This window comes from Nomascus leucogenys, chromosome 2, assembly GCF_006542625.1.
Source record: "Nomascus leucogenys isolate Asia chromosome 2, Asia_NLE_v1, whole genome shotgun sequence".
Classification (NCBI taxonomy): domain Eukaryota; kingdom Metazoa; phylum Chordata; class Mammalia; order Primates; family Hylobatidae; genus Nomascus; species Nomascus leucogenys.
Window position 1 is genome coordinate 27,965,617 of NC_044382.1, and position 128,299 is coordinate 28,093,915.

The 128,299-nt window shown below is 49.2% G+C and overlaps 3 protein-coding genes across 6 annotated transcripts; 1 reads left to right on the forward strand and 2 right to left on the reverse strand.

Annotated features, from left to right (window-relative positions):
- The first annotated feature begins 7,813 nt into the window (after positions 1 to 7,813).
- On the forward strand, positions 7,814 to 18,128 carry RBM22 (RNA binding motif protein 22). The gene is made up of 11 exons (XM_003266655.3): positions 7,814 to 7,989; positions 8,424 to 8,477; positions 9,649 to 9,678; positions 10,287 to 10,419; positions 12,023 to 12,123; positions 12,209 to 12,381; positions 13,206 to 13,406; positions 14,670 to 14,834; positions 15,603 to 15,691; positions 15,884 to 16,015; positions 17,034 to 18,128. The coding sequence occupies exons 1-11, from the start codon at positions 7,936 to 7,938 to the stop codon at positions 17,162 to 17,164; spliced, it is 1,263 nt and encodes a 420-aa protein (XP_003266703.1). The 5' UTR covers positions 7,814 to 7,935; the 3' UTR covers positions 17,165 to 18,128.
- Positions 18,129 to 31,353: 13,225 nt separating this feature from the next.
- MYOZ3 (myozenin 3) lies at positions 31,354 to 53,712 on the reverse strand. Of its 2 annotated transcripts, none has more exons than XM_030826489.1 (7): positions 53,470 to 53,712; positions 51,556 to 51,617; positions 38,178 to 38,332; positions 37,164 to 37,217; positions 36,906 to 37,059; positions 36,311 to 36,473; positions 31,354 to 32,122 (listed from the first exon to the last, which is right to left on the reverse strand). In XM_030826489.1, the coding sequence occupies exons 2-7, from the start codon at positions 51,614 to 51,616 to the stop codon at positions 31,954 to 31,956; spliced, it is 756 nt and encodes a 251-aa protein (XP_030682349.1). In that variant the 5' UTR covers position 51,617; positions 53,470 to 53,712; the 3' UTR covers positions 31,354 to 31,953. The 2 variants fall into 2 exon arrangements, with proteins under 2 accessions (XP_030682349.1, XP_012360559.1); XM_012505105.2 differs by lacking the exon at positions 53,470 to 53,712 and adding an exon at positions 53,129 to 53,298.
- Positions 53,713 to 54,619: 907 nt separating this feature from the next.
- Positions 54,620 to 90,185, reverse strand: SYNPO (synaptopodin). Of its 3 annotated transcripts, XR_004033062.1 has the most exons (4): positions 89,911 to 90,185; positions 64,473 to 66,832; positions 57,066 to 58,089; positions 54,620 to 54,631 (listed from the first exon to the last, which is right to left on the reverse strand). XR_004033062.1 is itself a non-coding variant. In XM_030826500.1 (3 exons), the coding sequence occupies exons 2-3, from the start codon at positions 66,498 to 66,500 to the stop codon at positions 57,427 to 57,429; spliced, it is 2,691 nt and encodes an 896-aa protein (XP_030682360.1). In that variant the 5' UTR covers positions 66,501 to 66,832; positions 89,911 to 90,185; the 3' UTR covers positions 55,331 to 57,426. The 3 variants fall into 3 exon arrangements, 2 of the variants coding, with proteins under 2 accessions (XP_030682360.1, XP_030682368.1); XM_030826500.1 differs by lacking the exon at positions 54,620 to 54,631 and having other exon boundaries at positions 55,331 to 58,089; XM_030826508.1 differs by lacking the exons at positions 54,620 to 54,631; positions 89,911 to 90,185 and adding an exon at positions 73,964 to 74,272 and having other exon boundaries at positions 55,331 to 58,089.
- Positions 90,186 to 128,299: the final 38,114 nt, after the last annotated feature.

Below are 128,299 nucleotides of genomic sequence, written 5' to 3' on the forward strand. Positions count from 1 at the left end.
TCGTTAGACCTCTGCCAGTTTTTTGTTTGTTTGTTTTTTTTTTGAGACGGAGTCTCGCTCTGTCGCCCAGGCTGGAGTGCAGTGGTGCGATCTCGGCTCACTGCAAGCTCCACCTCCCGGGTTCACGCCATTCTCCTGCCTCAGCCTCTCTGAGTAGCTGGGACTACAGGCGCCCGCCACCATGCCCGGCTAATTTTTTGTATTTTTAGTAGAGACGGGGTTTCACCGTGGTCTCGATCTCCTGACCTTGTGATCCGCCCGCCTCGGCCTCCCAGTTTTTATCCTGGGTCATTGCTTCTAAAGATAGCCTTTGCAATATACACAGTGGTCTGACTCCACCAGTGGCCACTCATCCACCTTCATCTGTACCTTCATAACTCTTCCTTCCCTCCTCTTAGGTGAATTATTCATACTCTTCCTGTCTGAACCCAGCCCCACCTCTTAACACTCAAGCTCATCCTCTTACCTATTCACAGATAGCATCGGCAGCTCTCCTCTTCCTTTTCCATCAGCGTGTGATTTCTCTCATCTTAAAAGAGAAATTGGCCTCACTCTCCTCTTCAGCTGCCACTCCATTTCTCTACTCCCTTTACAGCAAAACCCCTCTAACTCTGACTGGGCATGGTGGCTCACACCTGTAATCCCAGTGCTTTAGGAGGCCGAGGTGAGAGGATCATTTGAGGCCAGGGGTTTGAGACAAGACTGGACAACGTAACAAGACCTTGTCTCTGTTTAAGTAAAAGTTTTTTAAAAAACAAAAACGGCTGGGTGCGGTGGCTCACCCCTGTAATCCCAGCACTTTGGGAGGCCGAGGCGGGCAGATCACGAGGTCAGGAGATTGAGACCATCCTGGCTAACGCGGTGAAACCCCGTCTCTACTAAAAATAATTTAAAAAATTAGCCGGGCGTGGTGGTGGGCGCCTTTAGTCCCAGCTACTCTCGAGGCTGAGGCAGGAGAATGGCGTGGACCCGGGAGGCGGAGCTTGCAGTGAGCCGAGATCACGCCACGGCACTCCAGCCTGGGCAACAGAGCGAGACTCCGTCTCCAGAGAAAAAAGAAGAAAAGCACCCTAATTCAACCTTCCAATTCTTCCATTCTCACCTGAACCCATTCCAGTTAGACTCTCACCGCCACCGCTTGGTCAAAACTGCTCTTGTCAAGGTCACCAGCAATCATCACACTTAAATACAGGGTCAGTTCTCAGTCCTTAACTATGCAATTTTTCAGTAGATCTGACAGTTTATCTCTCCCTTCTTGAAAGGCTTTGCTTGGTTTCCAGAACACAACACTCCTGGTTTTAAGGCAGAGCAGAGACCCCCTTTTAGGAGGCTTGTGGGCCCCTCCACACATGCAAATAAAGGGAAATACTGAGTTCCTTCAAGGGAATTGTAGGCACCTAGCTAGCCCAGAGAAGTTAATGAGCAACTTGATAAGCAAGAAGTAGCTGAACACAATAGCCAAGGAAGTCAGGGTGAGATGTTTTGTTCCTTATAGAAACTAAGGGTAACATATATGTCCCCAACTTTTCAGAAACCTGGACTCTCACCATACAGATTTAAACCTCAGATAAGGGGAAACTGAGAACTGAACTGACCACTATTCATTGTTCTAAGTTGCTTCCTGAGGGGCCTGGAGGAAGTCATGTCCACCAGCCAGAGCTAACATTTTTTCCTGCGGATCCCAAGTTTAGACAGCTTCACCGCCTTAATCATAAATCAAAAAATCTTTGAAACCACCTATGACCTTTAAGTCCACCCCCATCCCAGCTTTGAGATGTCCCACCTTTTTAGGTCAAACCAATGTATAGCCTGTATGTATTGATTTATGACTTTTGTCTGTAACCTCTCTTTGCCTGCCTTTAAAAACCCGTACCTTTAAGCCATCTGGGAGTTTGGGTCTTAAGCATGATCTGTGCAATTCTCCTTGCATGGTGCCCTGTAATAAAATGCCTCACTTTCTGTTGCTACTACCCTGATGTCAATGGCTTTGCGGCACTGGGTGAGCAGACCCCAGTTTAGTTCAGTAACAATTTTCTGTCTACCCTGCTAGGAAGTTTTCTTCCATATTCTTTGCTAGTTCTTTCCCATCGTCCCAACCTTGCAGTATACCAAATCTCATTTCTCACACTTCTTTCCTCTTTACACTCATTTAATGATCTTGCCCAGTTTTGGGGGGCAAGAATGCTGAGAGAAGGTCTATTCCTAAGGCCCACACATAGGGCCTGCTGAAGACTGAGGCTGAATTGAATTAGAACAACAGAGAACCCCTTTACTTCTACCCTGCTACCAGCCTACCAAGCAGCTAGTAACAAGCATCCATTTCTAGGGGATGGGCAAAGGCCTAGAAAGTTAGTCACCACTGTGCAGGTAGGCAGGACAGCTGTAAGCTGAGGATGAAGCATGAACACTTGAGTTCTTCAGCCCCAACCTACAGTATAGAATAATGCTAGAGTAGGTGAAATCTGTGGTACGTTGAAAGCAACCATAGCAATAAGACCCAAGCCCAGGTCAGGTGCGGTGGCTCACGCCTGTAATCTCAGCACTTTGGGAGGCTGAGGCAGGTGGATCACCTGAGGTCAGGAGTTTGAGACCAGCCTGACCAACATGGAGAAACCCCATGTCTACTAAAAATACAAAATTAGTCGGGTGTGGTGTCGCATGCCTGTAATCCCAGCTATTCAGGAGGCTGAGGCAGGAGAATCGCTTGAACCTGGGAGCTGGAGGTTGCGGTGAGCCAAGATCGCACCATTGCACTCCAGTGTAGGCAACAAAAGCGAAACTCCGTCTCAAAAACAAAAACAAAAAAACAACCCAAGCCCAGCTTGATTCCTGACCAGATTGACCAAACCCCATGCAGACGGTCTAACAGAACACACTTGCTCATTTCCGAGCATTAATATGATTTACCTCATTCTCTTCTGTTATATAAGCAATGACTTGGCCGGGCATAGTGGCTCACTCCTGTAATCCCAGCACGTTGGGAGGCCGAAGCAGGCAGATCACTTGAAGCCAAGAGTTGAAGACCAGCCTGGCCAACATGGTGAAACCCCATCTCTACTTAAAGTACAAAAATTAGCCAGGTGTAGTGGTGCAGGCCTGTCGTCCCAGCTACTCAGGAGGCTGAGGCACGAGAATCGCTTGAACCCAGGAGGCAGAGGTTGCAGTGAGCTGAGACTACACCACTGCACTCCAGCCTAGGTGAGAAAGTGAGACCCTGTCTCAAAAAAATGAAATGAAAATACCTAAGCAATGACTGGCATTCAATAAAGAATTGAGACACACAAAAAAGCAAAAATGACACATTCCTCACAGACAAAGCAATCTATAGGACTATATATGGAAATGACCCAGATGTTTGAACTAATGGACAGAGACTTTAAGATGTTGGGGCTCAGAAAATGACACCCCAATTTAAGGCTCTGAAGCAGCCTCAGAAGCACAAGTTTCTCTCTGACCTTCTGCCTTCCTGTCTCTGGCCCTTCATTCTTCCCCAAGCCTAGCCACAGACACTGAATCCCTTTTCCTCAAGGTGGGTCATAGAGAGAACCCCTTTTCCCCAAAGCCAGCCATAAAATGTAAAAATACTACTCTAGGCCGGGCGTGGTGGCTTACACATGTAATCCCGGCACTTTGGGAGCCAGAGGCAGGCGGATCACAAAGTCAGGAGTTCGAGACCAGCCTGACCAACATGATGAAACCCTGTCTCTACTAAAAATACAAAAATTAGCCAGGCATGGCGGTGCACGCCTGTAATCCCCGCTACTCAGGAGGGTGAGGCAGGAGAATTGCTTGAACTCGGGAGGCGGAGGTCGCAGTGAGCCGAGATCGCACCATTGCACTCCAGCCTGGGCGACAGAGCAAGACTCTGTCTCAAAAAACAAAAAAAAAACTACTCTAACTTCCCCCTTGCTTTTCTGTCTCTGAAGAAATTATCTGAGCTACCTTGTTTTAGATTGTAGGTCATAAGACCCCCATTCCAAAGAGGGTCCTGTCCATACCCAGAAGGAAGGAATGCTGCCGAGAGAGGCCAAGAATCTAAACAGACAGGCCTCACTGGGTTTCCCCACTCAGTCTATTAGCACTAAATCAGTACCCTTCTTGTCCAATCCTATTTCTACATAGCTGTCCATACTTTGTTGAACCTAAGCATATAAATGGACAATTTCCCATTTGGGTCTTCATTCTGAAGGCTCCTGTGTCACATAAATCTATGATCAAATAAATTTGTATGCCTTTTCTCCTATTAATCTGCCTTTTGCTAGTTAATTTTCAGTGACTCTTAACAGGGCAAAGGGGAACTTTTCTGTTGGCCCCTACAATGTTAAAAAATCTAGTGGAAAATATGGAGCCAGGTGCCATGGCTCACACTTGTAATCCCAGCACTTTGGGAGGCCAAGGCTGGAGAATCACTTGAGCCCAGGAGTTCCGAGACCAGCTTGGGCAACATGGCGAGACCCTGTTTCTACAAAAAAGTTAAAAATTAGCTGGGCACCGTGGCCTGCTTCTATAGTCCCAGCTACTTGGGAGGCTAAGGCTGGAGGATCCCTTGAACCCCAGAATTCCAGGTAACAGTGAGCTATGATCATGCCTGGGTGACAAAGTGAGACCCCCATCTTGAAAAAAAAGAGAAAGAAAATATGGATAATATATATTGCGAAAGGAAATTAAATCTTGGGACCCCAAACTCGTTAAGCCAAAGGGCAAAGTCGAGCTGGGAACTGGGTCACACAAACCTGCCCTCCCGCTTTTGGTTCCTAAATAAGATGGCTACAAGATAGAAAGCTACGTGTCTCCCCCATATGTTGCCCAGTAATTCAGACCCTTCCAAAACCAGCAAACCTTTTTCATTTACAATCTCATTGGACATGTTTGGCATTACAGTGGTATGATCACTTAGCTTCAATCTTTGTACCACAGATAGGTATCGAAGATGTTATATGGCATATGGAGGCCTTAACGAATTATACCCAAAGGCCCTAAATGGTAGCTGCATGAGTACCTCTTTGCTAAGCAATGAGGTCATGCTTATGAGGAAAGCTGTGTTGCAAAACTATGTGGCTTTAGATATACTCACAGCAGCACAAGGGGAACCTGTGCCACCATAAAAACTGAATGTTGTGTGTATATTCCAGATGAATCAAAGAACATAACCTGACTTAATGACTGATATGACAACCCAGATAATCAACTGTCAGATCCAAAACCCTTACTAATCCATTGCTTGAGTGGTTGGTTTGGATCCTGGGGAATTTAGTGGCAGAAGCTATTGCTTATAATAGGAGGAATAATTTATGTTCTGTCCTGTTTCTGCTTACAATGTTGTTATAGTATGTGTTTGCAAATAAATCAATGTGCAACCGAAAGGGCCAAGGTAATGATTGCCCAGAGAATTGCTTTAATTGAGGAGGCAGTAATATACATATAATAAAGCCTGACCCAGCTTCCAGGTTTGCTTTCCTTTTGTTGCTATAAATCTGGCCTAGTCCCTATATATATTTTTTCTTCTCTTTTCTTTTTTCCTTTCTAGGGAAGTAAAATTCCTCACTAGGAATTTCCTTGTGGGCAAAATATGGGGGAGGCATGTAGCTTTCCGTCTTCTAGCCATCTTATTTAGGAACCAAAAGCGGGAGGCAGGTTTGTGTGACCCACTTCCCAGCTTGACTTTTCCCTTTGGCTTAATGAGTTTGGGGTCCCAAGATTTAATTTCCTTTCACATTTCCCCCTTTTTTTCTTTAAAATCTTTTGGAGAAAGCATTTTAAAAGGAATATGTGTTCCTGGCCTCAGGTTGCTTTTTCCTCCTTTTTTGAGCTGGTTTCTTGTCGCTAGGATGGTTTATTCCAGGAAATTCAGATCCCATGTTGCTAGGAAGGCTCATTCCTAGAAGTCATGTCCCACAAAGATTAAAAAAAATTGGGGGAGTAAAGAAGGAAAAAGGACGGAAAGGAGATGATTCTGAGGGCTCCAAACTTAAAGGAGAAAGGGTTCCTATCCTTTTTCTCTTAATGTTAAATGTTATTTTGTTTGTGGAATGTTCACTCTATAATATATATGTTGATTAAGTATACAATTATGCATGATTTGCAATATTGATTGACCTGTGGAGTGCCTTGAGCCTGTGTGTCCAAGACTGAGTGCTGAGTGAGTGGGAAGTACTAAGGAGAATTGCTTTCTTGGAAACTCCATGTAGTTCGTGGCTTTTGTGATTGAAATAGCATGAGTAAAAGTCTAGCACTGTGGAAAAACACAAATGTATGTGGACTCTGTTATTTCTGACCTTGCACTCCTTACAAGACATGTGAAATTGGAGTCACAGATGTAGAAACCAGGCAGAAGACTGTCTGAAGAGATGATAGTTGAGAATTTTCCAAATATAATAAAAGACAACAAATCACAGATCCAAGAAGCTCAGATAAACCCAAGGACTTTCTTATAAAGGAAAAGATATACTTACCATATGATCAAATAATCTCACTCTAAGGTATTTACACAAGCAAAATGAAAACCAATGTCCATACAACGATCTGTATGTGAATGTTTATAATGGTTTTATTTATATTCACTAAAATCTGGGAACAACCCAAATGTCCAGCAACTGGCAAGTGAATTGTATGATATATCCATACAATGGAATTCTACTCAGTAATGGAAAGGAAGAAATTATTGATACATGTAATAATATGAATGAATCTCAACTACAAAATACTAAGTGAAAAAAAATCAGATCCAAAAGGATATATAGGATTCCATTTATATGACATTCTGGAAAAGGCAAAACTAGGGACAGAACACAAATTAGTGATTGCCATGGTTTGAGTATGGGATAAGTGGACTAACTACAGAAACAAGGGAACTTTGGGGATGACAGACAATTCCATATTTGACTGTAGTGAATGTATGTACAAAATCCAAAACTAAAAAGGATAAAACTTTATGTAAATTATACTTTAAATCAACCTTTTTTTTTAATGAAGTGAGTTCAATAAATGTGTTAGGTAGCTTGATGACACGGTAAGTATGAAAGTGGTACCAGAATGGCTTGAAACTCATAAAATATTGGCGGAGTGGTTATGAGTTATTCCAAAAATCAAATAATGCATATGTTGATTCATAAGACGCTTGTCATTTCAGAAGCTGGAAATGAAACAGTACTAGTGAATTTGTGGCTTCACCACTTTTTAGCTCCACAACCAGGAGCTAAATCAGGAGAGATTAGGTTAATCTCTCTAAACCTGTTTTATTTTCTATAAAAGAGGGATCATCATACTTGCCTACAGGGTAGAGTTACCAGATAAAATACAGGACGATTGGTTAAGTGATGTGAATTTCAGATCAACCACGAATCCTACTTTAGCACAAGTAGGTACCAAATATATTTATAATTAAGCGATTCGCGGTTAATCTGAAATTCAACTTGAGACTGTCTGTAATTCGTGCGTGTGTGTGTGTGTGTGTGTGTGTGTGTGAGAGAGAGAGAGAGAGAGAGAGAAAGAGAGAGAGAATCGGAATCTGGCAGCCCTACAGAGAGGTTATGAGAATAAATGATACACTGGAACCGCAAGACGTTCGCCCAGAGTTTGGCATAATAAGCGCCTCAGTGGTAGCGAACGCTATTTTAAACCCAGCCTCTGATGCATTACGTCTTCTTTTATTCTTTCGCCCAATTTTTAAATAAATCAACTGTACGTGTGGCCCTTCATTCCAAGCAGGCAAAAACTCGAAGGAAACATCCAGGTGCATTATACCAGGACCCCAATTGTTAAGCTTAGAAATTCCAAGAGCGGGCGACGTCATGACGCAAAGGCCCCGCCCCGGAAGAAGCACTAGACGCGTAAATAAGACGCCGACCGGCGCAGCGCTAGCCTCGGGGCTTGACGGGATTGTGGCGGTCCTGTCTCCCAATTCGGAAGCTACAGCTACCTCCGGACGCTCTCAAGATGGCGACCTCTCTGGGTTCCAACACCTACAACAGGCAGAACTGGGAGGATGCGGTGAGTGTGCCTGCCGGAGGAGGACGGAACGAGGAGGCGAAGCCGCGCACCTTGCAAGCTCGCAGGACAGGGCCTGCGGCGCGGCCGAAGGAATTCCGGGGAGGAGCCAGCGCGGCGACCTAGCTTGGCCGGAGCAGGAGGGCGGAGGGCGATCCTCCTGCGGGCTTGAAGGGAGGGGGCTTAGCCAGGGTCCCGGGACCAGCACCCTTTCCATCCCTGCCCCCTCCAGCCTATTAGAGCTGGTTTTCTTTTCTCCCGCCGCCTGCCGGAAGTGCAGACAGCGCCCCCTCCCGCGATCGGGTCGTGATGGACTTCGGGTTCCTGCCGTGCCTTGTTCCCCACCCTCGCTTCCCGCCCCCTCGCCGCCCCAAGTGTCACTGAGGTGTCAGGGTCTTCGGAGGGTGGTCCTCAACCAGATTTCCCATTTTCACCAGGACTTCCCCATTCTGTGCCAGACATGTCTTGGAGAAAACCCATATATCCGAATGGTGAGTGATCGCGTGTGAAACGAGTTATTCATGTCCTGTCGGTGTTGCGGTACTTGCACACTGTGAAGTGTTTCTCTTAGACAAGCAGAAAAAATGATGCTCTTTTACTAACCCAAAGTGCTGGACGACTTGCAAAGAACTGTCCTGTGTATTCTCTTACTTATGAGTCCGGTAACACTCCTGTAATGTAGGGGTAATAATGATAGCTAGTATTTGTTGAGCATTTACCTAGGAAATAGGTCTGTTGACCAGAAGGTGAGAGCGTTTGTGTCTTTTCATACAATAGTAAGGAATGGAGCTGGGATTTAAGTTCAGATATTCTGGCTCTAGGAATGTCAGCATGATAGGTGGAGAACCAGAACTAGAAACTAGGTTTCCTGACTCCTGGTCAAATGCCTTTTGGCCAGTGTACTTTATCTCTTTAAAGGAAGCATTCCCCCTTTCTTATAAACAGGGGTAAAATTAGAACCAGTTAACAATAATTAGGTTAGGGCTGTATTATTGTGTAGTCGTAGAGGTGTTGATATGTTAGTATGTTCACGATGTTTGAATAGTTCTGTTTAAACAGAACATTTACTATATCCCGGGCATTGGCACAGGGCAAGTCTGCAGTAGCTACCTTTTGACTAAACTTTGTAAAGTGAGTGGGCCATAGCTGTATCCTCTCTGATTTAGGGATTATGGAAAGCATTAAATGTTAGTTCTTGGGAGTGAACTTGGGAGCCAGAAATGAACCTAAGAGTTGTGGCTGTGGAAAGACACTCACTTACCTAGAATTAGATGCATATATTCTATTTTTTTTTTTTTTTTTTTTTTCTGTAGAGACAGCGTCTCGCTATGTTGCCCAGCCTAGTCTGGAACTCCTGGGCTCAAGCGATCCTTCCACCTTGGCCTCTCAAAGTGTTGGGATTACAGGCATTAGCCACTGCCACCCAGCCCAGATCCATATACTCTTGAGATGTTATAACTTATAATATGTTGTTATAGTATGTTCCCTACCCTCTTCCCAAAAAAGGTTGGGTTTTGGTTTTTGTTGTTGTTGTTGTTTTTCTCTCTCTAGGATGCCAGGGATTTCCAGACATATTTCTTGGGTTATGTTTAAGGAAACAGTAGACATCTGGCTTTTTTCTTTCTGTAATTCCAGTTCTTTTCTATTTTTTTTCTATTATAGACCAAAGAAAAGTATGGGAAGGAATGCAAAGTAAGTATGTCTGTTAAAGAGTAATGATTTCTGTTTCGTTTTTCTTTTCTCTACCAAATTAGTCTTCAGTTTACTAAGTTTTGAGGTCTTCCAGTAAAAATCAGTGCTATACAACTTCTTATGTATTACTGATATATTCATTGGCTGGCAACTATTTATGTGGGAGGTAAGAAAATGAACCCTCTAATGTAGAGATTCTTATGGTGTCAATGGATGGGCATTGAAGGAGTTTGTATACCAGGTGGTGTATGACTGTCCACATGAGCATTTTAGCTGAGGAGGAAGATCATTCTTGTCAGAAGATTCTCAAAAAATTATATGACACTCCCCACTCCCCCTAAAAAAGATTAAGGTTCAGATTATTATTGGTGCTTAGCTCTAGGATGGGAAGAACTTTGACCTTTTGGCTATTTCATTTTGGTACTCTGAATTTTTGCTGGAGAAGGATGCTGAAAATTGTATTGAAACATCAAATCAACTAGATGATTGCTAAGGTCTCTTCTAAACCCTCATTCAGGGATCCTTTTTTGAATGCCCCATTGTTATCAGATCTCCAGATTGCCCAGATCAGGACCATTGCATTCTATGGCTCTTGCTTTGTGTTCCAGATCTGTGCCAGGCCATTCACAGTGTTTCGCTGGTGCCCTGGAGTCCGCATGCGTTTCAAGAAGACTGAAGTGTGCCAAACCTGCAGTAAATTGAAGAATGTCTGTCAGACCTGCCTCTTAGACCTAGAGTATGGTATGTTTGACCTGTCCAATAAATCTGACAGTGTGCAGGTGCCTAAAACTACAAGCCAGTCTTTTGTCTCCCACTTCTCACCCTAGCTCTGGTTCTGATTTCACTTTGGAATGTCTGCCGTGGTCTGCTTTTCCCAAGAAAAGAACTATAATTGGCCACTCTAGAGTCCTGAACAATAGTAGGAACTTAAGGAAAAGTTGGGAATTAATCAAAAGTGGGCTAAACCTTCATCTCTGTAGCCCAAGTGAGGTAAAAGACATTGATCCTATGATAGATCATTTATTTGCCTTAGGCTTCTTTCTTGATCCAGAGCTTTTTTCCACCATCCCAATCAGAAGCTCACAGGGTAATTATGCTTTATTTTATTTTATTTTTTGAGTTAGGGTCTCACTCTGACACCCAGGCTAGAGTACAGTGGTGTGATCACAGCTCACTGCAACTTCGAACTCCTGGGCTCAAGGGATCCTCTTGCCTCTGCCTCCTGGTATACCACCACACCCAGTGCACGTGTGTGTGTGTGTCACTATTTTGCCCAGGCTGGTTTTGAACTCCTGGCCTCAAGCAGTCCTCCCACCTTGGCCTCCCAGAGCCACTATAGCCAGCCTAATTGTGCTTTAGACTTTTGTCTCAATTGTGTTGTTAGAACTGATATATTGCTACTGTTTCAGAGTGACTGCTTTTGGGAGTAATTTTTTTTTTAACCGTAGGTGACTGTTTTTCAGAAAGATAATTTTCCAGCAAGAATTTTTACTATTAAAGGAAAGGGAAAAATATATGAGTTTATGTATGTTAAGTTCATTAGAGTTACTCTTCTAGTCAGAGTCCTGGCCACATTTTATGTAATATTATTTATATGTTTGTTAAGGAGGTGTCTGGTCCTAGAGTACAGTGCCCCTTACATGACTGTGACTATCCAGAGGATCTGTAGGACTAACCTAGAAAGAAACCACTTTTACATTTACTTTAAATAAATCATGTTGTAATAAAAACTAGGAGTAATTTACAGGTTGAATATGACCATGGGCACAGTTTGTTCCTCTAAAAATTTTCTTTTATAATTTTTTTGTTTTTTGTTTTTGAGACAGGGTGTCACTCTGTTGCCCAGGCTGGAGTGCGGTGGCATGGTCATGGCTCACTGCAGCCTTAACCTTTCCAAGCTCAGGTGATCCACCTCAGCCTTCTGAGTAGCTAGGACTACAGGTGCACACCACCACACCCAGCTAATTTTTGTATTTTTTGTAGAAATGGGGTTTCACCATGTTGACCAGGCTGGTCTCGAACTTCTGGACTCAAGCTATCTGTCAGCTCCAGCCTTCCAAAGTGCTAGGATTACAGGCATGAGCCACCACACCCAGCCTAAAAGATTTTCTAAAACATTGATTTCATCAAATTTCCTGACAGCTCAGGAATTTGGACAATTTCTTAGCATGCCGTGTTGCAGAAGTAACCTGATGGTGCTAAAGAGTTTGAATAAAAACATAGTCAAGTCTCTGGTACTAAATATGAAAGAGGAGAAGGGAAAGATGATGTATTCTGTGTGCATGGTTAGTATGGATATGTTTTAACATACATCTGAGGTCTTTTTCCTCTTTTTTTGTACCAGGCCTGCCCATCCAGGTTCGTGACGCAGGATTGTCTTTTAAAGATGACATGCCAAAGTCAGATGTCAACAAAGAGTACTATACACAGAATATGGAGAGAGAGGTATGCTGCCACTTTTTGGATAAAAATCCTAATGAATTGACACAGTCTGTATAATTTATCTTTTGAATTTGTCATCCCCACTTAGATTTCTAACTCTGATGGAACACGGCCAGTTGGCATGCTGGGGAAAGCCACATCTACCAGTGACATGCTGCTCAAACTGGCCCGGACCACACCCTACTACAAAAGGAATCGACCCCACATTTGCTCTTTCTGGGTGAAAGGAGAGTGTAAGAGAGGAGAGGAATGTCCATACAGGCAAGAGCTGAGCCTCATTTTCAGTATTTGCTTTCAGATGATTTCTCATCTAAGAAATGGGAGGTCCTAGCTTAAACTGTTTCTGCTGTAAAATCTAAAGGTCATACAACTAATGTGGTATATCTCATGTCTTAGAACTATGAAATTTAGAAGAGCATGAATAAATTGTAGTTTTTACTTACAATTGAGCCTTGGAAACTAAATTGCTATGCCATACAATATAGATGCTGACCCTAAACATTTCTGCCTGAGAAGTAAATCTTCACTGCCATGGTTTAAATGAGCTGACTCTCAATGTATAGTTGAAGTCAAAGTAAGGTCAGACTTCTAAAGGGTGTGTATGTTTTTGTTAAGACTGCCAAGCATCTGGATTAGGAGTTCTTAATTTGGGATTGGTTAACCCCACCCCTTAAAAAATAATATATGTGCTTTCTCTGGGTCTAGGTCCATAGCTTTAATCAGATTCTCAGTGGAATACAACACCCCAAATGTGTTAAGAATCATTGACCTAGAGAGGGGTAATCGTGTCCCTTTCCGGGGGGCAAGAGGGGGCGGATCATGTCAAGAATATTTATTTATAAGGAAAATTTGGCATCCTAGGTGGCCTAATGGCTTTTGGGAGGCTAGGAATTCCTTTTGTGATACAGTAATTCTCTTGGTATTAGGTCTATTTTGGTAATTATATTTGGGTAGAAACCATAGTTTCTAGTTCAAAAGGCACTTCAGAATATGTATCTATGACTTTAATATGTAGCTACTTTTGGAATATACCATTTTTTCACCTTTGTTTCACCTTTATGCCTTGTTTTTTTCTTGAATCATAGACATGAGAAGCCTACAGATCCAGATGACCCCCTTGCTGATCAGAATATTAAAGATCGATATTACGGAATCAATGATCCTGTAGCTGACAAGCTTCTAAAGCGGGCTTCAACAATGCCTCGGCTGGACCCACCAGAGGATAAAACTATCACCACACTATATGTTGGTGGTCTAGGTGATACCATTACTGAGACAGATTTAAGGTTTGTGGGTATAAGTTAAAGAGTTATTTTTGCCTTTAATTGCCCTGGAATAATTTATTTGCAAAAACTGCAAGAATGATCATTCTGTACAAAATACATTTTTCTTTAGCCTCTGTATTGTTAGTATCATGCTGACTGGAATTTTTGTAAAATTGTCCTTTATAGTGCCACAGTAATAATGTGCTTATGTGGCTGGGCACAGTACCTCATGCCTGTAATCTCAACACTTCGGGAGGATCTCGAGCCGAGGAGTTTGAGACCAGCCTGAGCAACATAGTGAGACCACATCTCTACTAAGAAATCAAAAAAGTTAGCCGGGTGTGGTGGCATGTGCCTGTAGTCCCAGCTGTTCGGGAGGCTGAGGCAGGAGGATCGCTTGAGCTTGGGAGATGAAGGCTGTAGTGAGCTGTGATTGCACCACTGCACTCCAGCCTAAGCAACAGAGTGAGACCCTGTCTCAAAACGAAAGCACAAAGAGTGCTTATCCATCCTGGCATATGGTAATAATGACATAGGATTCTATTTGACCTAACAGCCAAGTTTTAAAGGGTGGCACACATCCAAGTATGATGAATTATGTAGAGGAGGCAGAGCTTTGCGATGATAAAACTCTTATGGTTTAAATTGTTGGCTTTTTAAAGAGACTGGCATTTGATAAATTTTTGTTATTTTTGGCTTGTATTATGCTTGGCTAGATGAGACATCTGGGCAGATAGTAATGGAAATTACCTCTTCCAAAGAGATAAAGTGGAGAAGAAACTCCTGTAAGTTTATAACCTGCCCTTGGTAGCCTGTCTCTATTAAACCCTATCTAAGTGAACTAGACAACCCCCAGGGATTGGCAGACTTTCGCTATAAGAGGCTGGATAGTGAATATTTTAGGCATTGTGGGCCACATGCACTCTCTGTCACATATTCTTGTTTTAAACTTTCTTGGCTCATGGGCCTTGAGAGCTGTAGTTTGCCAACCCCTTATCTAGGGTTTAGGGTCTTTAAGGAACCTATTAGAACCCCCTTTCCTCCATGGGAAAAAACCCTGAGATGTTTGAGAACCTTTATTTACTCATTATTTTTCTTTCCTTCTCTCAATCAGCAGCACCCACAGTAGGACAAGATATGGGGGGAGACCTGTGGGTAGTTAGGCAGATAACCTTGGGGCCCACCTGCCTAGTGGTGTGTCAGTGAAAGTTAATCCATTTTCAGTCTCCTGGGAACATCTTTGTTCACTCCCACTTTCATTTTTCTCTGCCTGTTTCCCTGCAGAAATCATTTCTACCAGTTCGGAGAGATCCGGACGATCACTGTTGTGCAGAGACAGCAGTGTGCTTTCATCCAGTTTGCCACACGGCAGGCTGCAGAAGTGGCTGCTGAGAAGTCCTTTAATAAGTTGATTGTAAATGGCCGCAGACTGAATGTGAAATGGGGAAGGTGAGAATTAAACTATTTTTAAGTGACATTTTGCTTAGATTTTTAAGAAACGATTTCATTTTCTGGAGACTAGTAGGCTTTTGGTTAACAGGCTTAAATGAACAGGATCTTTAAAGAGATCTTTCAAAGATCACTCTCTATGTGATACTTGATTCCTGTGGATGTTGGGAGAACCCTGCTTTGGAAATGTATTCGGGGGTTGGTGTATAATCTGCTCCTTTGAAGGTTCATGTTTTTGTGACTAGCTATTACAGGCCAAGTATAATGCCAGGGCATGAAAGGTGAATTTCAGGGTTTATAAATGAATTAGACCTAGATTCTGCCCTTAGAGGCTGATTGTCCAGTGGAGAAGGTAAAACAGGGAAGAAACGCTATTTTAAGTTTAAAAGTGATGATTGCATAAGAGAAGACACAGGTGAAAGACCCAGTTCAAAGGGGGAACATGTCTCCAACTTGGAACCAGGGAAGAGATGGCTAATAGCAGCATCTGCCTTTGTGGAGCACTCCCTATGTGGTAAGCACTGTGCTAAACACGTATGTGTTGCCTCTTCTGGTCCTTATGATAGTTCTAGCAGGTTTTGAACCCAGGTCTTTTCTGGTGTGAAAACCTTTGCTCGTGTTCACTGTGCACAGTGGCATTTACGGGAAAAGAGTATGTGCTGAGGAGGAGGTAGAGCGAAGGAACACCATTGGACAGGGGAATGTAAGAAGCAGAGGTGTGAGGTAAGGTGGGCCAAAGTGCCGACTGTATGCATGTGTGTTTCCCAGATCCCAAGCAGCCAGAGGAAAAGAAAAAGAGAAAGATGGAACTACAGACTCTGGGATCAAACTAGAACCTGTTCCAGGATTGCCAGGAGGTGAGTGCAGACTCCCTGCTGACTTAAGAAGCTGTATCTGCCCTGATGTTCCTATTTTGGAAGATGGGACCCAGGTCTGGTTCATGTCACCGCTCTACTCTCCCAGTAGGACCTCTTAGAATATATAGGTGGTAGAAACAGTGTTGCACAATTCTTCTCCCCTCTATGTGTTGACTATTTTCTCTCCTCCAGCTCTTCCTCCTCCTCCTGCGGCAGAAGAAGAAGCCTCTGCCAACTACTTCAACTTGCCCCCAAGTGGTCCTCCAGCTGTGGTGAACATTGCTCTGCCACCGCCCCCTGGCATTGCTCCACCCCCACCCCCAGGTAACGTCCATCTTCCTTCTTAGCCCAGAGAAATCCTTGTGAAAGTTCTGTCTCATAAACCTGACCATCACGTTCAACACATCCAAATCCTGTGAGTTTGCTCTGTAGAAGTCTACGAGTAAAGTTGATCTGTTGGGATTTCCGATATTTTTTTTTCTCCTGCTCTGTCAAGGAGAAGAAAGGGGCCAGTTTTCTAAAGATCCGCGTATATATGTCATCAGAGTTAAGATTATTAGATTACAAAGATCTATTCACCAATTTGTTCCCTTTTCTAAACTAAATGCTAATGGATGCCCTAGAGCACTATTGCTCAGTGTGGGCTGTGAGTGGGTGTCATTTTACAAAGTGTTTATCACCTGTCTGCCACAAGATCAGGAGCTTGTGCCAAAATGTAAATCAGTGAACCCCTTCCTTCATTGAGAAAGTCTTGTTACCAAAAAAACTGTCAGATGAACTAAACTGTGCCTGGTCATATAATTTACATTTTGACTCAAGCTCTTTGTCTTGAGTGGCCAGAAATAGGTGGAGGACTGGCACTTTGTACAGCACTGCTGTAGACAGTGTTAACAGTGGAAGGAAATCACAGGTAGCCAGTTCTCCTGTGGCAGAGAGCCCATACTCTGAAGAGAATCTGGTTTCTGAGCACCCTCCATCCTGGTGTCAAGCATTGAGGTTAATGATGGACACAGTCTTTGCCATCAGCCTGATTTCTTTCTTATCTCCCAAATCCTGACTAACTCCTGTCTGGTAGGATTTGGCATGTTGGATACATAGCAGAGACTCAGATGACATACTAGGCAATAACTTGAGTGCTGTGGAGTTTTTTGGACTGTGGGGGAAAGGTTTCTAAAACCAAGGAAATAACAAGTGGAAACAAGTTTTGGGAACTGACATTTGCTTAAGCCCCGTGTCAACCTTGATTGATGTGTAGGTGATTTTAACCTTAGCAAGATTGAGAGGTTTGAAAGGTTATCAAGGAAACTACAAGCCTAACACATTTGTTCTCTCGTATCTGCAGGTTTTGGGCCACACATGTTCCACCCAATGGGACCACCCCCTCCTTTCATGAGGGCTCCAGGACCAATCCACTATCCTTCTCAGGACCCTCAGAGGATGGGAGCTCATGCTGGAAAACACAGCAGCCCCTAGCACCTTGTCACCACTCTGGGGCTCTGTGGAAGAAAGGGCACTTAAAACTCCCAGTAAATCTTGGAATAAATATATTTTTCCTTCCCTTGTAGTTTCCATGGTAGCTGAATGTGCTCAGATGTGGGCAGTCAGAGACTGACAGCCATGCTTTCCTATACTTGTTCAAAGGATCGATGGACCGTAAATAAGCTGCCATTAACACATCTGGTTACTGCTATAACATGACTAATAAAACCTAATGCCTGTTCCCCTTACCCATGTAGGGGACAAGCAGATGAGTGAATTGGAATGTCCAGCAGAGTTACCATCCCCATTATATGTTCATTTTGTATATTTTTTGGGCGGGGGAAGAATTGACCTGCAGTAAAAAAACCTTTGACCGTTTTTATGTCCATTGGGTATTTTCCTTTTTATCATCTTAAAAAAAAGATAACTAGTACTAATCATTGTAGTGGCCTAAGTGTGATTTAACCCTTTTGAAGTCACACCCTCAGAAAGATGAGTAGAAACCAGCACCAGCACAGCCCAGATCTTTTCTTTCCTCTCCTTTTCCTCTTTTATTCCTAAAGGAATCTGACCATTTTACGTCTCTACGGCCCAAAAAAGACAAAAATAAAAATTCCTTTTTATTCCTGTCAACTGGATGGAAACACAAATTTCATGGAGCTGTGTACCATTGAAGAAACCTGGTGTCTGGCATGAAATTACTGTAAAGAACTTCCTGTAAAACACATTCTTTTAACAAACTGAAATGAAAAGCATGGGAGCGTTTGAATGAAAGATGTGACCTCCTGCTGGGACTCTGATGGTCTTCAGCATTCACCTTCGTGTGTCTTCAGTGTCTCATTGTCATCCCTGCTTCTGTTTGGTCTTAGAGTGTTTGGATGTAACTGAATTGTAGATGGTAAAGGAAATTTGATGTGTTTTTTGTTTTTAAATAATTAAAACGGGTCAATTTTTCAAATGTTGTCATGGGTTTATTTCTAGATTCCTCTTTATCCTTTGGTAGCTGAACTCGAGGTCAGTGGAATTTATTTAATAGAAATGAGTTAATATATTGTAAATTTTTTAAATGTTGCTTTAGACTTTTGATTATATCCATTCTGTGATGATTTATTTATTTATTTACCTCAGCCTATTAGGTTAGATTCCATGATGATTTAAAAGGCTCAGACCTCTTTAATACTTATTTCAAAGGGTGATTGTGAGGTTGAAATAAGATAGTGCACAGAAACACTTAGCACAGATCCTGGTGTAGGGTGGTTGATACAGGGTAACTTTAAGAAGTCACCCAGCTGGGTGCATGCCGATAGTGCCAGCTACTTAAGAGGCTGAGGTGGGAGGATTGCTTGAAGCCAGCAGTTCAAGGCCAGCCTGGGCAACATGGTGAGATCCTGTCTCTAAAAAATAAAATTTAATAGGTCATCCTTAGGCAAGTCATTTTAAAAGGAAAGATTTATTATAAATCCATTTTTCCTGAAGCCAATTTTTTCTTTTTTTTTTTGAGATGGAGTCTCGCTCTGTCACTAGGCTGGAGTGCGGTGGCGTGATCTCGGCTCACCGCAACCTCTGCCTCCTGGCTTCAAGCAATTCTGGTGCCTCAGCCTCCTGAGTAGCTGGGATTACAGGCATGCACCACCACACCCAGCTATTTTTTATATTTTTAGTAGAGATGGGGTTTCACCATGTTGGCCAGGATGGTCTTGATCTCCTGACCTCGTGATCCGCCCACCTCGGCCTCCCAAAGTGCTGGGATTACATGAGTGAGCCACTGTGCCCGGCCATTTCCTGAAGCAAATTTTGTGCCACTTTTATCTAAAATGTTTACTTCCAAGAAGGACATGCCCCATATGGCACCCTGTTTTAGATTTGCAGAACTTTTGTTTTTTTCTAGAGAACTTAAATTGCCTTTTTTAAAGATTTAAAAATCTATACTTAGAAATTTTGATTTTATTGCCACTGATGTCAAATGTGAAGCAATGTAAGATACCTCCAAGTATTTTTGTATCCTTTTGGGTCTTTTTTGTTTGCCCGCTTTTGAGTATGTAAAGGATTTTTAGCCAATTTGTAAATGAGATGTGAATCTTACGGATAGCATTTTAATAACTGCTAGATTCAATGATTTACATCTCCACATATACATACATACATACATATATGCCTATCCAATTGTGTATTCTAACCTCGCTTTCTTGGGGAGGAGGAGATTCTAATTTTTGTGTAGTTTAGTTATGGATCTTTTTAAAAAACCAGTATAAAGGGAAGTATAGAATATTCTTTCATATATAAATCAGAATTATGAGCAATTATATCTTGGCAAAAACTCTTGCTTGCCAAATTCCATTGCCTAGGGCACACAGCTGGGTGCGCTTGATGAAAAGCAACTTTTGCCATTCCCAGGCTTGGCCTGTAAAACCCTCACCCAGTCCTGTGTGCTTTCTCCATCTGGCTGAATGCACAAAATGGTCTCTAGAAGATAGCAGAGTCACACAGTGGAGCCTGGGTTCCTCCATCACCACTCAGAAGACAGTATTGCTGTATGAAAAATTTTTGTTGTATTAAGGCACTGAGACTTGGGGATTTATCTGTTATAGCAGCTAGTGTTACTCTAATAAAAATATAGATGTCCTCAAATCTAATAATAAAAAGGCACTTGTTTATATAGTAGATTTACACTGAGTGATGGTGTTTTCCTCTTTTTTTGAAAAATAGGGGTCTCACTACATTGCCCACGCTGGTCTCAAACTTCTGGGCTCAAGCGATCCTCCCACCTTGGCCTTCCCTTTGTTGGGATTGCAGGCATGAGCCACCGCGTCCAGGCAAGTAATGGTGTTTTAAACAGACTCTGGAGCCAGACTACCTGAGTTCAAATCTCAACTTCAGCTCCTCCCAGCTGTATAACCTGGTATGTACTTAATCTCTCTCTAGTTGTCATAAGGCCTCATCTCTTAACCCTTTTTGCTGCCTGTAATATTTTGAGCTCCTTCTCCCACAGAAAAGGCTCAGAAGGTAAAGCATTATGACAACTGGACTAAGGCAGTAACAGCCCATGGGGCAAAGAGTGAGATATAACAGATGTTCTGAAAGCCAAATCAGCGAGCCACTGTGATCTGAAATAAATGGAGGTGAAAAGAAAGGAGTCTAGGGTAACACATAACCTCCCACCTCAGGTCTCTGGGTTGGTCAGCTGCGTAGAAGGATGTCTTTTCCTGAAATAGAGAATGCTGGAAGAAGAAAGTGAGATTGGGAAGTAGGGGTAGGAAAATAGGAATCCCCTATGGGATCTGGTGAGTTTAAGATATCTGTAAGGCCAGTGGAAATTCCCAACCCAAGGGGAATGGAGCTTAAGGGAGATTAGGATTTGGATGGGCAGTGAAGTGGTGCAGCTAAAGCCCTGGCTGTGGAGTGGAATTCTCCAGGGTCTGCAGGTAGAGCAATTTTTAAACTTCAGTGAGTCTAAGTTCTTGGATTTTTATGAGGTAAAGACCACCCTTTGAGAAATACTAGTATAGGATGAGCTCACTTCTTTTTTTCCTTTTTTTGAGACAAGAGTCTTGCTCTGTTGCCTAGGCTGGAGTGCAGTGGTGCGATCTCGGCTCACCACAACCTCCACCTCCTGGGTTCAAGCAATTCTCCTGCCTCAGACTCCCGAGCAGCTAGGATTACAGGCACACACCACCATGCCCAGTTAATTTTTGTCTTTTTTTTTTTTTAGTAGAGACGGGGTTTCACCATGTTGGCCAGGCTGGTCTTGAATGCCTGACCTTGTGATCCGCCCATCTTGGCCTCCCAAAGTGCTGGGATTACAGGTGTGAGCCACCACACCTGGCCAAGATCACTTCTAAGATTGGAAAATGTTACTCTTCTCAGAGATTCTGTAGTCTTTTTTTTTTTTTTTTGCCCCTAACATTTTACTGTAAAAATTTTCTAATGTATAGAAAAGTTAGAATAATTTTACTGTGAACCACCGTATACCCACCAACTAATTCTACAATTAACATTTTGCCATATTGGCTTTATCACATATCTATCCATTTCTTTATGCATCCATCAATCTTTTTTTTTTTTTTTTGAGATAGAGTCTCACTCTGTTGCCCAGGCTGGAGTGCAGTGGTGCTATCTTGGCTCACTGCAGCCTCCACCTCCCGGGTTCAAGCAATTCTCCTGCCTCTGCCTCCTGAGTAGCTGGAATTACAGACATGTGCTACCACACCCGGCTAATTTTTGTATTTTTTTAGTAGAGACGGGGTTTCACCCTATTGGCCAGGCTGGTCTCAAACCCCTGAACTCAAGAGATCTGCCCACCTCAGCTTCTCAAAGTGCTGAGATTATAGGCATGAGCCACCATGCCCAGCTCCATTAGTCTATTTTTATGCATTTTGGAGTAAATTGGAGACATCAGTAGACTTCACCTTTAAACATTTCGGCATTTATATACAGATGCTCCTCAACTTATGGTAGAGTTACATCCTGATAAGTTGAAAATATCATTAAGTGAAAAATGTATTTAATACACCTACTGAACATCACAGCTTAGCTTAGCCTATTGAGCAAAACCACCTAACACAAAGCCTATTTTATAATAAAGTGTTGAATATCTCATGTAATTTATTGACTACTCTCCTGAAAGTGAAAAACAGAATGGTTGTATTGCTTTCACAACATCATAAAGTTGAAAAATCATAAATTGAACCATCCTAAGTTGGTGTCCATGTTTAATTAACGAGAGTTCAATTCTTTTTTCCATCTATCCGGATGAAAGAGTTCAATATTTTTTGTGGATTTTTAAGGTCAAAGTTACATAGACTAAAATGCATGAGTATGTCATTCAAGAGTTTTGACAAATGTATACATCCATGTGACTCAAACCCCTGTCATGATATAGGACATTATCATCACTCCAGAAAATTTCCTCCTGCTATTCCTAGCCAATACCCACTCCCACCAATCTCCAGAGGCAACTACTATTCTGATTTTTATTACCATAGATTAGTTTTGCTTCCTTTAGAACTTCATATAAATAGAATCACGCAGTGTGAACTCTTTTATATTTGGCTTCTTTCTAGCAGTATGTGTTTGAGAATCATCCATAATGTTGTATACAGTTCCTTTTTATTGCAGGATAGGATTCTACTGTATGACTATGCCATCACTTATCCATCCTCCCATTGATGGACACGAAGGCTGTTTCCAGTTTGTTTGGGGTTTTTTTGCTACTGAAAATAAAAGCTACTATGAATATTCTTGTACAAATTGTTTGTGAATATATGTTTTCATTTCTCTTGAATAAATACTTAAGGCCGGGCACAGTGGCTCATGCCTGTAATCCCAGCACTTAGGGAGGCCAAGGTGGGTGGATCACCTGAGGTCAAGAGTTCAAGACCAGCCTGGGCAACATGGTGAAACCCCATCTCTATTAAAAATATAAAAATTAGCCTAGCATGGTGGCAGGTGCCTGTAATTCCAGCTACTCGGGAGGCTTAGGGAGGAGAATCACTTGAACCTGGGAGGCGGAGGACGCAGTGAGCCAAGATGGCACTACTGCACTCCAGCCTTGGTGACAGATCAAAGCTCTGTCTCAAAAAAATAAAAAATACATAAATACTTAGGAGCAGAATTACTATACATGTCTGGTTTTAAAAAGAACTGTCAGACTTTTTCCCTTTACATTCCTACCACAATGTAGGAGAGTTCTAGTTGCTCCACAATGTTGCCACCATTTGATGTAAATGGTCTTCTGACTTTTAGCCATTCTGGTGGGTGTGTAATGGTATTTAATTGTGGTTTTATTTTGCATTCCCATTGTGACAAATAAGTTGGACACCTTTCCAACTACTTATGGCCATTTACATATCTTCTTTTTTTTTTTTTAACATTGAGAAACTTAAGGATGAAAAATCTGTTTTTATGTTTATTTTTAGAAACGGGATCTTACTTTGTCACCCAGGCCGGAGTGCAGTGGTGTGATCATAGCTCACTGCAGCCTCAAACTCCTGGCCTCAAGTGATTCACCCACCTTAGCCTCCCAAAGTGCTGGGATTACAGGTGTGAGCCACTGCGCCCAGCCTGTATTTCTTCTTTTGTGACATGTCTGTCCAAATATTTTGGTCATTTCTGTTGGGTGTCTTTTTTTGTATTAACTAGTTATAGAAGGTATACATCTTAGGTATTAGTCCTTTGTCAGAGACATGTTTGCAAATACTGTCTCCCAGTCTGTGGCCTGTCTATTGACTTTCTTTCTTTTTTTTTTGAGACAGAGTCTCACTCTGTCATCCAGGCTGGAGTGCAGTGGCGTGATCTTGGCTCACTGCAACCTCCATCTCCCAGGTTAAGCGATTCTCCTGCCTCAGTCTGCTGAGCAGCTGGGACTACAGGCACGTGCCACCACACCCGGCTAATTTTTGTGTTTTTAGTAGAGACGGAGTTTCACCATGTTAGCCAGGCTGGTCTCGAACTCCTAACCTCAGGTGATCTGCCCACCTCAGCTTCCCAAAGTTTTGGGATTACAGGTGTGAGCCACCACACCCAGCTTTATTCACTTCCCTAGTGATTTTTTTTGGATAAGCAGAAGCTTTTTGTTTTAATCAAATCTAACCTAGTATCTCATATACCAAATCTGCATTAGTTTGCCAGGGCTACCATAACAAAGTACTAAAAACTGGCTTAAACAACAGGAATTTATTGTCTTACAGTTTTGGAGACTAGGCCTCCAAGATTAAGGTGTTAGCAGGTTGATTCCTTCTAAGGCTGTGAGAGAATCTGGTCCATGCCTGTCTCCTAGGTTCTAGTGGTTTGCTGGCAATCTTTAGCATTCCTTGACTTGTAGGCACATCACTCTGCCTTCATCTTTCCTTGGTGTTCTCCCAGTGTGCATGCCTCTGTGTCCAAATTTCCTCTAGTTATAAGGACACCAGTCATACTGGATGGGGCCCACCCTAATGATGTAATTTATTGTTTGTTGAAAACATTTTCCTTTTCTAGGGCTCTTGCATTTCCATATAAATTTTTAAAATCAGCCTGCCAATTTCTACAAAAACATAAGCCTATGATTGGGATTGTGTTGAAAATAGGTCAATTTGAGAAGAACTGACATAAATATTGAGTTTTCCAATCTATGAGCACCATATATGTCTCCATTTAACTATCTTCTTTAATGTCAGCAATGTTTTAAGGTTTTGGTGTATACAGGCCTTACACAACTTTTGTTACATTTATTACTAAGAATTGTGTGATTTGTTGCTATTTTTTAAAAAATGTCTTTTCCAGTTGTTGCAGTTAATATAGAAATACAGTTGGGTTTTGTGTCTCAACCCTGTATCCTGTGACCTTGCTAAATTCACTCAGTACTTCTAGTAATTATTTTGTAGATGTCTGCAATGATCTATATAAACAATAATTTCACCTGTGAAAAGAGACCATTTCATTTATTTATTTCCAATCTTTATGCCTATTTCTTTTTCTTGCCTAACTGAACTGGCTAGGACCATGAGTACTACATTAAATAGAAGTGATAAGAGAAGACATCTTTGTCTTATCCCCAAGTTTGTGGGAAATGCATGCAGTATTTCCCCATTAGGTGTGTAATTAGCTGGAGATTTTTTGGAGCTAACTTTGATCAAACTGAAGGAATTGCCTTCTAAATTTTTAAAGAATTTTCACCATAAATTGGCATTGAATTTCATTAATGCTTTTCCTGCCCCAAAAATGTTAAACCAAGATTGCATTCCTGGGGTAAACCTAACTTAGTCATGATGTATTACATATATTTATTTATAAATTATATATATAGATATATTTATAAATATGTGTGTGTTTGTATATACATATATGAACACACATATGTATCTTGGGTTTTATGTCTATATATTCATGAGGAATAGTGGCCTTTTCTGTAACATTTTTGTCATGTTTCTTCCGGCATTATAAAATTTGTTTGGAAATGTTATTTCTTCCTCTCTATTTTGAAAGCATTTGTGTAACAATGCTTTTTTTGTTTTTTTCTCCTTAAATGTTTGATACAATTCTCTGGTGAAGCCATCAGGTTCTGGTGTTTTCTCTGTGGGATTTGTTTGTTTTGAGTTTCAAAGCTTGTTATTTTGGAATAACTTCAGATTGACAGAAAAGTTCCAAAGACAGTTCTTGCATACTTTTCACCCAGCTTCCCCTCATGTTAACACCTTACACAGCCATAGTATGTTTTTCCTTTCTTTTTTTTCTTTTTTTGAGACGGAGTCTTGCTCTGTTGCCCAGGCTGGGGTGCAGTGGAGCAATCTCGGCTCACTGCAAGCTCCGCCTCCCAGGTTCACGCCATTCACCTGCCTCAGCTTCCCGAGTAGCTGGGACTACAGGCGCCCGCCACTATGCCCGGCTAATTTTTTGTATTTTTAGTAGAGACGGGGTTTCACTGTGTTAGCCAGGATGGTCTCGATCTCCTGACCTCGTGATCTGCCCGCCTCTGCCTCCCAAAGTGCTGGGATTACAGGCGTGAGCCACCGCGCCCGGCCTCTTTTCTTTTCTTTTCTTTTTTTTTTTTTTTTTTTTTTTTTGAGACAAGGTCTTGCTCTGTCGCCCAGGCTGGAATGCAGTGGTGCAAACTCAGCTCAATGCAACCTCGGTCTCCCGGTTTCAAGCAATTCTCCTGCCTCAGCCTCTTGAGTAGCTGGGATTACAGGTACACGCCACCATGCCCAGCTAACTTTTGTATATTTTTAGTAGAGATGGGGTTTCACCATGTTGGCCAGGCTGGTCTCAAACTCCAGACCTTGTGATCCACCCACCTCGGCCTCCCAAAGTGCTGGGATTATAGGCGTGAGCCACCACACCCGGCCTAGTATGTTTTTCAAAACTAAGAAATTGGCCAGGCGTGTTGGCTCACGCCTATAATCCCAGCACTTTGGGAAGCCAAGGTGGAGGATTGCTTGAGCTCAGGAGTTCAAGACCAGCCTGGGTAACATGGTGAAACCCCAGCTCTACAAAAAATACAAAAATTAGCCAGGTGTGGTGGCATACACCTGTAGTTCCAGCAACTCAGAAGGCTGAGGTGGAAGAATCACTTGAGCCTAGGAGCTGGAGGTTGCAGTGAGCCGAGATTGAGCCATTGCACTCCAGCCTGGGTGACAGGGTAGTGAGACCCTGTCTCAAAACAAAAAATTAAAAAAACAAAAACAAAAAAAACTAGGTACCATACTATTAACTAAGTCTTTATTTGGATTTCACCATTTTTTTTCCTGTCCTTTTTTTCTGTTTCAGAATTCAGTCTGGGCTTCCACATGACACTTAGTCGTAATGTCTCCCAGTCTCCTCCAATCTGTGACAGTTGACTGGTCTTTCCTTGTTTTTCCATGCTGTGGTAGGTTTTAAAAGTATCAGTCAGGTGTTTTCATAGAATGTTGCTCAACTGGGTTTTTCTGATGTTATCGCAAGATTAGACTGGGGTTTAAGGATTTGAGGAACAATATCACAAGAGCAAGTGCCCTTCTCATCACTTCATATCAGAAATCTGAGTATCACTGATGATGTTAACCTTGATTACTTCGTTAAGGGAGTGTCTTCCAGGTTTCTCCTTTGTAAAGTCACAGTTTCTCTCTTCCTATGCTCTATTCTTTGGAAGCAAGTTGGTTAAGTTCAGTCTATAATCAATAGGATGGGAATTAACCTCCACCTCTTAAGGGGGCAAGTATCTACATACATTATTTGAAAGTCTTCTACAAGGAAAAAGGAAGTTTTGTCCCTTCTTCACTTATGTTTATTTATTAAATTATTAATTTATATCCCTAGTTTCATTGATATTTATTCTTTGAATTATAATCTCCTATTCTGTGGGTTCTCTTTTCACTCTCTTGATAGTATTCTTTGATACAAGTTTTGAATTTTGTATATTCAGTTTTTTAAAGTGTATATAGTTAGAATGAGTATTCTCTAATCTGGTGGTGCAGGATGCTACTTTTTCATTTTATTGTTCATATCTTCTATATCCTTACTAATTATTTGTCTGCTAACCCATTGATAATTGAAAAAAATGTGTTAAATCTTCCACCGTGACTATGGGTTTATTCTTACGTGAAGATCTGCTTTATCACAATAATACTTTTCGCCATCAAGTCTACTTTGTCTGATGTTAACATGGCTAAAACACATTTCTTTTGGATAGTATTTCTTTCTCTCTCTTTCTCTTTTTCTTTTTTTTTTTGAGACAGGGTCTCGATTGCCCATTCTGGAGTGCAATGGCATGATCATAGCTCACTGCAACCTCAAACTCCTGACCTCAAGTGATCCTCCCACCTCTGGGATTACAGGCGTGAGCCACTGCATCAGACAATTTCTTTATTTCATTTCTGTGCCACATATTTTAGGGGCATTGCTTATGAACAGCACAGACTGAAATTATTTTCGTCCAATCCACAAGTCTTTTTTTTTTTTTAAGACGGAATCTTGCTCTTTCACCCAGGTTGGAGTGCTGTGGCATGATCTCAGCTCACTGCAAGCTCCGCCTCCTGGGTTCATGCCATTCTCCTGCCTCAGCCTCCTGAGTAGCTGGGACTACAGGCACCCGCCACTACGCCCAGCTAATTTTTTTGTATTTTTAGTAGACACAGGGTTTCACCGTGTTAGCCAGGATGGTCTCGATCTCCTGACCTCGTGATCCTCCCGCCTTGGCCTCCCAAAGTGCTGAGATTACAGGTGTAAGCCACTGCACCTGGCCCAATCCACAAGTCTTTATCTTTAAACTGGTAAGTCCTGTCTAAATGTAAATATTACAGTTACTATGATAACTGATAATGTTTGAAAGTAATTATACTGCTTTATTTTATGTGCTTGTGTTTCTTCTTCATCCTTCCTGTCATCTATTGGATTGTGTTTTAGGACTTGGTCATATGCTTACCATTTCTCTGCTCATTAGTGCTGCTTAGATTCTATACTTTCTTTCTGGGTCCTTCCTGAAGTATATTCTTTGTCGTTTTTTCAGGGGTCAGTAGAAAACTCTCTTAATACTTATTTGTCTGAAAATCAGTGTATTGTGCTCTCACTCCTTGAAGACATTTTTCCATTATTGCCGGAAAGTGTCGACATTAGTAGTATTGGGCATTGTCATTTTATTCTCCATATCTTTTAACTTCTCTCTCATATTTTCCATCTCTTTAACTCTCTGAGATGCATTATGGGCACTTTTAGCTCACTAATTCTCTCTTCAGGTATGTCTCATGTCCTATTAACCTGTTCATTCCCATTTTAAAAGGATTATTCTGATAAAATATGTACATGTGCAGAAAAGTGCAAAACACACAGGTATACAACTAACTTAAATATTGTAAAGTGAACATCTATGTAACAATCACCCAGGTCTAGGAACAGAATTTTTCCAGCTACCCTAGAAGCATTTGATGGGGCCCTTCACATTCACAAACCCCTCCCCACTCCCAAAGTTACCACTAGTCTGACTTTTATATTAAATATTTTCTTCCATCAGGAAACATTTGCCTTCCTTTGCTTACCATTATGTTCCTAAGATGTATCCACATCGTTGCATGAAACTATAGTTCATTGTTGCTGTGTCTAATACCACGTTTCTCTGCATTTTGGCTATTCTTTGTCCTTTTCATTTCCATATCACTGTATGATTTAATTTATGGGCAGAACAAAAACAGGCAAAAATATAGAATTTTATATGAAGGATTTTTCTTTTACTTTTTTTTTTTTTTTTTTAAGATGGAGTCCTGCTCTGTCGCTCAGGCTGAGTGCAGTGGTGCAATCTCAGCTTACTGCAACCTCTGCCTCCTGGGTTCAAGCGATTCTTATGCCTCAGCCTCCCGAGTAGCTGAGATTACAGGCACACACCACTACACCTGGCTAATTTTTGTATTTTTGGTAGAGATGGGGTTTCACCATGTTGGCCAGGCTGGTCTCAAACTCCTGACCTCAAGTGATCTGCCCACCTCGGCCTCTCGAATTGCTGGGATTATAGGTGTGAGCCACCACGCCCAGCCTATATGAAGGATTTCTTATAATTTATTTCATGTAATCTCAAATTACATGAAAGGTGAGTGATTTGCTTTTGCAGGATCCAAATTTTACTTAAATAAAGCAGCATGATACAGAACAATCCATACAGTATGATTCCATTAAAACAAAGACATGCCTATGTGGGTATGCATCTATATACACATGCACATATTTATCCATTCAAATAATTCTACAATTCTAGAAGGACCAAATGGTCATCAGTGGTTACCTCTGGTGTGTAGGAATGGCAGAGGCAGGAAGGTAGGAAGGTGTATGTATGTACGTGGGAGGGCTATGTGGGCAGACACTTCACATTTTACTCCTTGCTTATTATCATTATTTTTTTATTTTTACAATGAGTATTCTTTTTTTTTTTTTTCTTTTTTACAACACCAGAAAAAGTCACATTCTCAGAAGAAGAAAGGATTTGTTTTGGGTGCAGTGGTCTCCGCACCAGGCTCCTTTTCATACCCAGTGGCTGCAGTTACCTTCCAGAGCACAGCAGAACCAACCCAAGGCAATCAGAGTCCTCTTGTCTACTTTTCAGACTCTTGAATGGCTGGTCTTCAGCTCATGGAAACCTGGATTTAAATGGCAGCCCCCAAATTCAAGAGAAAACACCAATTGCAAGCAATTCTAAAAGTCAGGCCATTGGGCCCTTGGGACCCAGAAGGGGAGTGAAACTCCAGAGCAAAAGGAAAACGCAATCACTGTCCCACACACCCTGGGAATGGGCCGGACTCCTGACCTTCCCCATCGCCCCCACAGGGAGAGGTCTACAGCAATGAGAGGCCTTCCTTCAGGCTTCAGCTTTACTGACCCCCCAGTGACATCTTAGCAGCCAGCTTCTCATGCTGCATCCCGTGCAAGAACAACTTTTCCAGCCTAGAGCAGCAGTTGCATGAAACCTACCATTGACTGAGCTTTTATTATAAATGTACCCTGCACTGTGTTCACAACAAACCCATAAAGGAGCTTTTATACTTGTCCTCATCTTACACATGGAGAAATAGAGGCTCAGAGATGTGAAGTGACTAGCTCAAGTTCACCCAGCTAGCAGTGGCAGAGTTAGAACCTATCCCATCCAGTCTGATTCCCAAGCCTGCACTCAACTTCTGAACTCCAAGGCAGGGCACCACAATCAGATGATTTCAGAGCGAATGGGCATTGACCACCCAGTGCAATGAAAAGAGACATCCACTGGAATCAGATTCCCATTTGGTCTCTGCCCCTGGACAAGTCACTTCCTCCTTTTGAGCCTAAATACCCACATCTGTAAAATGGGGACAACAATATCTTTCTCTCAGGGTTGTTCTGAGAATTAGAAATAAGATATGTAGAGAACCTACTACCAGCCCAAGCACTGAGGCACTCCATATAAAGCTGTCATCATCATCATCACCACCACTTTAAGCAGCCTGCTCAAAATGGACAGTGGAAAGAAGGAATCTTAATAAGCACCCCACTTTGCACCTGTCCTGTAAGGTGCCCAGTGGGCGGCCCCTTCTCTCCATTCCCATGGCCTCATCCCTTGCAGGATTCCTGGCTTCTGGCATTACCCTTCTCCAATATGCGCCCCACACAGCACCCAGCAAGACCCATCACTAAAACCTTCCCCATTTCCTTAGTGAAGCCCGCCCCACGCTGGCCCTCACCGGCTCCTCTAGCACAGCCTTCTCCCTTCTGCAGAACATTCTGCACCCATGCTCAGTTCCATATTTTTGCACATGCTGGTCCACTTTCCAGGAATACCCTCCCCGTCACACCTCCCCCAAGGTCCCACTCAAATCCTCCAGGAAGCTTCCAGAATCCCACCTCACACTTAGGGTGAGTGACTCTTTCCTCTGCTCCACAACATTTTGTTCCTCAATTGTCAATAAGCATGCTTTAGGGAAAATTATGGTGATTTCATGCTCTATGAGTCTGTCTTCCCTACTGTCTTTTCCTCCTCGAGGCCCGGACCTGGCACAGTGTCTAGCACACAGTCAGTGCTTAGGAAGTGTTTAGAGCATGAATAGATGAAGACCAACTGCATCTCAGTAAAAGGAACATTTTCTAATTATTTGAGTTATTCACAGGAAGATGGGGTGCCAGTGAGCACACTGTCACTGGGGGAGTGTACACTGAGGGAACAGGAAAGAGCAGAGGTGTGGATGTGGACTCCTAATGACACAAACCATGGATAAGTTATGCTGGAATCACCTGGAGTACTGGTTGCTATTTATTTATTTATTTATTTATTTATTTATTTATTTTTGAGAAGGAGTCTCACTCTGTTGTCCAGCGGCTCACTGCAACCTCTGCCTCCTAGTTCAAGTGATTCTCCTGTCTCAGCCTCCCAAGTAGCTGGGATTACAGGCATGCACCACCATGTCCGGCTAATTTTTGTATTTTTAGTAGAGACGGGGTTCCGGTATTTTGGCCAGGCTGGTCTCAAACTCCTGACCTCAGGTGATCCTCCCGCCTCAGCCTCCCAAAGTGCTGGGATTACAGGCGTGAGCCACTACACCCGGTCCTGGTTGCTATTAATAATACAGATTCCTCGACTCAGGAGACTCTGATGCTGCAAGTCTGGGACAGTCCAGTCATCTGTATTCGGAACAATATCCCCAGGTAATTTTGAAGCACACCCATGTTTTGGGACTACTGAACTTTGTGACCTCTGAAGCCATTTGCAATCAGGTTTTGTGTGTGAAGGCCCTTCTTAAACTGTGAAGTGCTGTCCACAAGTCTTGGCTCCGGATGTTACCAGGCCCCCAAGACTGGGGAACTGAAGATTCAGGCTAGGGCTACAGCTCCTCGGACTCTGGGAGGTTACGGACCCAGCCCTGGGCCACTCTGTTGAAGCTGGGTCTGAGACGGAGGAGTTCCAAGCCACTGAGGGGCTCCGGGATGAAGGGGGTGCCTGGCCTGGGAAAAGTGCCCCCCAGGAGGGGTCCTCCAAATGGCACTGGGGTCCTGGAGAAAGAGAGCAGCAGGAGAGGTGGGCTGTATGGAACAGGGACAGCAGTACACTGACATGTGGGTCACCATGTATGGGCCCCTCCCTGCCACTCTCTGAGCCTCAGTTTTCCCTTCTATACAGCAAGATTCTGTACATCTTTTTTTTTTTTTTTTTAAGATGGAGTCTCGCTCTGTCACCCAGGTTGGAGTGCAGTGGGGTGATCTCGGCTCACTGCAACCTCCGCCTCCGGGATTCAAACAATTCTCCTGCCTCAGCCTCCTGAGTGGCTGAGAATACAGGCGCGTGCCAATGTGCCCGGCAAATTTTTGTATTTTTAGTAGAGACGGGGTTTCACCATGTTGGCCAGGCTAGTCTCGAACTCCTGACCTCGTGATCCGCCCACCTCAGCCTCCCAAAGTGCTGGGATTACAGGCGTGAGCCACCGCGCCCAGTGATTCTGTACATCTTAAGAGGTTTTTTTCAACTTTGCCCATTTCCAAGTCTGCGCCTACTTGGGTGGCTTGTTTCTTAGCAATAGAAATGAAGCTGATGGAGTCAGAATTGACTTGTTCTAGGCAAGACTCTAGACTCCCCTTCAGTAAGCTCCCCTTAGGACAAAAGGCCCAAAACTAGAGAGAGAAGAGAGCATTAGAAAGAGCACTGAAAATCAGGGGGAAAATGCAAATTACAACAGACATGCCATTTCTCCTCCAGGACACTGGCACAATAAAATAATTTGATAACTGGGCAAAGTTGGTGAGGTGGCGGGGGAAAAGTTTCACACGTGCTGCTGGTTAGAGGGTAAGCCAGTGCTGCTACCGCAGAAGACAATTTGGCAGGATCTTTCTAACCTGAAATGTGTGAACTATGTCACCCCGCATCTCCACCTCCGAGCATATGGCTTAGGAAAGCACAGGCACGTAGGCACTGGGATGCAGACCTGAGCAGCACATTAGTCACAAACCAGAAACAACCCATGTGTCCACTAGCAGAGAAATGGGCAAGACAGATAGAGCATGCTCACACGATAGAAAGCTATACAGCAGGCTGGGCACAGTGGCTCACGCCTGTAATCCTAACACTTTGGGAGGCCGAGGCGGGCCGATCACCTGAGGTCAGGAGTTCAAGACCAGCCTGACCCACATGGTGAAACCCTGTCTCTAGTAAAAACACAAAAATTAGCTGGGCATGGTGCTGGATGACTGTAATCTCAGCTACTTGGGAGGCTGAGGCAGGAGAATTGCTTGAACCTGAGAGGCAGAGGTTGCAGTGAGCTGAGATTGTGTCATTGCACTCCAGCCTGGGCCACAAAAGTGAAACTCTGCCCCACCCTGCCAAAAAAAAGAAAAAGAAAACTATACAGCAGCTTAAAAGGAGCTAGAGCTCTACGTATTAGTATGGTAGATTTCGAAAGCATAATGTTGAGTAAAAAAAGCAAGTTAACGGAATGAAATGCAAAGTATTCACACACACACACACACACACACACACACAAACGCCATTCCCCCTACAGGCATGCAGCTGCCCACACAAAATGTTCTGAGCCCATACAGGCCAGCCTGACAACCATGTTACGTTTGGGAAGGCAACTGGGATTGGAGGATGGTAAGAAAAGGGGCTCTACATTTATTTGCCTAACATTTTTTAAAAGAGAACCTATGTATGTGATTTTAATAATACTGTTTTGTTGTTGTATTGTTTTGTTTTGAGACAGGGTCTTGCTGTGTCACTCTGTCACAGGCTAGAGTGTAGTAGAACGATCTCAGCACACTGCAACCTCCGCCTCCCAGTTTCAAGCGATTCTCCCACCTCAGCCTCCTGAGTAGCTGGGATTACAAGTGTGTGCCAACAAGCCCAGCTAATTGTTGTATTTTTAGTAGAAACGAGATTTCACCATGTTGGCCAGGCTGGTCTTGAACTTCTGACCTCAAGTGATCCGCCTGCCTCGGCCTCCCAAAGTGGGATTACAGGCGTGAGCCACCGCGCCCGGCCTTAATACTGTTTGTTAATTTTAAGAAAAATAAAAATCATTGCATGTGTTGTTTTTCCAGCAGCCTGGGACCAGTGGGAAGAGGAGAGTGCTTGCCTCTGGGGTGGAAAGACAAATCTCGGGCCAGGGCCTGGGTCCCAGCCAGGAAAGCATTTCTGCCTGGACCACCCCAGTTTTGGTGGCAACAGCCAGGCCTCACAGAAACAGGCTGGGTGGTGTCCAAGCCATGCAAGGCCCAGTCAGGCCCTTGACTGGGAGCCCAGGGCCCTGGAAGCTGAGCACATCTTGGCCACCCAAACTGCTATTTCTCTTCTCTATGCCTCAGTTGTTCTTTCTCCCTCAGAAGAGGTCTGGGTGCAGGGCTCCCTAAGAGCCTCTTTCTGCTGGTGAGAATGTGCCTTGCTGTCATACTTGAGGCATGAGATCAGTGGGAGATGCAACCTGAGTGGCCCAGTCTGGAAGCTGCCTGCCAGGACTGAATGTCTGCTGCAGGTTTCAAATGGCTGGGCAGGCAGGGTCCGAGGGCCCAGGAGGAGATAGAGCAGTACTGCCTGGCAGGGAACTCCAGAATGTCTGTTAATGGCTCGTGACTCACATAGCGCATGCTAGGCCCAATTCTTCCCATCAGGACCCTCTCTGTCTATTCAGATATTTGAGGGCAGTCACATCCCTCCGGAGCTGTCTCTTCTCAAGGCGGATCACCCCCAGTTCCTTCAGCCCTTCCTCATATGTTCTGATTTTCCAGGCCTAGCTAGGCTCTGGCACCCACCCGTCTGTCTTAGACAGACACAGTCTCCACGTGTGGTCTGAGCAAATGCCAGAAGAGCAGGACTGTGGCGTCCTCTCTGTGGACTCCCCTTTTCCTCACTAAATGCAGGCCAAACCAGAGGAGGATATTCAGAAATAGCACCAGGCCGAGGAAGCCAATGCAGTTATCATGCACCCCTCGGCCCAAGGCCTTCCCCTAGTGCCAAGCTCCTGTCTTGATTCCTATGGTTTGTTTTCAGGCCCCCAGTGCAGAATGGTAAATGTATCCCTTTCAAGCTCTCCCCTGTCCAAACCTCATCTCAGCTGTAAATAATAATCATAATAGGCCGGGGGTGGTGGCTCATGCCTGTAATCCCAGCACTTTGGGAGGCAGAGGCGGGTGGATCACGAGTTCAGGAGTTCGAGACCAGCCTGGCCAACATAGTGAAATCCTGTCTCTACTAAAAATACAAAAAATCAGCTGGGCGTGGGCGCCTGTAATTCCAGCTACTCGGGAGGCTGAGGCAGGAGAATCGCTTGAACCCAGGAGGAGGTGTTTGCAGTGAGCTGAGATTGCACCATTGCGCTCCAGCCCGGGTGACAGTGTGAGACTCTGTCCCAAATAATAATAATAATAACAATAATAGGTATTGTTTGTTGAAAGTGTCTTACTTGCCAGAAACTTTACCTATGGCTTCTCATGTCATCTCCATAGCAACCTTATGAAGTAGGTACTATAAACCCCTCATTTTACAGATGGGGCAATGGAGGCTCAGAGAGGTTCACTTGCCCAAGGTCAACACGGGCAGGCCTGGGGTCTGCATTTAAGTCCAGGTGGAGGCCTCATGCTGTAAACCAATATAAGCCACTGTTCTGTGGCCCTCACTCTGGCGTCCAATGTTTCACTGCCACTCTCTACTTTGGGGCAGCTTCGAAGCTACCTTGTTGGCCTCTTCTAGACCATTGGTGAAAGGAAAAGCTGAGCTGGCCTCCAACTGCTGAAATCTGGGGACCCCTCAGAGAAGGACACAAATCTAGATGTTCATCAAAGAGGTAGCACACAGCAACCATGGAGAACAAGGCACTGGGCTCTGGAGTCAGACAAACCCAGACCCGAACCCCAGCCCTGCCTGTGCTTCCTTGTTTTGTGGCTTTGGCCGGGTTGTTCATATTCCCGAGCCGCAGCCTCTTCAGCTGCAGAACAGGAAAACTCATAGCACCCGCCCACCATGTCCTGGAGAGGATCCAAGATGTGCGGCACCTTCACTCTTCATTTCTCCCACGTTTACTGAGCACCTACTAGGTGCAGAGGCGCTGTTCCAGCCAGAGCTCAGTCAATGAATAGAAAGCGCTGGGGACAGAGCCTGGCCTGCAGAAAGTGCTCAGGAAATGCAGGCTCCCGCTGTGGCTATGACTGGCTTCCCGCCCCTCCCGGTCTGTCACCGGGCTGCCCGCCCCGCCTTACTTGTTGAAATTTCGGTAGTCATTGGGGCTGGGGGTGTGACTTCGGCCATCGCTCTGGTAGTCCCGGTAGCTGACGAATTCCTGCCAGGGGCAGCGGTAGCCCTTGGGGATGGCGGTGTGGTTGAACTTCTCTGGCGGGACGCCCTTCAGCGGCTCCGCATAGCCTAGGGGCGGAGGGGAAGGGGGCGCCTCGGTTCTTCCACCCTCAGCCCCCACCCCCACCTCGCCCCACCCCCATTCCGCGGACGCGGTTGGACCAGGGAAGATCGGAGTTAGGGGAGAGGAGTGGGGGAATGGGATGCCACAGTTGCTCCAGCACAGGAGACCCCTCCCCATCCCAGGAAACACGGAGGACTGCAGTGAGGAAGCCACGAGTTCGCGGCGCGGGTTGCAGTCTTGGCCTTGGCTGACTCGCTGTGTGACCTGGGGCGCGGCGCCCCTCTGGCTCGTGGTCTGGCGAGGGGAGTGCGCGCGTGCGCGTGTGTGTTGGGGAAGGGGGCGGACTAGCCTTCTGGGTACTCTTCCTGCCCCATGGGGAGCACACTCATGCTTCAGGCCCCCCAGCCCTGGTCCCGGGACCCGAGGAGGCCACTCACCTGGCGCCAGGGCGCTGGGGCTGGGGACGCACCCAGCAGGGGCGGCCGCAGGGTGGGCGCCCTCTGGACCCCCGAGTGAGGTCCCGGGTGAGGCCGGGAAGATGTGGAGCTCCGAGCGGTAGTTCTGCCCCTCAGGGCCATTGGCATTGGCAATCTGGGCACAGGGGCGGGCTCTCAGAGGCCACCGATGACCTCCCGCCCCCAGCCGCCCTCCCCTTCCCCCAGCTTCCCTTCCAGGGAGCTCCCCTCCACGCTCACCGTCCCCGACTCCGCTGTTCCAGTCACCTTCCTCCTGGCGCTTCCGGCCAGCATCTGGGAGCCAGGGGATAGAATAAACCGCAGAGAGGCTCAGCGGGGCAGGGGACCAGGGTTCTCCCTCCACCAAAGAAAAAAGCGGGGGTGGGGGGAAGGCAAGAATCCTAACGCCCATCATCGGGGAACAAGGATGAGTTACTAGTTTACAGCGCTAAACCCAGTGCCTGGGACGGAGAAATACTGGATATATGTTAATTGCTATTGTAATGCTGAGTCTGGGCAAGATACTTAATTTCCCTGAGCCTCAATGTCCTTCTCGATAGAATGAAGATGATGGTGATGAAGATCTCTTCCTCGGAGGGGTCTATGAGCATTAAATGAGATACCTGCAAAGTGCTTAGCTAGCATCGTCTTAGGCACATAGCAAAGGCAGGTGTTTTGCCATCTTTATTTTTCTGCCACATCGCTCCCTCTCAGTTGCCTCCTGTCTAGCCCAGAAATTAAGTGGAGGGTGGATGGAATAGCCCTGGCTTCCTTAGAAGTATCTGGAACTGCCTGCTGCCTTTCTGAAGCCAAGGGAAGAACCCTTCTTGCCCTTCTCCAACAGCAGATTATTCCATGGCCTTTCCTTCCTCTGGTGGGAAGAAGAAAAAAGGGCATTCTACATTTTCCATCTTAGATCAGGCTCAAGTCTAAACTAGATCCAGCCTGCTGCCAATTTCGCCTAGAGTGCACGCCTGTCTTAGCTTTTTTTTTTTTTTTTTTTTTGGTAGGAGCCAGAGTCCCTTCATTCCACGGCTTATCCTCAACCCCCCAATCCACTTTGTTCACTTTGTTCTGTATCCAGGGAGAGATGCCTAAAAAGATAACACTTTTCAAGGATCACACCGAAAGGCAGGAGCTTAATCCGATGGGGAACATCACAGTCCTCAGCCTGGCTTACCGTTTGGCTTTAGGTTAACCAGTGGCTCTCTGTGGTCCTCAGTTTCCCCATGAGCACAATGGTGGCTTACTCACCGCCCGCTGGCTGGCTGCTAATTCGAAAGTGAACTTCTGCACACGGCGCTGCCTCTTCTGGAAGAGGAGGGACCCTCTGTTGTTGCGTAGTGACAGCTCCTCCATCATCAGGTCCTGGGGCACGCTCAGCTTCTTGCCCAGGTCCAGCGTAGGGACTGCCAGGAAAGGCCAGAGCGGGCTCTTACCACCCCATCCCTCATACACTCCAGGCCCCTACCTCTCGAAGCACCTCCTCAGCATAGCATGCTGTGTGTAAGAATGCCTTTTTCTCCCCAAGCTTGCCGACACCGGGTGTCATGATTCTTTGAAATCTTTGCCCACCTGATGGGCAAAAATGACACCTCAGAGTTTAATTTGCATGTGTTTGTTGCTCAGTGAAGTTTAGCACTGTTTCAGATGTTCTTTGGCCATTTGTGCTTATTGCATGAATTCCCCGTGCCTGTCTTTGCCCATAATGGTGGAAGTAGTGAGAAATGGTCAGATTCTCGATATTTTTTTAAAGGTAAGCCATGGGTGTGGGCAATGAGCGAGAGAGGATGACCCCAAGGTTTCTGGCCTGAGCCACTGGAAGGATAGAGCAGACGCTCACTGAGATGGGGAAGGCAAAGGGAGGAAAAGGTTCTGGGAAAGATCAGGAGTTCAGTTTTAGACATGTGTTCTTTTAACTTTAAAATAGCCTTTTATTATTATAAAAAAGCATACATGGGCCGGGCGCGGTGGCTCACTCCTGTAATCCCAGCACTTTGGGAAGCTGAGGCAGGCGCATCACCTGAGGTCAAGTGTTCGAGACTAGCCTGGCCAACATGGCAAAACCCTATCTCTACTAAAAGTAGAAAAATTAGCTGGGCATGGATGGCGCATGCCTGTAATCCCAGCCACTCCGGAGGCTGAGGCAAGAGAATCACTTGAACCCAGGAGGTGGAGGTTGCAGTGAGCCGAGATTGCATTGCTGCACTCCAGCCTGGGTGACAGAGTGATTTTCCATAAAAAAAAAAAGCATATATGGGCCCTGAGGAAAGTTGGAAAATACAGATATCAGACAAAAAAAGAGAAAAAAACTGTTATCTATCACCCAGAGACTGCCACTATTAACACCTTAGTGTATGTCCTTTCATATCTTTTTCAATGACTATATTCCTATGAGGTTTTAACCAAAATAAAATTATAGCATACATGTTTTGTAACTTTTTTTTTTTTGAGATGTCGCCCAGGCTGGAGTGCAATGGCACAATCTTGGCTCACTGCAACCTCCGCCTCCCGGGTTCAAGCAAATTCTCCTGCCTTAGGCTCCTGAGTAGCTGGATTACAGGCGCGTGCCACCCAGCTAATTTTTGTATTTTAGTAGAGATGGGGTTTCACCATGTTGGCCAGGCTGGTCTCGAACTCCTGACCTCGTGATCCGCCCGCCTCGGCCTCCCAGAGTGCTGGGATTACAGGCGTGAGCCACCACTCCCGGCCTGTAACTTGTTTTATCAAGATCTTTACAAGTTAAAGATCTCCACCTTTCCAAGTGAACAAATTTTTGTTTTACCTAATATCTAGTCCATATCCAAACTCTGCTAATTATCTCCAAAACTGGGCACATTAAGTTTGAGGAGACTTGTAGGCATCTAAGTGGTGGTGCTGAGGAGGGAGATAGATGTGTGAATCTGGAGAAAACTGACCTGAGGTGAAATTTTGGGCATCATGAGCTTTTACTGGTATTTACTAGTATTTGTTGTTGTTGTTTTTCAATGAAGAACATTACATTTATTTCTTTTCTCATAGTTGGAACTAGTCTTTATAGCTATTTAGAGGATTTTGAGGGTGATGACTGTTCTTAGTAGTTTGAGACCCATCCCTATCCTTTGTGCTTTTCCTACCAGCCAAATGCAAACTTTCACATTTGGCCAGCAAAGGAAGCCTTTTGCAGGACAGAGGGGACAGAATGGTGAGTGTCAGGCCTCTGAGCCCAAGCTAAGCCATCATATCCCCTGTGACCTGAACATACACATCCAGATGGCGGGTTCCTGCCTTAACTGATGACATTCCACCACAAAAGAAGTGAAAATGGCCTGTTCCTGCCTTAACTGATGACATTGTCTTGTGATATTCCTTCTCCTGGCTCATCCTGGCTCAAAAGCTCCCCTAGTGAGCACCTTGTGACCCCCACTCCTGCCTGCCAGAGAACAACCCCCTTTGGCTGTAATTTTCCTTTACCTACCCAAATCTTATGAAATGGCCCCACCCCTATCTCCCTTCGTTGACTCTTTTCGGACTCAGCCTGCCTGCACCCAGGTGAAATAAACAGCCATGTTGCTCACACAAAGCCTGTTTGGTGGTCTCTTCACACAGACACGCATGAAATTTGGTGCCGTGACTCGGATCGGGGGACCTCCCTTGGGAGATCAATCCCCTGTCCTCGTGTTCTTTGCTCCATGAGAAAGATCCACCTACGACCTCAGGTCCTCAGACCGACCAGCCCAAGGAACATCTCACCAATTTTAAATCGGGTTAGCGGCCTCTTCTTACTCTCTTCTCCAACCTCTCACTGTCCCTCAACCACTTTCTCCTTTCCACTCTTCGATCTCTCCCTTCTCTTAATTTCAATTCCTTTCATTTTCTGGTAGAGACAAAGGAGACAGGTTTTATCCGTGGACCCAAAACTCTGGCGCCGGTCACGGACTAGGGAAGGCAGTCTTCCCGTGGTGTTTAATCATTGCAGGGACGCCTGATTATTCACCCAGGTTTCAGAGGTGTCAGACCACGCAGAAACGCCTGCCTTGGTCCTTCACCCTTAGCAGCAGGTCCCGCTTTTCTGGGGAAGGAGCAAGTACCCCAACCCCTTCTCTCCGTGTCTCTACCCCTTCTCCACCTTTCTGGGGGGCAAGAAACCCCCAACCCCTTCTCCTTCACCCTGAGCAGCAGGTCCCGCTTTTCTAGAGGAGGGGCAAGTACCCCAACCTCGTATCTCTGCACCCCAATCCCTTATTTCCATGCCCCAACCTCTTATATCTCTGTGCCCCAATCCCTTATTTCCGCACCCTGACCTCTTATCTCTGTGCCCCAATTCCTTATTTCCGTGCCCCAACCTCTTATCTCTGTGCCCCTTCCCTTATTTCTGCACCCCGACCTCTTATCTCTGCACTCCAACCACTTATTTTCATGCCCCAACCCCTTTCCTGCTTTTCTGGAACGTAAGAACCCCTGAACCCCTTCCCTCCATGTCTCTACTCTCTCTTTTCTCTAGGCTTGCTTCCTTCACTATGGGCAACCTTCCACCCTCCATTCCTCCTTCTTCTCCCTTAGCCTGTGTCCTCAAAAACTTAAAACCTCTTCAACTCTCACCTGACCTAAAATCTAAGCATCTTATTTTCTTCTGCAATGCCACTGGACCCCAATACAAACTCAACAGCAGTTCCGAATAGCCGGAAAACGGCACTTTCAATTTTTCCATCCTACAAGATCTAAATAATTCTTGTCGTAAAATGGGTAAATGGTCTGAGGTGCCTGACGTCCAGGCATTCTTTTACACACTGGTCCCTCTCTAGTCCCTGTTCCCAACGCAACTCATCCCAAATCTTCGTTCTTTCCCTCCCGCCTGTCCCCTCAGTCCCAACCCCAAGCGTCGCTGAGTCAACTAATCTTCATTTTCTACAGACCCATCTGACCTCTCCCCTCCTCCCCAGGCTGCTCCTCGCCAGGTGGAGCTAGGTCCCAATTCTTCCTCAGCCTCCACTCCTCCACCCTATAATCCTTTTATCACCTCTCCTCCTCACACCTGGTCCGGCTTACAGTTTCGTTCCGTGACTAGCCCTTCCCCACCTGCCCAGCAATTTACTCTTAAAAAGGTGGCTGGAGTTAAAGGCATAGTCAAGGTTAATGCTCCTTTTTCTTTATCCCAAATCAGATAGCATTTAGGCTCTTTTTCATCAAATATAAAAATCCAGCCCAGTTCTTGACTCCTTTGGCAGCAACCCTGAGACACTTTACAGCCCTAGAGCCTAAAAGGTCAAAAGGCCGTCTTATTCTCAAAATACATTTTATTACCCAATCTGCTCCCGACATTAAATAAAACTCCAAAAATTAAATTCCAGCCCTCAAACCCCACAATACGATTTAATTAACCTCACCTTCAAGGTGTACGATAATAGAAAAAAGTTGCAATTCCTTGCCTCCACTGTGAGACAAACCCCAGCCACATCTCCAGCACACAAGAGCTTCCAAATGCCTGAACCGCAGCGGCCAGGCGTTCCTCCAGAACCTCCTCCCCCAGGAGCTTGCTACAAGTGCCAGAAATCTGGCCACCAGGCCAAGGAATGCCTGCAGCCCAGGATTCCTCCTAAGCCGCGTCCCATCTGTGCGGGACCCCCCTGGAAATCGGACTGTCCAACTCACCTGGCAGCCACTCCCAGAGCCCCTGGAACTCTGGCCCAAGGCTTTCTGACTGCTTCCCGGATCTTCTTGGCCTAGCGGCTGAAGACTGACACTGCCCAATCGCCTCGGAAGCCCCCTAGACCATCACAGACTCCGAGCATCGCGTAACTCACAGTGGAAAGTAAATCCGTCCCCTTCTTAATCAATACGGAGGCTACTCACTCCACGTTACCTTCTTTTCAAGGGCCTGTTTCCCTTGCCTCCATAACTGTTGTGGGTATTGACAGCCAGGCTTCTAAACCTCTTAAAACTCCCCAACTCCAGTGGCAACTTAGACAATACTCTTTTAAGCACTCCTTTTAGTTATCCTCACCTGCCCTGTTCCTTTATCAGGCCGAGGCACTTTAACTAAATTATCTGCTTCCCTGACTATTCCTGGATTACAGCTACATCTCATTGCTGCCCTTCTTCCCAATCCAAAGCCTCCTTTGCATCCTCCTCTTGTATTCCCCCACCTTAACCCACAAATATAAGATACCTCTACTCCCTCCTTGGCGACCGATCATGCATCCATTACCATCTCATTAAAACCTAATCACCCTTGCCCTGATCAATGCCAATATCCCATCCCACAGCATGCTTTGAAAGGGTTAAAGCCTGTTATCACTCGCCTGCTACAGCATGGCCTTTTAAAGCCTATAAACTCTCCTTACAATTCCCCCATTTTACCTGTCCTAAAACCAGGCAAGCCTTGCAAGTTAGTTCAGGATCTATGCCTTATCAACCAAACTGTTTTGCCTATCCATCCCATGGTGCCAAACCCATATACTCTCCTATCCTCAATACCTCCCTCCACAATCCATTATTCTGTTTTGGATCTCAAACACGCTTTCTTTACTAATCCTTTGCACCCGTCATCCCAGCCTCGCTTTGCTTTCACTTGGACTGACCCTGACACCCATTAGGCTCAGCAAATTACCTGGGCTGTACTGCTGCAAGGCTTCGCAGATAGCCCCCATTACTTCAGTCAAGCCCAAATTTCATCCTCATCAGTTATCTATCTCGGCATAATTCTCATAAAAACACACGTGCTCTCCCTGCTGATCGTGTCCGATTAATCTCCCAAATCTCAATCCCTTACAAAACAACAACCCCTTTCCTTCCTAGGCATGGTTAGTGTGGTCAGAATTCTTACACAAAAGCCAGGACTGCACCCTGTAGCCTTTCTGCCCAAACAACTTGACCTTACTGTTTTAGCCTAGCCATCATGTCTCCATGCAGCGGCTGCTGCCGCCCTAATACTTTTAGAGGCCCTCAAAATCACAAACTATGCTCAATTTACTCTCTACATTTCTCATGACTTCCAAAATCTATTTTCTTCCTCATATCTGACGCATATACTTTCTGCTCCCCGGCTCCTTCAGCTGTACTCACTCTTTGTTAAGTCCCACAATTACCATTGTTCCCGGCCCGGACTTCAGTCCAGGCTCCCACATTATTCCTGATACCACACCTGACCCCCATGACTGTATCTCTCTGATCCACCTGACATTCGCCCCATTTCCCCATATTTCCTTCTTTCCTGTTCCTCACGCTGATCACGCTTGATTTATGATGGCAGTTCCACCAGGCCTAATCGCCACACACCAGCAAAGTCAGGCTATGATATAGTACAAGCCACTAGCCCGCCTCTTAGAACCTCTCATTTCCTTTCCATCGTGGAAATCTATCCTCAAGGAAATAAATTCTCAGTGTTCCATCTGCTATTCTACTACTTCTCAGGGATTATTCAGGCCCCCTCCCTTCCCTACACATCAAGCTTGAAGATTTGCCCCCACCCAGGACTGGCAAATTAGCTTTACTCAAATGCCCCGAGTCAGAAAACTAACATACCTCTTAGTCTAGGTAGACACTTTCACTGGATAGGTAGAGTCTTTTCCTACAGGGTCTGAGAAGGCCACCGCAGTCATTTATTCCCTTCTGTCAGACATAATTCCTCAGTTTAGCCTTCCCACCTCTATACAGTCTGATAACAGACCAGCCTTTATTAGTCAAATCAGCCAAGCAGCTTTACAGGCTCTTAGTATTCAGTGAAACCTTTATATCCCTTATGGTCTTCCATCTTCAGGAAAAGTAGAACGGACTAAAGGTCTTTTAAAAACACACCTCATCAAGCTCAGCCACCAACTTAAAAAGGACTGGACAATACTTTTACGACTTTCCTTTCTCAGAAGTCAGACCTGTCCTCAGAATGCTACAAGGTACTGCCCATTTGAGCTGCTGTATAGACGCCCCTTTTATTAGGCCCCAGTCTCATTCCAGACACCAGACCAACTTAGACTGTGCCCCAAAAAAACTTGCCATCCCTACTATCTTCTGTCTAGTCATACTCCTATTCACGGTTCTCAACTACTCATACATGCCCTGCTCTTGTTTACACTGCCGGTTTACAGTTTCTCCAAGCCATCACAGCTGATATCTCCTGGTGCTATCCCCAAACTGCCACTCTTAACTCTTGAAGTAAATAAATAATCTTTGCTGGCAGGACTATGCTGAATCTCCTTAGGCACTCTCTAATCAGATGTCCTGAGTCGTCCCAATTCTTAGATCTTTTATACCTGTTTTTCTCCTTCTCTTATTCCGTTTAGTTTTTCAATTCATACAAAACCATATCCAGGCCATCAACAATAATTCTAAATGACAAATGTTCCTTCTAACAACCCCACAGTATCACCCCTTACCACAAAATCTTCCTTCAGCTTAATCTCTCCCACTCTAGGTTCCCACGCTGCCCCTAATCCCACTCAAAGCAGCCCTGAGAAACATCACCCATTAGTTCTCCATACCATCCCCCAAAATTTTCACCATCCCAACACTTTACCACTATTTCATTTCATTTTTCTTATTAATATAAGAAGACAGGAATGTCAGGCCTCTGAGCCCAAGCTAAGCCATCATATCCCCTGTGACCTGCACGTACACATCCAGATGGCGGGTTCCTGCCTTAACTGATGATATTCCACCACAAAAGAAGTGAAAATGGCCTGTTCCTGCCTTAACTGATGACATTGTCTTGTGATATTCCTTCTCCTGGCTCATCCTGGCTCAAAAGCTCCCCTACTGAGCACCTTGTGACCCCCACTCCTGCCTGCCAGAGAACAACCCCCTTTGGCTGTAATTTTCCTTTACCTACCCAAATCTTATGAAATGGCCCCACCCCTATCTCCCTTCGCTGACTCTCTTTTCGGACTCAGCCTGCCTGCACCCAGGTGAAATAAACAGCCACGTTGCTCCCACAAAGCCTGTTTGGTGGTCTCTTCACACGGACGTGCATGAAAGTGAGGACCTTGGCAGGTGAGAGCCCTGTGTAGGCAGCATGGCCTGCGTGGTCCATCTCTAAAATCAGATACACATACGTTCATATTCCAGCTCCATAAATGGTATTTTAAGCTGGGAGGCTGGATGAGATCATAAAGAAATGAGAATAGGTAAAGAGGACCAGAGATGGAGCCTGGGGCCTCCAACATTTACAGTGAGGCGGTGAGAAGGAACCAAGCCAGGAGCCTGGGCAGGAGCAGCCCACAACATAGGAAGAAACTAAAGAGGATGGCGTCCTGGAAATAAATCATGAAAGCATTTCAGGTATGACAGAGAGACTAACACAGCCAAATGCTGCTGATGTGTCAAGGAAGATGAGGGCTGAAAATCGACTATTATATTTAGTAACACAAGGTCATTGGTAATTTTCACCAAAGCAGTTTCTATGGAGTGTTTGGGTGTGAAAGCCTAACTGGAGAGGGTTCAAGAGAAAATGGACAGAAGAACAAGTTTAACCACACCATGAGGAAGTGATAAGCCAAATCCAGGACACAGGACATTCTACAGGACAACTGGCCTGGTTTTTCAAACAAGCGAGTGACATGGAAAAAAGGGGCAGAGGGGTTGCTTTAGATTAAAGGAGATTTAGGAGCCATAGCAACCAAATAAAAACTGTGGCCCTTGTTTGGATGCTGATGAAAACAAACTAGAAAACTGAAGAAGGTTGAATACAGACCGCTTATTAAATGGTATTAAGTCATTAGTGCTAATTTTGTTCAGTGTGCTAATTGTGGCATGTAAGGAAACACCCTTTTATTATTTTGATGCATTCTGAAGAATTTGCGGGGTGAAATGACATGCTTTTTGGTATTAGCTTTGAAATTTAGGAATGAATGAGGGACCATGTACTCCCTACTTGTATGTGTCTTTGCAAATTGACTAATAAAATGTCAAAAAGAGAGAAAGAGAGGATTGGTAAGAACAATATAGACAACTGCTTGGAAAAGTTGGGCTTTAAAGGATCCTGGCTACAGACAGCTATGGGATCAAGAGGGGTTTGTTTGTTTGTAAAGATGGAGAAATAACAGCATGTGCGTTAACTGATGGGAACATTTGACAATGCAGTAGAGAAAGGGGAGAATTGCTGAAGGAATGTCCTTGAGCAGGAGTGACAGGAGAGCTGGGTTTCCAGAGCCCAGCCAGAGGAATTGGCACCAGGCAGGGGTGAGGAGAGTGCATCCACCATATCAGAAAGGAAAACCACAAACACGGGTGTGGATGCAAGCAAGTAGACAGATGTGGCGGAGGATGCTTGCGGATGTTCTCTTCTGGTTACTTTATTTTTCTCAGTGGAATAAGAAGCAAGGTCTTTAGCTGAGAATGAAGTTGTGCAAGGAGGTATTGGAGGTTTGAGGAGAGGGGTTGCCAAAGTCATTAAGAGAGTAGCATGGGATAGTGAATGAACTAGGGAGATGGACATGGCTACCGGGCAGCACTGGGGGTCACTTGGGTGCTGTGATTCATACCAGCCAATGGAATCCTAAATAGTTGTCCAAAAAAACACTGATTTTTTTTTTATTCTTTCAACAGACACAGAAAGGACACTTTTCATGTGCTAAGAACAGAAAGAAACCCACTTATAGGCTGGGGGCAGTGGCTCACACCCGTAATCCCAGCACTTTGGGAGGCAGAGGAGGGTGGATCACTTGAGGTCAGGAGTTTGAGACCAACCTGGCCAACATGGCAAAACCCCGTCTCTACTAAAAATACAAAAATTAGCCGGGCATGGTGGCGTGTGCCTGTAATTCAGCTACTTGGGAGGCTGAGGCACAAGAATCGCTTGAAGCTGGAGGTGAAGTTTGCAATGAGCTGAGATCATGTCACTGTGCTCCAGTCTGGGCAACAGAGTGAGACATTGTCTCAAAAAAAAAAAGAAAAAAAGAAATCCAGTATAAATTAATTGGAGGGGAAAGTAAGATTCAGAAGAATAGGTATTCTAAGATCCCATTTATATTATATATTATATATATTATAAAATATATATATATATATTTTTTTGAGACAGAGTCTTGCTCTGTTGCCCAGGCTAGAGTGCAGTGGTGCAGTCTCAGCTCACTGCAACCTCTGCCTCCTGGGTTCTAGTGATTCTCCTGCCTCAGCCTCCCAAGTAACTGGGACTATGGGCATGAGCCACCATGCCTGGCTAATTTTTGTATTTTTAGCAGAGATGGGGTTTCATCATGTTGGCCAGGCTGGTCCCAAACTCCTGACCGCAAGTGATCTGCCAGCCTCAGCCTCCCAAAGTGTTGGGATTACAGGTGTGAGCCACCGCGCCCGGCCCCCATTTCTATATTAAAAAATAAGTATGTGTTTTTGCATGCATTGAAAAATCTGCAAGAAGACATGCCAAGGAGACATGTCACCATAGCAGTGACCATGGCACATATAAAGGAGGAGGGTTGGAAATTGTTTACACTGTTTTGTTGTTACTGTTTTTAACGAGAAAGTGTACTGCCTACTTAAAATATGAAAGAATAGTTATACCTAAATACATAATAAAGCACCCTCAGTATCATATTCTGAAATACTACACAGATGAGCTGAGCTCAATATTGGTTTTTTTTTTTTTTTTTTTTTAAGACAGAGTTTCGCTCTTGTTGCCCAGGCTGGAGTGCAATGGCACGATCTAGGCTCACTGCAACCTCTGCCTCCCGGGTTCAAGCGATTCTCCTGCCTCAGCCTCCCGAGTAGCTGGGATTGCAGGCATGCGCCACCATGCCCGGCTAATTTTGTATTTTTAGTAGAGATGGGGTTTCTCCATGTTGGTCAGGCTGGTCTCGAGCTCCCAACCTCAGGTCATCCGCTTGCCTCGGTCTCCCAAAGTGCTGGGTTTACAGGCGTGTGCCACCTCCCCCAGTTGAGCTCAATATTAAAAAAAAAAAAAAAATGGCAGGCGCAGTGGCTCACAACTATAATCCCAGCACTTGTGGAGGCCAAAGTGGGTGGATTGCTTGGGCCCAGGAGTTCAAGACCAGCCTAGGCAATATAGCAAGACCCTGTCTCTATTTAAAAATAAAAAAAGATAAAACCTATTTGACTGAGTAATTCTATTTCTAGGAATTTATTCTCAGGGAAAAAGTTGAGTAAATATGTCCAAAGATACATGTATAAGAATGTTTATTGCAGTGGGGTTTAAAATTGTGAAAACCGGGATTCGGTCTTGTGGTGGATGCTGCCAGATGCCCCTTATTAGTGGCTAAGAGTTCACACCACCACCTTCTACAGAGAACTGCCAGTGGAACGGAGGCTGGCACAGCGCCCTTGCCTCAGGTGGGATGAATTCTGTGGAGGAATTCATGCTCGAGAGCTCCCCGCGGAGTCACACTGAACTGGACAGCCGCTGAGCCCATATCCTCGCTCAGCAATACCCCACCCGAGGCTGCATTCCTCCTTCCCTTCCGAGAGCACGTTCTCAATAAGTCACTTGCACAAGGCTCCTCTGGTTCTGCCCCGAAGGATCTCACCCCAGACAACCCTCATGACCACTGTCAGGGGATGGTTAAATACACATGACGTGTCCAAACAGCAGAATGCTGGTAAGCACAGGGAAGGAAGGCGTGAGATAAATCATACTAGGATGGAATGCTGCTAAATGAAAAAAAAAAAAAACCCGAAGAACATAGCATATAGTATTTAGCCCATGTTTATGTATGTTTATATAGAGACATTCATATATGAACAGAAAAAGAATTTACATAAATATTTTAACAGTGGTTATCTCCAAATGGTTCCATTATGATGAACTTTCACTTTCAAAGCCGTTCATGTCTGTTTTGTCTGAATTAAACAAATTTTTTTAACGTACGCCAAGTCAATGGCAAGTGAATATTTTGTTAAAAAAGTGATGTATTATCATTGTAACCATGTAATAAAGAAACAGCTCTGAAGACACAGAGACCTGGAGTCAAATTGCAGCTCTACCACCTACCAGATGTGACCACCTGCTCCTCTGAGCCTCAATATTCTCATTTCCAAAATGAGGATAATATCTAACTTAGAGAGTTGTGGTGGGGATGAAATGACACAAAGCATAAAGGATACTTTTCTCTTAGCAAAGTATCTGCCAGATAGTAAGCATGCAATGATGGTAAACATTTTTATAACTTTTACTTTACAGTGGCCGTCTTTAGGTGGTGAGATTATGAGATTTATTTTTTCTTCCTATTTTTCTTTTGTTTCAAAATTGTCTTTAGTCAGTACCTTAGCAATAATCAACAAGTTATATATTTCAAGTCTTGCATCAATGATGTGTCTCCATATTTGGGGGTCTGTAATTAACTCCCCAAGAGAAAAGAGAATGCATTGCCTGACCCTTCTAGTTACAGCGTCAATACCCGTAGAATGTGCATATTTTAGCTACAAAATCAGGGTGGGGGAAGAAAATGGACATCAACAAAAGGAGGCAAGAACACACAAAATAGGTTAAAAGGATGCCACATATGAAGTCATGAAATATGATTGACTCCTTAGCACGCTGAAGGCAAATGCACAAGTCCCACCTCAGGTCCCCTGAGTCAGAATCCTCAGGAGTAGATGCTGGGACTCTGTATGCTTAACCAACATCAAATCATTATGATTCACAATTAAGCTTGAGAGCTCTGACTTAGTTGAATTAATTTTTTTCTTTTTCTTTTTTTTTTTTTTTTAGAGACAGTCTCACTCTGTCACCCAGGCTGGAGTGCAGTGGCACAACCATAGTTCACTATAGCCTCCAACTCCTAGGCTCAAACGATCCTCTTGCCTCAGCCTCCTGAGTAGCTGGGACCACAGCCATGTGCCACCATGCCTGGCTAATTTTTTTTTGTTTTGTTTTTTGTAGAGATGGAGTCTCACCATGTTGCCCCGGCTGGTCTCAAACTCCTGGGCTCAAGCAATCCTTCCACCTCAGCCTCCCAAAGTGCTGGGATTACAGGCATCAGCCTCTGTGTCCAGCCCCTAAATTAATGTTTAAAATACCTGAAATCCTCTAAAGTAGACCAAATAAACAGTTTCCAAAATTGTATCAAGAGTTCCTGAAGAGGTCTTCTAAAATTGATAAAAATGAATTTAAACTTTTTTAGTGAAATGATAAAAATTATTTACTCATTTGATGAATCAGCTTTTAAGTAAAAAGGTTTGTATTCAAATGGGCAGCCTGCTCTTCTCACCATGCTCCACTCTCTCCACTCCCCTGTCTTCCCACCCTGCTCTACTCTCTCCACTCCCCTGTCTTAGCCATGGGGCCCAGCCATCCTGGGCCACCCAGAGGCCTCGGTGAGACCCACAGGAGTAATAGGCAAAGGCAAGTGTGTGCAGAGCTTGTAGCCACAGGTAGGGCTGGAACTGGGACCGGAGTCTTCAGAGCTTAATTTGGGGCTGAGGTGAGGCCTTAGATGAAGCCAGGGCCAGGGTCATTTTAGAGCCAAGGCCCAGCCTAGGACAGTCAGCCTCAGCTCCTGGGTCTGTGGACAGATGGGCAAGACCCCTCGCAGTGCCTCAGGAAGCTTCCCAGCCTAGGCGGCAGATTCTACAGGCCCTCCCTCAGAGCTGGCCTGGAGCTCACATCTGTCTGCCCAGGCCAGGGGCCAGCAGGCCAGAGTGAGTGCAGCCTGGGAGCAAGGAAAAGATGGAGTCTGAGGAAGGCATGAGGCTAGAACCACCTTACCTGGTTCAGTGAGGTCCCCCATGGCAGCCATCACTGGACCCTTCTGCTCCTTGGGGATCATCCTGTGGAGGAGAGACCCCCATAAATGGACCAGGCTGCCTCCATTTCTCCCCAGACCTCCTTCCAGTCCCTGGTTCACCCTGCCCCAGTCCTGAACAGCTTTAGGCCAGCCCCAAATCACAAGCAAGGGATGTCTGAGCTGGAAGGGCCTTCAGGGTCTCTGTGCAGAGGAGACTGAGGCCCAGGGAACGAGAGGGAGGTGCTCAAGTTTGCACAAATCTATTTTCATGTTGCTAGGGAAGCACTGTCTCTTCAGGGGTGGTTTCTAGGGCCTTTTCCCAGCTCTGGCATCCTGATCAGAGGCAGAGTAGGTGCCAGGGGCATCCGGGTGGGGCAGGCAAAGGTCTCAGGCACTGTCATCTGTTGACCCAGGAGAGTCCTATTCCAAGGCTGAAAGAAGTTGGAGGTTTAAGTTAGGGGAGGGGGAGCATGGGCTAGGCTGGGGTTACACTGGGGTCTGCGAGGCTGGTGTGCCCCTTTCATCCTTGGCACTTGGCCCTGAGGCTTGAGGGCACAGGCTGGTCCAACCAAGCAGAGAGAACCATCCCCCATCCTCCCCATCTCCCCGCTACTGGGCTAACTTCCGTGGTGTTCTCTTCTCCCTCATCCCTTCTCTTCCTCCTGTTCCATCCCCCTATTTGTATCTCATGGCACCTTCAAGGAATCTTGGAAGAGATGTGCAAATAAAATGAGGTCCAGAGCCCTTAACTTGCCCAGGTTCCTTAACTTGCCCTCTGGAGAAGAGGCAGAGCCCTTGAGCTCCTTGACTGACCACCCACCCTGGTACCTTTCTCCTTCGCCTCCGGGTTTTTCTATACTCCTTCCCTTAGAAAACAATCTGCCTTCATCTGTATCCCCAACACCGACAAGGGGCCCTGGGTCAGTGGGCACCGCGTTGTGCAACTGGAGTCTAGTGGGTGTCCCTGACTTTCTCTGTAACTGCGAACAAGTAGCTTTCCAGCTCTGCACCTCAGTTCCCCCATCTGTAACAATAGGGTGTTAGGCTAAATCACAGAGATCCATGGATGGGCTTTAGGGTGTTCACAAACCCCCTAAAACTATATGTAAACATGACTGTGTCTACATGCATTTGGGGTGAGGGTCATGGGATGATTGAGAATGCCTCGATCATGACCGTTTAGGATTCCACAGTCCACAGATCTGTTTCTTGATAAACACTCCCTTTAGAGAAATTCACAGATGCTGGGAAGGGTCTCTCATTTTATAGACAGAGAAGCTGCTTCCCTCTACTGCCTAAAAATCCCAAAGTCCTTAGCAGAGCCATTACCTATTCCCCACCTTTAATCCTAGCCACACCCTCCCCATTTAATGCAGGGTAACCTAGAGCTTAGAGTTCCTCTCTTCCCAAACCAGGATCGAGGCTTGCATGGGGCCCCAAACTCCCTAGATCCACTGCAGGGCCCTTCCTCTCCTGCGGAAGGAGCTCTGGGGATTGGCTCATCTCCTCTGCCCACTCCCCTGAGTTCCCCAAGCTCCCCTAGGATGCTGGTACCTGAGAGGATGGGACCACAATAGGCAGGAGAGAATCTTAGACCTTCAAGATTAACACCTCTGTCGGGAAGCTGAGAGTTGCGTGGTGTTCCTGTAGGCAGTCAGCAGTCAGTAGGCAGCGAGCAGGGTGTCCCCTGCAGCCAGCTCTGGCTTCAGCTGATGAGAATCATTCCTGCCTTGCCATGGGTCACAGCCTTATTTCGGGCTGCAATAGGAGCTGGAGCCAGAGGCTAAAAGCACCAGACCCTAGGAAAGACAGGTGCCCTGGCAACAGGCCTTTGCAGACAGAGGGCTTGCACCCACATGTACACACACGCTCACATATACACACACCAAAGTCACCTGGAAATGTTGAGGGTCAGCTGCTGGTAGCTTCCGCTTGTTAACTATTATATCCTTAGTGCCAAGAATGGTGCCTGATAGGAACTCAGTAGATATTTGTCAAAGGAAGGAATGGATGGATAGATAGATGGATGGATGAATGAATTGCTCCTCAATATCTTTGCTTGACTTATCCTTTTCTTCCTTCCTTTCTTCTCTCCTGCCTTTCTTCTTCTGCCTCCTTCCTGCCTGCCTTCTTTTCTCCCCTCCTCCCTCCCTCTACCTTCTCACATTCCCTGAGCCTCTCTCTAAGGACTGAAAATAAATAAGGCAGGGCTCTGTCTTCAAGGAGCTCAGCCAGGTCAGATTCAGACGGGTAAACAAGCTTTGGGGAAGGCTCTGGGAGAGCCCAGGGGAGGGAGTTACCAGCTCAGCCTGGGGTAGGGGGTGAGAAGGCTTCCCAGAGGAGGACACACTGGAGTTGGGCCTTGAAGGATGAGTGGGAGTTCACTGCGCAGAGAAGGGGCATGGCAGGCAGTGGACATGTCACCTACAAAGATGGGTAGGGGGTTGGCAAGTAAAGCCTGAGCTGGGGGCAGTGCTGAGAGATTAGCCCAGACAGTGGGGGCAGGGGCCAGATCCCAGCAGGCTTTCAAAAGGAAACTGTGTTTATAAAGGGTTGCTGACAAGATTAAAGTGGTGAAATGGAGTGATCGGATTGGCATTTTCCAAAGATATCTTTGCTGCCATGTGGGAAATGGGTTGGAGGGGGCCAGACTGGAGGCAGGAGGACCTGACTGTCACCAGGGGTGGCTGGATCAGGGCAGTGACAAGGAGATGGAGAGGAGAGGGAGTTGAGGGTTATTTGAAGAACCCTTGGGTCTTGGTGAGGAACTGGATGTGGGAGGTGAGGAAAGGGAGTCCCACTCCCCTGTTTCATGCTGGGGTGACTGGAAGGGGAGGAGCAGGAGGGGTGGGGGCAGACACTGAGGTCAGTTTTGGATGAACTTTGAGGTGTTGGGGGACTGGGATGAGATCACCAGTAGGCAGTGGGACACTGTGCTGCGGTGAGGCCCCAGCCGAAGATAAAGATTGGGTCCAAGGCACACACACCACTCCTGGGGAAGGGTGGGCCTAGCAAGGATGGGCTGGGTGCAAGGTGGGGCGCACCTGTGTCTGTGTGCTGGCAGACTATCCTGGGGTGTATTTCTGACACCTCTCAAATCAGAAGCCTGGATTCTGCTGTCCACCACCCTGACCTTAGCTTCCTGGCCCTCGGTGGGCCTGAGCTTCTAGAGAGGAAGAGTGAGGTGTGTTCCCAGGGCAAGCTCAGCCTCACCTGGGAGCAGAATCGCAATCCCCTTCTCTGGCCAAAGGACACTCCTGTCAGGAGAGGATGCCTCATGGCCCAAGTCCTTGCCTCACTGGGGCTGCCTGGCTCAGATGGGACCTCTTACAGTGGCTCCTTTCCTGCCCTGGCACCCCCAGCTGCCATGAGGAAACAGCCTCAGAGCACAGAGCCCTGACCCAGCTTGGCCCTGCCCACTCTGGTGACAGTGCTCTGTGGTCAGGGCCTGGACAATACCACCCTGAGACATTACCTAGACCAACTGTCCCCATTATGCGGGTGGGGAAGCTGAGGCCTGGAGAAGGAGTGGGCTCACCCAGCGTCACCTCGCTCATCCACGACAGGACCAGGACTGCAGCCCAGGTACTTCTATGGCCTCAAGTTATCCGTTGTTCCCATCTCTCCCCATGGCTGCTTCTTCCCAAGCTCCCATCCCATGTGTTGCAAATATTCCCAGCCACCCAGAGTCCCATGGACTGCTCTATGCTTGGGGAGAAGGGAAGGGGATCAGACAGAGCTGAAAATGACACAAGAGGCAGAAGAACGCAGGAAGCATTTATTGAGGGCCAGAGCTGAATTCTACAAGAGGCAAGAGGCAGGACACAGGCAAGCTCTAGCGGGTTAGAGGAGAGGCTGGGGAGAGGGCAGTGACAATGAGAGAACAGCCAGGGGCTGGCTTGGGAACTGCCGGTTTCTCAAGGCTGCCTCCTGCTAGTCCTTTGGGAAATGCAGGTAGAAATGGATCCTCTATGCTACTGCCTCAGCCAGAGGCCTGATGGTGTCCCGTCTCTGGGAGGGGCCCTTAGCCCCAGTCTCCTGTGCCACAAGGGACCCAGCAGCAGGTGGGGGCTTTGGTAAATATAGTCACTCATCATTAACTGAGTAAGAGCACCTTCTCATCTTCACACCAGCAGGAACATTCCTGAGGCCCAAGGAGCCCTCTAAGGTCACTCTTTCATTCCAAAGCACCCCGTCCCAACCCTATCTTCCGTACTGACCTTAACTCCCTCCAGCCTCACTTGGGGGTTCCAGATCTAACATCACCCTGGTAAGTCCCAAACCCACACTGTCCCTCACCTTTAGCAACATCCTGGTATCCTTTCACCTATATACGTTTGATCCTCAGCCAATTCCATCCCCCCAGCTGATCCTGAAGCTAATATTCTGAACCTCTAGAAGGCTCTACCAGCCAACTCTGGAAACTACAGAACTCAGCCATATTCCTCCCTGAGTCCCTCCTGGGGACTGGAATCAGAGCCACCAAGGTTTAGGGAACCAGTGAGGGCCTGCAGCCAGGCTCCCCCAGGTCACTGGGCACCAGGCACTAGCTAGGTCAGAGTGCACTGGGGAAGGGATGGGACAGGATAATGTCTACTTTTCTGGGCACAATATGGACACTGGGACTGAAGTCTGACACTGAAAAAGGGGACATTTCCAAGGGGGCCAGCAATACAGGCAGACCCTAACCTAACACCCTGCTCATGTACCCAAGCTCATCGGCCCCTAAATTCAAGCCCAACTAGCCCACCACCACCCCCACCCCCCACTTCCTAATACCATGGAATGCATTTCAAGATTGGAAGAGCCCTCAGGGGTCATCTGAGCCAATCCTGTCCCCTGCTAGAATCTCCTCTATGCAACCTGGCCATGCTTTTCATATTTCCCATAACAAGTAACTCTTTGTCTCTCTCTTTCCCAATAAGCAACCCCAAACTGAGGGCAGTCAGGTAAAGTCACATGGTAGCTCTGTATCTCTTCTCTCCCCAGTTCAGCTTTGAGCCCAGAACCTGCCATGAATGGGCCCAGAAGGAACAGATGAGCTGGAGGCCCAAGTCCTGGGCCTAAGGGAAATCACTGCCTTATAATTCTCTTATGGCTGCAGATAAGATGTCCTGGACAGTCTGAACTGGGATGGAGAAAGTAGCATGACAGGGACCCGGGGAGAATTTTCCTGCCTCTTCTCTCCAGAGGGGATAGTGGGACACCTTGAGCTGGCCTGGGAGACCTCTCTAAAGGTCATTGTGATAAAAATAGAGCTTGTCTGGGAAGGGATGGAAAACAGCTGCTCCTGCCTGGGACTTGGTGCCAGGGAGCCGGATGGTCAGGCCAGTGCCTGGACATGGAACACAGGCCTAGGATCTTCTGAACACACCCCGCTTGCCAGACTCCAGACAGCAGAGCCAGGAGTGGGGGGAGGAGTATGGAACCCTGAAGGTGGCAAGTCCAGGGGTCCATATACACACTGCCCTGCCTCATCCAAGGCACTAACTAGTGTGTGTGTGCGTGTGTGTGATAGAGAGAGAGACAGTGTGTGTGTGTGTATCTGTGTGTCTACTGATGGGATGGGGAATTTTGACGTTTGTGGATTGCCTTGGCCAAAGCCACCATTAAACAGATGGGAAAGCTGAGGGTCAAACAAGGAAGGGTCTTACCCAGGGTCACACAACAGCTGAATGAGAGCGAGGGCTAGAACTCAAGCTTGCGTCCCTAACCCATCCCCAACCCCAGAGCTCTCCTCTGCTGACCCCTCATCTCTGGGGCTGCCCAAAGAGGCCAGACCCTTTGGGTCCCCCAGGTCTAATAAGCCTTCTTCTGGCTCTGCCCTCCCGGGGTGGGGCGGGGGTGGGGCTCTAGGTGGTGCAGGAGGCCTCGGCGGGGAGGCTGCCACGCTTGAGCCGAAGGCTGCCATTCCACCCGCGGGGACAGATATTGTAGCCGAGGATGCCTGGAGACTTAGCCCCGGAGTCCTCGGAGTCGAGGGACACGTCGGAGTCCGTGGGCGAGCGGCGGTAGAGGAAGGGCCTGGGAGGCGCGGGCAGCGGGCTCCGGGGACTGGTGCAGGACGAAGGCCCGGCGGGCAACGGGCTCCGCGGGATGGGCGCGAAGGCGGCCCCCGGCACAGCAGCCGAGCCGGGGCGGGCGGGCTGTGGCGAGCGCATGCGCGGGGGCGGCGGCGGCGGCGCCCTCGGCGGGGAGAAGGGCCGCAGGTTCTCGGCGCCCGCCGACCGCGGGGAGGCGCTCTTGCGCCGGGCCGCATTGATGATGTTTCGCGCCAGAAGCGCCTGCAGCTGGCGGCTGGGAGGCCGCGCCTCGGTCTCGGGTCGCAGCGGGGACACTGAGCGCTCGCTCCACGAGGGAGACATGGGCGGCGGCGGCAGCGGCGGGGGGCTGCTCATGCTGCTCCCGCGGCCTGGCTCCCACGGCCCCGGGCTCACCCAGCCGTCTAGGCTGCTGGGGGGCCGGGACGCGCCCGGCGTCCAGGGTGGGGAGGTGGGCAGGCTCTCCCGGCGGTCCTGGGGAGAGAGCAGAGAGGGTGGGGCAGGCATTAGTGCTGGTGTCCTCCACACCGGGCTTTAGGAAGGGACGAAGTCCGATTTGTCCATTACACCGAGAAGGGAAGCCACCGATCCAAGTCAGGTAGTGCCTGCAATAAAACGCAGGCTCTCAAACTCTCAGCCCAAAACGCCTGAAGAGTCTCCGCTGTCTTGTGTCTGCCTCCGCGTTAAGAAGACTCGCTTTGGGGAGAGACGCCTTAACTTACTAACTGAGCTTGGGCAAGTTACTTCACCCCTCTGGGCTTCAGTTTCTGCTTCTGTAAAATGGGGTGTGATAACAGCACATAACCCTATAGGGTTGTTGTGAGGGTTAAATGAGATAACTGATGGAAAAGAACATTACATATATTGGCACATTCCTTGGAAGAAAGTTCTCAATAGATGTTGATTACCATAAAGAAATACCAGAAGGGCCTGGCTCAGTGGCCCGCGCCTGTAATCCCAGCACTTTGGGAGGCCGAGGCGGGTGGATCACCTGAGGTCAGGAGTTCGAGACCAGCCTGGCCAACATGGAGAAACCCTGTCTCTACTAAAAATACAAAAATTAGCGGGCATGGTGGCGCGTGCCTGTAGTTACAGCTACTGCGAGGGCTGAGGCAGGAGGATCGCTTGAACCTGAGAGGCGGAGGTTGCAGTGAGCCGAGATCGTGCCACTGCACTCCATCCTGGGCAACAGAGCGAGACTCTGTCTCAATTAAAAAAAAATACTAGAAGGATATAGAAGGATATACATGAAACTAACCAAAGTGGTCACCTGTTAGGAAATGGGGTGAGAACAGGAACAGGGCACACAGCCTGAGGCACTGGGAGCTGCTCTGTCTGTGACACATCCTGGGAAGCTTTCAGTCAGGCTAGCTGAGGGAGGCTTCGGTTTCCCCATAACTTAGGGAGAGGAGCTGGGAGGGAGGTCCTGGACCCAGGGCCGCATGGGAAGAACTAGATAGAGGCTGAGGTTAGTGTCTCAGGGCCAAATGCCAAGTCAGGGTGGGCTCTGTATGTCCTCTCATCTGACCACAGTGTCACCCTGAACAGGGAGGTGGGGCCTAGAGCTCATGACCCAAGCCAGTCAACAACTATTGAGGCAGGGGAACCCGGTTCTTCAGCCAGGAGAGTAGGCTGGGGCAGGGAGATGGGAATAAGGCTTTTTGATATATTACTTTTTATAGAAGTTTAGATTTCTGAACCATATGAATGTATTATCTATTATCAAAATTAAAATGTAAAAATATTGACCATTATTACTACTTTTTTTTTTTTTTTTTTTTTTGAGACGGAGTCTCGCACTGTCGCCCAGGCTGGAGTGCAGTGGCAGGATTTCAGCTCACTGCAAGCTCCGCCTCCCAGGTTCACGCCATTCTCCTGCCTCAGCCTCCCGAGTAGCTGGGACTACAGGCGCCCACCATCACACCCGGCTAATTTTTTGTATTTTTAGTAGAGACAGGGTTTCACCGTGTTAGCCAGTGTGGTCTCGATCTCCTGACCTCGTGATCTACCCGCCTCGGCCTCCCAAAGCCCTGGGATTACAGGCTTGAGCCACTGCGCCCGGCCTATTACTACTTTTTAAGATGGAGTTTCGTCCTTGTTGCCCAGGCTGGAGTGCAATGGCACAATCTCAGCTCACCGCAACCTCTGCCTCCCGGGTTCAAGTGATTCTCCTGCCTCAGCCTCCCAAATAGCTGGGATTACAGGCATGTGCCACTACACCTGGCTAATTTTGTATTTTTAGTAGAGACGGGGTTTCTCCATGTTGGTCAGGCTGGTCTCGAACTCCTGACCTCAGGTGATCCGCCCACCTCAGCCTCCCAAAGTGCTGGAATTACAGGTGTGGGCACCGCTCCCGGCCAACTATTATTAAAGTTGGACTTAGGGAAAGACCCTCTCAGCCCCAAACCCCTTCCCATGTTGCCATAGTCACCTCCTCATCTTTCCTTGGATGCCTGAGCAGGGAGGAAGATCCCCCTGACAGATGGAAATACAAAAGGAAGTCGGGTCATTCCTCCCTAGGCAGCACACGCCCCTCACTGAGCTTTTTCACAGCATGGGGAGGGGAGTGTGGTTTTGGAGAGGCCAAAATGGTGAACAGCTTGGAGGCTATGAAGCACTGGTTGGCGATGCACAGCCATACCTGTTTCCTATGTACTTAAGGACTTTCAGTCTATAAACTTCGTTCTCATCCTTTATCTCATTAGGTTTTCACAACAGACTAGTGAGGTAATTAGCATTACCACACCCATTTTTCAAATGATGAAAATGAAGCTCAGAGATGTAAATAACAATCTAGTGTGTTCTGCCCCACCAGGAAGTGTGTGTGTGTGTGTGTGTGCGTGTGCTGCTCAAAGGCTACATGTTTAAGTGGTTTGAACTGGTTTGGAAGTGGAGGGCTTGGGAATCCCTGCCTAACATGTATCTCCTGAACTTTCCAACTGTTCACCCAATCAGATACCAGCAATAACCAGTCCACCTTGCCATTCAATCCAATCCAAATTCACTAGCAGTCATCCGCCAGAGTTCAGAGCTAGCCAGTCCATTCCATGCTTCCTACCCAATCAAAATCTAGAACCATCCAAAGATTTATTCTTTCATCCAATCAGTGATCAGCCATAACCAAGCCAGTCATCCTCTCATCCAACTGAGAGTCTTCTAATTCCTCCCAATCCAAAGGAAATAGACACCAATTGTATGTTTTATCCAAACAGAATGTAGCAGCTGCCAGATGAGCCCAGACTCCAAACTGGAGCCCTTTAACCTAAAGAGGAATGTTATACAACAGCCTGAGCAGGACATTTCTCATGGGATGCTAATGCTGGAGTGACCCTTAGAGACTCCCTAGGGACATCCAAGCTCCCAGTCATCAAGCTGAAAGTTAAGGCTTGGCCTGGGATCCCACTCTTTTCTTCCCAGGGTCAGAATTGTGTATACATGAGCCAGAGACACTGGGAGCTTCTCTGTGACAGTGGAACATCCCAGCCAGGCTGGCCACGGAAGGCAGACCCCACAGTTCAGGGACAGGAGCTGGGAGGAAGGTCCCAGCTCCAGGGCTAGAAGAGGAGGGCTAGGGCCTAATGCCAAATCAGGGTGGGCTCTGGCATGACCCAACACCTGACTACAGTGCCACCCTGAGCAGGGAGGTGGGGCCTAGAGTTCACGACCCAAGCCAGTCAATAACCACCCAAGGCGAAGGAACCTGGGGTCTTCAGCCAGGAGAGTAGGCTGCACAGGAGAGCTATGATAACTACCTAAAAATCTCTAAAGCATCGTTTCTGCCTTTGGTGGCCACAAGGGGAAAGCTGGGGTCAACAAGTGGAAGGAATAACAATTCAGCCAAGACTGAAAAACAGAAGGGCTCAAACGGGGTTGAATGTTTGAGGGCAGTGGTAAGCATGACCTCACCCTAACAGCCATGCCTGGGCACTGACTCTGTGTGTGTGTTTGGAGTCGGGGGTGTGCACAATACAAAAAGGCTGCAGGAAATCAGAACTGTTCACTTTCTGACAGAGAGCTCAATGCACCATGCACACCAGAGCTCCTTGGGAATGCTGTGGGTGAAAATTCAAAAAGTAGCATCCACTCAACGCAACCCCAGACCCAAAGCAGGGCACGTGTGTGGGGTGAATGCATAAGTAGAACACAGTCAAACCTGGACTGTCAGAGACCAAATGATCTCTGAACTCCTTCTGTAATCCTTTCACTGCACAGAAGGGGAAACTGAGGCCCAGAGATTGGAAGAGGTTGTCTGAGGTCACACACGAATCAGATGCGGACCTGGGGCTAGAACCCAGTTCTCCTGACCCTTGATGGCAGTTCTTTCCTCCCCACCAGGGGCAGAAACTCCATGCTTTTAGCATCCAGACAGTGAAAACAATGGCAAATGTGGGAAACGGCCAAATTTAGATAATGGGGAGCAGGGAGGGGACCTAGGGAACTGGAGAGCGAATGCTGGCTAGAGGAATTTCTATTCCACTTGTAAAGAACCCAAACAAACCTCAACCAGAAGAGGTAGTGCATTTTCCCCAAAAATCCTCTACAGTATTTTTGGCCAAACTCTGTGGGAAAGAAAGAACAAAAGGTTGCAATTTGCACAGGATTCTGGCTCCCTGAGTGCTGTAGAGAGGAAGCCCTCATTTCCAAGCCAGCACACGTCTGTACCAGTGCAGAACCAGACACACGGCAGATGCAGGCAGCACGCAGGACACAGCCACACTTTCACACACAGTAATTAAGCAGGTCCACTCCACTTCCCAGGCTAGAATCAGGGAGGAGGAAGGGAACCCTGAACCCTAGCAGCACGGAAGAAAGAAAGAAGCAAGACGGATTTGAGGCAGAGTGTATTGAGAACATGAGAGAAAACAAAGTTGGGGGCAGAGCTCAGCCTGGCCGCAGGAGCTGCAGAATGAAGGGTGGGCTCTTCCATTGGTGGTCCTCAAGGGTTGAAGGGAGCAGGGGTCCAGGGCAGGGGCTTCACTCTGTTCTGGGAGAGGCCAGGCCTGAAGGAGCCGAGCTCACTCACAACTTCCCCACGCATACCCCCTCGATCTGTGTGAAATGAGCTCACTAAGAAGGCACCCCTGTTCCCATGGAGACAAGCCCAGAGCTCACAAAAACTGCAGGCTCAGCCCAGCATGGGCACTGCCTCCACCACCCCTTGCCCCACTAGGGAACCCAGAACTAGGGCTGGGAAAGAGAAGTGGGTGGTCCTTGGCCCCCAGCCTTGTGAAGCTTCCATCTGAATCCTGCCACTTGTGTCTGTATTCTCTCACCCCCTACAAAGCCTGGTTTGGTTGGGGGCTGTATCATATCACCTCTAAAAGTGTCAGAGGCGATGGGGAGTCTCCAGCTACCTGACTTAACACCCTCACTGTATGAATGTGGAAACTGAGACCTACAGACACACATGCAGTTGGTCTGTTAGAATCCAGGTCTCAAGTCCCAGATTTTCCTCAAAACTCTAAGATCTCCTCTGTCCCTTCCCACTGCACTGCTATGCACCTGTCCCAGCTCCTGCCATGCTCCTACTGTCCCCAGGCAATCCTGAGCCTGAGCCAGCCCAGCCCAGCCCAGGCATCCCTTGGCCTCCTGCAGCAGCTCATTCCAACCCTTCCCTCACCAGGTCACCCTCACAGCCATCTAACGCCACCTGTCCTTTAGCAATAGCCCATTTCCTTTCTCTTTCTTCCCAGGGGACTGTCTTGTCACTTACAAGGTCTTTCTTCAAAGCACCAGCCTATCCTCTCAGTCCTCACAGATTGTTACAGCTAGAAAAGCCCTCCTTGTATAAATGATAAAACTGAGGCCCAAAGAGAATGTGAGTGGGCCAAAGTCACAAAGCAAATGAGAAGGTGACATGGGACTGGAACCCTCCTCTCCTGCCTCCCCCTGGGCCCCGTTCCACTGCACTGAGGTGGCTTCTTGTAGTCAGACAGATCTTGGTTGAATCTGAAGCCAAAACAGCCAATGGATACATGGCTAGGGGCGATCCTCCCTGTGGCACACCCACATCTGCATGGCCTCCTACAGGGCTCTCCTTCTCTTGGGGATCCCCTGGGACGTCCCCCACCCCTAGAGCAGTGACAGCAAGCCAGGTAGAATTGGGGCTGAGGCCTGGGCCCAGTGGTCTCCCTAAAACAGAGCCAGGCCTCAGAGGGGGCAGGAAGAAAAGCGTCAGACAGCAGTGGTGGGCTGAGTCCACAGCCAGCAGAAGGACCCTGGAGGGGAGCGCAGGCGGAGGCAAGGCAAAGCTCTCTGAAGCAGCGTAGAGGAAACGGTGTCCAGAAGACAGAGGCAGAAGAGACAGGCCCATGGAGGTGAGAATCCAGCAACAGGAAGAAAGATGTCAGGAGCTTGAGCCTCAGGAGGGAGGCCCCTCTGGGGCAGCTGAGGAGGCAGAGCCTTGGCTGGCTGACTCCACAGGCACTGGCAGGCTCTGTCTGCTCCAGAAGTTCCTGTTAGGATCCCCTTCTAGGCCACTCCCCCAGCAAGACGCTGGCATCAGACTGTGCATCCCTACAGCTCACAAAGGCCGGAGGATGCCCCTCTACCGCATCAGGGCTGCCAGACAGTTCTCTCTCCATGACCCTCCTCCCCACTCAGACATGGAGTCCGACCCCTGTTGTAGTAGGGGAGGGGCAGCTTCAGCTCAGAGAGGGGAGGCGACTCGCCCAAGGTCACAAAGCCAGCTGGTGGCCGCATCTGACCTTGAACCATGGACTCCCCATTCTCCTCACTCAGCTCTGTGACATTTCCTGCCACGTCTGCTCTCCATCTGGCCCTCAAGGAGGGGAACTTGACCGGCAGTGGGACCCCCATGGGGTTCGTTACTTGAAGCAGAAGGAAGGCTTCCACACCTGAGCCTCGATCCCGGCGTTCCGGGTAGAGAAGGAGGGCCTGGGGGCCTGCTTGGCTCGGGGAGACCACGCCCTGGAGGGAGACACGGGGGAGATGTCACCGCCGTAAGGAGGGCTCACGGCAGTGGGTTGCAGGCTGTCCTGGCCGGGGGAGGTGTAGAGGCCCGGTGAGGAGCGGGAGGGCCGAGGCAGGGCAGGAGATGGAGGGAGAGCCCCCTTGGGCAGGTTGGGCACCAGGTCCAAGGAGCTGGGCTTGGCGGGCGAGGCAGCTCTTGGCAAGACCTTGGCAGGCTCCTTGATAGGTGAGAGGACAAAGAGCGAGGGCCGCAGCTGGTACGGCGGCTGCTTGGTGGGCTCTGGGCGCAGGACCCCATTCTCAGGCAGGTAGCCATGATAGAGGGAGGCAGGTGGGGTCCGGGCTGGGCTTCGGGATGCCACTCGGAAGGCCCCGGGGGCGTTAGTGGGGTATTTCCAGGAGGAAGGCAGGGACATGGTAGGTGATGGGCAGCGGGCCAGCTCTGGCGTGTGGCTTGAAGACTCGATGACATATTTCTCCATCCGTGACTGGCGGCGGGCGTAGAGCTCAGCCCCCTTCCCAGAGGCCTCGGAGAGGTTCTGGTTGGGTTTGGGCTTCGGCTTGGCCTGGATGCGGGGTGACTTGAGGCAGGAGGCCCACTCTGGGACCGCCTCCTCCGCCGCCGCGGGGCTGGCCCTGTCGCGATGTGCTGGCTCCTGCTGGAAGTTGGAGGCCTCGGCCCCCAGTGCGAAGGGCTCCTCCTCCACGCCTACCTCCCCCTGGTCCCTCTGCCGCCGCTTCTCATCCGCTGTCTGTACCAGATCCAGCAGGTCTGGATTCGGGGTCACCTTGGGCTTCTCCACAAAGGTAAACATGGATTTGCGGCTGCCCCGGCGGGCCATCGACTCCTCCAGAATGCCTGTCTTGCTGGCAGGAACCGCCTGGCCCTTCAGATGAGAAGACTTGGGGTCGGAGCTGGGATACAGGGCAGAATATGAGGGAGGAGACCTCACCCAGGAAGCCAGAGGGGCTGTGGACAAGGTCTCAGTGTAGGTGGGGGGTGCAGTGAAGTTCCCCAAGGGGCGTCTCTCTGAGGCCGGGCTTCGATGCCCCACCATCCTCCTTTCCACCATGGGGCTGCGGGACATTATGTGTCTCTGTGGCCGGGGGCTCCTGTCTGGCAAACTGGGGGGCTGGGGAGCCGGGGCCTTCTCCCCAAAATGTCGTCTCTCTAGCATGGGGCTCCTCTCCATCTGGCAGGTGCCTCCTGGCGCCTGGATCCCAAAAGGCCTGGCCGTCCTGTTGACCACTGATGGGGGCTTGGCCAATGTGAAGTGGACCTCACTGTAGACCTTGGTGGGCGTGGTGGCAGCTGCTGGCCCAGACATCTCTTGATCTGCTGACACCACTAGGGTGTCGGGCTGGATGTCAATGAGCAGGGAGCTGGACATGAAATCTGAGGCTGGGGGCCTGGAGCTGGGGATGAGCGTAGCTTCTCTGGAGAAGGTGCTGGTGGTGGTAGCTGGAGTTGATACCTTGTCAATCAGGAGTGTGCTGCATCTCACCTCCTCAGCCGGTGCCTGGGGTTGCCCGTCAGCACACAGGGTGCTGGGTTTGGAAGCAGGCCCTGTGCCATTGGATGGGAGTTGGGCCTCCGAGGAATTCTGCTGGATGCTAGAAAGTGGCAGGCTCTGTGGGACGACAGTTGTCGGTGGGTTCTGATTGACATCGGTGGCTGGCGGATTGTGGCTGCTGTTAGAAGCTGGTGTGGTGAGCGTGGCACTGGGCGAGGCAAGGTTTTGGTTGACATCTGCAGCTGGGCTGTGGACCTCAGCTGGAGGTGGGGCCGGTGAGGACTGCTGGGCCTCTCGGTTTTGGGACAGGTGCAGCCCATTGGCCGTCAGCAGCGCTGCATTCTCCTTTAGATAAACCACCAGCGGTACCTCTTCCTCCTCACTGGCCACCTTCTCCAGGTGCCGCAGCAAGCTAGCCTCCTCTGAGTACCCCTCCATGCTGTGGCCAGGGACCCCTCTGTCGGGGCTCTGGGGATTGGGCTGCCGTGGAGGGCCTGGCTCCGGCAGCGAGGTGGAACTCAGGCTGAGCCCCGGCGCATGGCCTGGGGGGCTTGCAGGGAGCACTCTGAGGGACTCTTGGCTGGGCTTCTGTCCCCTCTGGCCGTGGCTCTCCAAGGTGAACTCGTTCACCCTCTGCCGGCGCCTGTTGAAGAGCTGGACACCTCGGGAATTGGAGCTGGGAGGGGTGGTCAGCTGGGCTGCAATCTGCTGGCTCCGTGCCTTGGCCTCTTTCAGATCCTTCTCCGTGAGGCTAGTGCTCCGGCCCAACGCTGCAGGGAGGGACAGAAGCCCAGTTAGCAAACAGGAATGCAGTGACACAGGGGTGCACAGACAGACAGGCGGACAGAGATGGTCGCCTCGGCCCTTCCTACACAGGATCTCTTCTGGAATTTAATCGTCACTCACTGTTTCTTAGAATTAGCTCACTTCGTAATCAGCCCTGACCTACCTTTCATGGCCCAACTCAAATGCCACCACATCTACGCCACCCTGATTATCCTCTCAGGATTAACTGGTCCCTGATTTGGATTCCCCCTGACAGTTGCTGATATGGCACTTTACGAAACTGAGTATGAACACATCACCCTAGAAGTCCCACCATGTCCCCGGTTCCTCCCCACTGCCTTCTCCTCTCTCATTAGGCTCTGCCACACTGGCTTGCTTTCTCTTCCTTGAAAATGCCAAGTATGTTCCTGCCCCAGGGCCTTTGGACTTGCTGCTCCCTCTGCTTAGAATAATCTTTTCCCAGGTAGCCGTCCATGCTGGTTCCTATCTTACCACTCAAGTCTCAGCTGGAATATCCCCTCTCTGGAGGCACCTTTCCTTCTCCTATCCCATCTGTTTTGTTTTCTCCATAGCAGTCACCAAGTTGAAATGATCTTTATGTTTCCCTGTCTACTATCTGTCTCCTCACCTACAGCATAGCTCCAAGGGGCAATGACCTTGCCTGACTTTTTTGTTTTGTTTTGTTTTGTTGTTGTTGTTGTTGTTTTGAGAAGGAGTTTCGCTCTTGTCACCCAGCCTGGAGTGCAGTGGCGCAATCTCGGCTCACTGCAACCGCTGCCTCCCAGGTTCAAGTGATTCTCCTGCCTCAGCCTCCCGAGTAGCTGGGACTACAGGCATGTGCCACCATGCCCGGCTAATTTTTGTATTTTTAGTAGAGACAGGGTTTCACCATGTAGGCCAGGCTGGTCTCGAACTCCTGACCTCAGGTGATCCACCCACCTTGGCCTCCCAAAGTGCTGGGATTACAGGAGTGAGCCACAGTGCCTGGCCACCTGACTTGTTTATCACTCTAACAGCAGCCCCTAGAACAGCACCTGTCATACAGGGGCACTCGGTAGATATTGCTGAATCCACAAATGAACCTCCAGAATATTTTCTGTGTGCCTTCCTTAGGGCCCTTTATACTTTCAGAATTATAGTATAGGAATGTGCTCTAATTTTTTTAAACAAAAATATTTTAATAAACCACTGTCTGCTTTAATTTTTTACATTTGTATTTATTTATTTTTTTGAGACAGTGTCTCATTCTGTCACCCAGGCTGGAGTGCAGTGATGAGATCTCAGCTCATTGCAGCCTCGACGTCCTGGGATCAAGTGATTCTCCTGCCTCAGCTCCCCAAGTAGCTGGGACTACAGATGTGTGCCACCATACTCGGCTAATTTTTGTATTCTTTTTGTAGAGACAGGGTTTCACCATGTTGCTTAGGCTGGTCTCAAACTCAGGTGGGCTCAAGTGATCCACCCACCTCAGTCTCTCAAAGTGCTGGGATTACAGGCATGTGCTTTGATTTTATAAAGAGATGCCACTAATATTTCCCCTTTTTAGAGTAGGTAATACATTCACATAGTCTAAAAATTTATTTATTCATTCATTTTTATTTTATTTTTGCTCTTCTGAGACAGGGTCTTGCTCTGTTGCCCAGGCTGGCATGCAGTGGCACCATCATAGCTCACTGCAGCCTCAACCTCCTGGGCTCACGTCATCCTCCCACCTCAGCCTCCCAAATATCTGGACTATCGGTGTGCGCCACCACACTTAGCCAATTTTTTTTTTTTTGTATTTTTTGTAGAGAAGGGGTCTCGCTATGTTGCCCAGGCTGGTCTCAAACTCCTGGGCCCAGGTGATACTCTGGCCTTGGCTTCCTAAAATGCTGAGATTATAGGCATGAGCCACCATACCTGGCCCTAAAAATTAAAACATAAAAAGGTATACAGTAAAAAGTGTCACCCCATCCCTGATTACTGTGTATCACAATCAGTTTCTTCTATATCCTCCCAGGATTTCTTCCCACTTTTACTTAAATAATCATGATTTTAAAATTTACATCTTTTAACACTAGAAAAGTAACAAATTGAGCTAGTTTCACCAATGACTACTCTAGAACATTGCATTCTTTTATCTGCACAAGACCACAATGAGACAAGCATTGCTTGCCTGTGTTTTACAGAAGAAGAAATGGAGGTTCAGAGATATATAAGGAACTGCCCCAAGGTTGCAAAGCCAAGGGTGACAAAGCTGGAGTCAGAACTGTTCTTTCTGGAGTCTCCAGTCCATGCTCAAGCTGTCTACTCATCCCAAAAGGTCTCTTTGGGACATAAGGGGCAGGAACAAGGTCATCATGGGTCGGGGTTCAGTCTGGGACTTGAGGTGCTGAGATCAGGCTGAGTTTAGTCCCCTATTAATCTATAAGATCACTATAGGCAACCATTTCTCTTTCTATCCCCAGTGCCCAGCTGGCACACAGTTGATGCTCAATTTATAATTGTTGAATAATAAATGAACAAATGCTGCATGAACAAATGCATTGACAGACAGGTGGATGGATCAGCCTGTGACCAGGGTCAGAAGCAACATCAGTGGCTAAGAAAATTCCTCCCTCCATCGCCCCTCTCCTCCCTACTGTGGGAAGCTAATTAGTTCTTGAGGAATCTGACCCTGCCCTCCCCTCCCTTGCCCTCATTAGCACTGGCCATGGCATGCTGAGTCTGTCTCCAGGGACAGTCTTTCCAGGCATCTTGCCAGCGAGGCTCTGAATTCATGGACTCTCAGAGCTGGAAGAATTCTTACAGAGGAGGTATTTCATCGCCACCCTGTTTTATAGGTGGGAAACAGAGATCCAGAGAGTAGCCCAGGGTAGAGCCGGCTGACCCCACATGGGACCCGCAGGGAGGCCCACACGGAGCAGAGAAGCTGTGACCAGCAGCGTCACAGCAGCTCCACTGGGGCCAGGCCAAGCAGCCACAGGCTTTCTGGCCCCAACCTACTTCTTCCCTCCTCCATCGAACCTGGTTTTCCCCTAACCTATTAGAAACAGTGAAAGCACACAGCCTATCCCACCCACCCATGATACTACTCGCCTCCCTCAGTAGGACTCCTCTCCTGCCTGGATCACCCTATCTATTAAAGATGTCTATCAGCCACCTATTAGCCAGGCTGCTCCCCTGGGAGGAGCCTAAAGGACCGGGTGCCAGCCACACAGGAGGGCTCTGAGAGGTTGCTCAGCTCATGCAGTGTCTGTCTCCCCTGCTCTGCTTAGAAACCAGGCCTCCTGGCCTAAATCCAAGCTCTGCCATTTGCTAGCCATGTGACCTTGGCAAGTTACTATACCTCTCAGAGCCACAGTCTCCTTAACTTGACATGAGTGTTGGGAGGCCACAGTGAGATCATGAAAATGCCAAGGCCTGACAGCCATGAAGCCCAGGTGGACAGACAGAGGGCTCATGCTATCCTGGCATAAGCTGGCAATTGGTCATCCCATTTCACTCCCTGGAAAAGGTCAGATACTCTTCTAGCACAGGAGATTGACTGAAGGTCAAATAGCAGGAGATTCCAGAGCTACAGGGAGGCAAAGCTTACTGCCCCAAAACACGGAATCTCGGAATCTCAGAGGTGGCTGTCACCAAGTCCAATCCCCACACAATTCTTGCATCTTCAAAGCCACACCCTTGAGTGTGCAAGTCTCTGTTTACATACTCAGGTGACGAGCTCAATCCCCCAGGAGGTGTCTTCCACTAATTAACATTCCTCAGCTAGAAAGTTCCTCCTTACATTCACTTCCATCCCCTTTTTTTTTTTTTTTTTTTTTCTGAGACAGGGTCTTGCTCTGTCGCTGGAGGGCAGTGGCACCATCATGGTTCACTGTAGCCTCAACCTTCCAGGATCAAGCAATCCTCCCACCTCAGCCTCCTGAGTAACTGGGACTACAGGCATATACCCCTATGCCTGGCTAATTTTTGTATTTTTTGTAGAGACAGGATTTCACTACATTGCCCAGGCTGATCTTGAATTCCTGAGCTCAAGTGATCCACCCACCTCAGCCTCCCAAAGTGCTGGGATTACAGGCATGAGCCACCACGTCCAGCCTTCATCCACTTTCTTGATGTGGTTCTGCCTCCCCAGGCTGCACAGAAAAAGTCTTCTCAGCCGGGTGCGGTGGCTCACGCCTGTAATCCTAGCATTCTGGGGGGCCAAGGCAGGCGGATCACGAGGTCAGGAGTTTGAGACCAGCCTGGCCAATATGGTGAAACCCCATCTCTACTAAAAATATAAAAATTAGCCAAGCATGGTGGCGGGCGCCTGTAATCCCAGCTACTTGGGAGGCTGAGGCAAAAGAATCGCTTGAACTAGGTAGGCAGAGGTTGCGGTGAGCCGAGATCACGCCACTGCACTGCAGCCTGGGCAACAGAGTGACATTCCGTCTCAAAAAAAAAAAAAAAAAAAGTTTTCTCATTCATTCCAGCCTGACAGCCCTGCAGATTTGCAGATACATCAGATCCGCTTGGGACAGGGTCAGGATAAACATCTCCAGTCTTGCCAGTGTTTCTTATGACACAGTTGCAGCAATAGTAGCCAATATTGATTGGTCACTTACTGTATACCTATACACATACTTTACTCATATTACTTAATTTCCAAAACAACCCTACAAATCACAAACTATTATTATGCACACTTTATTGATGAGAAATCTACGGCTCAGAGAAGTAAAGTGAGCTGCCCAAGATCACACAGCCAGAAGGAGTAGAGCTGTGTTCACACCTGGCTCTACGTTACTGCAGAGAGCACCAGGCTCCTGGCTGGCTGGTTCCCACCGTGTGAGGCTCATAGAAAGCACTTCAGTGTTTGATTACTCCAGACCTCTCAATGCCCCTGCATTTTTCTGCTTTTCTCTTTACTGGCTGTAGAAGGCCATGGGTTTAGAAAATCCTCAAATGTCAGAGTCTGAAGGGCCTTTAGAAATAAGCTGGCCTGGGAGGCCCAGCCAGGGAAGGGGTCAGAGAGGAGGATGTGAGCCCAAGACCAGGTCAGCTGACTCTCAGTGAGGCTCCATTCACAGCCTGCGCTGCTGCTAAAATCCCATCACCACCACCTCTCTGAGCTTAGAACTGCTCCCAAGCTACTGTTCTGGAACAAGAGGATTGGCAGAAAAGGCCAGGAGGTAACAGAGCCCTGCCCTCCAAGGCAAGCTCCTGCAGCCCGCACTCCAGCCCACAGTGACTCCATGGAAAAGGAATTCAGCAGGAGGTTTGGACCAGATCCAGCCAGCCATCCAGATGATTTTCGCCACCCTTCACAACAAAGCTGGGGAGGCGGGGGGACACCCCAGAGTCCCTTGTAGCAGGGCACCAGGGGGCAACTCCATCTAAAATTCCTCAGACTAGGGAGCTGCCCTCTCTGGCAATATCCCAGGCAGCAGCTGCTCAAGATCATGCTCTTGGTGTCAAAGGTGGGGGTGGGGAGGTAGCCAAAGGCTACAGGGGACAGGTACCTCATTGAACCCTCAATCAGCCTGGCTGTGGCCTGCACTTGTGCAAGTCATGATGTCCCCACCGCCTCCCCACCTAAACTTCTGCAGGGCCAGGTTGGGGTGCTAGCCCTTTAAAGACCCACTCTGGACATTGGATCAGGAGCCCTGAAGATAGGCCTTCAAGAGAGGAAGGGGTGGAGGGCGGGCACAATGAAAAGCTGCCTGGGGTCAGGAGACTTGGGTCCAACAGGGTAAATCCTGAAGTGGGGGAGTAGGCGAGAAGCCCCAGCACAGCCATTAGAAGGGGGTTTGCAATGACTGCTGTCACTACTGAGCCCCCGCTGCAGCCCAGGCGCAGTGCTGTGCACTTTATGCTCACCACCTTGTTCAGTTCTTACAACAGCTCCAAGACATTAGTCCTGTGATTCTTCTCATTCTGCAGATGAAACTGGGGCTCAGAGAGACCTGCCCAGGATCACACAACTTATGAGTGGCGGACCTGGAATTCAAACTCAGAAAAGTCTGGCTCTGAGTCTGATCTCCTAACTATTCTCCTTCCAGACTAAGACTCTGGAAAGCAGAAAAACAAGAGAGGCTCCAGTGCTCTTGGATGATGGTCTGCAAAGCCCTCTGCTTCCTCATCTCATGATCAATGCCCCTTGGCAATGTCTTCTCCCCTGCAAACCCAGCTGCCTAGAACAACTCCTTCTTTCTCCCACTTCTTCCTCTCAGGAGAAGAGTTGATAAACTCATTCTTACTAAGGTAGAAAGGACTGCTAGGGCATGAAAGATGAGTAGAGTGGAAAGATCACAATGCTGGGAGTCAGGCCCAGTTCTGGTTTGGCGTAGAAAGGGACAAACCTTTCCCCCACCCCTACCACCCACTGTGGACAGCTGCCTGTTCTGCCCACCACTGGGGCCCGTGTGGACGAAGGATCCACAGGAGGGAGGTGGGGCCGGGGAAGGGAGGCCAGAGCAGAAGGTCAGGACAGGGAGAATTCAAGGAAATGCTTCTTCACACGATGCCGTCAATGGGAGTGTCCAGCCAGGGTCAGGTGGGGCGGGGTGGGACAGGGAGCCAGGGGTAGGAATAGAGATTGGCTCAAGGCAGCCCATTGTGGTAGTCCAGGGGTCTTGGCAACAGGAAGGGTAAACAGGCTGGGTAAACTGCCCCCCCTGGTGAGGTCAGGAAGGAACCAATGACTGGCCACTGCACAACCTCTGGCTCAGCTGGGGGCAGGAAAATGGAGAGGCCTGAGTAATGGCCTGGCTACCTTGCCAGCCCCTTCCCCATTCCTCCCACTGAAAGGAGGAAATGACACAGGCTCCATGCCCTGGGGAATTCTCCATCCCCAGAGTCATGGCGAGCGCAACCTGACTGGGGTCGGCAGACTGCCAGACCTCCTCTTGGGAGGAGAATAATCTAGGCTTTGGTGGGAAGGACTGCCGGGCATGGGAAAAGACACAGAAATGGGGTGGGGAGCCCCAGGCCCAGCCCCCGCCTCACCACTCACAGGCTGGCAGAAATCACCACATACCTCTCCCTTGATGCCCAGAGGAGAGACTAAGATCAGAGGGGGGATGCCACATGCCCTAAGTCATATACCCCAAGCCACAAAGGCACCTCCGGGTGCTCATCTTACTCACTCTGCTGGGTCCTCCCTGAAGCCAAGCTTCCCCCTGGATGCTCCTGCCGGCCTTCAGGCCTCGGTTCTCAAAGCCTCCGGCAAAGGCAGCCAATTGCCTGGCTGACGAAGCCAGGAAAATCCCACATCGGCAGCAACATGAAGGAGCTGGATATGACTTTTCTCCTCCACAGATGACTCAGCCCAGCTCTTTATCAGGAAAACCGATTTTGCAACAGCCTTTTAAATGGCCTCTCCACCCCCAGTCTCTCCCCCGCCAATCTACCCGCCCCACGCTGCCAGATTCATCTTCCTCCCTCCGGGCTCCACTCATGCCTCTCTCCTGCTCAAAACCCTCTGCTGCCTCCCCAGGACATGGAGGATCAAGAGGAGAGTCCTCATCCTGGCATTCAAACCCCTGCCATCGGGGCCTGCCCAAGAGCTCACTCACCTTCTCTCTGTGCCCTCAGCAACAGTGGAGGGAGTTCAGTGGCTTGCAGTTCCCACAGCTGCCCAATGAATTCCTGCCTGCAAAGCAGCGTTTGCACAGACCCCCTCTACCGGGAGCCCTCCTCTGTCTCACATCCTTTCTACATGCCCTAATCCTTCAGATTTCCGGCCTACCTAGAATGCCACCACCCCCTCCAAAAAGCCTTCTACCTGATTCATCAATGTTCTATCTGCATCACTTAATAACCATCACCTTGTGTATTATTTATTCTAGTAAAAGTAATCTTTCAGAGTGTGCTCACCACATGCCAGGTAGCAGGACAGGGCCTTACTTCACTTACTTCCACAGCAACCCATGAGGCCAGCACTATCCTCATCTCCATATTAGAGAAGACGCTGGCTCAGAGGGGTGCAGCGACTTGCTCAAGGTCACACAGCCAGCCAGAGGAAGAACTGAAATTCAAGCCCAGTTTGGCCTAATGCCCAGTGCAGGGCCAGTCACGTGGGCCACGCTGCCCCCTCCCAGTGTTTTGCTTTGTAGCAATCAGGGGCTGGGTCCTATTTTCCCGCAGAGACTGCAATGGCCTCGAGGGCAGGGGCCTCTACTGCTTCACTTCTGTATTCCTCCCTTGTCCCCACCACATCTTCCACTGGCATTTGCAGAATAAACATGAAATCTATGAGAATGACAAGAGCCAACATTTTGGGAGCACCAGATGCTGCCAAGCCAAGGGTTTAACGTGCCTTTTCTCATTTAATCATTTAATCCTCACAGCAACTCATAGAGGAGGTTCCCTTATCCCCATTTCGTAGATGAGGAAGATGAGGCACACAGAAGCAGCTAACTCACCCCAGGTCTCACAGCTTAGCAAGGGGCCCCTGCGGTCTGACTGATCTCAAGCCTGGACGCCTTCCTTCTGAAGAGCTCCCCACAAAGCAAATTCACCTTCCTTACTCACCCACCCAGGCCCAGCCCAACGGCCACTTCTTGTAGGACGCCCTCATCAATCCATTCAGACTCCTAGATCAGTGCTCCTCCCCTGTTCAACCTGGCCCAGAGGCCCCAGAGCAGGAACAGGGCTCAGAGGAAACGGCAGGTTGAGAAAACTCAGAAACCCAGGGGAAGGAGGCTGGGCCTGGCCAAACTTCTGGTTTCTCTCTGCTGGCAGTGGGTCGGGATCAGGGAGGGCAGAGATGGAGGGGTAAGGGGAAGCTAAGATGAGGGCTCCACAGTCAGTGCAGGCCTGACCCATCTTCTATCCTTGCAGACCACAAGCCCTGCTCCCTGCTGGCTGACCAGGGCCCTGCCAAAGGCCAGGAGCCACAGCCTCTCTCTTGCCCATTCTACTGGGGTAATCATTAATCTATAATCAGTCGATTTTTAGAAACTTTGAGATGGTAACCCAGAGAGAGGCAGGCTAAGCCCCGGATATACAGCAAACTGAAAAGGGAGGGCTCACAGAGAGGATCACAGGATCACAGCCCAGGCTTCCACCTCTCCAGTCCAACCCTGGTGAGCTAGGCCTGCGCTCATGAAGCCCCCTCCTGCTGTTTCACTCGCCCCACCCCCAGCTCCCTGGAAGCCTTGGGAGTACAGAAAGGACCGTCACACCCTGCCTTTCCAGAGAAAACACATAATCTAAAAGACAAAAAGGTGGCAAGCCAGCGCAGGGAAAAAGGTGGTTTCCCCTAAACTGTGCCTCTGCCAGGGTCAGGGCGGGGCCTAGGTCATCTGTGGGTCCCCTCCACTCTTCCCAGGGCCTGACACACTCTGGGCCCACCACAAAGATGTGGTCCCTCCCCTTAGCCCTGTGCCAGCCTAGGGCCAGGACTGGTCTCCGTCCTCTGTAAATGTCCCCAGACTCAGCAGAAGCCATCACCCAGGAGGGGTTGAAACCATCACTGTGTTGACTAAATAAACTACTAAAGGACGAGCACTTCCACAATCCAAAGCCTCCCCCTTCACATTTTGCTTCACCATTCATCCCTGGAGACGAATTTTAGATTTGTCTAAATCCAAGATTCATCTAGATTCTAGATCAAAGATCTAGAGGGTGGTTCCCGGGAGTGGCAGGAGAAGGAAGGAGAAAGTAACACGTTTGTGAGAGAAGAAGGAGATGAAATCTCAAATCACTGTGTTAGACCTAAGAGGAAGAATGTTTCATGAAGTGAGGGGAGAACATAGAACCTAAGAGAAAGATGAATTAGGATGAAGCAATCCAGGAAGGCTCCCTGGAGGAGGTGACATATGTCCTAGCTCTTGAAAGATGGAGATAAGGAGGCATTCTAAGCAATGATGATAGCTCAGCAGAGACTAGGAGGTTCAAGATAACCCCCATCCCACTCCCCTACCTATCCCCATACCCCAAATCAAGACCAGCTAAATAGAAAGGAAACTTTGGTAGAGGAACACACCCATTGGGCTTGCCCAGAGGCCAGGGGTGAATGGGGAGGGCCAGGCACAGTTCCACAGGAGCTATGTACATTATCAGGCTCATGCCCGGAGACCAGAACCTGGGCCTCTGGGTGGGTTACATAACTGCCCCCGACTCCTTGGGCCACAGAGCCAGCTGGGACCCTCCGCCTCCACCTCTCCTGCCATCTGTCTCAGCAGCTTCCTTCTTATAGGAAAGGATGCCATGCAGCCCAGCTGAAAGCGAAGGCCAGCGCCCTGTGGTAAATTCCCCACATTCCTTCCTCACAGAAAAATAAATAAAGAAAAACGCAGGAGGAATGATAATGACAAAGTCACCGCACATGGGGTAAACAACAGAGAGATGAGGTTTATCCCCAGGAGGCGTCATCACCAGCCTGGGGCTCTGGGACAGACAAACCTGCCCCCAACCCCTGCGGGTCCCCCAGACGGGGTCTCAGGCTTGCTCACAGCTGCCAAAGAAGGCACTGGGAATCCCTCAGTCGTGGCAGGTGGTCACCATGTGCAAACTCCTCAGGGGCCGGGTGCACTCATGTTCATTACTCAAGTTGCTGCTTACTGAGCACTTCTAATGTGCGAGGCGTTCAGTTTCAGTGTTATCATTTTTCATCATGTTTTATTTTATCCTCACAAGCTGTGAGTTAGGGAGTACCATTATTCCCATTTTACAGATGAGGAAACAGCCTCAAAAAGAAAGGTTTTGTGATTTGTCAAGGTTATTTGGCCAGTGAGTGGATTGTGGGTTTCCAGCCGGCCCCTCACTCCCAAATCCATTCAGCCTGCCCGCTCCTCCCACAGACAGCCCTCCTTTACCAAATCCAATCAGAGGTGCAGCCAGTTCTTCCCCCATCTATGGCTCAGCAAGGCATCCTATTCAAATTGCTGGGCTACCTTCAGTAAATCACTTCACCTCTCTGAGTCTCAACTTCATCATCAGTAAAACAGGGACAATAATATCTGCTTTGCAGAGTAGCTGCTGAGTAAATGAGATGCAGCAATGATTTCTAAAGTATAAAGCACTGTGCACACATTGGGGGGTGGTTAACTGTAGGCTTTTGCACACACCCACCTCTGCATAACTCGACCAGGCTGGGGCTGTATCTGTCTCTCTCCCTGTCTTCACCACCCCTCTCTGGGTCTGGTCTCACTCTTCTGCTCATTATCAGACACAATCCAACCCCATCCCCCTTGCCAACACCCCCCACCCCCGCATCCTCTCTGCAGAGGGGATCCCCATGTCACTTCTAGGCAGAACCAGTTTTGAACCCCAGGCCCCCTCAGAGGAGGACAGCATGGCTCTGGGGTGCTGGAGGCTGCTGACCCTGCCATGGCCCTCTCCTCTGCTGCCATTCACCAATTACCAGGCGGGTTTGGCCCCACTCCCACAGGAGAAGTCTCCTGCCGGGGAGAGGCTGAATCATGCAGTCCTGCCCTCCATGTTTCCCTCAAACTACAAAAGAAAAGAAGACTAGAAGTTAGGAGATTTGGTTCCAGGGTCTGTCCTGCCACAATTTGGGTGAGACGCTGGGCTGATCCCTGACCCTCTTGGGGCCTCAGTGCATCCAATTTGTCCAAAGGAGGGATTGGACTGGACTGGTGGTTCCTAGGGTGTGGTGTCCCCACCACTAATGGAAGCAAAAAGGATTTTAGGTGGTACCCTGATATTTAAAATCTTAATAGTTATATACATTTCAAATGTGAATTGGAAAAGAGGTATCATGAATACACTTGTGATCTCAGGTATATTACTGCCTAAGGAGAGGCTAAAGTGGACATTTCACTAACAAAATTTAAAGAAAATACGTATAGGTGGTGCATGGATTCATTCATTCAACAAGTATTTATTATACACCAACTAAGGGCCAGGCACTGTTCACAGGCATGGAGGGAAACAGATTAAAATCTCTGCTTGCATTCGAGTAAGGGAACAAGATAATAAATACACAAGTAAGTCAGACGGTAAATGCTATAAAAAAAATAAAGCAGGGACTGGAGGTATATGGACTGTAAGGGGTGAGGAGTGATTTGCAGAGGTAGATATGATAACCAAAGCCATCCTCACTGAGAAGGCACATCTGAGCAAAGAACAGAAGAAGGTGAGAGAGTGAGGCATATGCGTGTCTAGGGCAACAATGCAGGCAGAGGGAACAGCAAGTGCTAAGGTCCTGAGGCAGGCTCATACCTGGCAGGTTTAAGAATGATACACATAATGTGGAGGTAGGACATGAATAAGAAAAGTGTAGGCTGGGTGCGGTGGCTCACGCCTATAATCCCAGCACTTTGGGAGGCCGAGGCGGGCAGATCACTTGAGGTCAGGAGTTCAAGACCAGCCTGACCAACATGGTGAAACCCCGTCTCTACAAAAAATATTCGCCAGGCATGGTAGCGCATGCATGTAATCCCAGCTATTTGAGGGGCTGAGGCAAGAGAATCACTTCAACCCAGGAGGCGGAGGTCACAGTGAGCCAAGATTGCATCACTGCACTCCAGCCTGGGCGACAGAGCGAGACTCTGTCTAAAAAAAACAAACAAACAAAAAAATGTTTTCTCTAATGGCCCTTCTCCTTCTGAGCTCTGCATTGCAACCATTTACATACACACACATACACCTGCAACATACACACATTCTCAGTAGCCTCTTAATGCTGGAAAGGCTCCAGCCGGCAGCAGCACATCCTCCTCTGCACGTATGCCCACACACAGAGGTGCTGCTTGCTTCAAGCCTGTGCTACACACAGCAGAGCGTGCCCAGGCACGCATGCACACCCACAGAGGGGGCAGGACATACACATGAATATGTGCACACTGGGCACCCGCAGGTACACGGGACTCATGTGGAAGGCTGGCATGGATGGACGGGCATCAGGTACACACCTTGTGGGACATATGTGTTTCCTTCCTGCCAGCCTGCCCTGTCTTCAGGTAACCGGGTTAGCAGACAACTCTTGCCTTGAGGGCACATGCTCCTGGAGAATGGACAATGCACCAACGGTGCGGTTTCAAATTCACTTCTCCAGTATCTTTGCATCTCAGTCATAGTCTCCCTTTTCCAAGGGTACATTAAAATCTGCCACTTGATGCTCAAATGATCCGGGGGATCATGTGGCTGTGGAGAGTGTCCCCTTTGTGTGTGTGTGCGTGTGTGTGTGTGTGTGTGTGTGTGTTTAAGACAGGGTCTCACTCTGTCACCCAGGCTGGCAGGCTGGAGTGCAGTGGTGCAATTACAGCTCATGGCAGTGACCTTTCAGGGACAAGTGATCCTCCTGCCTCAGCCTCCCAAGTAGCTGGAACTACAGGCATGCACCACCACACCCGGCTAATTTTAAAAAAATTTTTGTACAGACGAGGTCTCACTTGTTGCCCAGGCTGGTCTCAAACTCCTGGGCTCAAGCAATCCTCCTGCCTTGGTCTCTCCAAGTGTTGGGATTACAAGCATAAGCCACTATGCCCAGTCAAATGTCCCCTTTTCTATCCTTATTGCCATTAAACAGGATAAGCCATGTAAAATGCCTACCACAGCACCATACACCTTAGCACCACCACCAGCATCCTCATGTGTCACCAAAGTCATCTCCACCTTCATTCCTCTAGGGCACTTGGAGGCAACTGAAGAGTAGAGGGAAAGGATCAGGCCAGGAGCTGGAGATCTGGGTTTTAGCCTCAACCTGGTCTCCAATTCAATGTGAAGCCTCTGGCAAGTTCCTTCCCCTCTCTGGTCCAAATCAGAAACTTGCAGGTGCTTCAGCATCCCTCAGGGAATGTGGTCAAGATACAGATTCCTGGGCTCTACCCTAGACCCGAGTAACCACAGAATATACACCTTAACAGGCTCCCGAAGGGGTTATGTGTACAGCCAGGTTGGGGACCCACAGGGCTTTAGAGTCCATGATCTTATAACTAAGTGTGTAAGTTAGTTAACACAAGAAAATGTCTGGAATACAGACTTGCACACAGTAAGACTCCATAATGTTAATAAAAATACATTTAATAAAAAATATTTATATAATTGTCTTTTTTTAATTTTTATTTTAATAGAGGTGCGTTTTCACTATTGAACTCCTGAGCTCAAGCAATCCTCCTACCTTGGCCTTCTAAAGTGCTGAGATGACAGGAATGAGCCACCGCACACAGCCTATGATAATTATATATGGTCATTTTATAGCATTCCTTGAATATGCACAACACTTTTATAGTTTTCCTAGCACTTTTCATCCATCAGAGATAGAGACAGAGCAAGGATTGTTACACCATTTTACAGACTAGAAAACTGAGGCAGAGAAAGGGCAAGGGACCTACCTGCCCAGGATCTCACTGCACATGGTTCATTGGCTCCTAGCCAGAGCCATTGGCACAGCCTCATGAGGCGCCCACCTCGGGGCCTTATCCTCTCATCCCATGTGATTTTGACTCCCACCCCGCAATGTAACTGTCCTACCACGCCAGGTTTATGAAAACTCTGAGCACACATGACTTCTCCATGACTCTGGAGAATACGACAACCTCAACCAGTTAATTTCCTTCCAGCCACAAGACCCCTCTCACTGGCAGTGCAGGGAGTTCCCAGAGCCCTAACGCTACACACTACCATCTGATCTAAAATAGTTGTTTTATTCTAACTAATCTGAGTTCAACCTGATCACTAGCCATGGGGACCTTTAGCAAGCCTTATATGTGGGGAGCCTCAGTTTCCTCTAAAAGATTCTTAATTCCCACTGCTATGTTATTGCTCAGATCAGCTCTCACATAGGCAAAGGCCTGAAACCTATACTACTGCACATTAACTCTCTGGCTAAAGTGTGAGCTCCTGGAAGGCAGGAACCCTGTTTCCTCCACCCATGCATCCACACCTACAGTATGTAATATATGCTCAATAAATATATGTGGAATGCATGATGAAAGGAAATGGTATGGCCAAAGCAGCTCTTTTCTAGTCCTAACTGACCATGGTATTTCATGAGTTGTTTCCCAGGTCGAGGGGCAGGGACTCTGAGCAGGGATGATCAGGGCCAGAAGGAATGGTTTCTGGGTCCTGGGAAATTGCCCTCCCATCTGCACATAGTGGACCGCCTGCCATGGCTGTGGTGAAGGCCACGCTGGGAGGGCGATGTTCTGGGAGTCCTGAATGTAATCCTGTTGACTCACAAACATAAATAATGCACTAGTATGTTCTCTCCTCACCACCCTGTCACACTAAGAATAGCACCGGCTACTCTTTCAGGGATTCCAAGGGGAAGAGGGCAGGACAGCAAGATAGGGACAAGCAGGGAAAGACATCACTGGGCTATGGACCATCAAGCACTCCTTCTCCAAGCCTATAAAGCAGAGGAGCCTGGAGGGCAGAGCCAAAAGGGCCCTTAGAGGCCAACTGTCAGGGGCTCTCAAGGGGTGAGCAGATGGCACCCGCCCCTCCACCAGCCTCTTTTATCTTTTCCTCCTCCTTTCTGACGCCCATCCTAATAAAGCCTGTGCCTCTAACTTACCCCTCCACACTCCTCCCCCTCCTTGTTCATGGGATGAATACATATAGAGTGGGTGGGTGCCCTCTTATGTGTTTATATGTAAAGCTTTAGAGAAGGAAAAATATGCTATAGATTTTCATTTATCTTAAGTTTAAAAATAACTGACCTAGAACAGTGCTTCTCATAGTTTAAAGTACATGGAAATTACTCAGGAATGTTGTCAAAATGCAGACTGTAATTCAGGAAGTCTGGGATGTGGCCTGGGATTCTGCATTTCTAACAAGCTTCTGGGTGATGCTGATACTGCATCCATGGGCCATACATTGAGTGCAGAAAAATTAGAGTATTTCTCTGTAATGGAGATGGGGAAACTGATGCCCAGGGAGAAAAAGGGGTGTGCCCTAGAGCGTACAGCAGAGCTGGGCTCAGGATGCAAGCCTCCCGCCTGCCATCCCAGGGCTTTGGCTCCGGGGTTGGCGGGGAGTTGGTGCCTGGAATGGAACAGGGGACAGGCAGCCGTTACAGGCAGTGGAAGTAGGTCTGGGGCGGCCTTCATTCAGACACAAGCTGACCCTCCTTTGTCCACAGACTCCCACAGGGAATAAAAGGAAATAAGAACTCACCTGAACAGGGGCACTCAGCTTGAGTGACCGCAGCCTCCTGCCCAGGAACGCACTCTCACCAGCTTGCATCTGAGGCCTGCTGGGCCTCCATAACCCTCCTTGAAGAGAGGAGGGAGAGATGGCCCCAGACTCTGCATTTAGCCACCTCAAGAAGTGGCTGGGGGGGGGGCATGAATGGGGTCTGTTGTTAGCACTATCAGGGTGGACATCCAAGGGAAAGACGAAAGGAAAGGAGGAAAGACCGACCTCCTAGATCAGCACCAGCATGCTCCTCTTTCCTATGATCTGCCTCAAGCCCCTTCGCAGGCTCCAGGCCCTGTACCACCAGTCCCACTGCCCCGACCCCCGCGCTGCAGCTCCCGTCGTGGTGCTTCACCTCCCAGCCCGCCAGGCTCCAGCCATGCTGACCCTCTTCCTAGTGCTCAGCCAGCCCAGCACTTTCTCCCCTCAGGGCCTCTGCACTGGCTGCTCCTTTTCCCAGAGCTCTTTCTTCCCTTGCCCCCTTGGCTGCACCTTTCTGACCACACTCCTCATCCTTCAGGTCTGTTCACAGGTCCCAAGGCCCTCAGAGGTCACATTCTCCTGCCACAACCCTCTCTGCCTCTCCCCTAAATGCTCATCAGCTTTGTAATTCCATAAGGATTTGTTGTCATGTCAGTCTGCCTGTCCCCGCAGGGCAGGGACCTTGGCTATGTCCATGACCCTGTGCCTCGGCCATAGCTGGGCCTCAATAAACATTTGTTGACTAAGTAAAAGAGCAAATGCATGAAGCACTGCTCACATCATGACTGCAAAGCCTCCTGCCTCCATGCTCCCATGTGACCTCACTCACCCGGAGTTGTACAGGATTGGGATTTGCACAATTATCTGGGTACCGGCCTCTGCTCTGCTGCACCCTAGCTGAGTGGCCACTGCAGGTCACATCACCTCTCTGAGTGGGGTCTCCTACAGTGTCTGTCAGGTCTAAATAAGAAGAAATCTGAGAAAGAACTTTGATTGACAGCATTACTCTGTCAATGTTTGAGGCCCAGAGAGGGAAAGGGCTCATTCAAGGCCACATAGCCAGTGTATGGGGATGCCAGATGCCCCTGGCACAGCTTAAAGTCCACAGCTGAGCTTCAGGCCCACCCAAGCTCAGTAAGAGCACCATCTGCCTGGAGGCTGGGCAGGAATGGAGGAGGGAGAGGAGAGGGTGGATGGGAGCATTCAGCCTCAGGCCCAGAGCCAGGGTGTGGTGGGCGGGGCCCCCAGCAGGAGACCTGAGTGGGGCCTGGCAGCCGGGCACAGGGGAGCCAACTGGCTCAGGTTGGGTGGTGGCATGCTTGTTCTCCGTGCGCGTGACAGTCTATTTTTTAATCAGTACTCTCCCCATCCCCCAACTCCATGTGCCCTCCCAAAGGGCCCCATATTGGGAATAATGTCCTGGCTGAGGAGGCCAGGACCACCTTAGGGATCCATGGGAGGGTCCCCAACATCTCATCTTCCTATGGAGCCCACAAGAACTAAGCAGCCCAGAAGGCAGGACAGGAGGGATGAAGCGTGTCCTCTGCCTGTGTGACCCTGGGCTGGTTCCTAAACACTCTGACCTCAGTTTCCCCTACCTGTACAATGGTAGTGGTGTGCCAGACTGCATGGGAGTTTATTACAACTCAAGCACTTAGGAGCCACTCAAGCTCCAAGGCACTAACAACGCCCACTCATCAGGCCATGGCAGAGCCTTCCATGCCCACAGTGACTGCAGGGCACCCTTGATCCTCTGTGACCTACTCCCAGGGGAATAGAAAGGTTGAGCTGGTTCAAGGGCCAATCTCAGAGCCCTGGACCCTAGACCCAGTGAGGCTCCTCCTTCCAAGACCTAAGCTTCAGGGATGATGAGGATCAAAGATGAATGCTGTCTGTTCTGGGATAGGTGGCTTGCTTTTTCTGAGCCCCTGGCACTCCATCTAGTGTGGGAGAGACCAAGTTGTGAAGAAGTTAAGCACACAGTTTTTGGGGCCAGAATGCCTGTGTTTGAATCTAGCCACTTACGAGGTGTGTGACCTTGGAAGCTCACTTAACCAACTTCTCTGTGCCTCAGTTTCCCATCTGCAAAATGCTAATAACAGTACTCACCTCATGGAGTTGTTGATGCATAAAGAACTTAAAGCACCCATGGTACATAGTAAATAACAGTAAACAATCATTTTTCAAGAACTGTGGCTTTTATCTTTCAAGCACTCTTAGACTCTAAGAGATTTTATTCTGGAGGATTACACGCAAGGGTCTCAAGTTAGCCCACTCTCCTGTCCCAGGGGCTCATCCAGCCTGCCCCTTCCTTGACCCTTGACACCATGGTGTCAGCCCCTCCTGCTAGCTCCATGTTTTTGCTGACAAGCCAGTAAGGAGCTTTGTCACACCCATGATCCCCTCAGATCCTTACTAGCCCATATCTCAGCAGTCAGAAGTGAAGCCTGAGGCCCAGAGGAAGCAAATGATTTGCCCAAGACCACCAGCCAGTCAGCTAAGAGCAGAGGTTTGAGCATCCATTCCTGAAGCTCAGTCCAGGCATTTTCCGCTGTGCTTGTGCCTATTCTCCCACCATCAGAACCTGCTCTTAGGCCGGGCATGGTGACTTACACCTATAAGGCTGAGGCAGATGGATCACTTGAGCCCAGGAGTTCAAGACTAGCCTGGGCAACATAGTGAGACACTGTCTCTACTAAAAATACAAAAATTAGCTGGGCACGGTGGCACATCTCTGTAGTTCCAGCTACTTAGGAGGTGGGAGGATCACTTGAGCCCAGGAGGTTGAGGTGGCAGTGAGCCATAATCATGCCAACTGCACCCCAGCCTGGGCGGCCGAGTCAGACTCTGTCTCAAACAAACAACCCAACCAACCAAACAAAAAAACCTGTTCCTGGCCAAACATCAAAAAGTAACATATACTGAGATACAATTAGTCTTGAGCGAGAGCCCATCTCCTTAAGAACTTGCTATTTCTATTTTGTTGGTGGAGTCTCACTCTGTCTCCCAGGCTGGAGTGCAATGGCGCGATCTCGGCTCACTGCAACCTCTGCCTCCTGGGTTCAGGCGAGTCTCCTGCCTCAGCCTCCTGAGGAGCTGAGCTTACAGGCATGCGCCACCATTCCTGGTTAATTTTGTATTTTTAGTAGAGACGGGGTTTCACCATGTTGGCCAGGCTGGTCTCAAACTCCTGACCTCAGGTGATCCACCTGCCTTGGCCTCCGAAAGTGCTGGGATTACAGGCGTGAGCCACCACACCTGACCGCTATTTTAACAGAGATCAAAACACGACAATACCTAAGTGGTAGCTCTTTTTTTTTTTTTTTTAAGCATTTATCATCATCTCATTTAATTTTCAGAACAACAGTATACAACAGGGTCTATTATTGTTTCTATCTTATAGATGAGGAAACAAAAACCCAGAGAGGTTACATAACATAGTTAAGATCTCCCAGCTAGCCAGGAAGGGAACCCAGAGGTCCAACCATAGAATCTGTGTATTAGCCACACATGAGGCATGCCTCCAAGAATTCAGGAGTAGATTGAATTTTGTTCCACCCGCAGCAACCCTGGAAGGCTGGACAGGGTAGGGTAGGGCAGGGTCTGCACAGAACTATACGACCCTGCCTCACCGAGTGGAAAAGCTGAAGCTAGGCTGGTGGAATTTCAGGCAGCAGCAGCCAGATGGTAGATTTCATTCCAAACAGAGGGCTTGTGTAAGCCTTTGGAATTACAGGGCCTGGAGGCTGCTTCCATGATGACTCCTCCTCTGGCCACACTGGGTAGCAATTGAGCCCCAATATCCAGGGACAGTTCACAAAAGACTGACCACAGACACACACACACACACACAGAGAGAGAGAGAAACACACACACACACACACACACACACACCACACACACACACACACATGCCTAACTTAGCAGAGCCACTTTGCAGGCAGGCCCAGCTGCCCCTCTGACCAGATCTCAGGTGGAGCTCCTTTGGATCTGCAGTCTGAAGCCCCTGGGGATGCAACCAACACCCACCCTCCAGTCCCCGCCCCTGGTCCCAGCCCCTAGCCCCAGACCATGACCATCTTCTGGGAAACCTTTCCTCCCAACCAAATCCTCCCCCACCCCCGCCTCCCCATTCTTCCAGACTCCAGTTGCAGATACACCTCCCCCAGGAAGCCTTGAGCATTGCTTCAAGTAAGATTCAGGTCTCTGTTCCGAAGTCACCTCTGAGAGAGGACTTTCCTAATCACCAACCCCCGGTAGCCCCCTAACTGCTCTCCATCTTAACAGCATGACTTATTTTTTTATGGCACTTTTACCTATCTGAAATTATCTTGATGATTTATTTGCTTCCTTTTTTCTTTTCTATCTCCCCAATTAAAATGCAAGTGCCTTGAGGGCAGGGGCCTGTCTGTCTTATTCACTACTGCAACCCCAGTGTCTAAGCACCCATCCCATCCCATTGCTAGCCAGGTACAGTGAGGCCCATAGAGAGAAAGAGATTTACCCAAGGTCACACAGTAAGTGAGTGGGTAGCAGAGGTTGGCCTAGCACTACAGCCCAGGGCACTTGGCCTGTCTCCACCCTTCCCCAGTTGACCCTCAGTGGATCTATCCTGCTGCTGTCTTTTCACTACAATGGAGACCAGAGCCTGCAGGGCCTCACCAGTAGCACCCCCTGTACTTCCCCGGGCCCACGGTGCCCTGATCTGGGCAGCCCTGCCTGCTTCCCCTCAGTCCCTCCCTTCCTGGCACCAGCAGCTCTGATGAGCTCATGTCTAGAAGCCTGGGAGCCGCCTTGAAGGAAAAGGTGCCTCCCAGGCCAGGCAGGGGGCCTGGAGGTGAGCTCAGCCTTGTGGGAGGGCAGCCCTGGCAGGTGGAAGGAGTGTGCTGACCCCTGCCCTGCCCACCTCCCAGAGCTGTGACATGGGCTCAGGAAGACACATGTCAACCCTGGAAATGGGCTGTGACTAGGGGTGGAGAGAAGATGGAAGAAGGTTCCTCCCATGCTTCTCCTCCCTCTCCAGGTGCTCCATGGACACTCATGTCCCCATCCACCTATTAAGGATGTGCTCTCTCCCAAGGAAAGGGAGCTCTGTTGCCTTCTTCCCACAGAATAACTCTGTGCAAACCTCTTCCCCTCCTTGGCCCCAGTCTCCCCAATTCTAAAATCGGAGACCGGATAAGATGCCATGGAAGAACCTAGGGATGCACCAGGAACCAGGCGCCTGAATGCCACAGGTTTGATTTGGTTGGTTTTTTTCCTACCTTAAGGGATGGGGAGTAGATAAGGGCAACAGCTGACTAGGGAGGGAAGGAGTTAAAGGCCTTATTTAGCCATGTAAATGCTGGTTCCAACCACAGCTTAATTTAGGTGTCAGTTGTGGGGTTGAGGGGAACTGGCCCATGGCTTGCAAAGAGGGGGCAGGCCTGGAAAGTGGGGGCTGCAAGCCAGAGTGGTAAACAACATTCCTGGGGGAAGTTTGAATATCAAGCTACAGTGATCCTAGTCCATCCCCTTCGTACTGATGGAAAAACTGAGGACGAGAGAAGGGGGAGGAACCAGACCAAGATCTCCTAAGGAGACAGAGGAAGGGGATGCCCCACCCAGCAAACGGGGTTTTTCAACTCCCAGGAGGGGTTTTCAACTCCCCTGAGGGATCTCATCTGCCTGCCTGAGACAATATGGCAAGTAGTGGGGGAGCACATCAGTTCCAGTTTGTGGCTGTGCCCCCCAACATGGAATGGGCCAAGCTTGGGCTTGGTGACAAGGCAGGCTGGCGCCAGTAAGGCTTCCAACCCCTTGCCCCAGTGTACCCTAGACCCCCATCAGCATCCAGTTTCACTTCCACTTTCTAATGGACAGGGGGTAGGGCACCCTCTGACTAGCCCTACAGCTACCACCAGCACTGCTGTCCACAATGCAATTTCCCCCTCAGGGGCCACCCTGCCAACCCTCTCACTGCAGGCCAAGAGAGCAAGGGTCTTGCTCCAAGATCACGTATCGAGTTGGTTTATCCCAGTGCCACCTGCCATTCAGGACAGGGTGGGGGATGGGGAATGGGGCACATGCTGCTTCCCACTCAGCTCTTGTCCCTTCCAGACAACCTGGACCCCATGGACGGAGTTCCCTGGCACCTTCCGGAATACACCCATAACTTGGGGTAATGGGGGGAGGAAAGGAGACCTTTTCCTGAGTCCTCAAATAGGTCTTGCCAGGGCTCTGGACAGTGCCCCTGATTCCACAGCGCAGTGGTTAGAAAGGAGCCGGGCCCTCCACTCACTTCACCTCTGGGGCCTCTCTCTCACCTTGGCAAGGAGGGCAATTGCAAAGGTGTTGTGAGGCGGGCAGCGCAGGACAGTTTCCCCAGTCCCTGAAGGCGCTGGGGAAAGGCCTCGATTTCTCCAGGTAGGGCTTGGGCTGGGTGGTCCCCAGGGTGTGACTGCTCTGGCATCCTGTGTGCCCCACCGGCACAGCCAGACCCCAGAGCCCAGTCGCCCCGCCCGCAGGGAGGAGTGAGGAGGCCCAGCACTGGCCGTTCCCGCTGCCCCCACGGCGCCCATGTTGGTCAACCCTGGGCAGAGCCCAACCCGCCGTTATCTTGGGTCAAGTCGGTCCGACTTTTCCCAGAACGGGCTTGGGGAAACAGACTCTGGGCTGTTGCCCACCTGTAAGCCTGGGGCTGCCTCGCCCTGATCCGCTTGCGGGGAGGGGCGCAAGGGCTGGAGCCCCTACGGAGCCCGGGAGGGTAGCTTCCCGGCGTCAGGGCGTCCTCCCGCTCCTCAGCTGCTCGAAAGCCTCGATACCCCTCCAGCCCCCCACCTACAGATGGGGAAACTGAGGCCCAAAGTGTAGAAGCGACTTGGCCAAGGTCACCCCGCGTGCGAGGACTGGAGCCCAGATGTGCCACCTCCTCCTGGGCGGCACCGGGAATAGCGCAGGTGGGAAGGGGCGAGGCTCGCGCGGTGCCCGCACCCCTGCCAGGCCAGCGCCCCTCACTCACCTCCAGCCGCTGCGCACGGTCCCCGAGCTCCCGGGCGCCGCCGCCTCGGCACACCTGGCCGCGTCCTTCAGCGCGCCCCGCCCCGAGGTCCCCGCCACCCCCGCCCCGCGCCAGGCCCAGGCTCCGCGCCCGACGCCCCCTCCTCGCCGCCGCCGCCGCCACCGCCTAGCGGGCTGCTCCGGGACCCCGGGCTGGGAGCCGGGAGCGCTGGGCGGGCGGGCTGGCGGGTGAGCCGTGCTCCTGCTGCCTGCTCCCCGGGGCCCTAGCGCCGCCCCTCCCGCCCCGCCCCGCCCAGCCCAGCCCTGGGGGTGCAACTCCCTCCTCCACCCGCTCAGCCTCCCATCTCCAGGCGGGGCCCCCTCTCTTTCCTCTCGCTGTGCCTCACTCTCTGCTGCCTGGTTGTCTATCTCTCCGTTTCCTTATCATTTTCTGTATCTCTAGGTCAGTCGGCCTGTCCTAAAATCCTCCGGTCTCGGGTAGGAGGGAGACAGTTTCTTTGTGTCCCCTTTTCTTTTCTCTAACCCACCCACTACCCACTTTGAAATCTGCCTTTGTGATTCTGTCCCTATAACTGGTACCACCTCCCACCCCCACCTCTTCCTGGCTCTCCTTTCAGACCTGGGTGCTCAGGCCCATCTTCCCTGCTATGTCTCAGCCCCAGTAACTAGAATAACTGTCTCTCTTGGTAGGACTTAGGCAAACGGGCACTGAGAAGGGTGACCATGTCCCCACCCACCTGCTGCCATCCCCTGACTTAACCAGTGGGTCAGCAACAAGGCAGGGGTGCTGTATGGCAGCTCTGGGGCTCAGCTCCCCACCTTTCACTGAGCAAAATGCCATTCAGATTGAGCGTGTGAAGCCCCATGGCAGTGGCCATGTACATCAGAGTCACGTGGGATGCTGTTAAAAGTCCAGATACCCACATTCCAGCACCACTCCCATTGAGGGCACGAGCCGGTGGGCTTGGCACAGGACTGATGGCAAGTACCCTCCACAGCCCCAGCAATTTTGAAGCAGAACCACAATTGGAAAAATGCTGGTCTAGGTTTTCACCGAAGTTTCCCTGGGTTCCCCACCCCCTTGACCAGGGTGGTTCCACTTTCATCTGTCTTTTGCATCAAGAGTTCTGTGTTTAGATTTCTGCTAAAGGAAGTTAGGAATGTGCTAGCGTAAGCCCGCCCCACACAAGGGCCTGTGAAACACAGACCTGCAGGTGGCCTGGCTTTGGGATGTCCCCTGTTCACACTGGGGAGACTCAGAATGCAGGAACCCTCCCTGGCAGTTCCCCTTTCTCCTCCTGGCCTCGTGGGCTTCAGAGAATTCCTCTGATCATGTGGCTGCTCTGCTTTCATCCTCTTATACCCAGGGTAGAGGGCAGGTTGGGAGAGTGAGGGGTGGGGGTGGGATCCTGGGACCCCCACCAGGTTGGGGTATCGCTAACCCTGAGAGTGCCTGTTCCAAGGAAGTGGCTGCAGCCCAGCCTGTGGGAAACCAGGAAGCTGTGTGTGGGTGAGAGGAAAAGAGAGAGAGCAGCTAGGATTGCTGTGTGGGTGGTATGAAAGAGAAAGATGTGGAAAAGAAAGGAGAGAAAGTGATTCGGTCTGTACGTAGGTGTGTGACAGTGGGTGTGCAAGAGTGGCTAGGTCTGTAGGAGAGAATGTGTGAAAGATTTCAAAGTGTAGGTGTGTAGCAAAAGGAAATGGAGAAAAGAACATGCTTTTCACCTGTATCTATGAGAGGGAATATGTGTGTTTGTGTGAGAAAGTGTGCCTAAGTCTGCTTATGCTTTCAGATGGAACTGCAGCTCTGTAAGCAAATCTGAGACATGTGTTCACATGTGGCAGCTGTGCATGGGTGAGGGGGCCTTCAGGAAGGTTTGTGCCAGTGTGTACCCCATGCATGGATGTGTGTCTGAGGGCCTCCATGTGTGTGCAGTTGTGTGAGTGCATATGTGTGATGGTTTGCATGAGAACATGGCATCTATACATCATGTGTGGATACATGTGTGTTTATGGATGGATGTGAAAGCATGTATGTGTGAGTGCATGGTGAGGTATATGTGAACCTGTGAGCAGTGCTCCTCACCATCACCTTCCTGTTACAATCACTGTGGAGCAGGGGAGTGGAGAGGGAGTGGGCAGCTTCCTGCCCAGGCTCTTGCTCCATCTGCCCTCTCTGTCACAGCCTGAGGAGCAGGAGCCTTGTTCTGGGCCCAGTGACCACTGGCAGCTGTTAACACGGACACAGGTTCCTCTGCCTGAACAAAACAGACATGTCCAGTGGCAGGACTCATCTGACAACACAGACCCACACCCCTCCCCACCCCCAGAGGCTCAGAACAGTGTCCACTAGAGTTGGAAATGGCTCTAAATCTGCTACACACCTCCAGCCTCCAATAACAAGTGGCCACCAGCAAAGGCGGGGAGGGATCAGCGGTGAGTACCCAGGTTTCCCCCAGAGCATCCGAGTGGGAGGGAATGTGGCTTGGCAAAATCTTCCAACAACTCCCAGAGCCTGAAGAACCTTTTCCCAGCCCCAGGTGGGTGGAAGAACACAGCCTGCTGCCTCATCACCATGGAGACAGGCAGCAGAGAGGGTGGTTAAAAGCATGGGCCCAGACCTCCTGGGGTTCAAACCTCAGCTCCTCCACCCACAGGCTGTGAGACTTTGACAATTCACTTAAACTCCTTATGCCTTAGTTTCCTCATCTGTAAAACAGAGATAAGAAAAGTATGAACTTCACAGGATTGTTTATAGGATTAAATACTCCACATGGCACATTTAGCACAGCTGAATGGGAGGCATAAGCCCTGGGTTCCAGCCCTAGCTTTGCCACCAACTTACTGTGTGAGTTTGGACAAGTCACTTGCCATCTCTGGCCCTCAGAGTCTCCATCTGCACAACAATCTCAAGAAACCCTACCAGTTATGACCAGCTGAGACTTTGGGGAGGGCAGCTATAGCATGGGGCTGTCTTGGTGAGCTGGGGGCCCTAGTGTTGGCTGAGGCCTGATCATGAGCTCTACACTACCCTTTCCTCCCCAGATCTATTTTCCCAAATTGGCAGCAGCTGATGGCATCTCTCTGTACCCTCTATCCCTCTAGCCTGCCCACAGGGCCCTGTGTTGCCTTGCTCAGCTGGTACTCAGGCCTTGGAGAAATGGCACTGGTACCCACTGACCCCAAACAAAGGTATCTGCAGTGCCCAAAGCAGAAGATATAGTGGCTCATACTTAAACCTGCCTGTGAGCCCTCTAGAGAGACAGGTACAATTGCGGAAGGATGGATGTAATTGTCTGAAGATGCTTATAATCCTTCGGCGGTAATGGGAGGAAGCTTTAAAAGGAAGCCCTAATCCACTAATAACCTGGCAGCCCCACAGCTTTCTTCCCTCCTGATCTCCAGGAAGAGAGAAGGAACTCTAGCCACTCCCTTTCCCAAGGGAGCAGAAAGGCAAGTGTGGGCTATGACCCAAGACCACCGGATTTTGACTCTCCTGCAAGACCCAGCTTCCTTCCTGCCTCCATCTCTGAGAAGTCTTCCCTGCCCATTTCATCCTTCTGAAGTCTTTTCTGCCCCCTCTGTCCGTAGAAATATTCTAGGACAGAACTGGATGACAGACTGGCTGGACAGTAAAGAAAGGAATGAGGCCTGGTGTGGTGGCTCACACCTATAATCCCAACAGTTTGGGAGGCCGAGGCAGGCAGACCACCTGAGGTGAGGAGTTCGAGACTAGCCAGGCCAACATGGTGAAACCCCATCTCTACTAAAAATACAAAAATTAGCTGGGCATGGTGGCGGGCACCTGTAATCCCAGCTACTTGGGAGGCTGAGGCAGGAGAATTGCTTGAACCCGGTAGGCGGAGATTGCAATGAGCCAAGATCGTGCCACTGCACTCCATTCCAGCCTGGGCGACAGAGCAAGACACCATCTCAAAAAAAAAAAAAAAAAAAAAAAAAGAAAGGAATGAACCATACTGTTCCAGGCAAGAACGCAATCATAGTCACAGCTCTGGCACTAGCTGTGTGACCTTGGGTAGGGGATTAAATCTCTGAGCCTCAGTTGCCTCACCTGTAAAATGGGGAGAATAATACCTGCCTCCCTTGAGAGTACAATAACAAGAATGAGATGCTATCAAATGAACTGGCTTGGTGTGACTTGTCAACAGAGTTCATTAAAGGTAGTGCCTTCTTCTATCCTCTCCATCCATGGTCTCTTCCATTCCAGGATGTCCACAGACCACTCTTTACTCTTATAATTCCAGAAGAGAGTGGTGGCCAAGAGCACAAGCCCCATATTCAAAAAACCATGACTGGATCATGGCTTAGCAGCTTGCTAGCCATGCATCTTGGATAAGTCACATGTATTTCCTGAGCCTCTATCTTCTCATCTGTTTAATGAAGATAATAAAAGTATGTCCCTCATGGGGATTGCTATGAGGTTAAATGAAATGAAAAGGGTAAAGCTCTTGGCACAGTGGGCTTAGCACATAAAGGCTTCTAACAAATAATAGCAGTCCTATTGTTGAGCTGATGATGGTCATTTCAATTAAGTATAAACATTTCTTACATACCTATCTAGATTACTCTAAAATTTCCAAAACACTGCCACAACTAAGATCATTGCAACCTCCTAACAGCTCTTTGAGGTAGTTAAGACTCATATTTTTATTTTATTTTCACAGAGGAGGAAAGTAGAGCTCACCAAAGGGAAGGGATTTGCTAGGGCTTGGCTAGTCAGCAACATCCAGTCTAGAAAGTATCTATGTCTCCTGACCCCAGCCTGGGCCTGTGAGAGGGATGGGAGCGGGTCCTGGGAAGTTCAGGCTCTAGGAGACTGAATTTGGGCTGACTCTGGTGTGAAGGCCCACCTCCAAGTTCAAGACTACAGTGCCTCCCTGGAGTCCTCCTTCTTCCTGCCCTAGAGGGATTAAATGTCCTTCCTTGCTCCTGCCCAGCCCCCGTGTGACCCCAGCCTGGTAGACAATGGTGGCCATGGGGGGTGATCAGAGCCTAGAGAGAATTATTGCAGAGAGAAGAGTGGGCGGGAAGGCTGGTGAGATGCCAGCCGGGCTCAACGACGCCTGCAGAGAAATGAAGTGTTCCTTCAGTTTCCTGACGCACAAGCCCTCCCAGGACTATGTCCCCCGCACGCCCTGCGCCCCCGGGATCTACTGGCTGCGGCTCCTGCTTGAGCTGAGCATGGCCCTGCTCACGTCCTCCCCATCTGGACCCACTTCAGCGTTTCCATGGGCCGGCTGTGGAGGTGATTCAGCGTGGGCTTCCCTGTCCCGCCCTGCTCTTCAGACAGCAGCCGCTGCAGGAAAATTATCATCATTCCTGCCCTTCCTTCCTTCCGTGCCGCGCACACTGTGCTCTCCCCACACGCTGTCATGGGATCTCACTGCAGCCTAGGTGGTGTTCCATCTGCCCTTGTCATCTCTAACAAATGAAAAACCGAGGCCTAGGCGAGGAACATGGGCCTAGCTCAGCCACTACTAACATGCCGAGTGACCTCTAGCTGTCTTTTCCTCACTCTGAGTCTCAATTGCCCCACCTGTAAAATTGGAAGTTCAAATTCTATCAAAGGCTTCAGTCTCTACCTCCCAAGCTCCATGAGGTCAGCAACCACATCCGTTTTGTCCAGTGCTGTGTCCCCAGCACCCCCATGTAGCCAGCACTCAATACATTTAATGAGAGGGTTCTGCCCCATCGGTTGCTTGGGACACCACAGTGATTTGTTGCCACTAATGATTAAAAGGCAGACGAGAGTGGGAAATGAGCTTTTTTTTTTTAACCAAGCAAGATAATGTGGCTTTCTCTCACTGCCTTCTCACGTGCGCTCTTTGGCAGAGAAAGGAGTGGGGTTAGATGTGGTGCAGCTGGAACTGCACGTAACTCACAGTCGCTCCTATCTCTCCACAGCTGTTAATCTGGGCATGCCCGTGGGACTGTGATGAATTACTGTGAATCATGGAAAAAGATAGTCAGGAGCCCTTGTACTAAGGACCTGGGGGGTCTCTAGTGACTCTGGTAGTCCAAGGGAAAAGGAACACAAGCTTACCTGGTTTCTGGGCCACTCTGGGCCCAGGGCCAGGGCTGGGGCTGGCTGTCATCACCTGCGGGGCCTTCACTACATTCCAGTCCTGGCTGGCCCTGTCACCATGCTGGGACGCCCCTTGTTCGTCTCTGGAGCAGCTGGGTGGTTGGATGCCCAGGGTTTTGGGCAGAGGCGGTGTCCCCTGGGTGACTCTGCAGGCAGAGTTGTCCCCACTCCTGCTGACCCCCTCATCCTCTTCCAGGTCAGCAGGCCCCGCCTCTCCCTGCAGGCCCTCCTCACCGCTGCTCTCCTCGGCTTCCAGAGCCAGACACCTGTAGCTTCCATCAGGGATCTGGAAGGTGCAGGGAGTAGGTCTCCCTTCGCTGGGCGCAAGGGGCGGAGGTGGGAGGTGAGGACCCAGCATGGTGCTGTTCCTCCTCAGCGATGCAGGGAAGCAGGCTCCTGGGCCTGGGCCAGGGCCTGGGCTGGGGCCACCTGTGTGAGCCCTGGTCTCTGCTCCTTGCACAGCCTTCTCTGACTCTCTGCAGTTTTGCCTTCCTCTGCCGATTCACAGAATTGGGGTGAGGTCTGGCTGAGGCGAAAGATAAGTCCTTCCTGGGCTAGTGGAGTGGTGGACCTCCAATCCCTCTTCTTAATCTGTCTCTGGTGTGAGGCCGCTTCGGGGCAATTTATCTGCACAGGGAAGAAAGAAACAGCACATGAGAAAGCTCACTGGGGGTTCCAGGCTGAATTTCTGAGGCCTGTTCCTCTTCAGGTGACCCTGAGAACTGGCCAGCATTTGGGGTGCAGGTTCCACATTTCCATAGGGAAGAGTTTCGAAAGCTCCAGTCATTTAACATCCTGGATTTTCACCACATCCTCATGCTACCTGAAACTTTATTTAATATTTTTCCATTAATCAACTTGAAATCACTTACTTCTATTACTTTAGAATTATCTTAAGCAATATTTGCAGAGAAACCACAAGTATATTGTGCTCAGTCCTTTCCCCCTAATGCACATTAAATAAATATCTAGTTATTTAACAACACATATCTAGACACCACCTAGAAAGAATTCACTCATATCCCAGCAAAGGTACCTACACCACAGGAATCACAGGAGTGGTGTGACCTAAGATGCAAACTGGGGATAGGAGCCCTTGGAGGAGGTTGTGCAACAAGAAACACTGTGCAGGCCGGGGGTGATGGCTCACGCCTGTAATCCTAGCACTTTGGGAGGCCGAGGCGGGTGGATCACCTGAGGTCAAGAGTTCAAGACCAGCCTTGCCAACATGGTGAAACCCTGTCTCTACTAAAAATACAGAAATTAGCTGGGCGTAGTGGTAGGCACCTGTAATCCCAGCTACTTGGGAGGCTGAGGCAGGAGAATCGCTTGAACCCAGAAGGTGGAGGTTGCAGTGAACCGAGATCGCCCCATTGCACTCCAGCCTGGGCAACAGAGCAGAAACTCCGCAAAAAAAAAAAAAAAAAAAAAAAAAAAAAAAAAAAAAAGATGGTGCAGTGCTGTGCTTTCAGTTTCTGCGTCCAGGCTTTCAGTTAGAATCCTAGCTCTGCCATTTGTGTGACGATCAGCAAGCCAGCCACAGGACCTCTCTAAACCTCCACTTCCGCATCTGTAAAATGGATATTGTAATATTTCTAACTTCGCGTTGCATTGAGGATTACAAGAGAAAATGCATGCAGAGGACTTAGCACAGTTTCTAAGCCATAACTTAATACATGTTGGCTGTTCTTTCATTCCACAAAAATTTCTTACGATCCTATTATTTTTCAGACATCATAAAAAGTACTGGGGATATAGCAGAGGGATAAAGAAGCCTTAAAACGTGGTGAGGAGAGCTGTGAATGATAGCAGGAACAACAATAATCATTGAATGATTATTTATATAAATGTTAAGAATTATGATAATCCAGGCAAGAGGGAATGGAGGCTTTCTATAAGGGGTGGTGAGGAGGGGGTAGATGGGAGAGATACTTGGGTGGAAGAACTGGCTGGGCTTGGAGGCAGATGGAGAGTGGGTGTGGAGAAGAGGGAGGAGCCTAGGATGCAGCCCAGGTTCCTAGCTCTGGTGACAGCGATTTTGTTAATAGAGATCGGGAATAAATGAGAAGGAGCAGCTGTTTAGTGGAGCAGGGAGATGAGTTAGGTTTTGTATTTCCAGGGGAGATGAGCAGTGGGCGGTTCCACATAGGGGTCTAGAGAACAGGGGAGAATTCCAGGTTGGGGACAAATATCTAGAAATCATATGTGGAGGCAAAGGGTGGAGGTGGGTGAGATGCCCAGGATGGGCAGGTAGTGCATAAGACAGAGCAGATGGTCAATTACACTTGGGAGGAAACCCTGGAATCAAGGGATCTTGCTTAAAGACTGGATTCCGCTGCTACTTAGCTGTGTGAACTCAGCCAAGTGTGAACTCTGTTACTCTCACTTACCCTATTGCAAAATGGGGAGCAGTGAGAATCCTGAAGATTGTGAGAATCTGTGGACATGAGTGACCTGAGGACCTGGACTGACTTCAGCTGCTGTGGTCACACCTCCGCCCCCAAGCAGGGGTCAGGCACCTCCCACCGCAGCAGGCTGGGTCAAGGTCTTGGTTTCTGGCTGGGACTGTGCCAGGAGAGTCTTGCAGGCAGGCAGAGAGATAAGCGCATTACCGAGCCCCAGGGCAAATCAGAGCCAACCAGGGGAAAGGCAAACAACCATCCGGATCAGAAAGATAACCAGGCACCTGTTATAGCAGCCTCAGTGGCAGGGAAATCAAGAGAAAGAAGCCCACCTTCTGCCCCCGGGGGAAGAACAGAAGCACCTCTTTTATCTTGGGTCATTCACTTAGGTTATTGCCGTAATTTCTCACATCAACCCTATGAGAGAATTACCTTATTATTATCCCATTTCAGAGGTGAGGAAATTGAGGCTTAGATAGGTGAAGTGACTTTTTGCCTAAGGCACACAGCTAATAAGTGGCCAGGCTGGGATTCTAACCTAGTTCTGACACCGTGACCATGATGGTGGATTCAGAGACATGGAGGAGAGCCTCCAGGCCCTCATTCATCTCCAGGCACTTTCTCACTCACCAGCTGCTGCCAGATTTCTGCCATTTGAGTTTCAAAGAATCTTAGAATCTCACAAAGGCCAGCAGCACTCAGAAGAGACAGGACTGTGAACTGGGGCAGGTGCTTTCGCACTCTGTAGTCAGATTCCCGGAGGACACCGTGGTGAGACTGAGCCAGATGATGCTGGAGGATCCGTCCAACTCTGGCATTGCAGGATCCCCTGATTCTAAGCACTTGGATACCCACCTCCGTCATCCCCCCAGCGTACAGCCAGATGGCCGGAGGCAGAAGGAGTGGGCGTGGGGAGGGGGCAGGGCTCCTCTGACTCCCCGCAGGGGCCTCGCCTCACTCTATCCCTGCTTCTGTTTTGATGTATTTGACGGTGGCCACGGTTTCCAGGAAAGAAGAGAGAGGCGGAAAAGTTAACTTTCCGCCACCCACACAAATATTTTTGGCCGGCGTTGTCTTCACGCTGCCAAGCCAGGAGGGAGGAGTTGGCAGGAGCACTCCAATTCAAGGTTCCCTCCCAAGGAGGAAGGAGGACTCCCAACCCAGTCGGGGAGCTTGGGCAGGCCCTATGCAGGCCTGAGCCCTGCAGCACCCACCTCTGCGCAGGAGCTGTGGGGGTCAGGACCCGAAACAATAATAACGGCTACCACTAACTGAGCACCTGCTAGGCGCTGAGCCCAGCCCTTTACCTGACACTCCTGCTGTGTGAGTGCAGTCTATAGAGGAGGAAACTGAGGCACAGAGAGGTAAGTACTGTGTTCAGAGTCACACAGGTGGGGAGTGGCAAAGCAGGATGTGAATGGAGGGAGCCGAGGTCTGTGCTTGTACTCACTGCTCTCAGCAGCTGCAGACTCCAGGGACCCCCACAGCCTCTGGGGTTGCTGGACTCAGCCATAGCTCAGATGGCCAACCCATCCATGAGGGTGGATCTCCTCTGTGGGTAGGAGAGCACCTGCTGCAGACTCCACAGACGTAGGAGGGAGTCCTACCAACTTCTAATTCCATTTCCCCCAGATTCATGACCCTCATCTGGACACAAGCTCTAAAATACTTGAGCCTTGGCAGAAAGGGCTGATAGAGTCCACAGAACACGCTGTCCTCATCTCAGAGAGGAGAACTCTGAACCCAGAGGGGAAGGATTTACCTGCAGTTGTATGGCAAGCCAGAGGTAGGCGCTGCACTGGAACCCAGGTACCCAGACCCTTGGACTCTAGCTCCTCACATAAGCCCTGCTCCCTCTGAGGGGTCAGCCTGCCCTTCTCCCTGCCCTTCACCTCTGCATGAGTCCAAGAAGGGGCCCCCAGGACCAGAGGACCGGCTGAGCATCAGGTGCTCCACAGTCTGAGGGCCGGCCAAGACACTCCAGGGCTCCAACTGTTGGCTTCTGCAATGGCTTTGGGACCCTGGCATCCCTTCTGCTGCTATGTGTGTGGTGGGGAAGGGCACTGGCTGTGGCATCAGGTCTGGGTTGGAATTCTCACCCAGTGGCTGCCTGATCCTGGACATGTCTCTTATCTTTCTGAGCTTCACTTTTACTGCCTGCAAAACAAGGCTTAAAACACGATCTACTTCCCAGGGTGGTTGTAGGGATTAATAGAGAAAATATAGGCTTATTCCTTCACCCAGTGGGGAATGAGGAAGCACTGCTGTGTGCTGCTCACCTGCCGGGCTCTACGGATGCTTGGTGAGCCTGGCGTTCGGGGCCCCAAGGGCTTGGTGTGCACAAACTGCAATGATTACAAGGCACAGTCCAGCCTCCTTCTGATTCCCCATCATCTGCAGGGTCCCCATGGGTCAAAAGAGCCTCCCTTGTAAGCTGTAGAAGGGAAAGGGAGTGAGGGGTGCTGAGCATCAGGGCTTAAGTAGGTGCATTGCAGAAGTCAGGGCATGAGGTCCTTGTTTTGACTCTTCCATTGCCTCACTGAGTCATGCTGGGGAAATCACAAGATCTAATTTTATAGGTGGAAGGCTATAGGGTGGAGAAGGTAGAAGCTGCCCAGGAAGACTAGACCCTCATTCCTCCAAAGGCCCTACTGCCCATGGCTCCCTACCTGACCTCCCCACCTGCTGTCTCTTCCCGTTTCCATCCTATACAAAGTCTGATCCATTGTCCTAGAGTGTGGCTCTGAATGTGTTGCTCACCTGCTCAAGAGCATTCCATGGCTCCCCATTCTCACAGATAAAGCAACACTGGAAATACAGACTCAAAGCCAAATCTACGATTCTTGGCTGAGGGGAATGAGGAAAGGCTTCCTGAGGTAAAGATCATCCATCAAGGCCCAGTGAAGGCAAGAAGGCAGGACCACTGGGGATGACTCTGAAGAACCAGGCGGGCTTGGATAGGCTGAGGTTAGGGCATGTATGGAAGGGCTGAGAAGATGGCCAGTTTGTGATAGCCTTTGGTTGCCTAGGCTCTCTCCTGCTGGCTGGAGAGACAAAGTAGGGGGGTGGGCAGCCCTACAGGGTTGGGGGAAACGACTGCAAGGCCCAGCTCTGTGGGTTTGGGTTGGAGGCAACATGGCCAGAACAGAAGGCATGGGACTGAATAAAGGGCTGGCAGGCAGAGGTCCCAGCAAGAGGAGAATTTTGGAGCAATTTCTTCAGCAGCTGGCACAGGGCCAGGCGCATAAAGCAACAGGCCAGGACCAGTGGCTCACGCCTGTAATCTCAGCACTTTGGGAGGCCAAGGTGAGATGATCACCTGAGCCCAGGAGTTTGAGACCAGCCTGAGCAACATAGTGAGACCCCTGTCTCTACAAAAAATTAAATATTAGCCAGGCATTGTGGCACACACCTGTAGTCCCAGCTACTTGAAAGGCTGAGCTGGAGGAGTGCTTGAGCCCAGGAGGTCAAGGCTGCAGTGAGCCATGATTGTGCCACTGCACTCCAGCCTGGGCGACAGAGTGAGACCCTGTCTCAGAAAAAAAAGAAAAAAGGAAAAAAGAAAAGAAGAACAAAACACAAAACCAGTAACAATGATAATAGCTGATGCATATGGAGTGTTTACTCTGTCAGGTGCTATTCAGACACTTCATTTGCAGCAGCTCATTTGATCCTCATCACACCCTATAAGGAAGGTGCTATTATTATCCCCATTGTGCAGATAAGGAAATGGAGCTTCGATGACTTGCCAAGCTCACACAGCTAGTGAGTGATTGAGTCAAGGTTCACGTCCTGATGGTCTAGCTCCAAATGTCACTCTTATCCATAAGGCTGTACTATCTCAATGGTATAAGTAGTTGCTGAGTGAAAGAATGAAAGGATGAATGAATGAAAGAGAGGAATGGGAAATGGAAGGATGGGAGGGAGAAGGGAGCTTCTCTCTGATGTCTGGTACATCGCCTGGCATATTGTAGATGCGTAATATATATCAAATGAAACAATACAAGTGGGGTGGCCAGGAGATTAACTGTAGGTGTAACCTAGGAGCAAAACGGAGGCATCCTGAGGAAAAAGGTGACTCTGAACGGGTTCAGATGGTTCCGGCGCACCTGCCCACCAGACTCCTGTCTGGAAGCACCCTCAGCACCAGTCTAGGGTAGGGGAACTGTCTGGCCTGTCCAGAGCTAAGTTCTCCCTGACAACAGGAAGAAAGCTTTTGTTGTCCTTGCGAACCTGACCTATGTTCCTGCCTTAGTGTTTCTCTCCCAAGGAGGGGATGAGATCCAAGGTTGGGGGTTTCTTCCTCATGGCTCCAAAGGCGGGGAATCCCAAGCCCTTCCAACCTCCAGAGCTAGTAAGCATGAGAAACCCCAGCATTTTCCATTACCTTGCTCTGCATTCTTGGAAGAATCACTTTCTTTTACCAGGCCTCAGTTTCTCCAACTGAGAAAGGCCTTAGGCAAAGTGGTTAGTGGGAGCGGTAGCAGCAAGTTTGCTGCTACACCTGAATTCTCCTTGGCCTTGCCCATTTCCAGCGTTTTCCAACTGGGGCAGTCAGTCCCAGAGGGATGTCCACCATGATCCCATGGTCCTGATCCCTTCTTCTAGTCCTTCAGGACAGACTGACCAATCTCAGCATCCTTCCTCCCTTCCTCAGCGGCCATCAGTATCAACCATCCCGGCCACCCAGCCTACTCTGACCTCTTCTCCTTCCTCCCTAATCCTCTCCTGCCCTCCATTTCTGCCCACCTCCTGGGGCAGAAGGGACCAGTGTTGGATGGGCATGAGGTGCAGCTGGGTGGAGCCCCAGGAGCCACAGGAAACCAGCCCTTGGCACGAGGCAGTGGTGAGAGGTTGGGAAGAACTTCCAGCTGGGCACACTGGGTGGTCTCAGGAGAGATAAGGCTTCAGTTCAGCCTCAGACTAGTGGGTAACTTCAGATGAGTCCCTGCATCTTACTGAATTTCAGGTGCCCTCCTGGTAGAACGGGGACTCAGTCATTCATTTACTCATTTGTTCACTCAACGCATATTCACAGAACGCCTGCTAAGTGCCATCACTATTTTAAGTGCTGGCAGTACACAGTGAACAAAAGAGAAAGAAATCTGCCCACGTGAAGCTCACATGTTAGCTGGGGTGGACAGATAAATAAATAAGAAAGTATGTCAGATGGTGTTAAATACGATGGAAAAATAAGCCAGAAAGGCGGCCTGGGAGTGCTATGTGTCATTAAGATAAAGAAACTGTGGTATGAACATAACAAACCTTAACAGATGCCATTCCATGTTTTGTATAGCATATGCATTTCAAGTTCACCATTATGTTAAGTTCTCATATGCAATTATAAAAAAACATAAGCCAACATTAGGTGACAAGCTTAGAAACATAAGCCCTGCAAACCCTTGGGAGACATATTTCTTATGCTAATATTCTGATTATTCAATTGTTCACCATTTTAGAACCTTCCTATTCCATTCTGAATATGTCTACTATTTAGAAATGAGTATTTTTTGTAATCCTGTATATAAAAAATAAGATTTCATATGGTAGCATTCTTTTTTTGGAACATTCTTTTCCAAGTTCGTTATTGGTAGAGCATCTCTTCACTGTAAAACACACGATATGCAATGAGTTTGAGGACAATAATAATGATATCATATTGCTGTGAGGATTAAAGAAGGTAACCTGTGTACATGCTCAATAGAAACAGCTGTTGTTATGATAATTATTGTTTTTGTGAAGTGGTGACTGAGGGCATCACAAGAGCTACCGTGTATTGAATATTGAGCATGTGCTGGGCACTGTGTCAATCTTGTTTCTTGTTTCTTCCTCACAATAACATAATGAGGCAGGCACCTACTGTTATCCCCCAGTTAACAGATTGAGGAAGCAGAGGCTCACAGAGGGTGAGTCTGCGCCCATGATCCCAGAGCAGGAAAATGACCAAGCTGGAACCTGACAGGTGTCTGTGGCCTGGCGTGGTCACTGGAGGTTTTCTGAGGGTCTGGGGAGAGGCCATTTCACATAGCACAGAGTCTTTTGTTCTGGCTCTGGCTCTGCCATGCCTGTGACCGTGGCCACATGCCTCCACTCTTGGGCTTTGGTGACCCCCACCGCACAATGACAAGGCTGGGCCTGGGGTCTCAAAATGCTCTTCCAGCTTTAAACTGCCTGTGGAACCCAGCACCCAGGTTGCTGGGGCACTCAAGCCTGTTCCAAGTGGACTCACTGAAGCCAGCCTGCTCACAGAATCAGCCAAGTCCCCAGTACGTCACATCTATTTCTGCCCTGCTGGGTTTATAAATACATGGGCCAGGGAACCAGCTTCAGAGGAACTGGGGAGACTGAAGTCATGGCTATAAATACGGGGCTGAGACTGGCTGGGGTCAGGTAGGGGTGTGGCAGGGCAGAGGCCACTCTGCACACAGTCCAGTCTCCCTTGGCCACACCAGAAAATGGGGGCTCAGATGGGGAGGGACTTGCCCAAGGCCACGCAGTCAGCAGAGGGGGAGAGGGCTGGCACACAGGGCCCTGGCTATGAGACTGCTTCTCACTGCCACCCCCTGCCACATTCACAGTGACCCCTCACCCTGTCCCCCAGTTTAAACAAGAGACTGAGACTGATACTATGATTTCGGTTTCTATAATAAACTTATGCTGATAACATACTGCTTTTTATCTGTTGCATACATTGGGGCTCCCAAATATTGCGTTGCAGAAAGGGTTCAAGGACTAAAAATTCAGAAAATGCCTAACCAGCCAGGCATGATGGCTCACGCCGATAATCCCAGCATTTTGGGAGGGCGAGGCGGGCGGATCACCTGAGGTCAGGAGTTCGAGACCAGCCTGGCCAACATGGTGAAACCCCATTTCTACTAAAAATACAAAAATTAGCTGGGCGGGGTGGTGCATGCCTGTAATCCCAGCTACTTGGGAGGCTGAGGCAGGAGAATTGCTTGAACCCGGCAGGTGGAGGTTGCAGTGAGCCGAGATAGAGTCATTGCACTCCAGCCTGGGCGACGAGAGTGAAACTCCATCTCGAAAAATTAAAAAAATTAAAAATAAAAATAGAAAATGCTTAACCATGCCTACCAAATGGGATCCCTTCTTCTCCATGCCAAGTGGCCCAGCTGTGTGCTGAAGCCAGCCACACTGTCTCAACAGCCAATGCACCCTTTCCCAGCTCTGCATTCAGGGACATTGTCAATGGCTTAAAATGGGCCATGGTGGGAGTAGCTACACCACGGAAACTGGCAGGTGCTACAAATCAAAGCTTTTTTTCTCCAGAGAGCAAGTTGTTAGACATTTATCCACACACCGCTGGTTAAAACCATAGCTAGTGAATCCCTATCATACCCATTTCCTGACTGTCTGAACTTGCCCCAGTTACTTTACTTCTGTGAGCCTCCAGTCTTTCATCTGTGGAGTGGGAACCCTAATCACGCCTGCATCATAGCGACTGTGAGGGCTACCAGAGCTGGTGCCCCTAAGGGTTAGCATGGCAATTCCCAAACTTGTCCAACTCATCAGAATCACCTGAGGATCTTTTATACATTCCAAAGCTCTGGCCACACCCCAGACAAATTAAATCACCCCTGGGGGTAGGAGCTGGGATCAGCGTACTTTGAAGCTTCCCAGGTGGTTCCTATGTGCAGGTAGGTTTGGGAACCCTCACTCTTTGCAAGCACTATGTAGCTGCCCAGAGATCATACAGGGATGGGGAAAGTGCAGACCCCACATCACTGCTCCATTGTTTAACTGCTGGGGTTTCAGGAAAAAAAAAACTATATTAAGAATAGTGGGTTTTATTCATTTGTTTTTTCTGTTTAAAAGCCTAACCAGCCTAAAGGAACCACGGGAGGAGAGGCTCTTACCCTCTCCCTTGCAGATGTGGACCTGGCTGCCTCACACTTCAGAGCAGATGGGCCACAGGCTTATAGGCCCCAAGGAAGCTTCACTTTATGTAGTACCCAGCTGGCCAGCCAGGAAGATGGGGGGGCTTCTGGCTGGCCTCTCTTCCTCTCCTAGAGAGTCGCGCTGGCCCTTTTGGGTCCACAGGCCAAAGATTCATGAAGTTGGCTCTGCCTGCAAGACATCAAGCTCCTGGCTTGAAGGACTTGGATTAAGAAGAGTGACATCAGTGCACAGTTTATGCCAAGGGCTTGGGGCCTCAGTCTAGCTTCTTCCTGGACCACCACCAACAACAACCAGTGATAAAAATAATCATACTAGTGGCTGACATTTATGGATTCTTCCTATACACTAGGCTATACCACAGCGAGTGCCTCGGAAGGCAATATAGTATAGCACTGTGCGTCCAACATGGCCACTAGCCACATGCGCTGCTGAGCACTTGAAATGTGGCTAGCCCACATCGAGATGTGCTGTAAATAAAGAATAGACACCAGATTTCCAAGACTTAGTACCAAAAAAAGAATGTAAAATGTCTCATTAACAAGTTTTTTTCTTACATTTATTACATGCTAACACGACGCTATTTGGAGTTTAAATAAATGCATTATTAAAATTGATTTCATGGGCTTCTTTTTTCCACCTTTTTTTTTAACTTTTTAGTGTACCTGCTAGATAATGTAATATTACATATGTGCTCGCATTACATTTCAGGGGACAGCACTGGCATTGCAGTCAGGAGGGCTGGTCTCCACTGCCGTACTCCAGCACTGCATTCTGCCACGTACCAGCTGTGAGACCTGGGTCAAGTTATATCACCCTCTGTTCATCAGTTTCTTCATCTGTAAAACTAGAATAATAATAGTACCTACCTCTCATTTAAATGTGCCTGGCAAAGAAAGTCTTCAATAAAGATCAGCTATCCTGGCACCCCTTAGCATTGGGCTAAGTGATTCCTTGGGTTATTACGTGCCTCAATAGGTACTGAGCTCCCTGTCACTTGTGGTAAACAAGCAGAGAATGAGAAACTCCTCAGTAGAAATAAACTGACCCCAATATTACAGGACACCCAGACCAGCACAGAGCATCATAAGACCATAACCTCCTTCACTCTGGACATTCTACCTTTATTAATGCAGCCTAACATCAGATTTGCTTTCTTTTTCCTTTCAACAGCTATGTCCCTATTATGCTTACAGCCCACAAAGACGTCACTAAACAACTGCTACTTCTGTGCCATATCTCCCACATCCTGTACCTGGGCAGTTGGCATTTTGAGCCCAACTGAGGACCTGACACGTATTTAAGTTAGTTTGGCATCATGCTGACAAGGACTCTCAGTAAGGACTAGAGCCCAGACTCAAGTCTATCAAAAGACAATAACCCCCTCTCCCTACCCCTAACATAGGATCAAATAAAATAAAGGAAGGGAAATATGTTTTGTCAACAGTTATCCAAGGCCACCATTAAGTCCATTCAGGACACACTTGTTGAGGCTGGAAGAAGAACAAGTGTGAGGGCATCAGATACTGGACAGGGAAGGGCTGGAGGATAGAAGTACAGGCTCAGGAGTTGGGGGCAGGTCAAGGAAAGGAAGACACTGAAAGAGGAGGCTGAGGGGCGCTGAGCCTAACTGTAGATTTGCTCGGTTGGCCAGCCCCTGTCACCTGCCTGTCCTCACTGAAGCCTTGGCTCAGCACACACTCAGACATTCAGCCCTGCTCCTTCCAACCCCTGTGACCGTGGGCAGGTCACTTTCCCTCCCTGTACCTGAGAAAAGCCAAAATCATGTAGCTGCTCCACAGGGCATGGCAATATTGGAGGTGAAAGAGCTGGTCCCCATGCCCGGCGCAGAGCAAGAGCCCAGTGCTCTGGGACAGTGTGGAAGCATGGTTCGCCAGCCAGCTCTGCACACTGGCAGCCTGCCTTGGAGAAGCCATAAACGAACTGTGTGGCCTTGGGCAAGTGACTTCCCCTCTTCTCCATGTACAAATCAAGACTAATCACAGTGCCACCTCACTGGGTGGTTGTGAGGATGAAACAAGTTAATATAAGAGCTTAGAACAGAGCCTGACACTTGGCAGTGCCCAGTATACAGTAGGTGTTATTATTGCAGTGAGGGGGTTGAGCCTGTGTAAGTTGTTGGGGCAGAGGGGAGCAGATTGAACTAGAAGTAGCTACAGAAATACGCCATCCCAGCATCTGTCCTCCAGCTTGGAGCTTCTCTGCTGTGTGTCCATGCCTGTGTGTGTGTCTATGTCTGTCTGTGTTTATATTTATTCATTGTGTATGTTTGTATGTATATCTTGTGTTTATGTGGATATCTGCATGATATATATCTGCATGATATCCACGTGTGTGTATGTGTGCATGTGTACATGTCTGGGCGTGTATCTGGGTCTGTGTGTCTGTATGTGTTTCTATGTGGCATTTTGTATATATGTGTCTGTGTGTAATCTGTGTAATTGTGTTTCTTTGTGTGTACCTGTGTAACTGTGTGTAAGTGTGATGTATATGTGTCTCTGGGTACGTATGTATGCATCTGTGTGTGTCTGTGTGTGTGCGTCTATGTATATCTGTCTGTGTGTATTTGTGTGTCTGTGTCACTGTATAGTCGTGCGTTTGTGCCTATATTTATGTGTGTGTCTGTACGTGTCTCTGTGTATCAGTGTGTGCGTGTGTGTGTGTGTGTGTGTGTGTGTGTGTATGTGGTGGGGGTGGCTGGAGTCTGTCTGCAGAGCTGCTGGGAGTGGCCCAGGAGGTGGTCCAGCCAGACCAAACAACCCCAGCGAGCTTGCAGCTCCAGGCTTTTCTCCTGACTCTGTTTGCTTTCTTCCTCCCCTTTCCGGTCCCCTTTAACCCATTCCTGCTCCAGTGAAGCTGGGAAAGGAGGCCCTGTCCGGGTAAGTACCAAGGGCCTCCCCTTCCCCTCTCCCCATAAGGTTTCCTACCTTCTTGCCTCCACCCCTCCATCCCTGCCTTGTTGCCACCTTGATCCCACAGAGGCCCCTTCCCTATCTGAGCCTCAGTTTTCTGAATTTCCTCATCTCTTTAAATATCCTTCAGGTATGAACCATCACACCATCCCTGCTGTCAGTGACAAGGAAGAGCGCTAGTCCTGACCACTTGCCAACCTGGGAGACTCGGGGAGAACATTCCAAGAAGTGCTTTTGGTAGTGCTTATGGCAAGATTTGAGACCAGCCTCAGGGAGAACCCCACCTGGGGCTCAGGGCCTCTGACTGTCCAACCTCACTACTCACAAAGGCTGTGGCCCCAATTTGGGACTACAGGGACTATCAGAGGGGAGCAATTTGAGGAGCAAAGGCCTCTGGGTTTCCAATCAGCTAGAGGGGTGTTCATTGAGCACCTACTATGAGCCAGGAGCTTAGGGTTGGCTCATTTAATCCGCATAACTGCCTTGTGAGGTAGGTGCTATTCCTGCCCACTTTACAGATGAGGAATCACAGACTTGGTGGGGTTAAGTAATCTTCTGGAAGTTATGGAGCCAGTGGGAGCAGGGATGGGACTAGAACCCAGGACTGCGAAAGAGTTGGTGCTCTTCTGTCATCTTAGGGCATATCATTTGCTGCCACATTCTCCCCTCTGTAAAATGACAATCACACCCCCTCCTTAAGCCAGCAGAGCCATCAGCAGGCCTGATACCTTTGAGCTACAATTTGTTCAGTGCCAGCCGCAGTGTGTGCCAGGGCTTCTGTGCCGCCACCTCGTGAATTTTCATGACAACTCATTTTACTCGTCAGGAAGGTGGAGTTGAGACGCAGTCACCTGGCGAGCTCCCACGGCTGCTACAGGAGCAGAGCACGGGGTCACCTAGCTTCTCTTCTTTTTCTTTTTGCCTCACCCAGCAGCTACCTTCAGTTTTTCCTTGCCTAAAGTTAACATTGCCACCAGTAGATCTGGATGTGACTCTATAGATAAACTGCATTGTTGCCACTTCCACACACTGCCCCTACCAAACCCAGGAAAAAGAAATCAAAGTAAAATCTAAGGAAGTCAAGAACCCAGGGCATCACTATCGGTGAATAAGTTCTAGAATCTTCAGCCTCCATCTGCACCCCACTCCTTAGCCCACCAGGGTGGCTTACTTAAGTAGACCACAGTTATGGGAACAGTTTTGCTTTTAAATGAGAATGTTTCTTTGGGACGGAGTTGCTCTTTAAGCGCTCATCTTCCCCACATAGCAGTGCCACCTCCCACTCCCTGGTCAGGCAGATCTCTCTATAACGATGCCCATGCCAGGACAGCATGAAGCAGATCTCTGTTTGCCCTTGGCTTTGGGTATAGCTGCTAGTGGTTCAGCAGGACCCACAAGGCCACTGAAGGGCCAGTTAGAATGTGGCATGTTCTGCGGGCAGAGGCTATGCCCCTGACCACAGCCAGCAGCTTCCCCAGGGTTTGAAACAGGATTCAAGGGAATCCAGGCCCAAGGACTGTGGATGACTCCATACGCCCATCTCCAAGAAGCCCAACTCCAAAACTCACAAGGTTCTTCCCCTAGGAAAGGCACCCTTCCATAAGAACAAGAGTCCCCTGGAAATAGGATTTTGTTTCATCCTAGGGCAGCACTAGAGAATCACTTCAGCCTCATCGAGGACAATTCCTCCTGGGGCCAGAGGAGAGGTGGGCCAGAGAGGGCAAGCAGATTGCCTAGGGTCACACTGCATGTTAGTGTCAGGGATCAGGTGGACCCAGCCCTGTGCTCCTTCCTCTGCATCTCTGCCTCACCAAGAAGGGACTATGAATTCATCCCCACCCAAGGATGCTGTCCACATCCTGGAGCCAAAGCTTGGTACCCTTTGCCTGTTGCAGGACAAGACAAGAAAGAATGGTCCTGAGAGTTGCATTTCCTGCAGCAGAGCAGGGTCGGGCTACCCTAAAGAGCTGGTGATGAGACAAATCACCAATGAATATCCACATATAAGCAACTATGGTCACAAGTAACACTAACAGCAACAGCAAATCTAGGAGAAAGGGAGGAGGGTGAGGGAGTATGTCCTGAAAGATGCCAGCTCTGACCAGCTTTGCCTGGAGAAGTGACTGGGGAGCTTTGCCAAGGGGCCCCCCCAAAACCCTTGCACCCTCCCAGTGCACCTCTCCCTGGCTAGTCCTGGGCTGGCAGATAAAACGCAGCCAAGTGGCCTGGGAGCCAGAGCTGAATGGCAGGAAAGGCCAAGGCCAGGGTGGCTTCTCGCCTACCCACCCATCCTGGTGATTCAAAGCAAGCCTGAGGCCTGACAAAACACTTGAAAATGTCAGTCAGGGGACAATCTCTTTCCCAAACTCCTTGCCTGTGACCTTGGGCATCCAGCTTTTACTCAGGATGGCTGATTTTTTCCCCAGCTCTGCGCATTCCATCCCCTGCCCCTTCCCACATAGCACTCACAGCATACACCACACACACACACACACACACACACACACCCTAAGGTGGCAACTGGGCTTTCCACTCTGTAATCACAGAATTACAGGGCGGTTGCTAGTTTGTGGGGGCCAAAAGATGGCCTACATAGCAGATCACACCTTCAGGCCCTAGACAGTCAAAACCAATGCTCTTAGGAACATTTAAAATGATGAAAGCGGCTATGCGAGGTGGCTCATGTCTGTAATCCCAGTGCGTTGGGAAGCCATGAAGGAAGGATCGCTTGTGGCCAGGTGTTTGAGACCAGCCTGAGCAACATAGTGAGACCCTGTCTCTACAAAAAATAAAAGAAAAAAACAGCTGGAAGAGTTATGATCATGCTACTAGTCTCCAGCCTGGGTAACAGAGTGAGACTCTGTCTCTAAAAAAAATAAAATAAACAAATAAAAATAAATAAACAAATAAAATGCGGGAAGCATAACGAGAGCCCATTGCCAAAAGGGACAGAACACAAGGATCTTCTCCTGATCCCCGGCTTTTATTCATTTGGGTCCATTATCCCTTTATTCCCATCTACCAGCTGGCTTGATATGCTATTTAGACACCTTTCCCTAATGTAGGTAAAAACAACACACACTCCTTGTTACAATGAAAATTGGCAGTCTACGTGGCACCGTCTCATGGGCTGCCAGAGGTGCACACACCAGACTTTGGAAAACACTATCCTGGCCCAACTCTGCCATTGTGGGGATAGGGAAACAGGCCCGGAGACAGGAGGAGACCTGTCCAACATCCATAGCGAGGCAGTGGCAGGGCCACCACCAGAACCCAGAGCCTGGCGCCCAGTAAGGCTCATTCCTTAAGGAGAGATGATCCGGGACTCAGGTCACCTAGGCCCTCTGGGAGCCCCATTTGCCACAGAACCTGAAAGTGTGCACTCCAGCCTTGCACCAAGGCTGAGCCCACATCCCAGTGTCCTCTGTGCCCCTGATGGGTCTGGATGGCCCACCACTGTCTCCCCGAAGGCCATGAGCAAGCTGTCCCTCACTCAGTTTAGGTTTTCTCACCTGCCAGGGCTACAGTGGCGTTGCCGAGCTCCTGGAGGTGACTGCTCTGAAAAAGATGAAAACAGATGTGGGAGCAGAGATTGTTATCACCTCCTGGCTCTACTTCTCAGCTTTTCCCCCAGGGAAATGGGCAGAGGTTGTGCAGGTGCCAGAAGACTGAGCTGGGCTGAAAGAAAAGGAACCAAGGAGGATGGTGGTCACAAGGGGGTCTCTGCACAGTGAGGACCAACCCCCACTCAGGTGAGTGTCCTCTCACCCAGAGGGCCCTCCCAGGGGGCAGCCAGCAGGCTCCCAAGCTCTGGGTGACAGGTAGGAGTGTGCCCAGGACTTAGGCCACGGGAGGCCACTTCAGCCCTCCAAGCAGGAACACCCCACCGACCTGCAGACAGGCTCTCACGTGTGCACACATGCTCATTCATACAACAAGCACATGCACAGAACTCATTCACTCACACTCTGACACACTCTCACTTGTACGGATGCAAATGACCCCGAGCCCTCCTGCACAGCCCCTCACCCACCCTGGGGCACATGGTGGGGCCAGCTGCATCTTTTCTCCCCCAGCCCCAAGCCCCAGGCTTGGCGGCGTCTCTGCCCCGCTGCCTGGGAGACACATGTGGTTTCAGTTAACAGGAAAGCGGGCATTTCCGTCCCAGACAGCCAGGCCCTGCCAGGGCCCTGGCCCTACAGGCGCCCGCAAGAAGGGCCACCTCTACCCCCACTCCTCCACTGGCCATCCCAGGGACCCCGAGGCCCCCTCTCCCCTGGAAGGCCCTGTTCTCCTTCCCTGTGGTCGCCCCCTCACCTGTAGCCGGACACTACACCCTCTGGCACAGCAACTGGCTGTGCCCGGGCCTCTGTCCACGGCTGCCCGGCTGCCCGCTGCCTGCCCGCCTGCTCCTCACTCTGGCTCTGTCTTGAGCAGGCTGAGCGTGATGGGAGGAGGGCAGGGTGTCAGGGGGCGGGCGGGAGGGAGGGGAGGGGGCGTGTGGAAATGAAACTTTAATAACAGAGCCCCTTTTGTTTCCGAGCATATGGGATATTTCATACATACTGAAGACATTAGCCGTCTATATTTTTAAGGGCTTGGGCTAAAGGATGAATAAATACAGCCCATATTCTGCTTGACAAACACACACATCAGAGGACTGACTTCTGTAGCATTTCAAAAGAAGAAAAAGCCCCCAGCGACACAGGACACTTAAAAATATATATGTTTCCAAAACCTTAGGCTGGCTTTGCCCCTTCCTGGAGCCACTTGGAGGACATGGGGCTCCCTTTATCCCACGGCACTTCCCACCACCCCCTACACCTTCTGTGCTATTGTGGGAAGCAATCCCCAGGAATCCAGCCCCCTGCCCCATTTCCCTTTCCCGGATCCCCTAACCCCCAGCCAGATCCCTGAGTGTTAAGAGTTCCAGAAGAGCTTGGAATCTCTGCTCTCCTCATTGCAGAGATGGGGAACCAAGGCCCAGAAAGGGGCAGGGACTTGCCTGAGGTCACACAGCAAATCCGGGGGCCAAGGGGCTGTGCCTTCTTCTTTCAACAGGAGGGATCCCCACTTCCCCACCTGGGGGATGGGCTGGGGGGACCCCAGAGCCCCAGAGGAAGGGCCGTTGTGTGGGCTGGGAGAGTGCCCGCCTGCCTTTCCCACTGGAGTGCTGCTCTGGGCATCCCCTCCAACTCTGGGCACCCATCCAGGAGTGACGTCAGCAGGGCTGGGAATGGGGCTGGCCCCAGGAAATCCCCTTCAGGCCGGCAGATCCCAACAGGCCTGGAGGCCTCAGGTGCAGGAGCCTCCCTCCTTTACAGTTCAGCTCCCAAGTCCCCTTGCGCCCTCCATCTGTTCTCCGCAAACAAAGCAGAGGCCCAGAGAGGTCTGAGGTTTGGCCAAAGTCACGCAGCAAAATAATGGCAGGACAGAAAATCGACCCTGGCTCTTCTGAGCTTGTGTTTGCTGGCAAAGCTTTGCCAGCAAGCTGTTCCCAGCTCCCTCCAGGCAGGGTCCCTTGCTTGGGGTCTGTGCAGTTTCCCCACTCATGTCTATTCATTCTCCGGAGGTGGCCTCAGGCCCCCTCTCCTGTTAGAATTCAATTCCTTCTCATCAACTGCCTAACCATCCATTTAGTTAAGCAGTTAACACAGTGCTTGACACTTAGTAAGTGCCCATGATAAATGCAAACACTTTATTATGATGATATTGATTGAGTCCCTGCTACAACCAAGTCTGTGCCCAGCACTGGCACTGCAGTAGTTACTGTAAGACAAGCCCACCCCCCGACCCCCAGGCTCACAGTACAGAAAGAGCCTCCGTCTTTGCAGATGTCTTCTCAGGGACTCTTCTCCGATACACTTTGCAGTAGGTACCACAGTCATCCTCACTTTAGGGCAACTGAGGCTCAGAGAGGTTTAGATGTCTCCCCAGGCCTCACTGGTGGTAAGGGGGCTGGGCCTCCAACCAGGATTCCCTGACTCCAGAGCCGGTGTGGGTCACCCTCCTGGGCTCACTCAGTACTTGGCCCCAGCATTGGTCCCAAGTCTACTCAGCACCGCATATACCGCTGGGTGTCTCTACAGCCAATAACAGTCACTTTCCTGGCCCCTGCCAGGAAGAGCACCCCCAAACCATCCATGAAAAAGGGGGCACTGATGCAGAAGCTTGCATCCTGGGTTCTTGGCCTCACCATGCCACTAGCAAGTGTGTGGGGTCCCTTCTCTAAGGACTGGTTCTTCACCTGTGAAGTAGAGATCGCCGTTTCACTCAACTGTAAGGATCACATGATATTAAAGGATGTGAGAGGGGCTTCGCCCGGTACGTGGTGATTTCCCTGTCTGGAATTTTGTGTTGAGAATGGATCCTGGCATTAAATCCTGTCTGGGTTCCAACAGGCCCTGACAGGCCTCCTTGCCCATGGGTGGCCCTCAGTGTAACCTGCATCCGGCCCCAGAATCAGCCTCCTGAACAAGCACTTCCGTGTCCGTGTCGCCACCCCTGCAATAAACGGACAGCAGGTCCCCCAGCCATATCAGGGGCTAGAGGGGATTGATTCAAGGCCCCCATGAACCTGGCCCCACCTCAACCTCCCCCTCCTTCCCCACCATGTCAGCCTGCACCTTCAGGCCTCTGGGGACCCCTCCCTCCCCACCACCATCAGCGGCCCCTGCCTTCCACTGCCGCCATCAGCTGGCCGATGTGGGAAGTCCGTGAGCTGTGTTGTCTCTGCACACGGAACACTCTGTTGGTAACGGTTCAGAGGCCTCTTTAGAAAGGGGGTTTCAGAGGAGTTCTGGGCTGGGCTCTGCATTAGGAAGTTTCCCAGGTAGGTGGGAGGTTATTATCTGGATACTAATTATCTCATAAAATAATAAGAAAACTGCCATTAATGGAGCACTTCCTCTGTGCCTGGCACTGTGCTAAGCATTTCACATGCACCGTACACGCATTCCTGACAACCCCAGAAAGCTGGTAGGGAGGCTGAACTGTTTGCTGAAACCCCCCAGCCTGTCCGTGGCAGTGCGGGTATCTAAGTGTGTCCTACGAGTATAACCTGCTACCTCCAGCCTATGCCCTTCGCAGCAGCACAGACTGGCTCCAGGGGCAGCATTTTCTGTCCCTGGTGACGGGATGAGCCCCTGGAGGAGTGAGGCTCAGCCTCAGTCTTTTCTTTCCCCCTGCAGCAGGGCTGAGCACCATGCTTGTTCTGAATTGGCATTCGTGAACATTTGCTGTGTTGAATGCCAGAGAGGTCCTGGTTAGACTCTCAGATGGAAGGAGGTAGTGTGTGTTTCTCTGTGGGCGGTCGGTCTGGCGAGCCCTGCCCAATCTTCATGGAGCCCGTGACCACGATGTGTTGCAAGGGCCGTGGGTATTCACAGGCAAGATCCCACTACTGAGGAGCGTGAGGGTTTTGACCCACTCTGTTTCTGATACAGGGAAGTTTGTCCCTCCTTATGTAACTGGGTGGTCTCCCACCCCCAGGAAGTCATTATATTCATGCCAAATTTAGTGTGGTCCGGGTGTGGTGGCTCACGCCTGTAATCCCAGCATTTTGGGAGGCCGAGGTGGGCATATCACTTGAGGTCAGGAGTTCAAGATCAGCCTGGGCAAGATGGTGAAACCCTGTCTCTACTAAAAATATAAAAAATTAGCCAGGCGTGGTGGCGCATGCCTGTAATCCCAGCTACTCCAGAAGCTGAGGCAGGAGAATTGCTTGAGCCTGGGAGGTGGAGGTTGCGGTGAGCTGAGATTGCACCATTGCACTCCAGCGTGGGCAACAAGAGCAAAACTCCATCTCAAAAACAAAACAACACAAAACAACAAAACCAAATTTAGTATGGACAATCAATCAGCACAGCACACTATGTCGCAGAACTCCTGGGCTCACTGAGCCTCCTGTGTATGTTGATGGTGAGGGGTGGGAGACAGCCGAGAGGTGCAATGTCTAAGAAAACAGTCCTTGAGCAGTGGGCTCAGAGTAAGACGCGTTAAATGGAGATTTGAAGAAACAGGAAGCTCCAAAGCCCACTGTCCCCGACTAGGCAACTTAGCAGAAGCCACAGGAAGACAGCAGGATTGTCTTGATTTCCCAAGGAAGGCGTATTGAGACACAGCACTAGGTCCCCAACCCTCACTATCACAGCCCTGCAAGCAGGTGCCAGCCCTACCATCCAGGTTCCCCTTCTAGAGTCCAGAATGTGGACAGAAGTCATGAGGCTTTCCAGTCCTTGCAAACTCTAATGGCCGGGTACATGATGGGGCCCGTGGGTGTGAAATGCATACACTGTCTTCCCTTACCTTCCAGTCTCCTTTCCCTGACTTGGGTCTTTGCATGGGGGATCTGAGCCCGTGCAGGAGATGGCAGCCTCTTCTGGGTCCCCTACCCTTGCTCAGCAGGAGACACTGCTCACCAGACTCATTCTGGGACCCAGGGACCTCAAGAAGTTACCCTGGGCTGTGGGAGGGGTGGATCACTGGCCCAGGAACCTTCATCTCTGGCAGAGCAACCTTCACCAGGGCCCCCTCTGACACATGAGCCGTCCTGATCAGATCACTGGTAATTGAGTTGCCTTGGGGGGTAAATTCCATCCAGATGTGGAGGGCGGGGTGGACTTCCTGAGCAGAGCAGGGGCGGGGCACTGATACATGGGGGCCGTCCGTCAACTCGCCAAGTACCTAGGAGGCCTGGGATCGAACATCGTCGTCTGAAAAAGCCAGATGTAGAATTTCAAGGCCAGGATATCTGAGTCCAGCCTTCTTAGTGAGCAGGTAGGACAACTGAGGCCTAGAGAGCCTAGAGAGCAAAAGGGACTAGTCCCACAGTGACTGCTGGATTTGCGGGATCAGAATTCCAGATCTCCTATCCGGCCAGATCTCTTCTCTGGGGGTGTTTAGGGGAAAGTAGGTAGGGTGACCCCCTCCCCCAGGAATCTCTATCAAGCCCTGGATTTGGAGGTCAGGAGTAGGGGTCAGGAAGCAGAGAATCTGTGGTTGGGGGAGGCTCTAATCACCTCCAGCTTAAACCCCCAAACCATAGAGAGCTGTGTTTTATTTGCAGAGATTGTGGGGACAGAGGAGAGAAGATTCTAGGGACAAGCCTATAAACAAGACTTCCCCCCCCAACCCACCTGCCCTTGCAGGGTCATGGGAGAGCCTGTGGCCTGGGCCTCTTTTCCCAGGGGAGGCCCCTCCATGCTTCTCTCCTTTGAGAAGAGCCGCTGGGCCACATACCTTCCTGGCTCCGTTGGGCCGACTTACGGGAAGGCAGGAAGGGGCCAGCCAGCTGGGGGGGTGGGGGGCATGAGAACTTGGAGAGAATGAGAGGAAATGAGGGGGGAGTGGGCTGGGGTGGGGGGAGATTAAGAAGGGAATTTTTTTCCTCCTGCCTCATGTTTTGGCTGCCTTAGTGTGAACATGTCTAGGCGCCTTATCGCGAAGGCCAGCACAGTCTGCACAAGAAAGAAAATAGTGTCTGCAGCGGAGAAAATTACATCTTGATAAAATAGCCCTTTGGAATGACATTGTGGGTCTCTTATCAGCGAGTGGCTGGGCCTTACATACCTCTTGTCTGCCTGTCCCCAGGCCCCCAGATCCCTCCTTTTCTTCTCTCTCCCCTGTCTCCTGACTCCTAATGCCTACCCAGAAAGTGGCCTATGCCGAAACTGTCAGCGAAGTGTGGAGACCCAAGTTCTAGTCCTGTTGCTCCTGATGCTGTGAGACCTGAGCCAAGTTCTTCTCCTCGCTGGGCCTCTGTTTCCCTTCAGTGAAGAACAGGGAACGGTGGAGGAACAAGATGGTTTCTGAAGATCCTTCCAGCATTAGCATCTCACGGTGCTGACATTTTCATACTTGGTGATTCTATGTGTTTTGAACTTTTCCAACCTCTTCCCAAATTCCATCGCATGCTAAATGTCTACAATCTAAAATGTGCAAATCCCCTTCATTTCCATTAGACACATGAAGTTCTTGCTTAATTCCCAGGTAAAGCTACCCAACCCAGAGTCTGTGCAGCTCAGAAGAGGGTCCGCCTCAGCTTCCACCTGAGAAGTCTTGCAACAGCACAGGGTCTTCCAATTTTTTAGGCATAAATATTTTTTTCCTCAAAATATTTCCTACATGGAAATCCATATAAAACAACAGACAAGTGAAGCAATCATGCCTGCTTCATCCCATCCCCCTCATCCTCCACATCTGCTCCTCTCAGGACTCTGACCTCCTTCCACAGCATCCAGGCCCCACTGAAGCCCCTTGCAAACTTCTGGGGCAGTTGATGGAGGTCTGGACATAACAGCAAGAGTCCTGCTCAACCATGACCTTGCTGTGCAAACTTGGAAGGACTTTCCCCATCTCTGAGCCTCAGTTTTATCATCTGAAAAAAACTGGGGATGATGTTCACCACGCCCACCTCCCCAGGTTGTTGAGGGATAAACTAAGTGGTAAATAGGAAAGTGCTCTGTTAACTGAAAGACTTGATGATGATGAGAGAACTTGTAGTCTGCAAATGTGAGGCCCAGGAGAGCTTTTAGTGACCATCTGTGCAATTCCTTCTTCTTACAGTTGGGGAAACTGAGGCCCAGGGAGAGGGGAAGGGATTTGACAAAGGCCACACAGTGAGATGGCAGCGGATCCAGGGGCAGGTGGAGGGACCCATTTCTGTAGCCATCTTTCAGGAAGGCCTGTTGGTAGGTTGTGGGGAAGACTGGTTGCTTTTTAGGGATCCTGCCCAGCTTGAGGATTTGCTCTGACCCCTCTGAGCTACTCAGAGTCTGGGTTTTCCCCTCTTCCAGCCTCCTGGCTCTGCAAGGCAGGGATGGGGAGAAAGCCCCTTTGTGTAGCAGCCAAGCCCCAGCTCTGACCCAAGTTTTTGTTCCCTGAAGATCTTCCCCCTGGCAGAGAAGCCCCATCTCCACTGCCCCAGCCCTACTTGGCCAGACTCCCCTGCCGCCTTCCACGCCACCCTCAAGCCGCAAGTCCTGGCCCACACACAGGATTCCACAGAGCGCCTCTGTCCTCTGGCCATCTGGATGGCAGGGCGGGAGCTAACACACGTCTGCAGGCTGAAGAAGGATAGCGCCAGGGTCAGCACGGCCATGCAGGGTAAGCCCCTCTGCCCAGCCGGGACACCCCCTGCCCCACGTCTGACTTCATTATCACCTCACTTTGTGGGGCTTTATTATTCCAGAACCAAGCACTGCCAGAGCTGGCAGCCCCCTGAGTCTTCCATGACTGGTACCTACATAGCTCTCAAACTGCCATTCTACTGACCACACACTGCCCATTTACCCACCAAACCCAGACACTGCCTCTGAATTCTTCTTATCACAGTTCCAGCCAGCATTGGCCAACCAGAACAGACGCAAATGTTTTTATTGTTAGAAATAGGCCACGCCCTGGGCGGGGTGGCTCATGCCTGTAATCCCAGAACTTTGGGAGGCCCAAGTAGAGAGACTACTTGAGCCCAGGAGTTCGAGACCAGCCTGGGCAGTGAGGCAAAACCCCATCTCTACAAAAACACAAAAATTTACCAGTGTGGTGGTGAACGCCTATAGTCTCAGGTACTTGGGGGGCGGAGGTAGGAGGATGGTTTGAGCGTGGGAGGCAGAGGTTGCAGTGAACTGAGATCCTATCACTGCACTCCAGCCTGGAAGACAGAGCAAGACCCTGTCTCAAAAAAATGAAAATAAATAGGCCAAGCCACTTCCAGAATATATAAAATAGAGCCAAGGCTCAGAAGGGAAAGGAGTGTTGCCCAAATAAGGGACTGCGTAGGGAACAGAACCCAGGTCTCCAGGGCTCTGCGGCAACTCCTGCAGACTCAGCATCCAAAAGCTCAGAAAGGAGCTTTCCTCCTTGTCCTGGCTCTGCCCTGGCCCTGGCTCCCAGGGCAAACCTCATTCTTACTCCCTGCCTGAAGATAGCACACGAGTCAGGGCCGCCAGGCATGCCCTGGTCTGGCGGCCTAAGGCCATTTCTCTGCAAATGAGAAAGCCAGAGACCAGGCCATAACAGGTAGAATTCAAAGAAGTGGGTCTATTCAGACTCCAGTGGGCTACCAATACAGCTCTGAAGAACTGTCCCAGGGCAGAGGGGAGCACTTTGTTCAGAAGGCAACGGTAAATCTACAGAGACATAACAGGAAGGCAGGTTTCTGTTCAGCCTAAGGAAGAGCTTCCTAAGCTGCCCAGTGATGGAAAGACATAGCTTGGTAGGCTGTGAGCACCCTATCACTGGACACAAGGTTCAGATGCCCACATGGGGTGGGCAGGACCGGTAGGTGGTATTAGAGGAGATGCCCTTAAAAGCCCTTTTCCATCTTGAGAGGGCGTGATTTGGGCAAACACACTCAGTCACTCAAGCTCACAAACCACAGTCACTCAAACACAAGATCCCCTGTCTTCTGAAAGAAGGGTCAAGCTTTAATCACTGAGGAGTGGCCTCTGTCCTTCAGGCCATGGCTCAATGGGAGGAAGGGTGCTCGGGCTCCAAGACTGCTGTCTTACACTAGCTGGCCTATGGGTCCTGCCCCAGTGCCTCCTTCTCCTGCATGGAGCCTTCAGAATTTCCCCCATTTGGAATGTTCTTAACCTACTTGAGATTCCCACACTAGCATGTTTTGTTGGTCTAATTCCACCTTGAATCAGAACAGTGTTTCTCAAGATTTATTTTTCTTGGTGGCATAGGGACGTGGAAATATCCAATATCACTTAGCAGTGAGAAAGCTGTTCCTTTAAAAACTCTCTTTCATTCATTGAGGGTGGGGTTACCAGATTCAGCAAGTACAAATACAGGAGACCCAGTTAATTTGAATTTCAGATAAACAAGAAATAACTTTTTTCAGGGTAAGTAGGGCCTCCGCAATATTTAGGACATATACTAAAAAATTATTCATTGTTTATCTGAAATTCAAACCTAATGGGCATCTTATATCTTTTTTTCTTCTTTTTTTTTTTTTTTTTTTTCAGACGGAGTTTCATTCTTGTTGCCCAGGCTGGAGTGCAATGGTGCAATCTCGGCTCAGCGCAACCTCCGTCTCCCGGTTCAAGCAACTGTCCCACCTCAGCCTTCCGAGTAGCTGGGATTATAGGCATGCGCCACCACGCCCAGCTAATTTTGTATTTTTAGTAGAGACGGGGTTTCTCCATGTTGGTCAGTCTGGTCTCGAACTCCTGACCTCAGGTGACTCACCCACCTTGGCCTCCCAAAGTGCTGGGATTACAGGAGTGAGCCAGGGCATCTTGTATTTTATCTGGCAGATATAATCAAGAAGAAAGTCTTAGTTGGGTGCTAGCCTGTCTTTAACACAACTCTGACACTTGTTAATCTTCCTTTTTATCAGAGAGAGAGAGAGAGAGAGAGAACAAGTCTCAGGCTCTAGGTAAAATTTAACAACATTGTTTTGTTTGTATTGTATTTTATTTACATGGTTACTATGTATGGTGAGTGTTACCATCTTCCCTTTACAGTAGCAATATCAAATTCCCTTTGAAATAAATGTATTCAGGTTTTAAAAAATGAATCAATTTAAAGAAAACTGTTATGTAAGTAACATCACAGGTTCAATGCAGTTGTGACAAAAAACAGGAAGGCGAAGGCCAAGAGACCAAGGCTTGGGGCTATCTGAGAAGGTGCTTCTGCCCTTTCCCGTCTGTGAACTCCAGGGTCCCTTCCTCCCCTGCCCCATCCCTTGTCCCACACAGGCTTGATGGCTGGACTTCTGCAGCCCCTGGGGCAGGCCTGCAGGAAGTGCTGGGGGCTCAGCTGTGCATGCTGCAGTTCTGGGGGAGAGGTTTCAGTCCATTCTCCATCACCGAGGTCCCCAGAGCCCCTTTATACAAAACAGCCTCCCCGTCCCGGGCTCGACTTCAGAGGGGCTGTTACTGAGGAGGCAGCCGCCAGGGACTCCTCAATGTGTTTCCAAGTCAAATCCCAGCCTTTTCAGCTTTGCCAAGACCCACCCCCCTTTCCACTCTGGCTGCCTCCAGGAGTCAGGGCTGCAGGCCATGTCCTCCAGACACCCCTCCCCCACCTACCAGACCTTCCGGCCCAGACACCATTAGTGCCCCCATCCCAGGCCTGGCACCTTTGCCTCATCTGTTCCCCACCCCCTCTAACCCTGAGGCTCAGAAGACAGCCTTGGAATTAGAGGTAGGGGCTGGGAGGGGGGCAGAAAAGGAGCTAATTCCCTGGATTGCAGAGAAGGCCCCAGTCCCTTCTTAGACGGGGACTGGGCTGGGGACGGGGAGGTATAGCAGCAAGTCTATGCTGCACGAGCCTCTTCTCCTTAGAAGCCCCCTTCCCACTTCTTTATTGTCATCACCAACAACAACGATAACAGCCCTTCCTTTTCGAGACTCTTCACGTGACAGGCACTGTGCTAAGTATTTTCTGTGAATCTTCTTATTGCACCCACACAGGGACCCTCTAAGCTGAGAATTGCCATTATCTTATTCTAGAGAGGAAAAAGCTGAGGCTCGGTTGTGTTAAGTAACTTGCTCAAGGTCACATAGCTAGAAGGGACAGAGCCCACACAAGCGCCACCCTCAGATGCACAGCATCAGCCCCAGAAGACTTCTAGGACGTGAGGTGGAGAAACTGAGAAACCAAGAGACAAAGGCTGCCTACCAGGCTTGGTTTGACCCTGGTAGAAATCCCCTCTGCTGTCTCACCCAGTGTCTGATCACGACCAGAGCTGAAGGGCTCTACCAACTTGCTGTGTGGCCTGGAGCAGCCCCTTGGCCCTCTCTAGGCCTCCGCATCCCCTTCTGAGCTCTTAGAGGCTTTTCAGCTTGGCCGGCTGTGGTGGTCCCTCTCTCCCCCACCAGGGGCCTATGGTCCCAGCCAGGAGATGAGCCAGGGGAGCACATAGGGGAGAGGCATGGGGACCATCTCGGGCCTCATTCCCCTCTTGATCCTCAGCAAAGATGCTTCTCCCCAAGGCAGAGGCAGGCTCCAGCTCAGACATCAAAGAGCCTGTGCGGCTGGCGCTTTGATGGGAGCCTTGTAAAATAATAGGAAACATGAGGATGACACTGTGCCCCAGCCCAAAGCGCAAGGCTTAGAAAAATGAAAAGAAAAAACTCTTGGCAGCCCTCTGTGCGGGCTTTGGCTGAACTTCGTTCCTTGCAGCTGTCGGCAGCCTGTCCTCTCCCCACTAGGTTGTTTGCAGCCACCCCCCGCGGGGAATGTGGGTCCTTGCATGACTGGTGAACTGGGGACCTTTCCCCACAGCAAAGGAACTTGTCTACTGGAATCCCTTTCTCCCAGGCTCCAGAGAGCACTACAGAGAGCACAGAGCTGGGGGCTTTGAAAGGGCTCACAGGGACTCTGAATAAACCCTCACTTGAAGATACTTTAGTCCATCTCAGACCTGGAGACTGTGTGGCTCATAATCCAATAATTTGCTCTTTCTACCCCCTGCCAAATGCATTAGCAGCAACTGACCAGACCACGGAGCCCTGTCATTCCCCTGCTCAAAACCTTCTAGGCAACAATGTGGTGACACATACTGAATTAAATGCATGTATCCTTTGACCAGCAATACCACTTCTAGGAAGTTATCCAGCTGGCACACCAGCCCACATGCTCAAAGGTGAATGCGTGAGGATATGTTCATCGCAGGGTTGTTTGTGGAAGCAAATGGCTAGAAACGATGTCAAGGTCCATTCGTAGGGATGGGTAATGAAGTGCAGGGCGTCCATATGGCAGGACAGTAAGTGGGGGTAAAACCAATGAGATACACCTACATGTGCTGCTCAGAAATTATCTGTAAGGCTGGGTGTGGTGGTTCATGCCTGTAATCCTAGCAATTTGGGAGGCCGATGTGGGTGGATCACTTGAGGTCAGGAGTTCAAGACCAGCCTGGCCAACATGGCCAAAACCTGTCTCTACTGAAAATACAAAAAAAATTAGCTGGATGTAGTGGTGCACACCTGTAGTCCCAGCTACTCGGGAGGCTGAGGCAGGAGAATTGCTTGAACCCAGGAGGCAGAGTTGCAGCGAGCCAAGATCGCACCACTGCACTCCAGCCTAGGCAACACAGCAAGAGTCTGTCTCCAGAAAAAAAAAAAAAAATCTATAAAGCATACACTGGAACAGAGAATGGTGTGTATAGTACATTACCACTTACAAAAAGGAAGCAATGGAATACACTGAATCAATATATAGCCTCGAATATCGCTCCAAAGACATACAAGACCTGTCCAAAGGGTTTGCTTCTCCAGAAGGAATTGGGAGAGGGGAAGGAAAATTTATTTTTTACTAAAAATTCAGTTGTATTGTTTGCTGCCTTTTTTTTTGTAAATAAGTGACTGTGCAATGCAAATTTTTTAATGTCAAAAAGTGTGAACACCTTTAAAAACAAACGGTTCCATATTCCACAGAGGATAAAGTCCAAAGGCCTCATTAGACTGACTTTATGGCCCCTGGGAGCTCCTGGGAGCACCACCCCAGCCTCCTCTTCTCTCTCCTGCCCCCTTCCTGCACCCCACCCCTAACCTCTGCCATATAGGATGGTTTTTCTCCCCCACTCTCCTGGACAGACTGAGATCCCCTTCTCTCTGACTCCCACAATCCTGTGTCTGGGCTCTGAGATGCTCAAGACCTACTTTCTTCCATGGCCGCTGCAGAGATCCTTCCCTTCCCAACATGTGGAGCCCCTTTTCCTCTGGGTGGGGACAGGCAGCCTGAGGCTCGCTCTGGGGGAGGGGAAGTTCCCCCTGGCAGACACACCCCCAGCTTCAGAGGCTGGGGTTGCAGAAGTCCAGGGTAGTGAGAAAGTTCCAGGGAGGTTATGTGGTGCCAGAAACTCACTAAGGGCCCTTTTATAACACGTAGCTTCCGCCGACCCCCGGGGCACACCAGAGAGCGGAAAGCCATGCACTGAGATATGGCCGGTGGCCAGGCTGGCTCAAGAGGGAGTTGGAGGTTGGTCCTCAGACCAGAATGGGAGGTCCCAGAAGCTCCCAGGGTCCATAAAGTCAGGCTGAGGCCTTTGGACTATCCTCTCTATGGAATATGGAACCATGTTTTCACACTTTTTTGAAACTAAAAAAATTCATACTGTACACTGACTCATTGTAAAGTCACTTCACTTTACCCCCAGGGGCCTGGCGTCCACCCTGACAACTCTACTGGGCTTTGAGAAAGGTATGGGGAGGGATATCTGACACAGCTCAGCAAGGCTGACCTTCCCAAAAATGCAAGGGAATAGCTAGATTTTGCCCCCTGGGAGAGACCCAGTCTTTTCTTCTAAAGAGAAAATGGAGTCCCAGTAACTTGTCCCAAGTCACACAGAAACCTCAGAAGAGACAGGACTGGAACAAAGCCTTCTGACCCCTTTTCCAGAGGCCGTTTCACACAGTGGTGAGAAAACAGATTTGTGGACACCTAATTTGCTGTGCGGCCTTGGACACATCGATTTCACTTCTCAGAGCCTATCTGCTCATCTCCTATGAGAGGGAATTGAGCTCTTAATTGTCCCTTCTAATTATAATGCTATGTTTTATTTTAACAATGTAATAAATAAAAGGTACCTGTCTTTAGCATTCTAGAGTTTCATGATTATGAACATTCTAACAGTCTAACATTCTAAAGTTCCACCCAGACATCCATCCACCCATCCTTCCATCCACCCCTCCATGTATCCATCCACCTGTTTATCCACCTACCTACCCAGCATCCATTCTTCTATACATTCTTCCACTCATTCATCCTGCCACTCACCCATCCATCCATGCATCCACATATCCATCCATGCATCCACATATCCATCCATGCATCCACATATCCATCCATGCATCCATGTATACATCTACCCATCCACATCCACTCAAGCATCCATTCAACTTGTTCAACTAATATTTCTCAGGTTTTTACTATATTCCAGGGCCTGAGGATAGTCTGGTGAACATGATAGACACAACTGCTACCCTTTCAGGGCTTGCAGTTAGAAGGGGCACAATATCAATCAAATAATTCCACAAATGAATATATAATAACAAACTAAAGTTCTGCCCAGACATCATCCATCCATCCATCCATCCATCCTTCTATCCACCCGTCCTTGTATCCATCTGTCTATTTATCCACCTACCTACCCAGCATAGGAAAAGCCTCAGTTTTTGAAGTGCTATTCTGGAGTTTGACTATATCTCCAGTTTATAGTGGGGGTTGGGGGTTAGGTATCAGGGCGGGCTTCCCTGAGGAAGAGTAGCTAGAGCTAAGACCCGAAAGATGAGAAGGCATTTGACAAGGAGAGGGAGATTGAAGTGGCAGGTGAGTCCAGTTTAACGAGCTTATCACAGCACTGGCCTCAGCTGCCTCGCCCTAGAGAGACAGCCGTCAAGCATGAGCTTTCCCTTCTCCCTTCCCGATTTTCCAGCCCCACCAGGTCTGCCAAGGCCGAGGGGAGCCTCTGCCTGGCACTCACCTCTGCCGGTCCTGCATGCTGGCCTGCAGCTGCGCCATACAGCAGAGAACCTGATGCCAATGCATCCTGAGGACCTTCAGAACCTGGCACTTGTGCCGGCCCCTGGCAGCGTCCCTCGCTGGGGGTGGCACAGCCACTAGGAACCTCTTGGCTCCTCCTTCCATGGGGCCTGGTTTATGATGCCAAGGAGAACTTTGCCCAGCTCAGGGCCTCCCAAGTTCCTCTGGGGCTGACTCTGGCAGAGCCTCCAAGAGCTCCCCAGACTTGGGTTCCTGGGCCAGGCTCACCTGTCAGCCCTTCCTCCAAGGAAGAAATGGCAGGATGCCAAAAGCTCAAATGGCTCCCTTGGCCAAAAGCCTCCCTCTGATCGGGCTGTCACCTCGCTGGTCCCAGGGCTCAATGGGTATGTTTCGGCTTCCATACCTTGGCTCGAACAGTGCCCACTTTCCAGGATGTCCCCCTCCTATCCTTTTCAAGGTCTGCTGAAACCCCAGCTCCTCGTCAAAGCCTTTATCCTTTGGGTGCCCCAGTCCCTTCCTCATCCAGGGCAGGTCAGCCTGCTGGGAGAGCTGAGGTTTTAGAGAAAACAGACCTAGGTT

Bases quoted from the DNA above. Each gene is read 5' to 3' on its own strand.
- RBM22 (XM_003266655.3), top strand. From the start codon at position 7,936: ATGGCGACCTCTCTGGGTTCCAACACCTACAACAGGCAGAACTGGGAG. The intron at 8,478-9,648 runs GTGAGTGATCGC...TTTCTATTATAG, and splicing joins AAAACCCATATATCCGAATG to ACCAAAGAAAAGTATGGGAA. The intron at 15,692-15,883 runs GTGAGTGCAGAC...TCTCTCCTCCAG, and splicing joins TGTTCCAGGATTGCCAGGAG to CTCTTCCTCCTCCTCCTGCG.
- MYOZ3 (XM_030826489.1), bottom strand. From the start codon at position 51,616: ATGATCCCCAAGGAGCAGAAGGGTCCAGTGATGGCTGCCATGGGGGAC. The intron at 37,218-38,177 runs GTGAGTAAGCCA...CCTGGCTCCCAG, and splicing joins TAGCAGCCAGCCAGCGGGCG to ATGCTGGCCGGAAGCGCCAG. The intron at 37,060-37,163 runs GTGAGCGTGGAG...CCCTGTGCCCAG, and splicing joins GAACAGCGGAGTCGGGGACG to ATTGCCAATGCCAATGGCCC.
- SYNPO (XM_030826500.1), bottom strand. From the start codon at position 66,500: ATGGAGGGGTACTCAGAGGAGGCTAGCTTGCTGCGGCACCTGGAGAAG. The intron at 58,090-64,472 runs GTGTGGAAGCCT...CTCTCTCCCCAG, and splicing joins ACGCCGGGATCGAGGCTCAG to GACCGCCGGGAGAGCCTGCC.